Here is a 144179-nt window from a genome sequence, read left to right as displayed (position 1 = left end):
ACAGCTTTAATGGCCTTACCTCCATATATGGTCATATTCTGAGGTACCTCAACAGGAATTTCAGGGGTACATGATTCAACCCATCATAACCCAATACCTGTGCACAGTGAACTCCACAGTTTCTCAAGCACCCCTTTTCTTTATGTGTCATAGGTCTAAAGAATCGAGTCCATTCTCTTGCCTTTGTATGAATTATAATGAATCATATAAAACTGCTGATTTTCAACCATTTTATAACCCACCAAAAATACCAACTTTATATGATTCCAATATAATCTGGAAACTTAACAAAAACAAACTTAACAAAAACAAAAACTTGATGCCAGACCCTTAAAATATCTCAGAAATTGTTAATCATCCCCCTGTTTGTCCCTGAGGCTAAGAGGGAATGGTATCCAAGCAAACTTTTAGATACTTTTTAAAGATCTTATTTATTTATTTGAGAGAGAGCATGAGCAGGGGGTAGTGGGAGCAGAAGGAGAGGATGAAGCAGACTTCCTACTAATGCAGGGCTTGAAACCAGGACTCTGAGATCATGACTTGATCTGAAGGCAGATGCTCAACTGACTGAGCCCCCGGGCACCCTGAACAGACTTTCAGAATTGATCCCCACTTATAGATTCATCTCTAGTTTCAATGTCACCAATAACAAAAATTTAATACTTAATAAGGTAGCACCTTCCATTAAAACATGACTGGTGAGCAGGAAGTTATTAATTATACCCAGAATATGGCCCTTTTTAATGTTTCTCCATTAGTCCTTATGCTGCTTTTAGTAGTAGCAAGGAATAGTCCACTTGAAGATGAAGCTGCCTTCCCACACTTCCCTGGGCTCCTCACACTTACAAGGAAGACTTGCCCCTGGACACCATGGGGTTTGCTGACAATACTTATGCCCCTCTTGAAACAGACATCCACACCTGAGCACCAAATTCCAGACAAGTTTCACATCTAGTGCTAACCCCGTATCAACTTTCTAGGATAGAGAGTGGCTACTTGGAGTCCTGCATTGAGAAAGGAGTAAGTATTAGTACTCTAGGAGTAGCAGGAAAGAATATAGAATGAAATTAGTGAATTCTAAGGGAGAATCAGATACTTTCTAGAGCTGCTCTAACTACTCCTCTACATATTGTCTATAGCCCAGACTGCCGGGAGACCAGTTAACTCTCTCTGATTTAAATACTCTGTTTTCCTCAATGCTAAATTAGCATCAGTTTGCTAGTAAGCCCTTCTCATAAAAAAGCTAACTAAGGGATGCCTGGGTGGCTCAGTCAGTTGGGCGTCTGCCTTCAGTTTGGGTCATTGTCCTGGGATTGAGTCCTGCATCTGGTTCCTGGCTCAGCCGGGAGCCTGCTTCTCCCTTTGCCTGCTGCTTCTCCTGTTTGTGTGCTCCTTCTCTCTCTCTCTCTCTCTCTCTCTCTCTCTCTCTCTCTAGCAAATAAATAAGTAAATAAAAAATTTTTTTTTAAAAAGACCAACTAAGACACTAGGATTATTTTTTAAACTTAGTTGTTAGCAAGGCCTATTTTGACCCATGGTGCAGTGTTGCTTTTCTTCATAGCTAACTATGCTGGCTCTGTGTGCCATTTTCAGCCCTAACCCTTCCTGACTGTGCAAGTTATATGAACTCTAAGCCACTGTGTGTTCATCATTGAAAATGGGAATAATATATTCCTATTCCACTGGACTCACTGGAAATAGCCAATGAGATATTATGTGAGAAAAAGTATGCAACCTAGAAGGTGATACAGGAGCCTGATATTTTTGGCCAGCCAGCTAACCTTTCCCTCAGCCTCCTTGTTATTTATGGAATTGCTTCTCACTGAACACACGTACTTCTAGTAGGGGATTAAAACAAAAGCACAAGCAAGAGAAAGGAATACACACCGGATGCTCAGTAAATGGGCTTGCATGTGAATGAAACATGTCAAAGGGAAGGATTTCAGCCAAGAGGAAAGTGTTTCCATGATGCTGTCAAAGCAGAGTGACAAAATGCAGACTGGCTCTCCCAGGGGCTTGTTTGATCAGCCAAGGCCTTGGATGTTTGTTTTGCAATGATCTATGCTCACCATTTGCTCACATGGTCTATACTGTTGTTCTAATACTTTTTCCTGCCGAAGAAAGTGTACCCATTTCTTAGCATTATCAGCAACACATTAGCAAGCTGTAAACAATACACGAAGTCAAGGGCTACCACCCTAAAGCTCTTGGATTAATGAGGTATGCATGAGTGGAAAGTGGGAGACAGAGACCCTGGGGACCTAAGGCAGCATGCTCCCCCTTGAAGGAGGCAGGCATCCCCCACTCTAGTGGGCCAAGTTCCTAGGGCAATGTGACCTCACGGTGCTAGATTTTCAGATGTTTCAAGTAAATCCATATATCTGGATTTGTATGTGAAATGTTCCTTTTAAAAAACACTTACTGTGCTTTTGACTCTTAGAAATGACAATTTCATGTGACTCAACCCAATATAAGCTAGAGACAAAAACAAAGTTTCCACTTTCTTATTGTGTAGGAAATCTTAAGAGCCTTTGCTCTTCAAAAAACTTACCTAAATAAACATGTATGTACATGCACTCAACACTAACAGCTATCCTCAATGAGGGCGATCCCTGCCCAGAAGGTACTCATGTGATAAAGCCTTCTTAAATTCTTTCAGCAACCCCAATAAGGCTGGTCCTGTTTATCACTTTTTACAAATGAGACCCAAAGCCTCATCATCAGTTAGCAATGACACATATGGACATGAGCATATAGTCCCCTGGCCAACAGAGCTGGTATCCTTGTGTTGTTTGAATGGGAGGAGGAAATATAAAGCACATGTCACTACCCACCCCCCAGACATGGGCAGGTTGGGGTGAATGCTTTCTCCTGGCCTCCTGCAGTAACCTCCAATCTCCATACCCTTTGTATTAGTGCTCTCACACTGCCATAAATAAATAATGCCACAGGCTGAGGACTTGAACAGCAGAAATCTATCTTCTCATAATTCTGGAGGTTAGAATTGCAAGAGCAAGGTACCGGCAGGGTTTGTTTTTAATGAAAACCCTCTTCCTGGCTTTCAGATAGCCGCTTTCTCACTGGGTCCTCACATGGCAGAGAGAGAGAGAGAGATCTGATGTCTCTTCCTCATATGAGGACACCAGTCCTATTAGATTAGGGACCCACCCCCATAACCTTGTTTACCTTAATTACCTCCTTAAAGGTCTTATCTCCAAATATAGTCACATTGAGCATTAGGGCTTCAATATTTGAATGGGGGAAGAGGACACCATTAAGTCCATAACACCCCCAACCTTTTCCATGGAGTCATCCTGCCCCCTTCCATGGAGATTCCACCTCTTCTGTCATTTTCTTCATCTTCCAGTTCATACCACTTGTCCTGCTCTCACCTGTCCACTTCACTCAGCCAGCTGCCTCCCCATTCCACTACTTCATTCTTCTACACAGTCTCTCCTTTCTCCCTTTCCTCCCCCCTCCCACATTCTCCACCTATTTCTCTCTTCCTCTGCTTTTTCTACCAGTCTCTTCCCTTCCAGCCACCCCCTTCTCCAAAATCCCACCTGGTCCCCCATTTTCTCCTCACCATCTTCTCCCTGCCTCCCCATCAGGCCTAGATTCCATATTTGTGTGTGTGTGTATGCCCTCCATAACTGGAGTGCCTAGCACTGCACCTAGTACAAAACAGAAACCCCAGAAATGTCAGTGTGCCCCTCCCTTACAGGCTTTGAGGCAAGTTCAAAGAGAAGAACAAAATGAAGCATTTTAAGTAGAAATCAAAAATCAAAGCCATGAAATGAAGGGACAAAATGTGTGAACCACAAGGACAAATCTAGTTACCATGAGTGAGCATGAAATTTCACTTCCTGGCAGCCAAGCCCAATCTTTTCAGACTTCAAGTGACTCATACATTCTCTAGCATGCTCTAGGTACAGAGCCACAAGAGGGGGGATGACGTCCCTTTCTGCAGCTCTGATCCCGCCCCACCCTGGAACAAGTGTCTTTCCCCACATCTCAGCTCACTTTTCAGTCCTGGCTATGCACCACTACATTGCGTTAAAATCTCACTCACATCCTATTTAAATGTTGTTTTGTGTGATAAAGCATGCAAATCTTATAATTAAGGCAATTGGTAGTTGAAGTTGTTGCCATGGTGTTGCTAGAAGGAATCTGCAATCCGTAGTTAATCACAAAGCTTACTGAATACAGGTTCAAGGGACAGCTGGCTGGTTAGGGGAGAAAAGGATCACAAAAAGCAGGGAGGGAGGAGTGGGGAAGAGGAACATGGCAGGGTGGAGGGGTGTAGAAAGAAAAGTTTTGCTGAATCCTTACCACTTTCCTCAGTAGACACTCATTTTCCTCATCTTTCCCAATCCTGTGTTCTTTCCTTTTCCTCTCACCATTACTGACTCTCTGAGGCCCACGGAGAAATCCTGTCTCCATCTCAAGCTGCTTCCTCCCAACGAAAACCTAGTCCTTCATTTCCCACGTTGTCTGCTGAGCAGAGAAGACAAACCATCATTGCAAACTTCCTGTGTTGCTATTGACCTGGCCACTCTCCCAGATGTGTTCCACAACTGGTCAGTGCCTGAGAGTCACTGCTCTGTTACACTGTGGACACCACTTGTCAACAGGGCCATTGTCAAGCTGAATAGGGGTTGCTTGGATGATGGGAAGAGAAGTTTTAAGATCAAAGCACACATAGAAGGGTGGCAGGGTCCTACCCTGAAGAAGGGAAAGGGGGGGGAGGTACAAGACTGATTTCACGTATTTGAATATTTCCCTCAGGAGGGATTTCTGACGCAATTCTCCAAGCTTTGGCCTCAATTACTTAAGATTCTTAATCCATAGAGGATTTGACTTCAGTTAAAATAGCAGCTTTATTGTTTTCTAAGCTTGTGTTCTGGGTCCTCATGTCCATCTCCTTGCTGGAAAAAAATGAAGAAAATAGTATCCTTCTCGCCAAAGTTGCTGTGAGGATATAATATGATGCTCAATAAATAATAGCTAATATTAATATTCCCAGTACTTCTGTTGAGACGCAGTAGAAGAAAAACTTTAGATATACAGGGTTATTTAGTTGTTTGGATCATAAAGTACAAGATTTTCCTTCCTCCCTCCCTCTCTTCCTTCCTTCCTCTCAACCTTTCTTCCATCCTTTTTCCCTTCCCTCCCTCCCTTATCTCTTCCTCATAGCCACCCAGCTGTACTCTGAACCTATATTCAGTAAGCTTTCTGATTCACCAAGAATTACAGATTTCCTTTAGCAGCACTATAGCAACAACCCCAATTATAAATTGCCTTACTCACAAAACTGTATTCTAAACAGGACTTGAGTGAGACCCTGAAAGAGATTCAGAAGAAGTGTTCGGCAAGTGGGGGAAACAGAACTTTGCAATATTATACAAATGAAGGAGAGGGTGGGGTGTTAGCCGTGGTTCTCAACGTTAACTACACCTTAATCATCAACAAAGGAGCTTTTAAAAATCCCAGTGCCCAGGCTGCATACCAGACCCTCACATAAGAACCTCTGGGGGGTGGTATCCAGGCATCAATCATTTTTAAAGCCCCCTCCCCAGGTGATTCTAATATGCGGACAAGACTGAGATCTGCTGTTTGAAAGAAAGTGGTGGCCACTGGGCTGGGAAGCTGCAGAGTTGACAAGCTTGTTGGCTATAGGCACAGCATGAGTATGTTGGTGAGAGATGTTTCAGAAGAAGTGTGAAAACAGAAAGCAGGCTGTGAAAGGAGCAAGAGGCTAAGAAGCTGCTCCACCCTCAAGGCTCCAACCTTCAACAAATATGGTGGAACTGGGAAGGGAAGGTTGAGGAACAGAGCTTGAGGAGTTAGTTAGCAAAAGCAAAATAATTTCTTTTTAGAAAATGAGGGACCTGAGCCAGAGAAGAATCTACCGTATCTTGTATGCTTGCAATTTTAAATTTTTGAACATAGTGAAAAAGGTGTTTGCATTGATCTGGTAAATTTCATGTGGACCATTTCTGGTTCATCACAGAGTCTTGACCAAATGGCCTATTTTACACCTCATCCTTTGTTTCATTTTAACTGTCACTTGTTACATTTCCTGTTATGTGTCAAATATGTCACTTGATTATCTCTGGCAAACCTCACAAAATCCTGTAGCGTGGCTGCCTCCCATTTTACAGATTAGGTGAGGAAGTGAGATTCAGAGAGGTTGGGTGGTTTGCCCAAAGTCAGTAAGTGGCAAACCTGGGTCTGTATGACACCAAAGCCCACCAGTCTTTTTACCCTGCCATTGTACCACCAGATAAAACACAAATTCAATCCTTGGACTGCTGCATGTTCCCATTGAAACCCACAAAATGACTAAAACTATGACCTGGAAGGTCATGTCCCAGCACCAGAGCCTCTGAATGAAATTAATCAGAGAGTGGAAAATGTATCAGAGGCTGCAGCTCCTGCTTTGGGTTGCAGAGAGCTTGAGCAAGAGGGGGTGGGCACAAGGTCTTTGCGTCTTTGACACAGGTACTCAGTAGTGGAGGAGCAGGCAGAACCGAGATCTGACAACTGACACTAATCTGAAAATGCAACATCCAGAGCTCAGGTGCAGTAGGGTTCAGAGAGAAACAGCCACACTCAACTCTGTTCCTCTCCACCATCTACCCATTCCTTCCTTCTTCCATGGACATGTAGTCCTGGCTGACCTCTGCATGCCAAATCATCTGACACATGCCAGCTCATTTGGCCACCTTCACTTGCTGAAACTGAATTTCCACATCCCCTGATTATCCCTGAAAACTGATTTGTAGACACAAATTACTTTTGCAAGTAATACTTTCCTTCTGTACATCCAGGTATTTACGGTCCAGAGGGCTGCTTTGATTTCTGGAATATTAGCTTAGAGGAGAATGAAATCTAATGAAAATTTATAGTATTAGCTCCAAATAGCAGCAGAATCTGTGTTAAAGAGATGATTTCTATTTGGGCTGCCATCTGTAGGTATTATTCCTTACATTCAAATAAGGGACCGACCAAAATATTGTTTTCCCTTCCAATCAGGAAGCCTAGAATTGCTGATGCAATGTCCACATGAAAAAGCCAATGACATTTCATGTTGCCTTTAAAAAAATTTTAATATCATATTTTAAAAGAAACTGGCCAGCAAGTTCATTCCAGGACAAGTTTTAGATTCTCTGCAAATCAAAACGGTTAAGACCATAACAGAGACTATTTAGTTTGGACAGACAAACTGCCAACATGCCCATAAAAGGGAGAACTGGCTGAGCATTTTTCTTTTGGCTCTTATTTCCAGATTTTCTTCAAAAGTTAGTCTAAGAAACATTTGAAAGAAGCCATGAGATATACCCATAAAACACAAATGCCTCAAATAGAGCTTGAGTCTCAGACCGATTCCATCCGGGGATTTTGTGGTGATTCAGACAAAATTCCTGTCTATGATATCCTTAATTGATTATAAAAGTCATCAGAATAAAGGAAATGTGGACATTTGCTGAGTGCCTGCTGTGTGTCTGACATGTGCCTGATGTCCTTGCTGTTAGACAAGCCTTGTCTCAGTCTGTCTTCCCAGTCATAGATATATATAGATAAATAGATATAGAAATAAATATATGATACATCTTTTTTATTAAGATTTACTTATTTATTTAAAAGAGAGAGAGAGAGCATGAGTAAGAACATGGGGAGGGACAAAGGGACAAGCTCGATTCCAGGACCCCAAGATCATGACATGAGCCGAAGTCAGATACTTAACCCACTGGGCCACCCAGGCGCCCCTATATATATATATATATATATATATTTTTTTTTTAAAGAATTCTATGAGGTAAATAGATATATTAACTATTTTATCATTGTGGTTTAGAGCATATAGATGAAATTTCAAATGATAGCACATAACCAAAAAGAGGACGTTTTGAAGCAATTCTAATCCTTGGAAATCTGAAGCTGATCTTTTCTATGTTCAAAGCTTCACTCAAGGTACATCCCAGTATTTGTGGATCTCTGTGACAAAGTGCCACTAGCCCCTCCTCCTCCACAGCTGTTTTCTGGAAGGCTGATTGTGTGCACTTAATCCTCATCCAAACCCACCTGCCAGCTGGGGAAAATGAGGCTCAGAAGTCCCAAACTTCAAAGGAGAGGAGGGTGGACAAGGTCTTGAAGGAAAGAGAGGACCCACATGTCCAGTGGAAAACAGAAAAGACTCATATATGTAGTCCCTAGTGAAAGCCAAGCAGCCCTGTTTGATCAGAGTCCTGGAAGTCATGAGATAAAAGTTAGATAAGGTTTGGATAAGAGTTCAAACTGTGAAGACTCAAAGCAGGAGAGGTAATGTTGACTTTAGCCTCAAGGAACTGAGGAACCATCAGAGGCTTTTGAGTGACAGAAACAAATGAGATACAGAATTTCAGAAGGATTAATCTGGCCACTGTGTGAAAGAAGGACTGAAAGTGGGGAGGCTGGATGGAGAAATTTCCTCAGGGTTCCATGACAGTCCGAAGGCCATGGCTGTGTGGAGGCTCCGCAGGCCATCTGGGCTCTGCTGTGTCCTGTTCTGGATGAAGCAGGCATCTTTAGGCTATTCATATTCCACCCAATGGGCTCGTGTTGAATGGGCTAAATTTCACGGCCTTTGATGTGGAAATGTCGTCCTGACAGTGCGGGAATTCCAGGAACTCTTCCAGCCTAGAACATCTTCTGAAGAAGGAGCTCTATACACTCATGTTGACCTTAGGAAGCGGGAAGACAAGATAAGGAAAAAAGTCACTGGGGGAAAAATGTGCTTGTATCCTAAAGAATTTCCCAATGCTGGGCACCTGGGTGGCTCAGTGGGTTAAAGCCTCTGCCTTCGGCTCAGGTCATGGTCCCAGGGTCCTGGAATCGAGGCCCGCATCGGGCTCTCTGCTCAGCAGGGAGCCCGCTTCCTCCTCTCTCTCTGACTGCCTCTCTGCCTACTTGTAGTCTCTCTCTCTGTCAAATAAATAAATAAAATCTTTAAAAAAAAAATAGAATTTCCCAATGCTGTAGGACACAAATTTAAATCAGGGCCCCAAAGCAGAAATGTCAGAATATGAAGGGCTCACTTGAACTTTGTTAATACTTAGAGAACAATTTCCCAAAGAGATACTGCTGCCTCACTCCACCCCTGTTCATGAACACATGCACATCAACACTGGATTCTCACTTTTATTAGAGCAAATTTTAGAGATCAAGGCATTAGGAATATTCTGGCAAGGCCTTGCTTAGGGGCAGGTAATAGGTCCCTGCTGTTTACAGGTCATAAAAATTCAAGAAGACTGTGTGGAAAAAAGGTCTGGAAATCTCAGATCGAATCTCAGTTTGCTTAGCTAGATGACGCTGGGCAAATTCATTCAACTGCAGAATGGTAATAAAAACAAGAGGACCAGATGAAAGAATATAGGTGGACAGTCTCATAATGGAAGGAAGGAGCCCACACAGCAGTAAGCAGGGCCGTAATTCAATACCTGCAGGGCCAGGCAGGAGATGAAAATGAAAGCTGTGGACCCCAGTGAAGACCATGGAAGCTAGACCCTACCACTCCATCCTAAGAGGGCACCAGCCACCAAAACAGTCTCAATTTATTTTCCGGTTTTTAAATAATAGCAGCTAATTCAGATTATCAGTTAAACCCCAAACAAAACATTGTATCAAACTTGGCTGCCAGTTTGCAAACAAGGACTGACAGCTTGCACACCCATGTTCAACCTTACGTGGGCCATCTGCTAATCGTGTGGGTTTAAACAAATCCCACACCTTCTCCGAAGCTTACTTTTTTCATCAAAGAAATATGGATAATAAGGTCCATGCAGAGGGGAGTGGTGGAGATGAGCTGAGACTAAGTGCAGGGGGCTCCCCAGCAGGTGACAGACTGCACCAGCATTAACTCTTTAGTTGCTGGTCTGCCGAGAGGTCTGGCGGGTGGGAGGCTGGCACAACAGCTTTTACCAAAGCCCACCATCTAGTGTCCAGTCCCCCATACTGCCCAATAAGTAATGACAGTTATTACTAAGGCTCAGTTAAGCTTTGTCTTTTATGCCTGCCCCTTACCCTCCAGAATGGTCTTCACGGCCCTCAAAACTGCTCTGCGTCAAGAGGGACAACCTATGAGAAAGATGGGCCTATCTCTGACTCTCAGAAGACACATGACATTTAAATGACACCTCAGAGGACAGAGTGATGTGGTTAGACACGGGCTGGTCTCTGCAGCCGAGGGACCCCTAATGTGCTTGGGTTTGGCATCAGGGGCCTGGCAGCTGCAATAACCATGGTCTGGCCCATGGGAAAGGCCTACAGGGGCCTCAGGCCGCCATCCTCTGGATAGTGAGGGCTTTAGGAGGAGGGCAGGTGACCAGAATTGCAGGGGATGGTCTATGGGCAAAAATAATCTATCAGGGGTGCCCGGGTGGCTCAGTGGATTAAGCCTCTGCCTTCAGCCCAGGTCATGATCTCAGGGTCCTGAGATCGAACCCCACATCGGGCTCTCTGCTCAGCGGGGAGCCTGCTTCCCCCACCCCTCTCTGCCTGCCTCTCTGACTACTTGTGATCTCTGTCTGTCAAATAAATAAATAAAAATTTTAAAAAAATTAGAAAAAATAATCTATCAGTCTCTTAAAGCACATAGACTCAATTCTTGCAAAACAGGTACTCCTGGTCTATGTAGAGTAATTCCAAAGACTGATTTAGCAAATCCTGAACCTCTGCTCCTGTGGAAAACACAGGGTTAGGATCCTGCCAGCTTCTGGTCACAGCGTTTCCATCACTGCATCAATATATAACCTTGTTCTACGTGTGTTTCTGTTTAAAGGCACTTTATTTAATGTGTATTGCCAATTCATTAACATAGAACTCATGGCCAACAGCACTGTAACTCATGCCTGAATAAAGTTTATCTTACATAATTTCTCCATAGGGCACCTCACAGCCCTCTTGGGCTTAAGAGCACTAAAAACACTTGTTATGCTTGGGGGTCATTTGAACACAAAAATCACCACCCCCCCCACAAAAAAAAAAATTAAAGTGCCCAAAACATGGCACTAAACAGACTTGCTAAAAGGATACTTGTTTATAGTATGAGAAACTGAAAGAGGAAGATCATGTGTCACCTGGTTTGATCCCAGCTGGGAACATGCGCATCAGGGGACCCAAATTTTTGCTGCTCTGAGCATATCTGCAAATGGCCATGGAAGTGCCGTGAGGATTGATTTGCATTCACCAATAAATTCCAGCAAGTAGGCAAATTCATAAATACAGAATCTGAGACTGTTTCCAAAATCCATTCACACACTTACATATGAGACCTAACATTTACAGGTAAAGTCAGCATAGCAGAGCTCTGGTCAATTCATATCAACTCAGTGTACATCTAAGACCTGCAAGTATTAACGAGCCCAGAGGAGAAAATGGTTGTCCAAAAAAAAAAAAAAAATCCATTGTAAATTTGGATATCTTTTTCTCCAAAGGACATAGACCCCAAATGAAATTATCCCTGAGACAGCTTTCCCGGATACGACATCAGCCACTTGCATATTTTAGCATTCAATAGTAGAAAATCGTCTTCCTGTTGAATCAGACTCTTTTTCTGGAACTTTATGAATTGATCCTAGTTCTGTCGTTGGGAACTATACAGAACAAGGCCAGCCCTCCTTCCACATGATGGTCTCTCAAATATTTGAAGACACTACCAGGTCCCTCTTCCAAGACAACTATTTCCCAATTTAACATCTCCATCTGTAATAATTTCCTCACTTTCACCATTTTTGTCATTTTCTTGGAACATGCTCTAATCTCTCAGAAATTAACTGCTATCACCCACTTAGGCCCTAGAATAAAATTAGTAGCCTCAAACTCTGCTGATAGCACAGTTAACTTAAACAACTTAACTGGGGAGTAATTTGGCAATATATACGACATTCTTTAAAATAAGCATATTCTTCTACATCTTAAAATTTATTCTAAGTAAATGCTGAGATTTTGTTATGAGGATGTTCATTACAGGATTCTTTACAATTCCAACATGTGGAAGTAATCTAAACATCCCAAGAATAGAACAGCATTAAGTACAGCCATTAAAGACTACGTATCCATTAAAGTGACAATGTAAACAAACCCAAATTGACTTACATAGCTACTTATAGAATCGTAATAGAAGATTACAGAAGAGTAGGTACAGTCTGATTACATTTTTATTAAAACATCCATCTGCACTCCCAGAGGTAAAGAAAAACATTCCCAAGAATTAAAGAAAGATATTCCCAAGAGTTTAACACAAGCCCTTGAAGGTTTAATTTTAAGTGTTTTCCTTCTTCTTTATTTTTTCTATAATAATCTACTACATTCATAATAAAGAAAAATAATTCTATTTAGTGTTTAAAAAAATTAAAACAGGGCGCCTGGGTGGCTCAGTGGGTTAAGCCTCTGCCTTCAGCACAGGTCATGATCCCAGGGTCCTGGGATCGAGGCCCGCATCAGGCTCTCTGCTCAGTGGGGAGCCTGCTTCCCCCTCTCTCTCTGCCTGCTTCTCTGCCTACTTGTGATCTCTCTCTCTCGCTGCCAAATAAATAAATAAATAAAAATCTTTATTAAAAAAAAAAAAAGATTAAAACAATTCTGATTGTTCCCATTGCTTTCAGGAAAGAGTCCAAACACCCTGGCTTGGGACAGGAGACCTTTTATGATCTCACTTCTTAGGGTTGTTTCCCTAAAAAGCTACACACACAAACACATTCTAAAATGCCCCATATTTGTATCCTCTTTTTCGCCTTATACCTTCTGTTTGAGATGTCCTCTAGGTTTCAAAAGATTTGGGGAGATTATCCAAAATTACACCACTAACGAAGAGCAAATCCAGTCCAGACTACCTGTTTCTGGAGCCCATGCTGTCTCCCCATGATCCAGATGAAAAACTGAGACAGTCAAGGTGATATCCATCGAATCATCTTTCTGCCATATTTAAGTTCAGCATAGGCAAACACTTAGACTGTTTATGACATTGTCTGGGGGAGAGTAAAAAGCCCTGAAATAGAGTTCTTTCCATTGCCTATCGACAGAAAGTCAAGATGATTCCTTAAGTGTGTTTTTCCTTTTTGAGAAGGATGATTGAGGGTATTTGGAGTAATATCTTAGCTAGACATTAAAGCCCAGTTTGCAAAAAATATGCCCTGTGTAGTCAAATTTCTCTAATATGGTCTACTTTGACTTCTTTGTCTCTTTCATTATAAGAATTTAATATTGAGTTTCAAAATCCAAATGGCATAAATAAATTCCAGATGTCTCCCCAAATCCCTAAGTCTCACAGTAGAATGAGGAGAGACACAGCTATACATGAGTAGGTGGTTACATTTTAATTCACTGAAAAACTGAAGGGATCTCTGAGCAGTTGGTCAGACTTTCTTCCATGAAAAAAATACAGAAACTCTTTTGAGTTTCTTAAGGAGCTGAGTCCTCAAGATTTATAACCCAGCTGTTTGACATATGTTCTGCTTTGTTTCTCCCCTCCTTGGGCAAAACAGCCTCATCGTGAATGTGGGGCCCTGGGGACAGGCTGTCTCAAATCCAATTCAACTGATGACTTTAAGTGAGTCACTTAACCTCTGTATTCCTCACTTCTCTTATCTGTGAAATGGGGATATTCATATTACCTACCTCGTGGGGTTATTGGCAGCAGGGGTTGGGGTGGTGAGTGGTTTAATAATTGGAAGGTTTAGCACAGTGTCGGCCACACAGCAAAATGCATTCATTGTCACCTACCAGGTATGTGTCTGAGGAGCTGAGTGAAGTCCTCAGTGGCTAAAAGAGTCTTCTCTTTTCCATCTTGATAAGCTGGGGTAAGTCTCCTGAAACTTGCATTGAGAAGACTCTCATCCTTTCTTCTGTGAGTGACTAACAAACTAACTTTAGATGCAAGACCCTTCCCCTAATCCTGGCCCCAGACCACATAGCCACTACCTGAGTGCACGTTCCTGATCTCAATGCCTGGGCCACACCATCCCTCCCATTTTGCATCCAGGACAACACCACACACGAAAATGTAAAAGCTCTGTCCTCAGAGGACTTGTGGAGGGAACTTAACATCTCCAACTAACTAAAGGAGATTATATATATATATATACACCAAAGAATCATAACAATGCTCAAAAATACTAGTTTTCTTTCCTCATTGCTCCTTCACCATTAAGGACTCGTATTGATGTTTGCAAGAAACATATAATCATACCCATAAAGACCTCCACTGCTAACCTTCAAGAGAGAATTTACAGTCTGTATATCCTTCAGCATCTCAGCCTCACACTTCTAGACCATGTGTCCATACCAGAGGGCAACCTAAACTTGGCACGATTTCATACTGGGTGTGTCTTTTCACCTCTCTATGGCAATGAAAACTTGTGTGAGGGGCACCTGGGTGGCTCAGTGGGTTAATGCCTCTGCCTTCAGCTCAGGTCATGATCCCGGAGTCCTGGGATCAAGCCCCACGTCAGGCTCTCTGCTCGGCAGGGAGCCTGCTTCCCTTCCTCTCTCTCTGCCTGCCTCTCTGCCTGCTTGTGATCTCTATCAAATAAATAAATAAATAAATCTTTAAAAAAAAAAAAAAAGAACGCTTGTGTGATATTCTGATGGTTACAAATCCCATTCACATACATCACCTCCCTTCCACTTCGTCTCAACTCCATAAGTAGGTATTATTATTACCGTTGCTATTACGGCTGCTATTGCGGTAATTCCACATGCTGGGAAATTAAAGCCTCCATAAATGAAAAGACTTGTCCCAAATTATGCATCTGGTCTGTGACTCATTAAGGGTTTCAATCTGGGTTGTCTGTGTTGCCATTCCATGCTTTATTCCTACCAAACTCCCCTGCTAGAGTAATAGGATTCAAGACCAAAAACCTGAAAAGAAACTTCATTAATTCTTTGCTGCATCTCTTCCACTGGATGTCTTTTTTTTTTTTTAAGCTTTTGATTTTCCTGTTTTCTCTGATGTTTCTGTGGTTGGCAAGCTGAAGCTTAGCCGTCTCGCTGAGAGGCTAGAGAGGTTTCTGTAGGCTCTAAGGATTGTGTGCTAGATGGTTGGTTTAAGGAAAAAAAGAAATGTTTAATTGGTGTTTTCTTTCGGGCAGAATTGTGTTACATTGCAGCCAAATAATGCCTCATCTAAAAGAAAAAAAAAAAGAACTATTCCAGAAAGTTTGTTCAGAAAGAAGCCAAATCTTTTGCAACAATGAAGCATTATACACAAATCTGAAAGTATTTCAGACTGAGAATAGGATGGGAATGTGCAGTAGAGCTGTGTCAGTTAGGGAATGTACTTGAGTCCATGTAACAGAAACCCAACTTCAGCAGCCTGGCCAGATAAAGGTTTATGTTTCTCATCTACAGTGAAGTTAGTTTGGAGATATGCAGTCAAAGGTTAATATGATGGCTTCAATGTCATCAGAGACCTGGGTTCCCTTTTGCTCTTGCATCCTGAAATGTGGCTGTCTTTATCATGATCACAAGATGTGTGCTCTACATTAATGCTATGATTGTGTTCTTGGCAAATGGCGAAATACAAAGAATAAGATCTGAACAGGTGACACCAACTTCTTTCACCTTCAGGAAGCTTTCCTAACAACCTCTTCCATCAACTTCTGCTTATATATCCTTGTCCCAGCTGGGCAGTCACATGGCCTCCCTTGCCACAGGGAGCCTAGGAAAGGGGCATGACGTGGTCACCTTGCCTCCGCAAACAAATAGGGTTTCTGTTAGTACAAAAGAAGGGCAAGATGAACATTGGGAAGCAACTGACAGAGTCTTGCAAAAGAGCTACCATTCACTGAGGGCCCACAGTGTTTTAGGCACAAACTAAAACAAAGCTAAGAAAGAAATAACACTATCCTTACATTAGACATACGAGAAATTATATCCAAAGAAATACGAAGTGTGAAATGAGAGGCACTGTTCTCAGAAGATCGCTATGTGTATTTTTCTCATGCGACAATGCCTGGCACAGAGTAGACATTCAAAAATGGTTTCAAATGTTTCCCTTCTCTTTGTCCTCTCTCAACTGAAATTAGAAATGCAATGCCAGCTTTAACTTGGAATGTCTTTATATTTGCATTGTCTAATTAATCTTGTTATGATCTAACTATGGCTACTGTTCTGGCCTGTGCATTCATATCCCCCAACCTTTGGCAAACATAGCACTGCTGACTCTATTAGATTATGTCAAATCTTTCTGGCTTGATATGTTCTCTCTTTTTGATTGACTCTCCAGAGCTATAATGATACTGTTTTCACTTTCAGTTTCAACAGTTAGGACATAAATAGTCTTTGGCTTGGTGGCTTATCAGCCTCCTCATGATGCATGGCACTTAGTAGGGACTCAGTGATATCTGTTGAATGAATGAATCTTCCCATCATAATTTACCAGCTGTATGATCTTAGGCAAGTTTCATAACCTTCCCTGAGTAAGAAAAATAAATAAATAAATGTTTGTTGTCATTACAAGCCACTGAGATCTGGGAGTCATTTGTTATGCTGTGGTATTATAGCTATAATAGGTGATTACTACAGCCTGCAGTGGGGGGAGGGAATTCACGGAAAATAAATGTTCTGTAGATAATGCCAAAGACATTTACTATAGAACAGTATCCACACCATAACAAGACACATTGTTTTTCTAGCATTCATTACAATTAAAGGACAATCTTGAATTCTAATAATCGCACAATAATAAATACTAAAAAAAAACATGGCACACAAACTTCCCCAAATCACACTGAGATTTTTAGAGCATACATAGATCACCAACGTGGAAAAGAAATGTTTTCTGGGCAAGCATCATTCTGCAGCATCAGTGAGCAAGCACATGGGATGCCAAAGATTCAGAAAATACTCTGAGTGCTTATCTCACCGACACAGCTGCACTATACATGTGTTTGGTTTGGATAATGGGAAATAATTAAACCATCTCTCTGTTGGGAGAATACAATGGGTAAAGAATCTCTCTTTTGTGAGGCAAAAAATCGCATCTCTTGATTGTCAGTAAAACCAAAGCTGGAGTACATTTGGAAATCTGACATATGATCACCTGGAACTTCATCCCTACCAAAGTAAAAATACACGCCAGGGTACTTTGGGGTTTTCCATCTTACTTGACATTCTCATTTATTTGACTTTTTTTCATGAAACAGCCAATGAAACAGGAATTTTGGAAGCCACAAGCAGGTGTTTGGCACCACATATATGTAAGTTCATACGTAGGGTGTGAGTCACAACCTAGTATCTTTTCAAGGCATTTGTCAAATAGTGAAGGATAGTTCTCAAGAGATTTCTTTTTTTCAGGAAGCATGAACGACTGGGAATGCATTTGTATACTTTGGAATTAAACAGACCTGGATCTGATTCCCAGCTCTCCTGTCTAATAAATGTGCAACATTAGGCACACTACTTATCACCATTGAGTTTTTTCCTCATCTGTGAAATGGGAAAAATAATGCTTAAGTTAAATCAAGTGAAATTGCTGTATTTGCTGTCAAAAGAAGCCAAATATTACCAATTTCATGTGATTCAACCTATACCTGTCTTACAGAACTAAGTACAGCATAGAAAGCCAAGTCTGCCGATGTCTACTAGTCACAACTCATTTGTTGCATGTGACAGCACACTGCTGGAGATAGCTTAGAAAAAAAGGAATCCATTAGCTCATGTATTTGGTCAGTTTAGGAATGGAGTTAGCTTCATGCATGGCAAAATCCAGGGGTTCAAATGATGCTTTTTTGATTTTGTCATACATGGTGGACAGCATGACCAATGATGGTCTTTAGTAGAAGCAAAAGGAACTTCTCTCTCTCAAGGGATGCCTTTCTCGGGTTACATGCTCACCCTTACCAGTCACTGTTTCCAGATGTGTCAGATGGCTTACTCTACTTGGCCCAGCCTGGTTGACTTTCTCACTTCAAAGAAGGTAGCAAGAGTGAAGGGCATTGTACAAGCTGGCACAGTTAAAAACTACATAAGATAGGGAAAGTGTTAACCAAAGAATATCGGAGCGCTAGGTAAGCAGGAAAAAAAAAAAAAGATATCCATTACATTGTGTGCAATACTTAACCCAGATCCTAGCATGCAGAAGAGGCACTAAAATTAGCTAAAGCATTTCCTACACAATTTTCAAAGGATATAGGAGGTAATATTTACCCAAAGACAAGATTTCACCTAAAGATATGGTGACCAACTTTTCTCCATTTGCCCAGGACTCTTCTGGTTTAACACTATAAGTATCATGCCCTGGGAAACTCAGTCCCAGACAAACCATCTTGTTTTGTCTGGACTATCCAATTCTAAAACTGTAAGTCCCGCATCTGGGGAACCCCCTCAGTCCCAGGCAAACCAAGACAGCTGGTCACCCTGCCCAAACATGACACTTGTAAGTATAAATTTGTTAGCTGCATTTGAAGCCTTATTAGGTCAGTTTATTAGTTGCTGCATCTGTAGAAGAATGATGTGCTATAGTACATCTCAAACTGGAGTTGGTCCTATGGGGAAAATGCAAAGATCATGCCTGCTTGACTTAGAGTTACAGGATCTGTAACTTTGCTCTTCTTCCCACTCTGCTTTCTTGGTTTTTCTTTTGTTGTGTCTTTCTCCCTTTTTTCCTTTCCTCCCTTTCTTTCCTTCTTCTTGCCTTCTGACTGATCTTTCGTCTTTCCCTCTCTTATTTTTCTCTTTCTCTTTTACTTTCTTTTCTGGTGACATATTTACCTTTCAAACTGCATATGACTTAGATTTTGTTTGAAATCTTCAAAGGAGCTGTTATGTGTTGTTTGACTGAAACAAACAGGCCACAGTAAATTCATTTATCCTGGACAATGCACCAACTAAATGGAAACTTCATTGCTGATTAAAGCAAGAAGTATTCGCATGATTACCAGGAGTTTGCAGAGACAGCATGCTTGAGATATTGAGAGCGAAGAATGAAACCACTAGGATGGGGGAAGACAGAAAAGATGGTGATGATTGTGAAATGAGGAAGATGGAGATTGTAAAGACTTGAGATTGAGTTCTTCCAAGGGCCATTTCGGTTTAAGTGTTTACATAGGGGTTACATCTACTACTACTGGAAATTGCTGGGATTTAGAAACTCTTTCTTCTTTTGAATCAATATTATCATTAGTTAAGCAATGGAAACCAGGAAATCCTTCTTGGTTACAAACTATGCTTTGAAGCTAGGCATGTATTTGAGTGTTCTCAATCAAAACCTTAAAATAAAAATAGAGAGAAAGCAATTTCTCATCTTCAAAGAGAGCTATCAGTGGGGAAAACTGTCTTTGGAATTGTACTTCAGAGAATGATGTGAATTTTGTTGTCCTGATTGATGCACTGAAGTTCTAAAGAACTAATTGCACTTTAGAGACAAATCCAAATAAATGTTCCCTGATAGCAAGTTTCCACCCACAAGTTAGGCTCATCAACTCAGGACTTCTTTGAAATTTGGGTTCTCCAAATATGAGTATTCACGTCACTTTCACAATTTCTGTCATTACATAGTACCACCTGTGTCATTTATTTACCTAACATTTTCCTGCAAATTTACTTTTTTAATAAGACAGACTAAGCTGATACAGCCAATGTGGCTCATTAGGGCTTGTGAATAACCTTTGTGGGAAGAAAATTATCACTCGCAAAAAAAGCAGTACACCATGGAGGCATGAGTAAAGGATAGGAGACTCACCATCTCTGGTCTTCAGGTTCGTTCTATCTTTTGGTAACCTTAAGATTTGGGATAAGTGACTTCAGTTTTCAATCTATATGGTTGTGAATATTAATTAATTGAAAGAATTGGTGAATAGTCGCTAAGATTCTCTTTTTAGTCCATCAGCGAAGAGAGAGAAGACTTACATAGTCCTATAGCTCAGAAGGTGCACATTGGGAGGAATTGTGTCTTAGCTAGGAAGGGACAAAGGATGCATCATCATCTTTGTTTCTAAACTGGCTTCCCCCCTAGATTTTAATCACTTGTGGCTAGTGAGTCAAAGATAATAATCAAGAGGGGGAAAACAATGCTTTACCAAGATTTTATGAGTCTTTCCACACAAGCTGAGCTGATTAAGAGCTCAAGTGAGAAAACAGAGCCCAGAGTTAGGAAGAGGCTGGAATGTACTTCTTCTAAAGAAAAGCCAACAACGAGAATTTTAGACAATTTTTTTTTTACCTTTCTGCTCTCCTGTTATTTTTAGTATATAGGCTATTTTTAGGGTATTTATATCCTATCTGACACCATATTGAAAGTATATTCTTTCTAATAGCCTTTTAAAATTTGCATGCATTGTTTAGGTGTATTATCTGCCAATAATGATAAATTTTTTTCTTTTAATCCAATCCTTGTACCTCTTACTTTTTGCTTCCTGTCTTACTACATGTAAATCATTTTACCACTATTTAGGGATGATTAAAATAGTTTTGCCTTTTTGATACACTATGATAAAGATGACTTGGAGAATGTAGCAACTAAAAGCCCAAGAAATAGCTAAAAATATCTTACAATACTTTGTAGGTAATGTGACAATGCCTTGGAGAAAGACAATGGGTAAAAAAAAAAAAAGCATACAGAAAAAAATATCAGTGAGCAATATTCCAACTGAATAAATGAATGAACACAATGAAATGCAAGAATCAAAACCTGGGGGCACCTGAGGGGCTCAGTGGGTTAAGCCTCTGCCTTCAGCTCAGGTCATGATCTCAGGGTCCTGGGATGGAGCCCCACACGGGGCTCTCTGCTCAGCAGGGAGCCTGCTTCCCTTCCTTTCTCTCTGCCTGCTGCTCTGCCTACTTGTGATCTCTCTCTCTCTCTCTGTCAAATAAATAAATAAAATCTTTAAAAAAAAAAAAAGAATCAAAACCTGAATGTAAGGCTTCAAGTATGAAATGACATGAGGAAATTATCATTTATATCAATGAGGATTCAGTTAGGAAACTAAAAATCACCCTAGGTAGGGATTGAAGATGAAAACTCGAAGCCTGAAACAACCATTGAAAGAACTGTAGGCAATCTATACATAGGATCAAATTGCATTGACTTACACAACACACAAATGAATCCATGCAAAACTAGTGAAACCTGAATATGTTCTACAATCTAGTTAATACGGTCGTACTGACGCCAGCTTCTAGTTTTGATACATTACAGTGATAAAAGATGTCACTATTGAGAGAAGCTAGTTTTTGTTTTATTTGGTTTTCATGCAACTTTTTTTTTTTTTTTTTTTGCAAACTTCTATGACTCTATAATTCTTTCTAAGTTAAGAAAAGGAGGCTATGGAACCAACAATTGAATAAAAGACCATGCTGTTTTTCTGAATATCCAGAAGTGCAGGATTGCTAGGAAACCACACTAGAGTATGTGATTCCAGGATCTCACCCAGAAGCTCCTGTAAACCTTGCATCAGTTGACTGTCCTCACTCGGGCCGCAACTGCCACTAAGGGATGTCACCTCATTCACTTCTGCCTTTTACGTGCCTATGTGTGTTTTCATTGGCTGATTCTAACCAGAGAAACTGACTGCAAAGGTTTGGGGGAAATCTAGATTGAGGCTTCTAGTCCCTGACCTAGAAGGGAAAGTAAAAAGGTCCAGGGATAATGCTGAGTTAAAAACTTATATCCCAGCTTACTGATATTTAATAAATACCATACATTTATCATCCAGTCTCTGAAAAGGGGATTAGAAGAAGGAAATTGGTCAAATTTTTCAGTTTGTAAATATAGAAAATTCATAAATAATTTCGTTTCCCAGCACAGTTTCTTGGTCTCTCTGCCAAGCCATCTTCATCCAAAAGAATTTATAATAAGCAAAATTTTATAATATTTTTCCAGCTTATAAAACAATGTCACACGAACTCTTTCATTGGCCTACCAAACAAAGCTGAGAAACAGATAATAATAAAACACATAATACTTATCTACAAATTTCACTTATGTTATCACATTTCCTTGTAACCCACCAATAAAAGTGTGTTCTTTGTAGTTCTCTATGTACAAGACCTGTCTTTCCATGTCCTGGCACATGTGTCTTCTTTAGCTGGGAATGTCTTTCCTGGTACAAATTCCTCCTGGAAAGCCACATACCTCCTCACACCCTGTTTATTAAGGTCTTGCTTTATCTCTTTCCTGAAAGAGACCAAGGCTAATGGAACATGAACAGGAAGCCCCCCTGTGTGCTGCCCTTGCAGAAGTCCAGGGATTGGCTAGCAGGTATGATCCAAGATCCATTCCTCAGCTACCTCTCCTTACTCCAAGAACCTCACTCTTGATGAGCCAAATCTAACTTCCCCATGCAAAACTGCAAGGAGAAAAATTAATTTGGTAGTATACAGGGGGCCTAATAAGAATCTACCATTAGGGGCGCCTGGGTGGCTCAGTGGGTTAAGCCTCTGCCTTCTGCTCTGGTCATGATCTCAGGGTCCTGGGATCGAGCCCCACATCGGGCTCTCTGCTCAGCAGGGGGCCTGCTTCTCCCTTCTCTCTGCCTGCCTCTCTGTCTACTTGTGATCTCTCTCTCTGTCAAATAAATAAATAAAAAATTTAAAAAAATTTAAAAAAAAAGAATCTACCATTACACTGCAGTCCGAGGCGTATGTTTGCCAGTCATACCACTACTGCAAATGAATCTTGTAGCTCCTCCTTTCTACTATTTATTTCCCCTGATTCACCAATTCCTACTCCTCCTTTCCTTCCCTGTAGGTTCTCATGTTAGTGATCTGATGGCTAGAGACACTTCACTGAGCCAAACACCCTTGCCCGCAGTGAGCTTACAAACTAGTGAGGAAGACAAATATTATGTAATTATCTTAGAAATAATATAACCAGGGGCTTCTGGGTGGCTCAGTCGTTAAGCATCTGCCTTCAGCTCAAGTTGTAATCCCAGGGTCCTGGGATTGAGCCCCACATCAGGCTCCCTGCTCAGCAGGAAGCCGACTTCTCCATCTCCCACTCCCCCTGCTTGTATTCCCTCTCACTGTCTCTGTCTCTGTCAAATAAATAAATAAAATCTTTAAAAAAAAAAAAAAGAAAAGAAATATAATGACTGAAACAACTACTGTAGCTATAAAGCAACATTTATAAAGTTTTAGAAAAGGAAAAAAAGTTATGAAGGAGAAGGATAGGACAGTATAAAAGAGAGCTAGGGCAGGTGAGGGGCAGATCAAAGCAAGCGTCCCTGAGGTAAGAATGCCAGTTGAGTTCAAGCTTATGAGAGGGATTTATTCACATAGAGGAGGCTGGGAGGAAATCAGGGAGAGAACAAGAACATTCTGGGCAGATGCCCCATAGCTGTCAGCCTGAACTCAGGGGTGCCTCAGGGGTGCCTGAGGGAAATCACAAAGCTTCCTCAACCCTCCCTCCCTTCTCACCAATACCACCCTGACATGAGGCACTTGAGCTCAGAGAGCAAGAAGGAAACATAGAGGTTTATGGTTCAGAATCCAACAGAGGAGAGGAGGAGGTGGAGGCAGACTATATCACGGAAAGAACATGGTACTGGTCATCACAGTTTACATGCGGACACTGATAATTATTAGCTGTGTGGCCTTGGGAAAGTCACTACCAGCATCTCAGAGTTGTCAGGAGGATTCAGTGAGAAAAGAAATGAGTAGGGCCTTAGACCCAGTGAGTGCTTAATAAGTTTAGCTTTATCTGCTCACTTTCTCCAGGTTTGCTCTGTGTACCCTCAAAGTTCATAGGTTGAAGCCCTGACTTATGAGACAATGCAACTATATCTGCAGATAGAGTCTTTGGGAGGTAACTGAGGTTAAATGAAGTTATAGGGATGGCCCTGCTCCAAATGGACTGTGGCCTTATAAGAAGAGGGAGATGGGTGCTTGGATGGCTCTGTTGGTTAAGCAACTGATTCTTGGTTTCAGCTCAAGTCACGATCTCGTAGGTTGTGGGATCAAGCCCGAAGCTCCATGCTCAGCAGGGAATACGCTTGAAGATTCTCTCCCTCTGGCCCTCCCCCCTCAAATAAATAAACAAATCTTTTTAAAAAAGATTATGTCCCTCTCCCCTTTCTCTCCCTCCATCATGTGGGGACACAGTGAGGAGCAGCTGTCCACAAGTCAGGTTAAAGGCTCTCACCAGAACCCAACCACGCTAGCACCCCAATCTCAGACTTTCAACCTCTAGAACTGAGAAAAATAATTTCTATTGCTTAAACTACCAGTCTATGATAGTTTGTTATGGTGGTCCAAGCCAGCTCCAGTAAAGCCCAGTTAGAAAACTGCTCTTACAGATGATGGAGTGCAAATCTTAACTGCAAGGACATTCAAAGAATGAATTTATGAAAAGGCAAAGGAAGGGAATAGAATAAATGAATAAGACGGGGGGAGTGGGCTTGAACATTTTCATAAATGAGGCTGATCTCGATCCATCCTCTGTCTGGCTGTGACTACTTCTGAGATGCACACAGTCTCACATGGGTCAAAACACTACGGATGATCTTCTGTGTGGTTGAGCAAAACCACTTTCTCCTTGTTTTCATTCTTATTGTTGCATGAGAGATGGGACACTTAAACTCTAAGAAAGAAGACCAGTAGTGGCCAAAAAGTGGATCCAAGCACCAAGAGATAGCATGACAAGGGAAGAAAAGCAAAATATGCTCTTTAAAGGGAGAAGGAAAGAAAGTGCAAGAACCCAGGAGCCCTGGCACTCAGGGGTGCAAGCCAATGACAAAAATGGGAAGAGGTGGTGGCACCATACCATCAACAGTGCTCTATGTGTGAAATGCTATGCGGGATGCTGGAAAATACTACTTCACAATTTCAAAACCTGCAAAGGTTGATAAGCACTATCTCCATAAAGACTCCATTTGATCTCACCAGAGCAAAAATGAGGCAAGCACAGCAGGACAGGGATGTCCCCAGGGAGGAAACTCTGGTTTGGAATGCTTCATTAGAGTTCCTTTGGCTGGCAAGCATTAGAGGTAGTAACCAAGCCTCCATTTTCTGATTCCAGTCCCAGTGTCCTTTCTGTGACAAATGTCAAGACATGCTCTATATTTTTGCATCTGACCTTGACTTGGTTTTCCAAGGTCAAAATTTTCTCCATGTCCTATCTCATTCCCTGAGCAACATGCTCCTCCCCCCAAAAAGTCACAGGATGGCTTCTTCCAGAACACAAAATAACATTGAATGGACTATGAGAACTGAAGGAAGAAGAGAACCATGTAGATGGGGACCTACTGACAAAAGCCACATGCTATAATGACTTCCCCCTTGACGAGACTGTCCCATAGCGATCCCGATACTGTGAGGCCACACAAGGATAACTGCAGTTTTGATTCCCACTTTGTACCTGTGAGAAACTGAGGCTCAGAAATATGAAGGACCTTGTCCATGATGTTCATTCTAAAGATCAAGAGTCAGATGCCAAACCCTTGTGTCCACCTCCATCTCCCTATAGGGGAATGAGCCCTGGCATGACAGCCAGTTTTCTAATCCTTCCACTCACTTCCCATGCCATCCTGGTCAAACCTTATAAACCCCAGGCTTCCTTTCCTTCCACTCTAAACTGAAGGGGTTGGACTGCATGGTCTCTGAGAACGTTCTCTAAGGTGGCTGGTAAGAAAACAATCACAAGTATTGGAACACATATTGTCCAGACTCTTTGTGCTGTTTCCCAAATATAATTCAGGGAGTCAGCCAACAGATAGAAGAGGATATTTATTCTTGCTGGTGAGGTCGACAGATACTTTTTTTGAGCTCGATCACACAGGAGGTCTGCAGGCCACAGCGTCATTGCACGTCATGGGCCCTGCGTGCTGCTCCCTCTCTCCCCGCCACTGCTCGAAGCCTGGGAGAACGCTTTTGAAACCAATCAGGAAATTACTTATCAATCTGAAGCCCCACAGAGTTATGAGTGCTCCTCGCTGCCAAAGGGAAGGGGATTTCGAGTGAAAGCTCCACATCTGTGCGCAGTAGAATTCAAAGACTCCAGCTGTTGGAAGGTCTTCCGAGCAATGTAAGTAAACAGCCCTCTCTCCCGATCGAAGTGAACTTCTTCAGGCTTTTTTTCTCCCACAGATGAGTCTTTTGGCTCACATCGGTGTTGAGCTGTTCTCTCTCTGTTCATCTGTGAGGTTTGGGGGTGTTTACTGACTGGGGCTTACTCAATGAACCATCTCCTCTGGGGGATACTTCTGCTGAACAGAGGAGAGAAAGCGAAAGTCGTCAGAATCGGCTTTGCTTAAGAAGGGTTAGTTTTGAAAAGAGCCCTTGACTTGGCAGCTCTGTTCCTTAATGACTATAGATCCATAGTTAAGGGGAGGGTGACACTGACATGGACACTTGTGGGGGCTTCACCCTGAAACACAGAGTGGTCATCAGGTTTGTGCCTACATAATTCAAATTTAAGGTGTTCTCTTCATTTTGATATACCGCAGGATTTTAATTGAGGAAAAAGGGAAACATTACAGTTTATACTGTCCGGTGAAGCTTTTCTTGGAGTGGTGTAAATCTCGTGCTCAATTTAATTTTGGTTGGGGGTGCTGATTACTGTTCATTTTATTAATCAAATGGGCTCGGCATTTTACACTGCTGTGGGGAGGAGAATGCATTCGTTGCAATGCATGAGTGTAAACATTTAGGCTGTGTTGATAAAAATGTGGGTTTGTATTAATAGTAATTGCGCGATGGGATTACATAACTTCATACATAACGCATTGTACTGGAGTATATTGCTTTTAAAGATATTTTAAATCAGATTGTGATTTAAGGACTGAAAAAGTAATTGCAGGTATATAGCTAATATAAAATAAATAGCGCTGTTTTGATCAACCTTTGTTCCCTGAGACCCTACAGCTTCTCCAGGAACTTGAGAGTCCTTTTCCAAGGGTTCCTCATCAAGAATGCTAGCGTTTCAGGGAACTGGTGTCCCAAGATCTCAGACTCTTCCCCACCATCAGACTATGCATCTCGTAATATGTCTTGATTCCGGTTTGAATAATAAAGGCTCACACCCTCATCTTGGTTCTTCTACTCCCTGGAAAGCTCCCCTGAGCACAAAAACAACTGCATTTAACTCCGGTTAATATCTGACTTCCTTTCTTCCCTTTAAACAATTTTGGTTCATGGTTTGATGTCCTGTGACAACAAGACTGGTCTTATTCCCAATATGTTAGGTACTTACCTCCTCCGTGCCTCAGCGCCAGCACAAGCGTAAGGCATGTCACAGGGTCAGGCAGCTCCGTGTGGAAAGATACTTTAGCTACTAGGAATTTATAACAGCCTATTTCCTATGTAGACACTGCCTGGCCCCCTGCCTGGAGCAACTTTTAGTCTGAGGAGATCTCTAACCTCTCACCTTTACTTAATACATGTTATATAGCTAATGTGCTAAAAGCCATAAAAACAAGAGGTGAGATGATGCTCCCCTCCTAGAATTAACATGTCTGTAGTCTGTACAGCCCAAGACAGCTTTTGTTTTCATGGCAATAATTAAATAATTCTGGGCACTGGCTGTTGGACATGTGCGGTGCAGTGGATCATAAAATGGAGGGATACATGCTTGAAATGTGAAAGGAAATTATCTAAACATTGGGAAATATTTACTGCGTATTGACCATGCACTTGGCCCTCTGCTCACCCTGTCTCGTGTGGTCTTGGGAGCAGCACGTGAGGAAACATCCCAGAGTGGCCCATGTGTTGGTCAGTTAATGCCCCTGTGCCTTGGTTTCCTTACTATGAAATAAAGGTAAAAACCTTGGGACTCATGTGAAGGTTCAGAGTTAAGGAAAGCAAAGTATTTTTTTGTCTCTCTTACAGGAGAAACTGAGGTTGAGTTTAGCTAAGTAACTTGCCCATGGCCACACAGGTGATGGCTGTCAGGGCTACGATTTGGGAGTAAATGATCTGGCTGCATCAGACTGGAGAAAGGGCAGTTTTTACCAGCTTCCCTCGTGCTGTTGGGTTCTTCCTTGTACATCCTTATCCAACCCTCATAGTGCCTTCTGGATGAAAGTAACTGACCGTTGCCCATGAAGATTTCAGACAGGGAAACAAGCTCAAGACTTGAACCAATTTGCCCTAGGTCACACACTTAGAAATCAACAGGGCTGGGAGCTAAGTGCAGGTTTTGGAATTCCCAGGCTTGTGGCCTCTTCAAGACCCCACGCTCTTGATGGGGGTGGGATGGGGTGGGTGAGGCCCATACTGCCTCCCTGCAGGGGAGAGTGAGCTAGCGAAGGATGACCATGCTTGGCATCAGTGAGGCCCTCAGCTGTGCCTGGCCCGGTGCCTCATTAATTAAAGCAGGTGCCGAGGCCCTTTATCAGTAACTCTCCAGAGGATAGAATGTGCATCAAACTTTAACAGTCACTTTCCTCAGCCTGTTCTGTAATTTGGGAAAGAATGAAGATTGCTGTATCCACCTGAAGAAGGTAAAAAGTTCGGTTAAATAAAAGAGATGGGGCATTTTCCTCATTCAAATTTTTGGATTACACTGAGGTCAGAATCAACCTCAGTTCAGAGTTGTTTACTGTCATATTTATAACCCTGTGCTTTCTTCCTCTTTCCACACGTGTCTCCTTCCAAGCGCTGTGACCGTCCAAACGTTGTATCATCAGCCTCTTGACTGCACCAGCAGAGGGGTAGATATCCTTCCCTTTGTTGGCTTTTTATTATAAATCAGTACTGCTCAGTAGAATTCATCACCATATTAGAATAAAGCGAACTATATGTGTAATATGAGAAATTTACTAAATAAACTTTACACAGAGAAACTGGCAACTTGGAGCATTTACTGTGCTGAATAAAATATTATGAGATTGCTTTCTCTGCAGACTACTACAGCACAGATAGAGGCAAGCCAAATGTGTCCTCAAAACATGTGCTGGGAACTTCAGCTGCCTTGGAAAGAGGTCATAGAGGGCATGGTGGAACAGGAACCACTGAATGCTGGAAATAATTTCCAGTGGTGGCAAATGTCAGGAGTTGAAGGGAAATAGCCAGAGTTTTGAATTCTGGTTCGATCACTTTCTAACCGCAAGACTCCAAGTACATCACTTACCTCTCAAATGCATGTAACAGACATAAACAACCCAACATGGTACCTAGCACAATGGCTGCCCAATCAACAGGGGTTACTTTTCTTCTTAGCTCTGGTCCATTCAATCCACAAATATTAACTGAGCACCTACTATGTGCCATGCATTATTCTAGATATAGATATGAACTAGCCCAAGTCTCTTCCTTCATACCTCCAGAGAGGGTGACAGTAGATGCATAAATCAGGTTGTAACCACTGAGACTGGGAAGCATTGTAGAGAAAATTCAAAACGGTGATGGGGTAGAGTGACCAGCTGTAAATCCATGGGGCTTTTTTGAGACCTGAAAGTCTCTTCTGTCATTTTCTTTCCTCACCTCAGCATCAAATGCCAGGAGAAATTTTATGAAAAGAAGGACAGAAAAATTTCTGAACCAAACTACTGCAGTCATTTCTTTCATTGCATCTTCTGGGCATTTTTCAAAATGTTCTTCCTCGTCAAAGATAAATCAGTAGGTCCTAAGTGCATGAAGATTAATTAATGATTCTTCTTAAAAAGTTCAAATCATCACAATTCCTAGGGATTATATTGTTGGGGAGGAGAAGAACCACCGCATGCAGATTTTTAGGGATGAATTGTGCAGCTTCACAATGACTTCATGTGTGGCTTGAGTCTGAAATTGTACATATGTTAGTGCAGCCAACATGCGAAGCTGCCAGAATTCAGCCGATCCAACTCTCTATTAGCCAAGAGTCATGTGTACAGCTTTGAAAAACAATCCATGGTCTGTAATGTTTCCTTTCTTAAAATGGTGCAACAAACCTCACTTGGGTCTGAGACAGCGTCTCTCCATAGCGAAGGTCACAGTGCAGATAACTTGTACCAGAGGAATCTTTGTCTTTCAATCAGCCCACTATCTGTGGCCAGAATATTCTTGGCTGTAACAATCCAGATGACTGTCTCATTACTCCATTATGCCTTTATCACCATCATGTAAACCCCAATTATGGATCCACAACTTAGAATGAAAATTATGTGTACACAGCAAGACAAAATGCACAGGTCAATGTTTTGGATTTTCCAATAAATTACTGGTATTTTTCTGTTTCATTTATAAAAATGTGGTCTCTCCAAATTGTAAATGCATTTCTAGAAATTACTTTGAAAACAAGGTCCCAAGTTAAAATGCAATGACTGAAAAATAAGAGCAAAGAGGATGAGATTAAGACATTGAAGTTAATTAACCAGTAGTAGAGAGGGTTGTGGGGTAATTCAGTGATGCTCCTTGGGACTCCAAATCAATCTCACCCAGAGAATGATGGTGAACTGTTGTCCTGAGGGAAGAGAAGGGGAAGGGTACTACTGTTTTTCATGCACTTTTATGACAGATACTACTCACGCAATTTTAAGTACATGACGTCCTCATCATGACACTTGTGTGGCTATTATTTGCTTGTTCTACAGATGAGGAGCTGAAGCTTGGTGCAGTTAAGTAACAAGGAAGCTCAGCACCAACTAGGAAGTGGCAGGACAACCTGAATCCAGGACTTCCCTGTTGCACAACCCACTCTACTACTCTGCTGGAGAAAGATAAAGGGTTTTTTCACCAAACCTCCTACACACATGCAATACACATTCTTTTTAAGTAAAAAAAGAATGTATTGCAAGTTTTTTAAATGTTGAAATGGCCTCCTGAGGGAAGAGGTTGAGGAATTATCTTATTTGGAGGTCTATTAAACCCAGATTGGTTATCATACATATCTGGTATGACTTCAGTGTGGTTCTTCTGCAAGGTGAAAAGAGCCAACATGATTTCTTAAGGCCCTTTCTAATTTTTCCAAACAAAGGCCAAGTCTACATCCATGCAAGACAAAATGGTGGTAACATGGCAAGTCTGGTCATCCAGCTCTCCTTCCCAGACTCCATGCCAAGTTCTTTGGCTGGAGTGATGTCCAGACTTTCTGGTAATACCACATTCACTTGGATCACAGGCTCTTCTGGCCATTTCCCCACAAACAGGGAGGGGACCCAACTCTGGAACCCATTTGTGCCCAACCAAAGGAACACAATTTGGGTGAATCTATTATCTAAGTTGATGGCTGTACTTCCAATGTTTCAGAGCTACAAATCGGAACCAAACTGGCATGAAAGAATGGAACATAGTTAGAAAATAGTAATGTCTTCCAAAATTCTGCCTACCATGTGTATCAGTTAACACTTGTGAGCATCAGAAAAATCTAGTTCCTTTCACATGTAAGGGGTTTATTTTTCTCACTCAACAAGAAGCCTAGAGGTAGATGATCTGAGGATGATGTAGCTGTTTCAAAGATGTCACCAGGAAACCAGGCTCCTTCTGTCTTCCTGCTTTGCTCCTGTTGGTTAACACATGGCTTTTGTCCTCATGGTGGCGAGTCAGGTGCTGCCCCTCCAGGTTTTGAGTTGATATTCCAGGCAGGAAGGCAAAAACCTTCTTGCCAAACTTTGCCTTTTTATTTGGAAAACAAAGTCCTCTTCCAGGACTTTCCATGTACCTGGGCAACCCTTGCTACAAGGAGATCTGGAAGTTTGTGTATTCTGTCTTTAATATAGAAAAAGACAGGGGGTGGGAGTAGATTGGGGTGGGTTTTGAGAGAGTCAAACCTATAGTACTTGTCAAAATATTTTACAAATTTCTATTTCTGAAAGCAATTAATTTGGAATTTGATACATAATAAATATTATAGAAACATTTGCTAGATGCATCTATTTTGATACTTTGAGCATGAAAATATTTTTAAAACAACTGGTAAGGGGCAGGGAGGGACAAGATTCTACCCAAAGTACCACAGAGTAGGGAGAAGAAATGGATCTGGTGTCAGATCAAGGTCTAAATTCCAGTTCATACCTAATTAGCTGTGGGATGTCTGTAGGCCTTCATTTATTTGTATTGAAAAGAGGGGTAATGAGGTGGGGGATGCCTGGGTGGCTCAGTCTTTAAGCATCTGTCTTCTGCTCAAGTCATGATCCCAGAGTCCCTGGATTGGAGTCCCTGGATGGAGCCCCAGTCAGGCTCCCTATTCAGTGGGGAGTCTGCTGTTCCCTCTGTCCCTCCCGCTGCTCCTTCATTCTCTCTCTCTCTCTCTCTCTCTCTCTCTCTTACTCACTCACTCTCTCTCTCATAAATTAATAAAATCTTTAAAATATAATAAAATAAAATAGGGGTAATTGGGTCTCCTGGATGGCTCAATCTGTTGAGTGTCCAACTCTTGATTTCAGCTAAAATCATGATCTCAGACTTGTAAGGTCAAGCCCTACATTGGGCTTCCTGCCCAGTACAGAGTCTGCTTGAGAGCCTTTCCCTCTGCCCCTCTCCCTGCTCTCTCTTTCTCTCTCTCTCTCTCTCACTGTCTCTCTCTCAAAATAAATAAATAAATCTTTTTTTTTTAAATAGGGGTAATGATAGCAACCCATAAAATTACTTTAGAATTAAATAAGATATGTAAACTTATAAATAATACACCATATAAAGAGTCTGGCACATAGTAGGCTCTCAAGAAATGATAGTTCTCTCTTGCTTTGTACTTTTTATCCAGCAAGTATGTGAACTTCATGAGCTAAAGTTGAAAAATCAGCTCTTTGATTGCAAGAAATGAGAACAAATCCACTAAACGGTGTGTACCCTTGCTCTATCAGTGCACGCCAAGATTCTTTCATTTTGGGCTTCATCACATTATCTTAGCAAACCAGACAAAAATGTCCAAGTGATTTTGTTTTCCAAACTGCTTCATACACTTCAAAGTGCCATCTGCTTTTAACTTGTTACAAAACAGTCAACAGAGCCATTTGGTGACATTTTAAAAAGTGACCCATGTTTGTTACCAAGGGACATGATTCCTAGAATTTGTGCAATTTGTTCTGTGTTGTTGAGATGTGAAGTAAAGGCTGCACAGAAACTCTCAGCTGTTTCAATACATTATCCTCATCCTAATCCCCAAAGCCAGGTCTTAAATTGTGTTTCTTTCCATTTTAATTATCTCCCCATGTCATTCCAACCTTTCCAGTCAAAGGTGTATATTTAGTGCTTATCACCTTATAGTCACCACTGCAAAATTAAAAAGAGGAAATGAAACAAACTGAAAAGAGTTCGCAGCTTTGCCAAGTCAAAATCCACCCATCGGCCAAAATCTCACGTCTGCACTATGGTCAGGTGGGAAAAAAATGATAGAACACAACTCAAAGTCATTTGCTCTTGTTCACATATGAGTGAACATTTTAAAGTCATCTTTAGAAAGCCATTTAACTTTATTTTCCCCATCCTTACCTGGAAAAATTAGCGAACATTCCTGCCCCTCCCATCCCACTTGGTTGATATGAAGACCATTGAGATAATGTACTAGATGTGCCATTCAAAATAACACATGATATATTCAAGTATGTTTCAGCATTTCCTGTCCATTGTAGTATAATTTGTACCATATCATAGTGCATAATGAATTGCATAACCTTAACTGGTTCCCCTCTGATTTCTCACCTTATTTTGATCTTTCTTGACAAGAGGCCATTGCTCTTCTGTCACTCTCTCTTCCATACCTCAGTGTGAATGTAGCCAATTCTTCCTGGTTTCTACCTGATTTCTAGCTATTCTGACTAAATATCCAGGTCTCTGCAGCCTGACCACCTCTTTTCCTGACTAGAATGAAGCCAAATTCATTTCCCATTCATTGAATACATGCTTACTTATTGGATCAGAAGTGATCCAAACAGACAAAAATCCCTGCCCTCCTTGAGATTACATTTCAGTCCTCTGGCCTCACCAGTGTAGGCAGATTGATGAGGACACCTCGAAATCTGATGTCATGCTGTCTCCTATCACCAAGATCCTTGCCCCCAAGAGTTTTATGCTCTGCTAACATGGGCTCATAAATTCCTGCACAACAGTCACCATGTAAATCATGGTCCAAATAATCATAGTCCTCTGTGAAAATCACAGACCTTAATGGGGTCTAACTTGAGAAGGGTAACATTCAAATGATGGATGCAATCTCTTGTTTTCCCAAAGTTGATCATCTTCATGTAGCCAGAGTGTTGCTAAGTTCTGGGCAGAGATGGAGAGAAAGCCACTTTCCCATGGTGAGTCACCTGGCTCTAAAGTAGTTGTAGTTGTACCCAGAGATTGAAATCTTTACTGGAAATATCTTCCTAAAAAATTTCCCTGGAAACATTTCTTTCAACATCTGACATTAAAAACTCTCTCCATAAAGACTTAAAAGCAGTCACTGGGCAGGAAATAGAAATGCTTTATATCATCTGTCCATATATATCCCCCTCCCCATTCAGATATCTGTGCACCTACATCCCCATACCTCTCCTTAATGGTCAATATCCAACTTATAGTTGGCCTTAGCTAGAACACTCTAGAAACCAGTGAAATCTGGACAAGCTATCTAAACTGTTGTTCCTTCAAATTAGTAGAGTTTGGAAATAGTTATTTCCATCTACTCCCAAGGACAGAATGGCCAGGCCCAACTGAATGCCTTCAGGTAACATCTTCTAAAGCACCCTTAGAAAAAGTTGATTTGCTTTCTTCACCCTTTCTTGGTCTGCACATTGCCTTTAACCCATCCAATCTACTTTCCTTAGAAGAACAGAGAAGTATTATAGTTAGAGGCAGGTCAAGGGAGCCAAGTCAAGGTTATTTCAAGATGGAAAAGACTTCAACACTGATACAGACTGAGATCAATCAGCCAATGCTAGAAGATGAAGCTACTAGAGAATGAGAGAGGATATCTGAGCCAGATAATCTAAGAGAGGCAAGAGCTACCTCAAAACAAATCCCCAAGGCTGGGCTTGGTTTTGAACAAACATGGTTCCTGCCTCTCACCAGTGTCAATTGAGACTGGCAGGAAGCAAACAATAGATGGTAATGTGGATAAATTAGGGATGATGGAAAAATTGAGGGGATCCTGATCATGCTCTCTGTTTTTCTCTGGGAGGTTATAAGTGGGGTCATTGCTTAAGATAAGGACAGTGAGCTGATTAAATGTGTACTACAAATACATAGCCCAGTTCTCATCATAGAGAAAGCACTAGAAAAAATATTTACTTCTTTTCCCCTTGATAGCTTGCAAACTATAGCAAATGTTTATCTCCAAAAGACATCATATAAAAATAGCCACCATGACACCAGCCATATATTTTGCATTTTAAGTGAAACATGTGAACCTTCCTGAAACTTTTATTTTAAACTCTGAACTATAACGACCTCTCTACACTCATCTCAGTTTTTGAAAATAACTTGGCTCAAGTGCAGACTGTCAGAAAAGCCCTCTGACCACACATATTCTCTTCCTGTGAGCCACAAGCCTGAGAATGTTCTGGAACCTTGCCAGCAAAGAGGTGTGTGGAGGAAGAAAACTGAACTCTTGCAGCTTTTGATTTCAGTGCTGTAAAAATGGTTCCAGACATTACAAATGAGATGAAGATAATCTAAAACATGGATCGTTTCCATGTTTGCCCTTTGAAGATTTTAATAAGCATCAGCTTTCTTGGGCCAAATCAGGTTCTTAGCTTCCAAATGTTTCATATTTAGCCTGTCTTCTTTTGATTATTTGAAATCATAAGGGTCAGTTTGCGGAGGTTTCATGCTCAAACTCGAGGGCAGCTGGCTGACAGACCACAGCAGGTAATGGCCTCTGAGGAGAGCAGAGGTTCTCCTTCTGCTTGCCTTACCACCCTTCTCCCACAACATGATGGGGAGGAGGATGGATGCGGATGGACCAGATCCAGATTCAGCCAGGTTTGAAGGTTCCCAAGAGGAGACTTCTTTTATATGAATAAGGGTTATGAATTTGAGATTACTTTAACACTGGTTTTCTCAATCTCCCTCTCTCTCTTTCTCTCCTCTCTTGTAAGAAAGTACTAGTCTCTTTGACTTATTTTTTAGGAATTCTGGTCGCCTGCAAGATCAATATAGTTAATCATAAGGAGCCAGGACTCTGTAATCACAAAGTGCCTCACACCATTCTAGGCACTCAGGATAGAGACCATATCAAAACAGACAACTTCCTCCTCCAGACATTGAGAAGTAGACAGGCAAACAAAGACAACAAAAGACGTATCTGTCATAAAGTGATGAGGACAATGAAGAGGGAAGTAGGTAAAAGAGATGCAGGTATGCTGCTTCAGAAAGGTGAGTCAGGGAAGGCTAGGGTCACGGGAAGTCAACTCGAGCCAGACTGGAAGGTAAAGAGGAATAAGTCATGCCAGCTTCTGGATGAAGATCATTCTGGCCTGAGGAGTAACAAGTTGAGGGAGGACATCATTGATGGCCCTTGGTTCATCCGAGAAATAGGAGGATGCCAGGTGCCTGGAATGAAGTGCATAAGGCAGGATGTGAGGTAAGAAGGGAGTGGAAATCAAGCCCATCTAAGGCCTTTCAAGGGCCTTGAGCTTTATCTCAAGGGATGCAGGAGGCTATTGCAGCGTTTTGAGCATGAGAGTGACTGACAGGTTCTGACTTAAGTTCTAAGACAAGTCTAAGCCTGCTGTTTGAGAAATGGACTATTGAGTGAATGATATCATCCCTACTCCAAGCTCTCAACAGGCTTGCCAAACTTATTATTTCAACAACAATAGCACTCGCAGTTGGTAAAGAATTCACAGACCAAAATAAAATGGACATGCATAAAATGTCTTACATTGCATTGCTCTGCTTGAGGGCAGACTAACCCCATCAGAGCATAGTAATAAAATGTAATTAATTTGATTAAGGACATTTCTATTTGTGGCATTTTTATTTCACCAGCCAGAAAGCTCAAATACCAGACTGCTTTCTTCAAAACTAGACCTGAAAGCCAAAGGAAAAATTGTCCGTTGCCTTTGTTTTCCCTGGACTTGCCTTTCCTGGCAGTTAGAGTGATATCCCCCGGAATGTGGGAAGGATATTTGCATCCCAGCCCAGCTCACCAGGGTTATGGGGTCCTACCTGGCCATTGTGACCAAAGCTCTAGTTGTAACAAGATGCTCCTACCTGGCCATTGTGACCAAAGCTCTAGTTGTAACAAGATGCTCCTTTGCTGGGCTTGTCTCTTGTGCATGGGACTCTTTGGGGTCACCTTTTTTTGGGGGGGGGGAGCAGACTAATACAGAAACAAGCTAATTGAAGACTTAGATGTGAGAAATCATGGATCCCAATCAGATACTGTTTATTATCATTGGTAAATTTTATTCAATTACTTCATCAATAAATACATGTCCCTACTATACACCAGATGCTGTTCTACAACCAAAAGCACAAATAAAAATACCTACCTCCAAGGAGCTTCCATTTCATGGAGGAAGATAGACAATACCAAAATAAATTAAAAACATAGTATGTTATATGATAATACATGTAATGAGCCAAAAAAAAAAAAAAAGACAAAGAAGGGAGAATGGAATGGTTGGATTTGTAACTTGGGGAAGAGTGATCAGAGAGACCTCACAGGGAAAGTGAAATTTGAGTATAAAGATGAAGTGGTGGTACAGCAAGATGAAGACCGATATAGATAGTGTAGTTATAGGTATAAGTATAGATACAGATGTAGATGTAGGTATAGATATACATATATGTATACATATACACATGCAAGAACACTTGTAGATACACGTTGCCTACACATATACATTTACATATAGGTATTGATTACATAGGTATAGGTATAGATATGTACATACATCTGAGGAAAAGTTTTCTGGGCAGGAAGTACTGTGTATCCAAATACCCTGAGGCAGGAACACTCTTAAGGAGTTAGCGTGATATCCCCGGATATTGAGGAGCAGCACAGAGGCAGTATGACTGGTGCCAAGTGAGCAAAGGAGAGATAGGTAGATGATGAATTCACATGGTTGGGCGTGGGCAGCCATCGAAGGACTGTGGCTTATTCTAAGCCTTTACTTTGTAGTCTGAGTAGGAAGGGATCCCATCACAGGTTTGAACATGAGTGCTCTTCTTGCCAAGTGCCTTCTCCAAGGGCAGGAACAAGAAGACCAGGTGGACACAGTTGCAATAACTCAGACAGGAGCTAATATGAAAAGGAGCAGGGGTAGCAGCAATGGAGATGGTGATGAAGGGTGAGATGCTTGAGACAATGCTTAAGGAGAACCACAAAGAGTTGTGGCTAAGGTACAGTTTATAGGAATGCGGACCATCAGGGGCAACTCCAAGGTATTTGGTCTGAGCATTGGATAAAACTGTTACCAATTACATGAGGAAGAACATGGCAGAAAGAAATGACACTTTTTAATATATTTTATTTATTTATTTGAAAGAGAGAGCGAGAGAGAGAAAGCAGGAGTGGGAAGAGAAAAGCAGACTCCCCACTGAGCAGGGAAACCAACACAGGACTTGATCCCAGGACACTGAGATCATGACTTGAGCTGACGGCAGACACTTAACCATCTGAGCCACCCAGGCGTCCCAAGAGATGACATTTAGAGAGCAGGCTGGGCATGCAGGACTGAGAGGAGGCTTGCTGGAGTGATGTCATTGAGAAGGTGAGAGGGGGAGTAGGAAGAGGGAATAGGATCCAGTGCACAGGTGTTAGGTTGGCCTGGGATACAGGCACAAACAGTTCATTCTAACAAGAGAGTGGCAGAGAATACCCACATGATGTCACACAAAAGGGAGTATCAATGCAGTGGTGGAAGCTTGTATGTCTTCTGGTTACTTCTGTTTTCTGAATAAAATGAGAAATAAGGTCATTCATTGAGCATAACCACAGAGGAAGAGGTATTGGAAATTTAAAAATAGAAGACAAAGTATAAAATAGTTTTTTTTTTATTTTATTAAAAGATTTTATTTATTTATTTATTTGACAGACAAAGATAACAAGTAGGCAGAGAGTCAGGCAGAGAGAGAGAAAGGTGAGCAGACTCCCCGCCAAGCAGAGAGCCCAGGGCGGGGCTCGATCCCAGGACCTTGGGATCATGACCTGAGCTGAAGGCAGAGGCTTTAACCCACTGAGCCACCCAGGTGCCCCTAAAATAGTTTTAAAAGAGAGTAAGATGGCTAATGAAATAAGAAAATATAGTATAATTGATAGGCAACATTAATCAAAGACCCTTTTGAGGGAAACAATCACATTTGGAGATAGAGGGCAGTGAAACTGGTTGTGTGCTTTCTCTACTGCATCTAGCCAAAGTGGTAGTTTCGTTAAATAAGGTTCAGTAAAGCAAAAGAGAGGCCAAGGAGTCATGAGGTCTTCCAGAGAGTAATTACCATAGAATCTAAACACAGTAAGGAAGCAGGTGAGGAGTTGAATAAAGGATAGAATGAAAATGGTAGTGTCCAAATAAAATCAAATAGTTGTTGGATTTGGGATACTGGATGGAATGCCAGAAAAGAAGCAGGGATAGGACAGCAGGAAACATGAAACTGAGTTTGTGAAGATACTGTAGTTATAGGTAATATAGGTATACTCATGTAAGTAAGAGGCGGAGTCTGAGTTGGAGACAAGACCATTGAAAGAAAGAAATTTCAAGGGGCTGTGGGACAGGGTATATGACAGATTTTCTGAGGAGATACTGAGTCACCTAGAATTAGGGCAGTGATATCAGAGAGAGTGACAGACAGAGGCCAGGAGCTGAAATCTTCAAGATATGAGAGGAGTGGAGTAAATTAGTAGATGGTGTCAACCAGGAGGAGCAGTGGGTCAATGGATGGACAGATGACATGAGTGATACTTGATCCTGAAGGGACTGAAGAAGGCAAGGGGATGAACAGTCTGGAAATGACAAGAAGAAGCACCAAGTTCCTACTGCACATCTGGGCCCAATGGAATGAAGACTGAGGGGTAGAAAACAGCCACCACATGAGTGTGCTACAGGAACAGAGGTGTCCTCAAGGGGACAGCGCCAAGCTGTAGTCAAAATAAGAAGATGCAAAGACATTCAGAATGGAAGGTGAAGATACAAGGAAGGACCTTTGCTGATGAGTGACCTTGGATTCTAAGAGGCACTAGGAAAGGAAGGGGGAGGAGATGGGTCAGGAAAGGGGTTATAGTGATGAAAGTCCACAAGATGAGCAATGACCTGGAAGTATGGAAGGATATGAACTGGGATAAAGGATTTGATAGGGCTCAAGGTAGAAAGTAGAGGTGAGTCTATAAGTGGGAGGGAGGACTGAGTTCAGGTCATTACAAACCATGACAGGTTTATGGATACTTAAAGATGGGGAAGTGAGGAGCCTTGTCTGGAGCACCCAGAAAGCTCTAGGATGTTTTCTTTGTTTCCTGTAGAGGTTTTCATGAACTCTCTTGTGGGGCCCAGGTTCATTGCTAATCCTGGAATATAAAAAAAGTGAGAAGGTAGGAAGCAAGAAAGGAGGCCAAGATGGTCAGAACAGACAGGTTATGGAGAACTGTGCATCATTATGAAAACCTGGGGCTTTACCCAGAAGACCAGCGTTCTTAGTCTTATAATGTGACAGGGCCCCTTTGGAACGCTAAAGATTATGGTCTTATCTCTACTCTTACGTAACCCTGTACATCCATTTTGCCTACCATATCAGGGAGAATTTGTCATTTGTCTATGTCAGTGTTCAACCCGAGAACCAGAACCAGTAGAAGATAGTATATATTAATCAACATATGGTAAGCAATCGGACTCTGCAGTTGTGAAGATTGTCTGGAGATTCCAAAATCTGTAGGGAGACCTCCAGGAAGAACACACTAGAACTTCCAGGCATGAGGAGATGCTGCAGAACTTAAGTGGGATTTCTTCTTTGTTCGGGAAGCCTCAGCTCTTAAGACCTTTTAACTGACTAAATCATGCCCACCAGATTACCTAGAAAAGCCTCCCCTACTTAAAGTCAACTGGTTATAGATTTTAATCACCTCTGCAAAATTTCTTCATGCCAAAACCAGATGAATGTTTGATGAAAGTCTGGGGACTGAAGCCTAGCCAATAATACTGACCATGACATCAGTATATGCCCTAAAATCTAGAAATCCATGGCTGGGGCTCCTCTTGTGAGTGAACAGGAGTCCATGAAGGGAGAGGAATAAGATGGTCCACCTTGCAGCTCAGAAAGATCAGATCTTCATGCTTAAGTGGTAAAAATTCTTAGTAAAGAATTTGAGTAAACAGTACTAAAAATAAAATATGACTTTCTCCACTGCAAATCCATGTGAACTACAGTTGGTCTCAGTGGGAAATCAAGCAAGTTGGAAAGAACCCCAAAGAAAAGTTTTTCCAAATTTCCCCGGATATCTCAAAAAAGGGAGTATCTGTCCAGTATGCAAGGATTTTTAAGTAATAGTTGAAAATTCTTAATAACTATCTCATCTTCCACTGAATTCACAATTAATGAATTGACAAATCTTTACAGGCACCTAATCAGTGCCCAGCATTCCAGTGAAAAAGGAAAAAAAATAATTAGACACAGTATCCCTCACCACTTGTCAAGAACAGTCTCTTTTGCGGGGAGGGGGGGTTGGTTCCATCAGTTAGCATTCTTTCAACCAAAAGTGATAGAACACCCAACTCAAGATGCTTCAAAGTAAGAAATGAGGAGGGGATTTCTTAATACAGAGAACTAAAATCTCAGATAGATCTTCTGGCTTCAGGTTCTATTGAATCCAGTACTCTAAGGATATGGCCTGAACTCTGTCTTTCCACATCTCTTGGTTCTGCTTTTCTTTGAGTTGACTTCACTGTTGGTCAGGTCTCTCTTTATGATGGCAGGTAGGGTCACCAACAGCTACAGGACTACATCTTTGCAGCTCAGCAATCCCAGCAGAAAAGTCCCACCACTGAGTTTCTCTGAACTCATTTCAGTCACTATCTCTCCCTTGAATGAATAATTGTGACCAGAGTAATATAAAACTCTGCAGAGGCTGGAGCATGGGCATACCTCACCAGAACCGCAAGTTCTGAGGGGAGGAGAAAAGAAAAGGTTTCCAAGGGAAAATCAAGGGGCTATTCCAGCAGAGGGAATGGATGTTTGCTAAACAACAAGAGTCAAGGCCTTCTACGGGAACATCGCAACTCAAGATCCAGAAACCTGTGCAAGCCAGAAGAAAACTGAGAATTCCATCAGGCTCCCTGCCCTAAACGACGAGGCTGTTTCCTCCTCTCTAAGGGCAGCTAATAAAAACACTTACTCCGTCTCACAACTGCAACCATTCTTAAAAGTCAAATGAGATATATGCTAATATATCTCATAAATAATAAACATTATATACTTTAAAAGATAAGATGATAAGATGATAGCTTAACCAACAAGGTGAGGCTGGGTTTGTGCTGGAAAGGAGAAGCAGGAAGATGGAGAACAAGGAGGAAGAAGTACCACTATTTCGGTAAAGTTACTCACAGGTAAGAGATTTGTTCTGGTTTGTTAGCATAGTTAGTCAACTAGTTAGTCTTAATAAGTTTGTGTTCAGAATTCCATGTACAAGGATGAATTAAAATAATGTAGTGAGGGGCTCCTGATTGGTTTAGTTGGTTGAACATCAGACCCTTGGTTTCGGCTCAGGTCATGATCTCAGCATCCTGGGATCAAGCCCCACTGCAGTCTCCATGCTCAGTATGGAGTCTGCTTCTCCCTTTTGCTCTCTCCCTCCACCCTCCCTCATATAAAAAAAAAAATCTTTTAAAATAAAAATAATAGTAGTGAGAGTTATAGATTTGTTCCCTACTAATTGCGTGACTTTGGGAAAGTTATTTTAACTTCTCACCATGTGCTTTGTCATTTGTAAAACAGCATAATATGAGTACCAGCTTCATAGGATAATTGTGAGGATTAAATGTGTTAATATAGGTAAAGTGCTGGGCATATAGTTCTACGAATATTAACTATTATTATTGGTCCTCAAAACCCATTGATAGGTATTCTTAACCTCATTTTTCTACATTAAAACACTAACACATGAAAGAATTAAGTGGGTAAGATAAGATGTTAACCCAGGTCTGACTGACTGAATGTCACGCTTTTTCTGTTGCAGCAAAGACTTTGTAAATACAAGCAGGCAGGGAGGGAAGGAACGAGAGGGGAGGAAGGAGGGACAGCAAAGCATTCATGAGTATCCAGATCCTGAACCTAGATTTACGTTAACAATAGTTAACCAGAGATTCTAGAATATTCCTTTAACCTTGGATTGAGTGATACTAATTTAAATGGTTTTGTAGAGAAAATTTTGGCTAGTGCAAAAGGAAGTGAAAATTTGAGGAATGTGCCAGAGACACCAAGCTAAATTTAATGGCTCTTCTCTAGAAATTGCCAAACTCTCTGTTCCTCCAGAAATCAAGAAACTCAACTCCATCTTCCTCCCAGGAAGCCCAGATGGCACAGCCATCCACCTCGTGGTGCTCATGGGTTTCTATGTAGAAGCACTCACCTGACATCCCTCATTCACTTCTCATCACCGTCCCAAAGTGGATACAGCCACTGTCAAAGCTCCGAAGCTCCAAGGACATGTAGGAGAGAGTGGCAAAGCCATTTGTGAACTGGGCCTCACCCCAAGCCCTCTGCTCCTTCAGCACCACGCTGGCATCTGACCGGGAAAGCAGCCCCAGCCTTGGGGCCTTGGCCCTCCCTGCTACCCTGCATAGCCCTGCGGGACATCCACATCCTTCCATCCCTCCGTAGTCTCTCCAAGAACGCCCCCTTGCAGACCTCCTTCTCCGGAGTGCAGTGTGGAGCACCACTAGAAGGCTCCCAGGCACCGGCGGGCAGAGGGTATAAGGAAGGAGGATTTAGAGCCAGGATATCCTGGGAGTCCTGCTTGCCTCTCCCGAAAACTATTTCCTTACTCCAGCATCAAACAGTAAACAGCAGTAATTACCATATAAAAAGAGCACCAACAGGCTTTTCTAGAGGGATTTGAATAAAATGAAAAGGTAGGAGTGAGAAAAACCAGGAAAGTACGTGCGTGCCAAAACCTGGGAGGTGCCCCCCAACCCCAACCCCGCCTGTCCCAACAAGGAAGTAATCATAACAATTGCAATAAAAGCCCGAAAACAGATGGTGAGCTTGTCTGGAAGCCTCAGTTCCCTAACTGAAGGCCAAGAGCCTCCAACACTCATCCCTCACACACACGTTCTGCAGGACCCTTCCCTGGGATCAGAACCCATGGTCCCTGGGCTGCTAGAGCTGTGAAAAAGGCCAGGAGCGGACCTTCCAGGCAAGCTAAAACACACAGGATTCCCAGCCCTGGCCTTTCTCAGAATCCCCTGGGAGCGAAGAGGCAAACTCCCAGTCCTGACACCTAAAGATCCTGACCCTGAACACGTAGCATGGTTCCTGGGATTCCAGGTCTGAAAACCACCACTCCACGTAACTTCCTTGCTGTGTGACCTGGGACACGAGAGGCCACCTCTCTGAACCCATTTCCTCAACATTTAAAATGAGGCAAACCTACCTATTCCATAGGGTGTTTGTGACAACTAGATGATGTGAGAGCACCAGCAACAAGCAGGGCTGTTCTCAGTGAACACGCACTTGCTGAAGGCCATGTGCCAGGGTCTGTCCTAAATAAGGGGGACAGAGTGAACAAGACAGAAACTTGGCACACACCTGGACCTTCCAAACAATAAAACAGTAACCCCTCCTTACCTCAGAGGATGGCACAGCACTCAGGGAAAAAATAGAGCAGGGATGGGGGCACAGGGCCAAAACAGGGGGAGTTCTATTTCATACTGGGAGCAGGAGAGGCTCAGATGTGTGATGTTTGAGCAGAACCCTGAAGCAGGTAAGGGCACGAGCCTCTGAGAGCCTAAAATATAAGCATTCCAGGCAGAGAGAAAGTCCCCTGCAAAGGCCCTGGTGTCAGAATATGTTTGGAATATTTGAGGAAGAGTGTGATAAGACAGTGCGGCTGAGGCAGAGGGAGACAAGAGGTAATGACAGGAGCTGAGGTCAGAGGGAAACCCAAGGACAGATGTGGAAGGCCTCGCCAGACACTGTAGCTGAACAGGGAGCTCTCCAGAAATGGCAGTTGAACTGACACCACATGAAAGACAGCGCAAATGTACATCAAGAGAAGGAGGCCTACATAAGTCATAGTCTGCTCATACCACAGAACCCTGGGCAGAGATGGACCTTCACCAGAGATCATCGAGTGAAGAAGCATGTTGTGGAAAAGAGATCTGTTTGGATCTCATTTTTTAAAGAAATGTGTCTCGATATGTGTACATGTCTGTGCAGAGTAAAAAAGGTGTGGAAGGATGTGCATACAACATGGTTAGTAGGAGACTTTGAGGGTCAGGATTCAAAGGAGATTTATGGAAAGGAACTCTCGCATTTAACTCTATATCCTTCTATATCCATACCATGTTCATTTTTTTTTTGCAAGAAATATATTTGTTTTATAATTTTCAAACACTACAAAATATGTGTGGATCCAAATAGAATTGGCATCTACTCTTCACATTTCAGGTTTCACAGATGAAGTCATGAGGAATCTTACAGGTCATGAGCCATAAGATATGGTTCTGGCACTTTCTTACCCAAGGAACTGGAAGTGTCTTAGGAAGAAATCTGTACCCAAGGGGATTCGAATCACTGATAAGAATTTGAGCATTTCATTTGTTTCCCAAAAGGATTTGAGCAGAATGATCTCAAGAGGTACCTGTGGGATTTTAACTTAGGGAAGTGACTGGCTGAGAACACAGAGAGGCTGAGCCCTGAAAGATCTTTATGACTTACATTTTCTGAGAGGAGGGGCATACCGTGACACTCAGGGCCACGTGGGGAAGCTCCTGCTTTGGTTATAAGACAGAGGGAGAGGGAGAAACTCTAAGGTACAGAATCGTTGTGTTTTAAAAGAAAGGTGAGGCAGGTCAGGGTACACAAGATTGGCTCCTTCGAATAATTCCAGCAGTCTTTGGGACATAGGGACTGTCCCCAGTTGTCAGGTAGCTGGCCCTGAGGTGATTTAGGGCAGAAAGAATACAGACTTGAAGAGTTTGATAAAGGATTTGTTGGGGGGCGGGGGTCTCTGGGCTCCGGACTAGACTTTACATATAAAAGTCATGTTTCCTGGGGTGCCTGTGTGGCTCAGTGAGTTAGGTTTAGTGGTTAAGTGTCTGCCTTCAGCTCAGTTCATGATCCCAGGGTCCTGGGATCCAGCCCTGCTCAGAGTGAAGCCTGTTTCTGCCTCTCCCTTTGCCCCTCCCTGCAGCTCGTGCTCTTTCTCACTATCTCTATCCCTTTCTCAAAAAATTAAACAAAATCTTCAAAAATAAAAAAAAGTTATGCTCCCAGGTGAGCTTTTGCCATCTCCAAAAATTGGCTAGCCCTAGGAAGAGCAGTTTCTCCCCGACAGTGAGGTCATAACTGCCAGAGCATCAAGAATACAAAATATAAGATAACTGGTAAATTTAATTGGCTCTGTTATGAATTAATGTCAAAAAGTTCAGAATCTAAGAAAACACAGTTACAGCAATGACCCACTTAAAAGAGGCCAGTGTCCTGGGTCATAAATCAGACATTCTTTGTTGCCAGGAGGCATAACCAGCTGTGAGCTGAGGGGGAATATGAACAGGGAGGCAGGGCCAAGATCCAGGAATCCAGAGCAGGGCGAATAATTAATTACATGACATTGAAAAAACAGAAGAAATTCATAGAACCTTCTATGTGCTAAGCAAATACAGAGCACTCACAGTATATTACCTCTAACAACGCTTTGAAACAGGTATTAATATCACCTTTATACAGATGAGAAAACCAAGGCTCAGAAAGCTAAGTGTCTTGTCCAAAGTCATCTAACCAGTAAATAGCAGAAGTGGGGTTTAATCCTCAGTTCATATGATTCCAGATTCAAAGCGCCATTCCTCATAAAATTAGGTTTAAACCAGGGTAGATGTTGATCTTTAAAGAGATTGATTCAGGTGAGTTGGGGGAGGAAGAAGCAATGGCGGCTATCAGCAACAGTGTCCCCTGGTCAGGGTGTGACTTCCAAGCAGAGCTGCCAAGCAAGAAATTTAGCATCACTGAGACTCTCATGAGGATTCGAGGGCAGATGTCATTCCAAGCCTGGCTAGGCAGCAGGAATGGGCAAGAACTACAGCTGGAGGGTGCCCAGATGTGAAGACTCAGCCACTTGTCCTGCATCCTGGACCTCATGGTCCAGATCCCCACCAAGGTAGCCTGAGCCAGCCTCAGTGGGGTTTGACTAGAGACCAGAGACCAGAGAGGGGCTGGCTGTGGATGGGAGGGGAGCAGCACCTCCAAATGGGAGGGCCAGGGAGCAGACAGGGACTGGTCCAGAGGACCATAAATAGCATGTCACAGAGCAGGAGAGGTCCCATTAGGAGGTCAAGTGAATCAGCACTGGTGCCCATTAATGTTTCTGCAAGCTTCTGGTGTTCATCCTGATCCAGGGCAGAATCGATCAGTATTTATTGAGCACCAATCATGTGCATGACACAGACGATCATACTTTGGTTTCCCCAAAAGTGGACCTTAAGACAAAGACTTGGGAGTAGACTGGTTTTTGTGCACAAAGCAGAAAGTATGCATAAAGCAAAGAGATAGTAAAGCAAAAAAGGAGGAGTGTTATCGAATCGATCAACACTGTGGGCAGCCAAGGCTCTATCCCTCTGGGGACCCTGGGGAGCCATGTAAAACACACTTCAGGGTTGTCTCATCAAAGATAGGGAGGCTGAGGTATTCGTCCACCAACCCATGTCTCTCACAGGTTAAGGATCACCACTGGGTCTTCCCATCTCCTGCACTTCCTGGCAACCCACAGACTCCTGTAGCTCCAAAGAAATCCCCCAGGCAGGGAGGCGCAGGGCCACAGGCAACTCAGGAGACAGCTGTCATTGTGAATGGGAACTTTCCCCTGCAGATACAGGTGGGCTCTGGGGTGGGCCGAAGGCCACAGAGCAGGGCAACATCAGTTTCTGATCCACGGAGAGCCCTCACAGACCCTGTGCTTCCATACTGAACTCTTTGTAGTTACCAGGACCCCAGCTCTGCAACAATCTGGGCCCTGGCTCAGGATGCCTTCAACTGATTGGGAACCCCCTAACCAAAGTCCTGGGCTGAACTCAGACATCCCTTTCTCCAAAAGTCCCTTTGTGACCATCTATCCTTTGACAACAGTCTGCTTCTGGCCACTGAGTATCATGAAAGGGACAAAAGACACTGGTTAAGCTCACTCTCTGAATCACACTGGGCTTAAAGACAGTAGTTAGTCCTGGCTCTTATCTTCAAGGGGCTCACAGTCTGCAGCACAAGATCCCAACACCTTCTAGGCTGTGAACGCTTCCAAGAGCCTTTAAGGCTTCTCTTAGAAACATGCTTTCTGAGAAATGAAAACAACATTCTTTGGAATCAGCTTCACTCTAGATGCTAAATTAGTCATAGGACACCTAATAGCTCAACAAGGCAGCCCCACCCACAGCCAGGGAAATCCTCTACTTGATGCTGGTAACTCCCAAGTTCTATTTCCAAGAATCCCCAAATCATCCAAACCACTTTGGAAGGTGCCACTATGTGGGGCAGCCACACCACCCCCACCTCCCATTCCCAAGCACAGAGCAACCTCAACCAACACATGAGCTCTTCAACAAATCTGGTCTTGATTGCTCTTTTCTCCACTTTGACTACTGTCATTAATCTAGTTATTCATTCATTAATTCACTCACTCAGCCAACAATTTCCTGAGGGCTAGTCATGGGTTAGATACTATATTTGGTTGCAGTAATGTAAATGGGAATGAGGTATGACCCCATGTAAAAAAAGAGCTTATAGACCCTAGAGAGGATAGCTATTTAATTCTTCCACACCCAGCTGAAGATTTTAAAAATACTTGGGCTTACCCAGAGTTCTAATGAACCCCAGCTAGAATCTGTCTCCCAAAATCTAACAGCAAAGCCAGTCATATTGGATCTGTGCTTACCATCCAGTACTGGTCTCTCACCAGAGAGGCCCAGGCTCAGGTCTCCAAGGGGGCACCCTCTACTCAAACCTCAGGGCTGAGTTTAGTCACCCTTTTCTTCTAAGGCCTTCCATGACTCCATCCTGAGGAAGCTGTCTACTTCTAGTGCCAGTGGGTATCTCTAGAGTGATGGAGATTGATGATGATGATGATGATGATAATCATGGTCAAACAGGTGTAGCTGAGGTCATGCTGCCCTCATTGTCCACTCCAACTCTGCTGTTTGGTCACCTGGGCCAGTTCCTTCATACCTCTGTGCCTCCGTTTTCTTATCTCTAGAGTGGGGGTAGTGACAGTGATATATGTAGAGCTGATTCTACAGATTAAGTGAGATAGCGCACATACAGATGTATCCCAGTGCCTGAGAACATAGTAAGCACTCAGATGTTAGCTCCTGTAATCTCAGAATATGCACAACATCTGATTTCCATTGTTACCTTAATTTCACCATTATCTCCTTATGTATGTCTTGCACAATGGTAGGTAATTATACATGTGTTAAGTACATGAATAAATGCACTGATGGGCCACTTGCAAAATTAGCAAAGTGCTTTCAAGTAATATGTACTGAGTGCACCCTTGGCACCAGGCACTGCTCCAGGGGCTTTCCCACATATTAGTTCATCAGCTTTTCCCAGTATTCTTGTGGGATTAAAAAGTCCACTGCTATTATAGCATTTTTACAGATAAGAAAATAAGATCAGAAAATTTATGCAATTTCTCTGGGGCCATGCCATTAAAGAATGACCAGGCAGGTATGTAAGGCTGGATGGTCTGGTTCTGAGGAAGAGATGTCACTATGGAGCTAATACGCAAACTACAGACCGGACCAGACCTAAGACATCTTCAGTTGTCTCTTGGCGTGGTGGTAATTCAAATATGCAAGGTTTTATTTTTAGGAAACATCTAGGATTGTACACACATTTTTTAATTACAGAGAGAACAAATGATTAAATAAAAGAAAAAGAGAAACCATTGCAGACTATGACCTGAAGGCAGCAGCTCCCTTGGCTCTTTAAGGGAGATACATGATCACTGTAACTGATCAGAAATCAACTGAGTTTGTCCAGAGATAGTAATTGAGGCTGTCAACAGCAATTCGTTTAGGCAAAAGAAGATGTAGGAAAGGAAGTAAAGAGAAAAAAAACAACAAAAAAGCTTGGGTTCCATTGCTTCATTTCCTGGTGAACCCAAGAAATCTGAAACCTCTTCAACAAGAGGCCTTAACTTTGCAGAGTCTACAAAATTTTCTCTCCAATGTACAAGGAAGCCAATGAAGCTAGCCAGTGTCCTGGATGGGTGACGAACGATTTGCTCTGATGGCATAACTTTCAGCCAGCCCTTCTCACCACCTCAATTTCCAGGCTCCCTAGTATTTCATACAGAAATTGTTGGCTTTTCTTGCCCTGTGTTGGTCAAAGACTATACAGGAGAAAAAACAAATCCCAAATTTCAATGGCTTAAAACAGCAGAGGCTTCTGTATTATCTATTGTTTTTATTGCTACATACTATTGATGCTACAATATGGTTATTGCCAAGTGCTCAACATAGGGTAAAAGTGTGGGTACTCAGAGACCTAGCCAACTTTACCATCTTCCTAGACCACTATCAAGGCATGAGACTTCATAGTTCAACAGTGAAAGGGAAGAAAGAGGGTAGGAAGTTCATGTTACTTCTACTCACATTTTGCTGTGCAAGCAATTCATCTGACCATGCCTAGCTTTGAGGGGAGGAGAATGAACAGCATGTCTCAAAAGAGGCTAGGACCGGAAATACTGCTGGGCATCTGTCTTGCGTACCTCACATAGGATAAGCCAGAATATCCCTACAAAAATCTACCTTCACACTGCTGATAGCCAGGGGGAAGGGAGAGGCACATAAATAAGGAGGAGTCAAGAAGATGCATTATGTTTGTTGTTTAGGAGTCTCTGGTTGGGAGTTTCCAGTTGGGAGATCCACAGGACTGGTACTGTAAAGATACTGAAGTTCAAAGGAATGTGTCCTGTCTGCGTAATGTAGAGAACGAGAATCTCAGGATTCCTCTCAACCACCACTACCAACACTCAACATGAAAACATCAACCAAGTTCTAAGGGACAAAAAGGGGGCACAAGAATTTTCTACTCAGCCAAATGGTACCACTACAACAAGAAACCAATGTTCTTAAACATGCAAGAATTTAAGGACTACAACTTGGTATGAAAAAGGATGAACTGGACTGAGAGGGACAACTCTGGAAATCACAACTTTACGTGTTTCCTAAGTATCACTGACACCCTGGAGACCAAAGTCTGAGGGAGACATTTCACCAGGGCAGGTTGAATGGAAGGGCAGAGACCACAAACTAATATGGATAACCACACCCTACCCCATGTCCCCTCTGCACTAGTGTTGATCAACAGTTGAATGCACCTATTCATATTTGAGTAATACCCAGAAAGAAGCCAGGTGGCGAGGACCCCAGTATAAGTATTCTAAGAGGGGGGAAAGCAAGGAGAAAAAGTAAATGCTGAAGACAGATTAAAAAAATATATACAGCTTAAATGATCTCTTCCAGAGAACAAAGACATTAGTTCTCTTCAGTATTAAGTCATTGACGACATAGTTTTTCAGAGGAAAAAAAAAGTTTGGAGAGGGAATAGAAGTGATCCAAAAAGAAATAAGAAAACTGGTTGCAAAGTGAACTGGCAGTGCTCAGGAAAAAATGGAAGCTAAAAATAAAGCAATTAGAGAGATGAAAGTCAACTTAGAAGAAAGTGAATATAGATAAATACCATGGAAAACGCAGGCCACGCTTAAGAAATCGCAGGAAATGAAAAAGAAAGGAACAATGGGATCAAAATGATTGTAAACAAGACAATTCAAATTGAAAAAAGAGGCAGGCTGACATCCTCAAACTGGTATTTTGAACAGAAAACACAAGGGAACAGGGAAAAATACTTAAAGAAATTCAAAAAAAGTTTTTTGAGGTAAAGAAAACCTCTAAGGGTTGTTTTTTTTTTTTTCAAATTTTTCTTTAAATTCGAGTTAGTTAACATACAGTGTAATATTGGTTTCAGGAGTAGAATTTAGTGATTCATGACTTACAAAACCTGGTGCTCATCACAAGTGTCCTCCTTAATACCCATCCCCCTAAGTATCTCAAGATTTAAAGAACGCACTGTATTTCAGGAAAAATCAGCAAAATTAGAAGCATCAGGGCAAGTTCTGTGAAGATACTGAAATTCAAATGGGCGTGTCCTGTCTACGTCGTTTAGAGAACAAGAATCTCATGATTCTTCCAACCACCACCACCAACGCTCAACATAAAAACATCACCCAAGTTCATAGGGGCAAAAAGGAGCCCAAGAGTTTTCTACTCAGCCAAATGTTACCACTATTACAAGAAACCAATGTTCTTAAATATGCAAGAATTCAATGTCTACAGCAGCAAAGTGCTTTCTGAAAAATACTTAATGAAGAAATCCAGCATTCTAAGGCATGAATCAAAATTAAACACCCAGCACCATAGAAGGACAACCATAAGCACCAGATCCATTTAAACACAGAACCAAAGCTGAGCAACAGTGGGAATGAGTCAACAGAACATAATTTAAATGTTATAATTCCAGAAAATCTAAAAGTAATACTGTAACTAACAAAAAAATCGGGAGGCTGAGGCTGGAAAGGAAAAGAAAATGCATAAAATCTCCCGTTCACAGCAGAAAGTAAATACCTATCATGTAGAGTTGAAACATCCAGTTTTTAAAAAGTGAAATCATGCCAAACTCTTAATATTTTTTTTCATAATTGTCTCTTCACCTGAGAAATATGTTTTAGGAGTTAATATCTCTTATTATGAACAAATACATATGTGCAGCAAAAGAAAGCTTAATTCTACTTTCTTTTTCTTCTGGTAAATATAAGTAGTCTTGGGTTTAATCATGTTTATAAAAATAGCAGGCATCGTGTGAACCTATTTTTATAAAGCTGTATCTACCAAGGCTTCTGTCTAAATACGTACCTAGAGAGAAATTCAGGATGATATTCATCAATGTTGGCAAAATGGCTTCTGAGAGGGAGAAGTTTTTGCTTTGCTCTTTTTTCTTTGCTTTTTTCTGAAATTCTTAGATTTTGTAGCTCCTTCTTACTGTCCTAAGCAACACATGCAACCTATGTCTCTCATTTCAGATACTGAGTGTTGGTCTCCTCCTGTCCCACCCTCTTACCCTGGTGAGGTGTGCATTTTCTAGAGCTGCCATGACAAACACCCACAAATCTGGTGCTTAGGACCACAGAAATTCATCCTCTCACAGTTCTGGAGGCCAGAATCTAAAATCAAGGTTTTGGCTTGATTGGGTTCCTCCTAGAGATTCTGAGGTAGAACCCATTTCAATCTGCTGTCCTAGTTTCCCGTGGCTACCCCACCTCCGGGCTCCTTGGCTGACAGACACAGCACTCCCATTTTGTCCCCACCCTAATCCAGGACAATCTCCTCCCCTCAAAATACTTAACCTATTTATATCTACAAAAACCGTTTTTGCCAAGTAAGATCACATTTGCAGGTTTTGGGTGAACATGTCGTTTGGGGGTCAACATTCCATCCACTCTAAATATTTTCCGAATGGTGAAAAGTGAACCTCTGTGCTTACACCTCTGTGTGGTTCACGGAAGCTGCAAGCATTCCTCTAGATGGGGCCCAAAGATCCCTAAAGATCACAGGTTTTAGATCCAGGTAAATATCCAAGGACAAGTTCTTTTTTTGTCCACTTACTGAGCTGTATGAATTGGGGGGAATGACTTAACTTTTCTGGGTCTTGATTTTCATCAGGAAAATCATGTCTGGTCTGCAAATCCTGATGAAGGGTAAGGAGGATTATAAATTGTTTGTTTAAAGTCATGCATAATATGCCTAGAATAGGGTAGATGCTTCTCAAACGGCTTCGAAATTACATTTTTTTTGAAATTATATTTTCAAAGGACTATGACTGGGAGACCACCAGCCCTCAATAATTTCACCAGAGGAGAGGGAATGCCTCAAACTCAAAGGCATCTGCAGGAGTCAGTGACCAGCATCACTTAAATAGTGTGTTCTCTGACCTCAGCTAGGCACCTGGGACTTTAAAACGTCAGAGTTAGGGCCAACCTGGCTGGACCTGGATCACCGTGTGATCCTCAGTGAGAACCAAACAATCTGAGAGACCAAGAAAGCCCAATCATCTTTTCACCAAAGCCTTTGGCGTGGCTCCCTTCTCAGGCGTGGTTCCCCTCTACATCTGCACAGCACTGTAGAAAGCGTTTTTATATCCTGTGGCAATTTAATAACACATCTGTAGCATGGAGATCGCAAACCCTAATGCACATTAGGGTAATCATAAACCACAACACACAGGCTTCCCAAATTAGGTTCAGCAATCATTTCAATTTTAATACCCATTAAGTTATTCAGAATTTTAATGATTTTTATTAACATGCTGTGGAATTACTACTGGAGTCATTTCCACTTTTCCAAGGTGATAAATGTATCTGTTAGGAAGGCGTTGGCTGCAGTTGACAGAATACCTCAGGAACGGCAGCTCTAACTAAATAAGGGTTTTATTTCATCCCGTAACAAGAAGTTAAGGGAGTTGCTGGTGTTAATGGTTCAGCTGCTCATTCAAGCCATCAGAGACCCAAGCTGCTGCTCTCTTCCCACCCTGCGTCGTTAACATGTTATCTTTGTCCTCAAGCATGTCATTGAAAGGCTCTGTGTTTGAGACATCACCTCTGTTCTATTTAAGGCAGAGGAGGAGGTGGGCTGCACCAATCGTGTCCCTTCCAGAATTCTCCAAAGTTTTCTTATATCTGACTGGGCAGAATGGTGTCACATGCTTCCCAAGGCCACCTGCACTACAAAGGAGGCCCAGAAGGAGGCATATGTTGGCACCTGACAAAATCAGAATTCTGGTAGCAAACACAGGGGTGTAATGGGTATTGATTTTTAAATTATGATTAGTGAAGTAGGGCTGACATGTAATCTTATATTAGTTGCAGGTGTTACAACACAGCAATCCCACAACGCCTGGATATCGATTTTAATAACAGTATCTGCCACAAAAAGAAATCTGGAAGGCTCAGGAAACTACAACTCAGAAAACCCTGTCTCTTTCTCTTGGCCAATATCTGTTGAGGCACTATCCCTCTCCCTGCTGAGCATTTCTCATCTGGATAATTAGGGTTTAGGATAAAATTTGAGCGGAACGATTTTTTAAAAATGAAAACCAGATCCTGTTTTTCTCCCACTGCCTTCAAGAAAACTGAACTTCAAATAAAATTTGAACTCCTCCCCACAGGCTGAGACCCAGTGTGGTCTAGCCCCTGTCCAGCCCCTTGGGGCCCATCTCCTGTGACCTTGTTCTGGGTCTCTCCTGCTGCCCTGTGAACAGCTCAAGGGTTTCTGCTGCAATGTCTTTGCAGTGGCTACTCCTCTGCAAGGTTCCACTCTCCCCCTCCCAGTGGCAGGCCGTATCTTTGCACCTCCCAGATCTCTGCCCAAAGGTGGCTTCCCCAGAGAAAACTCCTCTGAGCCCCTCTCTGAGACTCCTCCTCTTCCTACCTGCTTTCTAGTACTCCCATCATTTATCGTTATTTGAAATCATCCCTGTGTGTACTCCCTTACTCTGCCCACCTACCACTTTGCAGGGCCCCTCCTCCGGGGCAAGACCACTTTTTGTCTTATTTGCTCTATTTCACCAGCTCCTGGTCCATGCTTTGCACATCAAAAGTTCTCAACAGATATCTGTTGAATGAGGATATGGACCAGAGTTAAGAATCCAAACGTCAAAAATCCAAGCAGAATAAACAATGGGGAAGCACGTTCCGGGAAATGGGTCCCAAGAGTAGAAATGTACAGACGGTCACATGAAGATGAAGGCAGTAGGCTGTGCTTGCTGCCCTCAAAGGAGCACACAGTCCCCCCAAGGAAAGTAAGAGGAAAAGAGTGAAGGCACAGTATGACAACTGCCAGCTTCAAAATTCCAAACTGGAGAATGGTGCATGAAGATTTTGCTAGAGGGATGCATATTGCAATGTTATTGGCAATAGCTAAAATTGAAACCACCAAACCATCCAACAATAGAGAGTTAGCTAAGACAATTTTAATACATCCATATAGTATAGTTTAAAAACTACATTCCAGAATTATACTTTATTATATGAATAGGAGTGAATATAGAGTAAATGACAATAGAATTCCAAAAAAAGTAATGCATAGAATAGTACAACTTAAAAAAGAAGAGAAAAAGAAAAGATGTATCTTCCCAGATGTAGATCCTAAAATGATAACAAGGTTATTTCTGGGTGGTCTGATGATTACAGCTGATTTCTATTTTCTTCCTTTTGTTTATCCATATAACTTAATTTTTCTATGATTAACATGCATTAATTATGTAATCTTTTTCCGTGTTGGAACAACTGAATTAGGAATCATGCTTTAAATCCCTTCTCGACAGTATGATCAAAACATTAGATATCAGAGGGTTTTTTCTTGGAGTGAGAGAGCAGACACATGAAAATGTTTGAGGTTCAGCAGGGCATGGGGGACAAGTGCCTGGATGGCAACCCCGATGGTATAGCCATGAGGAGGCCTAGGTGTCTTTTGATTTGAAGGCCGTGACACCGTATGAACCTGGAGATCAGCCACCATAGACAGAATGCCTCTTACAGATGTACCTTGTGCCAAATTCACTTTATCTTCAAAACATGTAAATTAGGTAATACTCTCCCATCTTACAGATGAGAATCCTGAGGTCTAGGGAGGCTCACTGAATTGTCCAATATCCTCCAGAGAGCAAAAGTTAGACCAGCTGGGCCTGACTCCAAAGACTTTGTTTCCGTACGTCACAGCTAATCCTCGCTAATCATCATTTATAATGTCAGCCTCAGTGCTCGCTTCGGCAGCACATATATATCATGTCAGCCTCAAACATAGCAGTGGAAGACAACTAGCCCCCAGTTGTTCCAGTGGATATCAAGCATTTCTTTCCATTGCCATTCTGGAACCATTAGTTTGAGGAAAATCTTAATCAGAGGCAAAAATCAAATCAGACATTAAATGCAACATGATATCCTGGATTGGGTCTTGGAAATGACAAAGAATATTAGTGGAAAGTCTGGCGAAATCTGAGCAGTCTGGAGTTTATTCTTTAAAAGATGACAGGTGATGGATGTTAGATAGATGATAGATAGGATGGAGCAGCTTTTGTTGAATGATGAGTTGGGGGTGAGGGAAGGGGGGTGGTCTACTGAGATTGAAACCTCCCTACTCATTCATCAACACCTCCCTCTATCTCAGGCCCAAAGAGCGTTCTAATTTCCCCAGGGGAGCACTTTGGATCCCCTTGAGCTGATTCAGTCTGCTTTCCTTAAGGATGAAGAAACTAAATCCTGATAATCAAAGTAGCTTTAAAAGAGCTCTCAGCTGGACATGGCAGAGTGGACTAGAAGCCCAGGGTTATGGACTGAATGTTGTGTCCCCACCAAAATTCATCTGGTGAAGCCTTTACCCGCAATGTGATGGTATTTATAGGGGGACTTTAGGAGGTAATTAGGTTTAAATGAGGTCATAAGCATGGGACCCTCATGGTGGGATTAGTGTCATTATAAGAAGAGGAAGAGGGACTGGGGCTCTCTCCCCATACCATGTGAGATTTTGACAAGACGTGTTCATCTGTAAGCCACAAAGAGGGTTGTCACCAGGAACTGAACTGGCCAGCATCTTGACCTTGGATGTTCCTGCCTCCAAAACCTGAAAAATAAATGTGTATAAAACCAAGGAAAGTTGAACCCATTTTAATCAAACACCTATATTCCTGAGAGGCTGTATGAACTGAAATATCATTGACGAATACAGGGTGAATTGGCTATTTTTTATGGAATTGGGTATAACAGTATCACTGGAGCAATTGTCCTCAGCCCCAGACCCTGCATCCACATTAGCTGGGGGGCTTGTTAAAAGTCCAGGTTCCTGGGTAAACTCAAAGATTCTAAATCATTACAACTTGAGAATGGGTCCCCGAGACCTGTATTTGCAAATGCTCTCCATATTTATAGTGGTTTTCTCAGGGAAGACAAACTGAGGAATGAGAGATGGATCTGGAAAGAATTATTTTCATTGTATATACTTTGGTTACATGAATTTTTCAAACACACTGCCATGTACTGCCTATTAAAACTAAAGTACACTTGGGGGTGCCTGGGTGGCTCAGCTGGTTAAGCATCTGTCTTCAGCTCAGGTCTGATCTCGGGGTCCTGGGATCAAGCTCCATGTCAAGCTCCTAGCTTATCAGGGAGTCTGCTTTTCCTTCTGTGCTCTCTCTCTCTCGATCTCGCTCTCGCTCTCTCTCTAAAATAAAATCTTCCAAAAATAAATAAATAAAAATAAACTGCACTTAACTCCACAGGTACTGCCATGGTAGGGAGCAGTGAATCTAGGGAGACTCTGTTGGGTCCCTGAAAAACAGAGAATTATACAGAATCAGCTGGAGGGTCTCAGGGCAGCCTTGTAAGTTAGAGTCCTAGCTGCAGCAATGAGCTGCGGAGTCCAAAAGCCTCAGCTCTGTACCTGCCTCTGCCCCAACCAACTTATCATTCACTTTTCTGAGCATCCGGTCTGTCAGATCAATATAACAGGACCAAACTAACAGACCTATGAGGAGACAATGAACTATAGGACTAAGCCCAGAGCCTGGCACATAGCAGGCCCTCCATAAAGAAAAGATTTTTTTTTTTTTCTCCAGAGCCCCTGAACTGGAATGGAGGTGACTGGTACAATCAGAACTGAATCATTTTTGGAGGGCAAAATCAGCTGTCGTTTTGTTTTTTTTTTTAAGATTTTATTTATTTATTTGACAGAGATCACAAGTAGGCAGAGAGGCAGGCAGGGTGTGGGGCGGGGGAGGCAAGCTCCCTGCTGAGCAGAGAGCCCGGTGTGGGGCTCGATCCCACGACCCTGGGATCATGACCTGAGCTGAAGGCAGAGGCTTAACCCACTGAGCCACCCAGGCTCCCCCAAATCAGCTGTCTTAAAGGAAGAAAGCTTATGTGTTAGAATGGTCTTCACATGCCCTTCTAGGTACTAACAGCCAAGATTTCTCACCCTAGGGTTCCTGAAATCAGCACCAATCTAGGAAATCAGAACTCTGTACCCATTTCCACTTAACTTGTAAATCTGTGCATTTATAATTTTCTTGGACTTCTTCCACACTATTGTGAAGTTTTGGCTTATTCTATGTTTTTTTTTACCTAATTTTTACTTAAATATGCAAATAGCTATATTACAAAATATTTAGAAATAGAGAGGAGAAAAAAATTCACAACTCCATGATGTGAACACAATGGATGTTGGTATTTTGTTATATTTTCTGCAAGGCTGTTAACGTGTGAGTTATAATCATCATAAGCATTATATAGTCACCCCAAACACTGTTTTGTCTCAATTTTTCTGTCAATATATTGCAAATATTCTCCCTATTATAGCAAAGTCATTATGACCATACTTTGAATGAACTGCACAATATTCCACCGAGTGACCATGCCACAATATCTTTAATGACCCCCTATCATCTACCATTCTCATTTATTCCCATTTTTTTTGCTGTTTTTAATAATGCTGCAATGAACACTTTTGTATGTAGATAGTTCCACTAAATTAAAAACTATTTCCTTAGGCTAAAGTCACAGAAATGGCAAGTCTTCTCTTCCTCAAATATGAAATTACATTAGAGAACAGTATTATCCTAACTAGATAAACTTAGAAAAATAAGAGTTTCATGTGAATGTGCTCTTTCTTTGGTTTTCAGAATTATCAGGGGAATAACTTTTTGCATAGCAGAAAAAAGCAGCCTGTGATCTACCAGAGACAAACAGGACTGCAAAAAGTTCACAGGGCAACATTTTATTTGGCTGTTACATCTTCAAGATTAATTTTGAATTACAAGCAAGAGACAACCCAGATCTTTGAGAAGCATCAATGCTGGTCACCCAGCTCACGTCCCATTGTCCTCATGTGAGCAGGGAAGGAAAGAAACTGCCCTTCTTCCTTCTGAAAAAAGCCCTCCCTGGGGGCGCCTGGGTGGCTCAGTGGGTTAAGCCACTGCCTTCGGCTCAGGTCATGATCTCACAGTCCTGGGATCGAGCCCCGCATCGGGCTCTCTGCTCGGCAGGGAGCCTGCTTCCTCCTCTCTCTCTGCCTGCCTCTCTCCCTACTTGTGATCTCTCTGTCAAATAAATAAATAAAATCTTTAAAAAAAAAAAAAAAAAGCCCTCCCTGGAAATGAGCATGTACACTGACTAAAACAATCCTTCGACACTATTCAGCAACTCTCTGGTGAGCTTCTCCCAGCACCTTGATGCCAACAATTTATTCCTTTTCCATTATTCCAGAAAGACAGTAATTCAATTCAGTAAGAAGTTGTGATATTAATAACAACTTATCTTTCCCGAGCACTTGCCACATGCCGATGTTCTAACATATATCCTAAATGTAGGTTAGCTTTCATCCCATTTTATGGAAGGCACACTGAGGCCAGAGACTGGAATTTTCTCAGGATCACAGTTAGTAGGTGGTGGAGCTGGGCTTCAAGCACAGGCATGCTGGCTTTAGAAATCATTATGTTGATCAACCCCTACTCTTATGTTTCCTGGGGCTCAGGCAGGATCCCCTGGTTTCACCTGGTTTTGTTTCCTACTGCTACAAATTACCAACAACTTGGTAGCTTAAATCAACATGGCTCTTAATCTACGGCTTGGGAGGTGAGAAGTCTAAAACAGGTTCATAGGGCTGCATTCCTCTTGGTGGCTTTAGGGGAGACAATTTTTCTTTTCTATAGGCTGCCTACATTCTTTGCCTTATGGCCATTCCTCCACCTTCAGAACAATCAAATAACACCTCTTCTCTGATTCTGCTTCCCTCTGCTTCCGTCCTCACATTATTTTACCTAACACCAACCCTCTTGCCTCCCTCTAGTAAGGACCCTTGATTTTTTATCAGGAGCCTGACCTGGATAACCCAGGATAATCTCCCTCTCTCAAGACTTGTAACTTCATCACGTCTGCAAAGGCCCTTTGTCAAGCAAGGTTGCACAGTAACAGGTGTTAAGGGTTAGGACGTGGACATCTCTGGGGGGCCTGTACTCAGTTCACCATACCTGGGGAGTAAATAAAGCTGAAAGACAACACGGAAGGACACAATTGTACCTGCAGAGTTATTTCTTGGAGATGACACAAGAAAGAAAAGCTGTCAGGCTTAGAGTTCCAGCAATCCTGACAGAACCAGCATTAGAGATGGAGATAGCATTCAAAGAAGGTATGCCCGCTCCTCCGTTTCTGAGCAGCTAACATGGTCCACATTCCTCACTTAACCCATTTCGTGATCACAACAACCCTGATGGGGAGCATCTTTGTCTGCAAAATAGGAGAGACGCTCAGATGAGTTACGTAACTCTCCTGCGTCACAGAGTTAGCACCAGGCCTGTGATTAGGACCCAGGTGTCTCTGACGCCAAAGCACAGGTGTAGACCATCCTGCCCAGGCAACTGCTAACAAAAGTGATCAAAATGAACCACACCAGCAGTGTGCACACAACCCTTCCACGACCACCCCCTGCACAACATTTATCACCAATTTCCCTATCCACTTGTTTGTCTACATGTTTGTTACCTATCTCTCCCTGAAGGTAAGGATCTTGTCCGTTGCTGACCACTATCACCTCAACTCTGAGAACAGGCCACGCACATAGTGGACACTAAATATCTGTTTGTGTAACAAATGAATAACACTTCTTTGATGGAGAGATAACCAACGTAAACAAACTCCACCACATACAACATGGCTGAGATGTTTAAAAGTAACAAACACCCCAAAAAGTCTTCTCAACAGCCAAAACAAATAACTCTACATCCAAGTTAATGCAGTATCTCTTCAGAAAACCCCATGAGACCCAATCCAGAGCCTGTGTTCTCTTTCTGGAAAGTGATTTCTAACTAATTGGTTGAGCTCTTTATCACTCTACTTCCTGCTAAAAGGGATATGTTTCAGTGGCTGAAATTAAAGAGGAAGATTACCCATCTGAAACACATCATCCAAGAGAGCAAGGTGACTGCATATGAATATGGGAGAGTTCAAGAGATGCATCAGTGAAGTTACAGCCTCTGTAGGTGGAGACAAGGATTCAGAGAAACTAACCCATGACATTTCTCAAACTGACACGTTACAAAGCCCTAACTCCAACACCTGTGTGCACCTCCCTCAGCCCCTACAAAATGGATTGTTTCAGTGTAAGGATCCCACCCTATGAAACACACATAACTAGACAGGACAACATGCACTCGAGGAGATAACATTCTTTCATGCACACGGGACAATCTCATTATGGTCATACGCACTTAATTATTTTTAAATTTTGACTCTGCATGTAAATATAACACCATTGCTTTTTTGATTCACCCTGTGACCTCACATATCCCTCCCTCATGGCAACTGGTCACTTCTTATCTCTCTGTATCCTTTCCCAAGAGTGCTGTAATCTTCTTCGTGGCAGATAAGTGGCTACATCATTTTTGAGTCTTTAACTTTGGTGATTGGTACAGCATGTTGAATGAATGAATCTTTTATTATAAAAATAGTGCATGATTATTACAAGTTTCAGAAAGGTAGACAACAACAAACAGTTCTATGATCGTGAAAAAACAAGAAAGATTTTATTATATTTTTCTCTTTTTTTAACATAGAGTGCTTTTTCTTAATTTTTATTTTTCTCCTTGTAAAATCCTATGTGCACATTTCTGCGTTGGGACTTTTTCACTGAACCTTATAATATAAGCATTCCCCTGCGCCATCTCAAAGTTCTGAAGGTTGATTAAAGATAAAACTGTTCTAACATGGCTCTTGAGGGCACCATTGGGAACATTATTAACTTCAACTCTGGTGTTTTGCAAGGAGAATGCTGCCTGTGACCTAGCTACTAATAAATCAGGCTCATTTCCTCAACTCACCTAGAAAATCCTTTTGTTTTTCCTCTTTTACCTTTTACAATCCGTGACCTAAATGGAGTTGGCCCCATGTCTTCTCAGCTTGATAACAGCCATCTGAATCTAGCCCTAAAACCAACCAGCAGCAGACTTTTGGCAAAATATGGTATAGGGCATTCTGGTTCTAGTGCTGTTCTATTGGGTTTTTTTCTACTAAAGTAAATGTTTTCATGAACTCACAAATGTGTTAGTCATAACCATCACAGAGTTCCAGTTGATGATTAAAAAACAAACTAGGTTTGGGAAAAAATTCAAGATGCCTTCCATACTCCAAATTTGTTCCCAGTCAACAGAGAACAGGGGCCAATGCCTTGAAACCAAACATATTTTTATGAAACCAAACATCATAAAACATGAGTGAACGTACCCTTACATCACTCAGACCACTAAGATTAATAGACACGCTGAAAGCATTTGCTTCACACTTGCTCAACTGAACAAATACATCTCTTCACAAAACTGATCCAAAATCTTGGCCATTCCCAGATGTCTAAAATCCAAGACTCTTTGCTCTCAAATTCCTCAATGAGAAAGTGTAGAAGAAGAGAATTTGAGACTTTAACTAAATGTTTAAATTTGGCGCCAGGAAGAGAAGGAGCTAAAATTGTATATTGAAGAAGCGAAGGAAGGAAGGAAGGAAGGAAGGAAGAAAGGAAGGAAGGAAGGAAGGAAGGAAGGAAGAAAAAAATGAAAGAGGAGGGAAAGAGGGAAAGAAAGAAAGAGAAAGAAAAAGGGAGGGAGGAAGGAAAGGAGGGAGGAAGGTAAGGGAAGGACGGAAGGAAAAGAAAGAAGGAAAAAAAGAGGGAGGAAGAGAAAATACACTGAGATAAATATCCACAAATAATCTCTTATATTATCAGTTTTATTTCTTTGAGAAAAAAGGACCTTCCTTCTATCCACACATGATACTATCTATTGGGAGGGTAGAGTGAGTTTGTTTTGTTTTAATGTAGCATTTATTGACTTTTTAAAACCAAAAGGAATATGCTTATGGCCCCACATGGAAATTTGGAAATCAGAATGGAAATGAAAGTCGAAAATATAAATCATCCATAACACGTCCACACAGCAATAGAGCCACATTAATACTTTGATATTGAGGCTTCTCATCTTTGTGATACATTTATTATTTCCTAAAGCCAAAATGAATGTTCTAGAGACATTCTAGAGACTAGAGACACTATTTGACAGTCTATTTTCCCCTTAATAAATATATAATAAACATTTACCTCTGTCATTAACTGTTCTTATAGAATGTAGATTCTTTTGTTGATGTGTCATTGACTTAACCAATCTAAAATTGTAAAAGAAATAATTTGTAATAACCAAAAAAGAGTATGTTAAGCTGTGATCAACATCATTGTACATTAACCTTGTCTACATTTTTTAAAATTTTCTTCAAATTAAATCATAAAAGTAGAAATGTTGAGGCAAAGAATTGCACAATTTTCAAATTCTTCATATGTATTTTTCAATATACATTTTGCATTCCTTAGCAGTTGTACCATTTTGTATTTGCACAATTTTGGACATGCCTATCCCCTAGCTGGTTTAAATTCTGTGAATCTTTACCAAACTACTTGGCCATTAAAACTATTTTGTTTTTCTACCACTCATTTATTTATTAAACAAGTGCCTATCCAGAAACCTCTTTGTGCAGGCTCTGTTCTCATGCTGGGGCACGGCAGCAAACACAGGCTCTAGCAGACATATTGGGTTGGACTCCCAACTCTGTCTTTCTCTGTGACCTTGGGTATGTTCCTCACCTGAGCCTCCATTTCCTCTGCTACTACAAGGAAGCAAACACAACCCACCCAAAAGGCGAGTGTGGAAGTTAGGCATACTGACATATGTGCACAGTGCTGCAGCCCAGGCAAGGTCCTCTTGGTAAGTGTTGGTACCTGAATTCCACTTCCTTGCAAACCTGGGCAGTTACTCTGGTGAGGCACCAGATCTTTCCATGACATTTGATTGAGCCTCAGTTGGGAAGACTTAGGCCTCTACCTGAGGTACACTGGTTTCTCAGACAAATCCTTCTCCATTTGAAGAGGGAAGAAAGACCAGTTTATGGGAAGCTGATATTTGCAGTTGGTTAGAACTCACATTGACATTACATTCATTAAAGATGGGAATTGTGGTTACACACACACACTCAGTGTCTGAGTCGCATGACCTTGGAGTCCCTTCTTTTATCTTTAAATCAGAGGGCTTAGTGGATGGAGAATTTGGCTGAAATTTGTCCAACTCTGCCTTCACATTCAGCTCTGGCACTCTATTTTGCCTTAGCTCCCCTTTGCTATATGGAAGAATTTCCAGCAATAACTCAAATAATGCTAGGGTTGTTTTTTTTTTTTTTTTTAATTTCAGATGTTTTATAAAGAAATTTTCTTTAAAGTTTATTTTTTTATTAAAAAAATTAAAAATCACCACTTAAGCTGAGGCTCCATTTTGATCCTTTCCTTGCTCCTCAGTTAACCACTAGCCTGGAGCTAGTGCATTTCATTTCCATGCATTACTGTTTGTGGAAGTAAAACTTACATGATATAAAATTTACCATCTTAAAGTAAACAATTCAGTGACATTTAGTGTATTACAATGTAACACCACCACCTCTATCAAGCTCCAAAACATTTTCTTCATGCCAAAATAAAGGCCCCATAACCATTAAGCAGTCACTTCTCATTTTTCACTCCCACCTCCAACTCTTGGCAACTACTACTCTGCTTTCCATCTCTATAGATTTACCTATTCCGGATATTTCATACAAATGGACACATACAATATGTGACCATTTGTGTCTGGCTTCCTTCACTCAGAATAATGTCTTCAAGGTTCTTCCATGTTATGACATGTATCAGTACTTCCTTCCTTTTTCAGAGCTGAATGATACTCCATTTTATGCATGCACTGTCTAAGCTGGATAGAGTTCCATGCACATCTACTTACAGCCTACCATATTGTGCCAGGATTTCTTATTTGGTGATGATCCAGGCAAGAGTTCTGCTTCCCTCATATGCAAGCCTGGTGGATGGTGCAGACAGGAAGATAGATGGGTGTTTTGGCACATGGTCTTTGCCACCAACAAACCCGGGTTCAAAACATGGTTCTAACCCTTCATAGTTACATAACTGTAACAAAGGTGATTGGCCCTTTATGTCTTTGTTTCCTCTTCTGTAAAATAAGCATGAACTATTAACCACCTCTGTTAGGGTTGCTGAGTGCAGTTCACAAGACAATGCACAGTGACTTTGTGCAGGGACCGGCACACAGTAAGTGACAAATTTCATACATTTTTAAGTCATTGATCAAGTACCTGCCAAGTGGCAGGCACTATTCTAGTGGTAGGATTGCAATAGTAAACAAAACAATAAACAATAGGTAGCATCCAGTACAGAGAGAAAGTGGACAAGACAAAGTGAAGACCATCACCAGTGTGATCATGGGCTAAGGTGCTATGGAGCAGAGAGAGGGTGCTGGGATTGATGAGGTCAGAGAGATTCCCATAGGACATTCTGTCTAATCCATCAAGATTTAAACAAAAACATGTTTAAAATCTTTCCATTCCTCTATATCTCCTGCCACCACAGTGCCCACCATGACCATCTCTTGCCCTACTGGCTGCATCGGCCTCCCAACTGATCACTCATCTCCCTTCCCCAGCACGCTCCAATCCACTGTCCACACAGCAGCCAGAGCATCATTTTAAGAATAACAAAGATGATGGTTTCCCCTGCTTGGTGGCTCCCATTACTTTTTTTTTTTTTTTAAGTTTTTATTTATTTATTTGTGAGAGAAAACAACAGTGGGGGAGAGAGAGGGCAAGCAGACTCCCTGCTGAGTGCAGAACTAATGTAGGGTTTAATCTTGCAACCCTGAAATCATGACCTGAGCCAAAATCAAGAGTCGGATGTTCAACCTCAACCAGCTGAATCACCCAGGTGCCCCTCCCATTACTCTTAAGATACAATCTAAACTGTTCAAGCCCTGAAGTGATTTGACCTCATCTATTTCTCTGCCTGCCTCTATTGGTCACCTTGCCATGTAAGCCCCAACCCACTGTTCTTTCATTTGCTAGAATTCCCAAAGCCCTGTCCTGCCGTAGGACCTTCAGGCTCTTCTTTCCTGAGGGACTCCTCTCCTGTCTTCACCAGCTAAGTCATCTTCATGAATCTCCTTAAATGTCCCTTTCTTAGAGTGGTCTTCCATGATCCCTAGAAATAAACTAGTCCCCCCTTTTTAATCCCTATCACCAACTCCCTTTTTTTCTTTTGTAGCACTTGCTTTGCTTGGTATGTAATTACTTGCAGAAAAGAGGGAGTAAAATATAGTGGTTAAGAGTCTAAGCCTGGGGGAGCCTGAGTGGCTCAGTGGGTTGGGGCCTCCGCCTTCGGCTCAGGTCATGATCCCAGGGTCCTGGGATAGAGCCCCACATCCAGCTCTCTGCTCAGCGGGGAGCCTGCTTCCCCTCCCCCCGCCCCCGCTCTGCCTTCCTCTGTGCCTACTTGTGATCTCTGTCAAATAAATAAATAAACTCTTTAAAAAAAAAAAAGAGTCTAAGCCTGCATGGTGTCAAGCAAGATACATACTTCTTCTGCCTCAGTTTTTCCACGTGTAAGGTGAAAATAGTAATAATAGTAACTACATTCTCTGGTTGTAAGAAGATGAAGTGAGTGGATATGTGTGAAGCCTTCAGCACAGTGCGGAACCCAGGATGGCACTCAGTGAAGCTCTTGAGAGCTGCTCAGCCCCCTAACCCGCTGAAGATTCAGACGCCTCATTGAGTCTGCTCAACAGTGTTGACCAATGCCTGGGCACATCGCTGAATGTTAATGAAGATTTTTTTTTTTTTAATAAGTGTGGGCTTGAACCAGATGAAGAAACAGAGAGAAAGATCTCGCAGGTTGAAAGAGAAAAACACATGCAATATCACAGAGCTCCACAAAAATGAGATATATATAAGGACTAGAAAAGGCTTCTCTAACTCTATACCTCAGTGTAAGGCCAGTAGCTGGTATAGGGAGTAGAATAAATTTCAGTGAAGTGAATGAATGGTCTGGAGTTAGCAGAGCCAGCTTTCAGGTGATCTGGAAGAGTGCTAGGTTCTAGACAGCCTGAAGAGCTATGGAAAAGCAAAAGAAGCCCAGCAATGAGCAAGGCAAAGACCACTGGTAGGTCAAAGTCAGTGTGGAGTCCTGGATGGTGGGCCAAGAGGGCTTGCACCTTGGGTGCAGAAGACGTAGGAATAGATTCTACCTCCTTGGCCACATGACTGATTTTTGAGCAAGGGCCCCTGGGAAGCTTTTTAGGAAAGGCTCATACTTCAAAGACTCCATAGAAGAGGAACCCTCTGGGAACTGAGGGCTTCTGATACACTTGAGACCTGACCACACCAGAGGAAGACTCTGGTGTCTTGCCAGAGCTGTCAATCCAGGGAGATAATGAGATGACTTCAACCCAGACAGTGTGTTTCATCACCTGTATGCCATCTGGCAGAGTCAGCTGAGCACCCACTATGCACCCAGCATGGCTCTAGTTCTGTGAAATTCAGATGACTGGGGCTTAACCCGTGGCTGGGGCTGCATAGGAAATTTGGGGATACCCAATCCAGAGATGGTACTATTGTTAATACCACTGTGGAACAAGCTTCAGTGTCCTCTCCACAAAGCATGTTGCCATGATCGAGCATCAGCAGAGGTCAGCTTTGCCAACTTTTAGCATTACTTCCAAATTGAAGATTCTGTGGCTCTGTCTGTGTTCCAGGGACTAAGGGTGCCTGACTGTTGGGGCAGTTACTTTCCTCTGGATTTTGTTTTCATACAGGAACAGGGTAGTGTAAATTCACACAACCTTTTGGAAAGCAGTTTGGCAGCATATATCAAGAGAGACATAAAACATCCAAATCTTTTGACCCAGTAATTCCATTTCTGGGAATATATCCTAAGGAAATAATCCTAAATAGGGATAAAGGCTTATGCACAAAAGTTTTCAATGTAATGTTATTTATAACAGAAAAAAATGGAAATAGCTTAATTGTCCAATCATTGGGAGGGAAGAAGATTAAATAAATTATAGTATAACTACTTGATGAATATTATTTGGCCATTAACTTTTCCAAAGAATAACAGAAGAGAGATGCTTATTATATAATATTAAGTTAAAGAAAAAGCAAGCAGATGATCCAGCAACCCCAATTCTCGGTACATATCCAAAGGAAAAGAAAACAGGATATAAAAGAGATAGCTGTACTCCCATGTTTATTACAACATTATTCACAATAGCCAAGATATGGAAACCACCTACATGCCCATTACCCATTGGATGCATAAAGATGTGGTATATACAATTGAATATTGTTCATCCATGAGACAGAAGGAAATACTACTATTTGAGACAATGTGGATGGTCCTTAAAGTCATTATGGTAAGGGAGATATGTCAAACTGAGAAAGACAAATACCATATGATATCACTTATATGTGGATTCTAAAAAAGCTGACTATGACATTGTATGGCTACAACGGCTATAGTATTACAATACATATATGTATCAAATCAACATGTTTTACTCCTCAAATTTACACAATGTTGTGTGTCAGATATATTTTAATAAGGAAGAAAGAAAGAAAGAGTAGTAACCATGAAAGATAATATCACAAATCTTTGAACAGATTATCTATGCATGCACACACACAGAACAAAAATAACAGAAAAAAATAAACCAGAATAGTAACAGTGGTTATCTGAGAGATAGAACTATAATTTGTGTTACTTTTATTTTTTCACCTTTTCCTCTTCTACAGTTTTTCTTTAATGAGTACATATTTAAAATAAAATATGAATAATTCTGTATGACAATGATATTGAGCATATAGAGCATAGACAATAAATTTTGAGGTTAAAAAAGAATACATGTATTTTGATGAAAACTTTGTAAACTGTGAACAAGAAAAGGTATTAGAAGGAAATCACACACACACACGCACACACACAGTCAAACAAAAAAATAAAAAAAACTAAACCTGTCAATGGTTCCATTAGAAACATGACCAGTGTTTGGTTCGTTTTCTTATCTGTCTTTGCCCAACAGTGTTATCTGTCATAGTCCTTCATTCTTGCCTTCCTCCAATCCTTCTTCACATGGCAGTCCAAGAGATCTTTTAAAACTGTATGTATGGTCCTGTCTCTCCCCTTGCTTCGTATTGCTGTTCACATAAAGTCCAGGATCCACAATGACCTTTCCACTCCTGTGATCAGCCTCTGCCTCAGCCTCTACCTGGATTTCTCATCATGCTTCTCACACTATTCTGCTCCTCAACAGCTTTGTCCTACTTTTTCCAAGGGATCTTATCCTCTTTCAGAGCCATGTTTTTCCTCAAGCTGTTAGCTCTGTCTAGACAGCCTACTCTACCCCACCTCGGACCTATTTTCCCAGATACCTGATATCATCCTTCAAGGTTCAAGAAATTGCTTAGAAGTTATTCCTTCAGAGAGTTACTCAAACCACATAGATGAGATTATTCTGAAAACACTGATCTAGAGCCCAGAAGGAGCACCACCAAATTCAAGCATTTCCTAGTACCAGCAAGAAGGTAAATTCTAAATACTGCTAAAACAAACAAACAAAAAGACAAACAAAACAAACAAACAAAAAACCCAACAACAATGAAAAAAAGGAATATCTCTGACCTAGAATTGCTTCTCCTTTCACCAACAGAAACCAACATTTCTTGAGTAGCACAAATGCCAGTCAATGAGAAGCATTACTTCATTAATTTTAACAATCATACCTGGTCTAAGCAGTTCTAGATTTTTAATTTATGGAAGAGAAAAGTAAGGTTTAGAGAGTTCATGCAAATTGCCCAAGGGCTCATGGCTGGGCGATGACGACTTTGGCCTTCAAAGACGGTGGTCTTATTCTGCCAGCTGCCACAAAGAAATGTCAGTGGGAAGAGAGAAGATGTGGAGAGTCCTGCTAATTTAGACTGTGGTAACATTCCATTTCTTTCTTCCTTTTTTGCCAAAACCACTATACTCAGCTTTCTTCCCAAGCACACTATGAGTCACTGTTGGATTTCCAGCTCTTTCTCCACTGGGATGGAGTCAGTGAGAATGTTGTTTTGGCTGGCAGGGGATATGTGTGCAAGTGGTACCACCTGCTGCTAAATCTTTGCCTTTGTTGGGTCTATTGTCACTCTTAACTCTGAGACTGGCCCACGTCCATGGGTCTCCTTCCAGAATGCCTCCAATGTTTTCAGCAAGAAGCAAATCAGAGAACAAGGGTCTTCTGTTATTCAGGTAGACATTTAGAAACACTAGACACTTGGAATAGAACTGAAATGCCCACAAAGAAGTGAACTTAACAGTTTTCAATAACTGTAAGCTATTATTATTATTATTATTATTATTGTTATTATTATTAATAATAATTATTATGATGATGATGATCATCATCATCACCAGCATCACCATTTTTCTGCCTAGATAATGTCACACAGACATTCTCAAAACACAGAAATGTTTCATCACTAAATGGCCATATTACCTCTGGCCTCCTTGCAACCATAGGCCCCTGGGTGGTTTTCAGGTGCAAACCAGGTGGGCACAGAGAACACAGGACAGAAACTCATCAGAAAACAGGAGCCAAAGCTGCAAGAGTCAGAGCAGCAAAGATAATGCCAGCAATATTAACTCACTTCATAGTTACTGAGTGCCTATTATGCTCTACACAATGTGGCACTCATTTTCTGTGGATTATTTCAATTAATCTTTACAACAATCATAGGAGAGAAGCAGTATTAGTGTCCTCATATTAAACTGAAGGTTTGGTCTGGGGGTCAGAAAAATCTGAGTTTGAATGCCAGAACTATTACTTAATAGCTTCACGACCTTTGCAAATTCTCTCATTTGGGATCCTGACTGTCCACTTCTATAATAAGCAGATAATAATACCTACTTCACTCAGTGATCAGGATTTACAATGGTTAGCCTACAATAGGTGCTTCATAAATAGGTGCTATTATTTGTTGCCTTCAAATTAGGAGTCCCCATAAATGATGTTGATTATTACCCCCTTGAAGAACCTCCTCTGGGCTGCCAGCTGTAACCCTTCAGATAGGTCCCTTGCCCTGGCCCGGTAACTAATGTCCTGGGAGGGCAGGTCCTCCCAGAGACCATTAGAGAAAGAGCAGCCCTTTGTAGCCAGCTAGAAGGGAAAGCAGTTGTTTTTGACTTCCAAGGTGTTCTGGGAATCCGAGAGCAAGGTGGATCTCACCATTCCAACAAAAGCCACCCCACATACCAACAAGTAATACCTCTTCCCATATGTGCCTTCTGTGATTTTCCCTTGCATTTGTCCTGTGGCAAAGTTCTATCTAATGGATATTTTGGGTCAAACAATATTACAGAGTGGACTTAACTATTGGAATGAATTTAAATAGGAAAGTGATATTATTCACTGACACGGCAAATATTCATTTATCAAGTGCCCATTGTTTGGGTTCACTTTAGTAACACACAAGAGCTCAGACTTGAAGTAGAAGATGGCAAGACCACAGAGAGCAGCTCAGAGGCTGTTGCAAGAGTTTGGGGGAAAGACAAGGGAAGTAGGGAGCTACTCACGTGGCTGTTGAAACATGCTAGTCAGTAGTTGCCTCCAGAACCCAATCAGCATTGAAGACTAACTTTCTTGCTCTTATTCTAGAATAAATCATTAATCCACCACTATATAGCAAGCACCTCTAGATTCTAGCCCTTGGCTGCATGTGGGTAGCATAGGTGAATGAGACAGGGTTCTTGCCCCAGAGGAGCACATTATAAGGGTGCTTTCTCATACCTGAGTCTATATAAGGTATTACTCATGTACAGAACCCTAGATTCCCCATAGAGACTGAAAATCCCCTAAAAGTAGGGGTTGGCTTCTCCACATTTATTGGGGCCCCAATGACTAGTACCACTCTTCCCTTCTAGAACTTTAGACAAACTGAGAAGTGAAACAAATGATTGTGGGCATCCATATTGTGGAAATAAGTGAAGTCAAACCAGAGGAGAACAAGAAAATGTTATTTATTCTGAATTTGCTATAGCAAGGGAGTGAACCATCATCACATACATTTTGGCAGAGTCTCAAAGACAGGCAAAGGGGTGTGAAAGCTTTATAGTAAAAGAAACCAGGAGGCTGATTGAAGGCTGTTGGTTTGGGGAGGAGGAGGATTTTGGAGTCCTCTTTGCCCCTCACCAGCACTGCCAATCTACCCCTAATCTCAGTCCCCTTGTGCACCATGAGGAAGTCCTAGAAGCTCCCTCCTGGGCTCATGGTAAAGAATAACCAAGAAATACATATAAAGTGCTTAGGACAGTGCCTTGACACAATAAGCACTTGATAAATGGTAACTATTTTTTTATTTTTCATCATTCAAAGATGCGGCATCTCAGAAACAAGCTTAAGTGTCCATCGATGGATGAATGGATAGAGAAAATATGGTATGTATATACAATGGAATATTATTCAGCCATAAAAAGGGAATAAAATCCTGCCATTTGCCACCCATGCACGGGCATTATGCTAAGTGAAATAAGTCAGGCAGAGAAAGACAAATGTCGTATGATCTCACTTATATGTGGAATCTAAAAACAAAACCAAAACTCAGACACATCCTACAGAATGTAGATTGGTAGTTTCTGAGGTTGGGGTTGGGGAGGGTGGGTGACATGGGCGAGTGGGGCCAATGCATACAACTTCCAGTTATAAAATAAACAAGCCCTGGGCGTGCCATGTACAGCATGGGGACTATAGTTAATACTGCACTGTACATCTAAAATTTGCCAAGGCAGTAAACCTTAAAAGTTCTCCTGGCAAGAAAAAAAATATTTGTTAACTATGTATGGTATTGGATGTTAATTAGACTGTGTGACCATGTCACAACATACACATATACTGAATCACTATGCTATGCACCTGCAATGAATATGACATTCTATGTCGATCATAGCTCAATGTCTGAAAAAAAGAACATGCACACACACACACACAAAGGTACAGCATCTCTCATATGCCCCATATTTCTCAGGCAAGTGAACAAATTAAAGTTGGCGCAACCTGGAGGCATAGAGGCGTTGTGAAGCAGACACATAGAGGTTTTGCTCTCATGGTCTGTCAGTCCGGTTGTCACCGCCCAAGTTCTCCCTTCGTCTCTCTCAATGAACAGCACCATAATGGGGATGGAAGGGGCAGTGCCCAGCCTTGTGGACACCTGCTCTGGGGCTGACCTGCTCCATTCTGTGCCAATGGACTCTTCAGCTCCCAAGGCAACTCAGATCACCCCGTTAGCCTTCACCTTCCAGACTCCAGGATTACCTGACATTTTGAAAACAGCACTGGCTCTCCAGTGTTTTCTAAATAATCTCAGGTCAGTTTGACAGGTTTTGTTAGTGAAAGCCAAACACAGCAGCACCTGGCACTAGCAGGACCCATCCTGGATATGTGGCGGCGTGGAAGACCAGCTCTGCGGGGTCTTCCCTACTGAACTCGCCTGGCTTCTTGGAATTTCTGTAATGGGTAGTCAGAGAACTCCCACTGCACTCTGAAAACATCCCTGAAAAAGCTTGACAGCTCTGTAAAATTACATTTCAGAACTTTTAGTTCACACTATGGCAGCCTGTGAGTAAAGTACTTTTAAGACATTTTTGACTTATCTAAAATATTCTTGTTTTTGATTAAGAAGTCTCAAGGGCCGAGGGAGCTGCAGGGTGTCAATCGCTCTGTTATTTGTTATCCAAGATGATAAAAATTCCTAAGTTTTCTGAAATAGCTACAGAATAAATGATATGATGTGTGGAATTCACCTCAAAAGCTACCAAATGCAAGTGTTAGGGGGGAGGGGAGCCTAAGTGAATAGGGCACCAAGGACACAATATTCCCCTTAGGTAACTTGCAGCTGGCTGCTGGATGCCTGGGGCATCAGTAGGCATCACATTCATGTATGTTTGAAATGTTCTGCAATTTTTAAAACATTTCTTAGGATTTAAAACATGAGAAGTGATATTTTGGACATAAGGAGGAGTATCAAGTATTATGATCAAAGATAATGCTATTTGTTAATTCTCAATTATATTTCTATATATAAAAAAATACTGCAGTGTCTTCTCCATGTGAAGTTAGGAATGAGGGATTGCTGAGCAGCCATGCTATGAAAGGAGTGACTCTTGGAAATCATATAAGGACCTGAGTACTAAATCCAACATCCCATGCAATTGTGACCTTTGGACAAGTCACTTATTCTCACTGCATCTGTTTTCTGGTCTGTAAAATGGGAAAATCAGGCTGATGCCCTCTGAGGATCCTTCCTTCCCTGATGGTGTGAGATTCTTGCTGGAATATGAGTCCATGCACATCAGGATCCTCTCTTCCTCTTTCAACTCTGATCCCCAGGGCCTGGGACAATTCCTGGCACACAGTAAGAGCCAATAACATTTTTTCATTCAATGAGTGAGTGAACATGCAAGCTAGTTTTCTCACAAGAACTCTCTTCTTTCCTATAATGAAAGCAGAGTGGGTTTAGAAACCACACTGAAAAGCTGGAAAAGTGGCAAACAAGAATCACCTCCATGTATATTATCCTGGTTATAACCTATCAGGGTTGAGGGAGAATTGATGGCTTGACTCATAAAATCTTATTTGTAGTCCTTCAGGGGCTCCTACCACCCCAGGAAAAAGACCAGAACTTTCCATGGCTAGGAGAGCCATCCTCCCACCAGGCTCAGGCTCTCCTTTGCTCCTTCTCAATGGCCTTCCTCAAAATTATCCTCTTCTACCTCAAGACATTTGCATGTGGCAATCCCTCAGCCTGAAAATGTTTTCTCACAACCTCTTATTGGTTAATGCCAGCTTCTGTTTCACATTTTAGGCCAGATACCATATCTCTAGGCAAGCCCTTCCTGATCCATAGTCTCAGCTATGTCAGTCACCCTGCTAAACACTCCCAAAACACTCTTCACTTTTCCTTTAGAACACCCTCTAGAATTTATTGAATTTATCAAATGACCTTATCTGTCCTTGATATAAGTAAGAAACAACTTCCTTCTTTCCCCATCACTTCTTCTAGTCAAATTATTTTGGATCCTTCTTCTCTGTCCTTTCATGACATCTAAGGCAAATTCCTTAACTTTCTGGTCATTTTTGGTTACATGACCCAATTTCATTATTTAATGGTGACTTATTTTCACATATTAAAAAGACAAATCTAAATAACTTTCATCTCACATCTAAAACATAGCCTGTTCTCTTTCCATGCATTTACCTCAGGATCTACTATGGTTTTTTGCTCTTCCTCCAACTCTTCTCCCTCCTTCCACTTTGAACATGTCTAGAGTCAGATCAGAACATAAACAAATTATAAAAACATGATCAATTATTTTTGCTCAGTATGTTAGGATGGAGCTATTTGCATGGTTCTCTCCTGCCACACACAGATGTACCCTGTCTTTAAATGCCAGCTCTCTCTAGTTGAACATATTCCCAGGGTCATTAGAAGCTTTCTGAGAGACCTCCATACCACACAGTTCCCTGAATGGGTGATTCACTCCTTGGTTGGTAGTTTGCACTGCCCTACACCAGCCTCAGCTTCTGTACTCATTGATGTACTCAATGGCTTCTTACTGGCTACCTTGTTCTAGGAAGACTCTGACCTGGCGTAAGTTTCCATCTCGATGGCCCAACTCCACCTTCATTCTTGGTACTATCTGTCTCTTAAGAAATTCATGTACCCTTGTCTCTCAGATGGCTATCCCTATGCTGGCTCCCTTCTCTGACAGCCTTTTGCCTTTATAGAGCTAGAATTCTCTAGTTTCTATGATATCATAAGATATCAACCTCCAGGGATGGGTCAAGCTCCTCCAGAACCTATTTATTGCATTTCTCTGATCCTGTGAAAGCTGCAAGGCTTTTAGCTTCACAGTTTAGTTAAACATCCAACTGGAAAATAAACAGCTTCTTTCTTGTGGGCCTCTTTCCCACTATTGGTGATCTCTTAAAGTCCTTGTCACCTGGCTGGAGAGGGGGTATCACTCTTCCCTTACTTCCCTCATAGGAAAGAAGGGGAGAGCTCATTAGCACTCTCTTATCAGCTAACAGCTTTTTACTTTGGAGGCTCTCTTCAACCATTACTTATTTTTTTTAACTTCTAGTTTTCTTTTATGTGGATGGAAAGTGGACCACAGCTCAGTGTCAGATCCAGCTGTTCTTAGCACGTCTTAAAGGAATGTATGGACATTGACTGCCCATTATTCCTTGCTTTGAGTTCTCAGTTGAAACTCCAAGATGACGGGAAATCCAAATTAACAACCTGCTAAACAGTTCTGTGATTATTTGATGAATGTCTGTCTTCTCCACTAGACTTTTCCTCTAAAAGGGCTCTACATTTACTCTCCCTTGAACACCAAGACCAAGCATTCTGTAGCTAGCATATAGTAACAGCTTAATAAATATGTGATGAGGTAATGAATAGAAGAACAAGAGGAAGGAGGGAGAAGACCAGATTTGTATGACTGGAACCCTGTGGTTTATAAGGACTAAAAGACAGGGCATCATTTGAACAAGAGAAGATCAAACAAAGATTCCCAAAGCCTGACTGTCCATCAGAATTACTCATAGACTGTTTGAAAAATACAAATGCTTTGCCCTAATTTGCTGATATGCTGAATCAATAGACCTAATTGAGAGTCCATGAGCTAAAGTGTATAGGAAAGGTCCAAATAATTTGCCAGGAGGGCTCAAGGGAAGACAAGGCTGTACCTGATGGGGAGAATCAGGGAGACTTTTTGAAGCATCAAAGAGATTTTCTAGACAAAGCAATGGATAAGGATGAAAAATGTAAGCAAATGAAGAAAGGGGCATGGGGAAGACATGGTTAGAAGGAACTTGCAAGCCAGAGGAGATGAAATAAGTAAGGCAATGAGGCAAGAAAGACATTAGATTCCAGACACAATCTAGTGCTCCAGGGAGGAAGAGGACTCAGGTGTGCATTCCACCTGCCTGAAAGCTCTTTAGATGCAGGAACCTGATCTTGTAAAGTTAACAACACCCTGGGGAGGTATATGGTATAGTGGTTGGGTGGGCCAATTGTGGATCAGACTACCCACTGTTTTTATCTCTAAAAGAAGAATGATAAAATTATTCATTTCAAGAGGTTATAATGAAGATTAAGGGAAGTAATTATGTAATGTCATAACATATAAGTGCTCATTGTATATCAGTTAGAACATTTTTTAATAATTCGAGTACCTAGAAAAATGGCAGTTCTGCACATATCTTCCCAACTTTGCATTTTGTTAAGGTTAGGTTGGTGGCTTGAAATTGGCCATGATGGGAAGTGTTTTTGTTTTTTTTTAAACACTCATCATCCAGGAAATACAAATCAAAACCACAATGAGACATCACCTTACACCTAACAGAATGGCTAAAATAAAAATTTTTTAAATTAAAAAAAAAAAGAAATAACAAATGTTGATAAAGATGTAGAGAAAAAGGAACTGTTGTGTACTCTTGGTAGGAATGTAAATTTGAGCAGCCACTGTGGAAAATACTACAGAGGTTTCCCCCAAAATTAAAAATACCTTATAATCCCATAATTCCACCACTGGGTATCTACCCAAAGAAAACAGAAATGCTAATTCAAAAAAATACATGCACCCCTATCATGGGAATATTTACACCAAAAAAAAAAAAAAACCCACTTAGCAAAACTGCAAATGAACCTTAACCTTTTTTTTTAATTTTTTAATTTTTATAAAGATATAATGTATTATTAGCCCCAGGGGTACAGGTCTGTGAATCGCCAGATTTACACACTTCACAGCACTCACCATAGCACATACCCTCCCCAATGTCCATAACCCAGCCACCCCATACCTTCCACCCCCTTCCCCTCCAGCAACCCTCACTTTGTTTCCTGAGATTAAGAGTCTCTTATGGCTTATCTCCCTCTCTGGTTTCATCTTGTTTCATTATTCCCTCCCTTCCCCTATGATCCTCTGTCTTGTTTCTCAAATTCCTCATATCAGTGAGATCATATGATAATTGTCTTTCTCTGATTGACTTATTTCACTTAACATAATACCCTCTAGTTCCACCCACATCATTGCAAATAGGAAGATTTCATTTTTTTTTATGACTGCATAGTATTCTGTTGTATATCTATACCACATCTTATTTATCCATTCTTCTGTTGATGGACATCTAGACTCTTTCCATAGTTTGGCTATTGTGGACATTGCTGTTATAAGCATTCAGGTGCACAAGCTCCTTTGGATCACCCCGTTTGTATCTTTAGGGTAAACACACAATAGTGCAATTGCTGGGTCATAGGGTAGCTCTATTTTCAACTTTTCGAGGAACCTCCATACTGTTTAACAGAGTGGCTGCACTAGCTTGCATTCCCATCAACAGTGTAGAAGGCTGAACGCTTTTTTTGAAAGCGGAACCAACACACTGTTAGATGCTCTGTGGACATTGATAGGATTGTCTAGATTGAATTGCCTTTAGTTGAAAAGTGAGTTAAGGCTACAGGAAAACCAAAGCACAAGCTGAGAGGAAAGACTTCTCTGCATTGGAAAGGCAGAGGACGACCTTGTCCTTGGCATGACTGTCGGGCAAAAACAGAATCTGATTTTTTATTCTCAGCTAATACTCCCTTCAGCATATTCTTTTATCCATCACTTTCACCATTGTCTCTAAAAAAGCATCAAAAAAGCTGAGTGAAATAGTCACTAACGAGCTTTAGCCCCATCAGAGCTATGAATGCTCTAGGAGACAATTTCAAAGGCTAGTTCTCTTTGTGGAGAAGAATATGTCTGAGAAGTTACAGATTATGAGTTATCTAAGATGAAAAATAACTTTTAAAATCTAATATTGCAGAACAGAAAAAAGTAGTGTGGTACCTAAATAATACAAGAAACTTTATCAGCAAGCATTAAAGGGAAGTTAAAGAAGTTGTGAATGACACAGAAGAGTGAATATAAATACCCATAATTTGTATCAATACTCTGCCAAGTTAAGGCAGTAATATAAGAATACATCTGTCTCTTTTGGAAGTCAAGAAACAATTTCTAAGTTCTTTGACAGAGATTGTGCTATTTCAAAGAGTGAATGAGAAAAGCCCATTAAGAAGTTATCACATTATAATAACAAAGAACACATCCAAAGCCTGAAACACTTGACGTTAAGCTTGAAAGGACTGGTGTTCTACTTCAGCCTCTTAGAACACTTCAGTATGGGGAATCGGGAGATTCCTTGAAGTCAGAGAGTCAAATCTTACACATGATAAAGTGTTGTTGTGTTATGTTCTACTGGTATTAAACTAATGGAAGCATTTTACCCCCAGTGACCTGCTTTGCCTATTTAAGTTCAATGTGGTCCTTTTCTTTCAATGAATTGTTAGGATCCCATTTGCTTTTATTAGCATGCAGACTACTTAAGACCTCAATCCTCCCCTCCATGAATAACCGAAGAATTCTAGGGGTTTGCTTGGTTCAAAGGAGTCATTTCTAATTCCAACGCAGGTAAAACATACAAAACAAAACCTTTGGTTGTCCACCTTTCCCATTGATTGAGCTGTCACCAAATGGTGACACCATTGAACACTAGCCATGCACATTCCAGGAGGTGCTTTTGTAGAGGATGCTCTTGCTGACCCCAATATTACCCTCTTACTAAGTTTCAATGTAATAATCCTTTTATTCACCATTGTGTGTTTAACCACTGTTCCCCCAAGGATATCTCCTCTGACAGAATGACTGAAAGCAGACAAACTTGCAGCCTCATTCATATACTGTACCAAAGCCACCACCCCAAAATTCTTTAGGCCTTACCTCCTGGTCAGTTCCACTCTGTGATTTCTTGATGACAGGCCTTAGACCAGACCAACCCTATAGTCCAAGACTGATTTCCTTAAATTTGCATCATGGAGAGGAATTGGACCCTTGGTTCCTTCCTTCTAGAAGACCGTGTGTGCTTTAAGCAAATAATCTCAACACCTCGCCAGCCAAAAATCCCTGGGAGGGAAAACCTTCATTCAGCTACTACCAAGTACCTACTTATATGCACAACACTAAAAGAGTCACTTGAGTGACTTCTCTCAATAAATATCTCCTTCAAGGTGTCTCATATCTCTACCCATATGTGTAGATGTGGCATTTTTACAAATTCCGTCTCATCAAACACAAGCACTTTGATGAGGAATACTAGAACTGTGAGAGAACTTAGAAATAATGAAAGATACAATTTCATTTTGAGGATGAGAAGACAAACCCAGGGACATCTGATTAAGATCATGCTCTATAAAATGGTGGTATCAGGGGAGGAGGGGGATAAAACTGAAGGTGTTTAAGGGTACTAACTTGTAACGAGCAGTAAATAAGTCCTAGAGATCTAAGGCACAATATAGTGAATACAGACAATACTATTGTATTATAACTATGTAATACGATGACAACAACAATCATATTACAATATATAAGTATATCAAGTAACACACTGTACCTCTTACACTAACACAGTGCTACAAGTCAAATTTACTCATTTGGAAAAAAAAGCACCCTACTCTAATTTAGCAAAAAACTGTCTCACTTCAGGGCCCAAGGCATGGTTTTTACTACCTTATGATAGTACCCATATTTTGGACAGACAAAAATTCAAAAGACCATTTCCTCCAGACAGGAAGGTGGATAGCTAGGGCAAAATGAGGATTAGCAGGATGGGGAGCCCATTCATCTTCTTTGTCAAATTTATCATCAGTGCCCACTTTGATAACTTTGAAAATATTTCTTCCAATTAGCATTCTCAAATGTTTGGGAAGAATGGTGGGGAAAGCAAGATAAAAACAAGGTTTTTCAGTCATCAAATTTCCATAAGTGACATCATGAATTATATATTGCTGTTGCTAAGGAGATGTGAGAAGTACGTATCACAAGGGAACAAAGAAATTGATTGCATCGAAGATGAGTAGTCACAGGCTTTGGAGAATCATTCTGCCTTTTGAGTTGTTATGATCACTTCTCTATAGTAACAAAGACATATCAGTCTTCTAAAAATACCCAATCATTTACCCATTCAGCAGAGAACAAAGAAAAGATCAGTGCAGTGTTCATAACCCTCTTCCATTTCAAAGCACATAGGATGAGGGGCACTTTTCCCACCATATTTACCAAGAATATTTACCACCTCTCCTTGTTTGTTCCATGAGACAATACTCAATCTCTAGAATTTGAAGATCCTACCTTGAAAATTCTCAAATAGGAAATGACTCTTTTCTCTAAGTTAACAACTAATTTCCAGTCAGTGAGTAATTTTTTTCCTGAAACTTCCACTCAGTGGAAAACAAACGAAGAGGGAAAAACTTGAGTAAACAAATCTGAAAAAGAGACCACGACACACAGAGATGGAACCTCTAAACGTACCTCTAAACGTACCAGTCAAAGAAAGCAGGAGCTTAAGGTTTATCTCAAACAAAACCGTAATTTTGACCGGCCCCTGATTGAGCCTCACCCCATGAATGACTTCCAGGGCCTCTAGCTCTTTGGGACTAAAGGAAAGAATTATTTTTAGCACAACTATTTGGAAACCTCTGAGAACTTGGATCTCTTTTTCTGTCTGGTACCAAAGCAAGTTTTTCGCTGAAGCTCTCATGAAAGATCCTCAGTCTCTTGTGGATTTAGAATCCTGGAGCAACCCACCAACCCAGAGCAAGGTATGGTGTTTACTCTTTTTTTAGAACTTTGGCAAATGTAGATGCAGTGGCCCCTTTCATTACGGTAACTTTCTGAGTTTATTAAACAGACAGCTGTTAGAAAATTCCATAAAACTGAAGGTCTGGGTTCCAATCTCTGGTCTGACGCTAGCTGTGTGGCCATAGACAAGTTACCTGCCTTCTTGAGACATCTGTTCCTTGTCCAATCTACCACAAAACGGTCTTTTGGAAAGAGGATATGGACTTAACATTGCTCCGTAGACTACAAAATGTTTGTCAAATGTCAGCATTTTTTACTTTGTACCGTCATAGCACTTTACATAAAGCAGCAAAGCTTTGTAAATCATAAGCTGTTCTTTAAGGAAATATTGATGAATAAATATTTTCTTCATTCAACCTTTGTTGACCCTCCGCTGTAGACCAGTCATTGTCCTAAAAATGCTGGTGGCACAGAGTTAATATTTTGGTGGAGAAAAAACAATTTAAATAGATAGCCATAACACAACATGGATATGAGGTGCTGCTCACTGCATAGTGACAGAAGGGAAGGTGTTCCATGGCCAACAGGAGAGGCAGTTCTGAGGAGAGAAACTGGAGCCCCAAAGACAGAGATGAGGAACACAACAGAAGCAGCTGGAATGTGGACACCTCGGGTCCCCACCCTGTCTTGCTCACGCCTAGAGCCACTCCTAATGCAGCTAGAGAAGGACAAAACTTGCTGTTGTGAAATCTCTTCCTCTGCAGGCCAAGGATATGTCGTGTTTTGGCCACCCTTACTTACCTATCTTCTTCCTAATGATTTCCAGGCAGACTACATTCTCAAGTCGAATTAATAATTGAGTCCAGCCCTTCATCATGAAGCAATATTACAGCTTCCCTCACACAACGTAGGAGAAAACTCGAGTGTTTGGAGACAAAAAGAGCTCAGTTCAAATCCTGCCTGTGCCAGTTGTATGGCTGTGTGGACGTGAGTCCTCGGAGACTCAATTTTCTTATCTTTAAAATGAAGATAATGTCACCTATTGCACAAAAGTGGTGTAGGATGAAGTAAGCGATGTTTTAGAACACCCGGCACAGTCATAAAAATACTAGTAGGTTCCCTACATCCCAACTCATATTGTTTTTTTCACTTGGTATTTTGTATTGTAGGGAAACAGATAACAAATACACTTCACCATTTTGAAGCATTTAGTTCTGGGGCAGCAAATATACTCACACACTTTTACAACCATCACACCACCATGCATCTCCAAAACTTTCTCATTCTCACCAACCAAAACTTCATATTCCTTAAACATGAACCCCCCACCCTACTCCCCAGCCCCTGGCAACCACCATTTGACTTTCTGTCTCTATGATCTTGACTATTCTAGATGCATCTATAGGTAAAAATCATAGAGTATTTGTCCTTTTGTGACTGGTCTATTTCACTTAGCATAAAGTTCTCAGATTCCTCCATGTTGTAACATGGGTCAAAATTCCCTTCCTTTTAATGGTTGAATAATATTCCATTGTATGGAATATCGTGTTCATCCATTCATCTGTTGATGGCTCTTGTGAAGACTGTTGCTATGAGCATGGATGTACAAATATCTGAGTGCCTGTCTTCACTTCTTTTAAGTGCAACTGCTGGATCATATGGTAATTCTGGCTTACATTTTTGAGGAATTAATTTATTATTTTTTATTATTATTATTAATTTATTATTATTATTATTACAGGAAGATTAGTTAATACCATCCATCACCTCTCATAATTATCACTTTTTTGTGTGCAGTAAAAGCATTTATCGTGTGTCATAATCACCTGCAGTAAAATCTATTCTCTTTCAAATATACAAAGACAGTATTGTTAATTATAGGCACCATGCTGCACATTAGGTCCCCAAAACTTGTTCAGTTTATAGGTGGAGTTTATATTATTTCACCAACATATCCCCATTTCCCCCACCCTCCAGCCCCTGACAACCACCATTCTACTCTCTGTTTCTGTGAGTTCAGTGTTTGGGATTACAGATAGAAGTTAGATCATAGAGTATTTGTCTTTCTCTGACTTATTTCGCACAGTATAATGCTTTCAAGGTTCATCCATGATGTCACAAATGGCAGGATTTCCTTCTTTTTATGGCTGAATAATATTCCATTGTATATATGCCACATTTTCCTTATTCATTTGTCAGTGGACATTTAGTTTGCTTCCATGTCATGGCTATGAATAATGCTGCAATGAATGTGGGAGTACAGACAGCTTTTTGATATCCTGTTTTCATTTCCTTTGGATATATATGCAGAAGTGGGGTTCCTGGATCATGTGGTAGTTTTGTTTTTAATTTTTTGAGAAATCTCCATATTGTTTTCCATAATGGCTATATCAATTTACATTCTCACCAGCAGTGCACAAAGATTCCCTTTTCTCCATATCCTCAGCAAAACTTGTTATCCCTTCTTTTTGCTGATAGCCATTCTGACAGATGTAAGGTGATATCTCATTGTGCTTTTGTGATTTGTACTCCACTGATGACTAATGATATTGAGTATCTTTTCATGTACCTGTTGGCCATTTGTATGTTTTCTTTGGGATAATGTCTATTCAGATCCTTTGTCCGTTTTTAATCAGATTATTTGGTTTTTCCTGCTGAGTTGTATGAGTTCCTTTTACATTTTGAATATTAACCTCCTACTTGATACATGCTTTTCAGTTTTTTTCTCTCATTCTGTACATTGCTTTTTCATTTTGTTGAATGTTTCTTTTCCTATGCAGAAGTTTTTAGTTGGGTGTAGTCCCACTTGTTTGTTTTTGCTTTTGTTGCTTGTGATTTGGTGTCATATCCAAAAATACTGTTGCCAAGACCAAAGTCAAGGATATTTTCCCCTGTTTTTTCCTAGAGGTTTTATGGTTTCAGGTCTTATATTCAAGTCTTTAATCCATTTCAAGTTGATTTTTTGAGGGATGTAAGTTAGAGATCCAATTTCATTCTTTTGTACGTAAATATCATTGTTCCAACATCATTTTATTGAAGAGACTATTTTTTCCCATGAAAGAAGTATTCTGGGCTTCCTTGTCAAATATTAACTGACTGTATATACATGGATTTAATTTATTTTTTAAAAAAGAAAGAATCTCATCTGTGGGCATATTGTCTAAAATTTCAATTTTTGCAGTGATTTATTCAGTATTTCTCCAAGTATTTTTTATTACTAGTTTAGCAAGAACAAAGAGTTCTATCACTAAATATCTTACAAAACACTACATACTACATTCATGCTTTACAGATTCAAAATACACTTTAACATAAAGGCTGTGAAATCTAAATTACCATGAAGTAAATAGACGTTTAAAAAACTAAAAACCTGTTACTGTAATCCCTATAGAAAAATAGGATGCATTAACATCCCAGGACAGATCTGTTCAAGATTAACAATATTTCCAGAGCTTTGATTTTCTCACTCCAAAGGAGCGTGATGTTGAAAAAAATACATTTTAGCACATATTCTACATAAATTTGCATATTCAATGCAATCTTTCAAAATATTTTATGTAAGGAGTGTGACTGCAAAAGTGTATGAGGGTTTTTTTGTAGCTTTGAAAATGATCTAAAATTGGATTATAGCGTACATTGAGTTGTATACTTCAAATTGGTCAGATTTATGGTGTGTAAGTTAAATCTCAATAAAGTTATAGAAAATATTGTAATGTTTATAAAGCCATGACCTGCAGAGTTCAGCACCAGCCAAAATAACCAAGTTCACTGCAAACCAGTGGGAAAGTGGGTGAAAGATAGATTTTTCAATATAGAGTGCTGAAAATATACAGTTGGATCCCTATCTCACACTTGTTATCAGAAACATTCTAGAAGCACTGGTGTGGCAGTCAGTTAAGCACCCAACTCTTGGTTTCAGCCCTGGTCATGATCTCAGGGTGGTGAGACAGAACCCTGTGTTGGGCTCCACGCTCAGTGCAGAGTCTGTTTAAGATTCTCTCCCCCTCTCCCTCTGCCCCTTCCCCACTTCTCTCTCTCTTTCTCTCTCTCTCTCTCTCTCTAATATAAATAAATAAACCTACAACTGAAAAAGAAAAAGAAAGAAACATTCTAATGGGTCAAATATTAAATGTGAACAAATGAAACAACAAAAGAACTGAAAGTGGGAGAAATCTTTTTATTATCTTGAAGTGAGGAAGGCCTTTTCAAAATAATAAATTGAACTTCAAGAATGTTGGGGGCTTTTTTAAGATTTTATTTATTTATTTGAGAGAGAGAGAGCATAAGAGAGAGCATTAGCTGGCCAGGGAAGGGCAGAGGAAGAGGGAGAGGGAGCCACAATGGGGCTTAATCCCAGGACCCTGGGATCATAACCTAAACAAAGGCAGACGCTTAACCGACTGACACCCAAGGTGCCCCAAGAATGTTTTTGTGATAAAATATTTTTAAATGCATTGAAGAAAATGAAAAGGCAAACTGGGAAAGCTATTTGTTGTTAATGTCATAAACTATGTACAGGGATGCCTGCATGGCTTAGTCAGTTAAGCATCTGCCTTTGGCTCGAGTCGTGGTCCCAGGGTCCTGGGATTGTGACCCACATCAGGCTCCTTGCTCAGCAGAGAGCCTTCTTCTCTCTCTGCCTGCTGTTCTCTTTATGCTTGCTCATTTTCTCTCTCTCTGGCAAATAAATAAATAAAATCTTTTAAAAAAATAAAAGATAATGTACAAGCAATATATAAAAAGAGTATATTTATTTATATATTTTAAATATATCAATATTAAATATACATATTAAATCTATAAATATATTTATAGATTTAAGATATATATATGTGTGTGTATATACACACATATATACACATACATATATATATGAGAAAATCTCTTAGCTACCTGAAAAGTCTAGATACAAAAAGTCTAGATACAAAAAGTTGCATATAGTGTGCCAAAAATATGGAGAAGAAGAACACACAACAAACTAGCAACAATGATTGCCTCTAGAAAGGGAAAGTACATGTCTGTAAGACTGGGAGGAGGGAGAAGGGATTTACTTTTTATAAATGTGCATGTTCTGTCTATACCAAAAAAAGTAAATATTTAAAGTATTTCTAAATACTCTAGAGTATGCAAAATTAAAACAATTCAAGTCTTTTGTTTGTATTTTTCAAACATGGTGAAAGGGACCCACAGATCTCCAGAATATTTCCTTAAGTCTCTCTTTTTTCTTTCCCTTGTAATATTCTCACAGTCCATTCTCTCTGCTTCATTTTGTTTTTCATAAAACTAACACCTGGCCCCCCAAAATATATCCTTCCTTGACCACAACCTGAGGCTTTTTTTGTGCCAAACTCTATTCTAGATGGTTGTAGAAGTCAATGACTAAGACAAAGTCCCTGACCGTCATGGAGATTACATTCTATCAGATTGGTGATAAACAATATTTTTAAAGCATAATAAAGGTAATAATAATCTAGTGAGTTAGAGGTGGTGAGTACAAAGAAGAGAAAACAGTAGAGCAGAATGAGGGAGTGTCAGGATGTATGAAAGTCTATTGCAATGTTAAATACAGTGTAAGATTTACAATGGAATATTATGCCTCCATCAGAAAGGATGAATACCCAACTTTTGTATCAACATGGATGGGACTGGAAGAGATTTCTGACTGAAATAAGTCAAGCAAAGAGAGTCAATTATCATATGGTTTCACTTACTTTGTGGAGCATAAGGAATAACACAGAGGACATTAGGAAAAGGAAAAGAAAAGTGAATTGAGGGAAATCGGAGGGGGAAACAAACCATGAGAGACTGTGGACTCTGAGAAACAAACTGAGAGTTTTGGAGGGGAGGGAAGTGGGGGGTTGGATGAACCTGGTGGTGCGTATTAAGGAGGGCACGTATTGCACGGAGCACTGGGTGCGGTGCATAAACAATGAATCTTGGAACACTGAAAAAATAAAATTAAATAAAAAAAAAAAGAATTGGCTTCAGGGAGAGGGTGGTATTTGAGAAGACTCAGAAAGGGAGATGAGAGGGGTGCCTGGGTGGCTCAGTGGGTTAAGCCTCTGCCTTCTGCTCAGGTCATGGTCTTGGGGTCCTAGAATCGATCCCTGCATCAGGTTCTCTGCTCAGCGGGGAGCTTGCTTCCCCCTCTCTTTCTGCCTGCCTCTCTGCCTACTTGTAATCTCTCTCTCTGTCAAATAAATAAATACAAATCTTTTTAAAAATTAAAAAAAAAAAAAGAAAGGGAGATAAGAGAGTGAGACATGTAGATGTCTTGGGGCAGAAAGTTCTAGACAGAAGAAACAGTATGAATGCCCTAAGGCAGAACATTCCTGGTGTCACTGAGAAATACCAAGGAATTCATAGTGACTGGAGCTGGAGAGTGGGAAGGAGAGTAGAGGAAGATGATTTCAGAGAAGTAAGGAAGGTGGGTGCCCAATCCAGTAGAGCCTTGAAGACCATGTACTATGAGGTTTTTGACTTCTAAGTAAAATGAAGAACTAGTGCAGGGTGATGCCACTGTAGTTTTCCATTATACCCTACACTCCTTTGTTATCATAGTAAATTGAGTCCCAAGACTTGAGCGGTCACTTACCATCATGCTGTCATCGTGCATCAGGCACCACATCATGTTTTTCATCAGTTCCAATGAGGATTGTTAATGAGTAATCATTTTGAATGCCTTTCAAAAATTCTAACTGGGTAGGACAGAGGGCATCTGCCAGTGCCTGGGTGGCTCAGTCAGTTGTGTCCGACTCTTGATTTCAGCTTGGGTCATGATCTCAGGGTCATGAGATGGAGCCCTGCCCTGAGCATCAAGCCTGTTTAAGATTATTTTCCCTCCTCTCTGCCCCACCTCTTTCTATATAAATTTAAAAAGATTATATTCTAACTGGGGATGCATCTAGCATTTAGACTATAGCACAGACAACTGAGTGGGAAGAAATCAAAGAGGGAGACAACCCATGAGAGACTCTGAACTCAGGAACCAAACTGAAGGTTACAGAAGGGAGAGGGTTGAGGAATGGGGTAACCAGGTGATGGGTATTAATGAGGACATGTGTAGTGATGAGCACTGGGTGTTACATGCAACTAATGAATCATTGAACACTGCATCAAAAATTAATGATGTGCTATATGCTGGCTAATTGAACATTATAATAAAAATAAATAAATAAATAAATAAATAATATCCTAATGCATTTGTCAATGAAAGGCAAACCATTTGTTCAATGAATGCATCTTTTTAGATTGTGTTAATTTTTACCTTCTTAGAGCAGCTTTTTCTTGGTGGTTGGAAATACTACTATCCTTCCAAGCAGATCTTTAAAATTTCTCCTTCTTCTACCCACCATAACCTGGAAGCTTACCACAAGCTTCTTGATAAACTAATACCCAACTATGGGTATGTTTGTGTTTTCAGCATCTCCACCAGTGTCTGAGATGCCACTGCCCAAAGTGTCTTCTCTCCACATAATTTCAAATCCCTCATAGAACCAAATCCTGACCTCAGCCACAGCATCCCATTCCATGTCTCTCTTTTTTTTTTAAGATTTTATTTATTTATTTTACAGACAGAGATCACAAGGAGGCAGAGAGGCAGGCAGAGAGAGAGGAAGGGAAGCAGGCTCCCCACCAAGCAGAGAGCCCAACTCAGGGCTCGATCCCACGACCCTGGAATCATGACCTGAGCCGAAGGCAGAGGCTTTAACCCACCGAGCCACCCAGGTGCCCCTCCATGTCTCTTTAAACACCTTTTTATGAGTAACTTCTATGAGCATGTTCCTCTCTTTCAAATTCCTTCTCAAAACCTCCTCTAATCAGTTTTTTACAAGAAAAAGCTAGCAATTTAATCACTATAGTTTAACTATGGCAGGGGTATGCATAGAATGTTCTTTCATTTTCTTTCATCTGGAACACCCTTGAAAGGGCTCGTATCTTTATGAGATCCTCTGGGCTTCTCAGAAAGTGCCTTAATCCCAGTTGAGCAATGGGATCAGTACTTTTGAGTTTGTGTTATATTACAGCAGACAGTACACAGCAAAAATATTCTCCTGGATTTGGGGGTGGGGGGTCATGTGGGGAAAGAGACACTGGCAACATGGAGATTTGGTCAAGGAAAGAGAGCCTATATTTGGGTAAGTTGCCTCAGTTTTTCGCTAACAAGATTTCTAGGAAACATTTATTTTGAACCACATGTGCACACTGTGTTTTTCTCAGTCTCTCATTCCTATGCTCTGGCAAATTTCTAGGTCTAATTCCAAGATGTTGCAATTTCCCCAAAGGTATTATAAAACTGGTACCATGTGCCTGGTTAATTTTCTGATGTGGCTGTCAAAAAACAAGGAAACTCCATCCTATTGCTTTTTTCACATTTTAACGTTATTGGCTTTGGGCGAGTATATGCCAGGCATGTACATCAAGCGTTGTTGAGATTTCTTATTAAAGCACAGGACCAAAACTATCCAAAACTATTGGATACTACTATCCAGGAACTATTCATTTACACCTCCCCAAAACCATGTGTATGCATTGTCCATCCAAGAAGCTACTAATCTTAAGGACCATTGAGCCTAGAAAATCAGGCGTCCCAGCCTATACTGCCCACCCCTCAGCTTATATGCCAAATTTCATGCTAACAAATGATCCATCATGTTCAGGATCCTATTTTTGGAGGGAAAAACAAAGTCCTACTAAATCATAGCTGAAGAGACCAGTTGTCTGCTTCCCTAGAAGCACGTGGCACCATGCATGGTTTAATTTCACTCAGCTCTTTAATTGAGCCTTGGTGTTAATGACTTAATGGTTCACCAGGGCATTGTATCCTGCAGGTTTTAAATTAAAGTTTGAGAATCCCCCTTGCAGGACATGCACAGTACTTCAATTAACACTAATTGGTTTTACACATGATTATCAAGTGAAAAATATGTTTTTCTGAGAATGACACTTCTTTTCTCCTGCTTTAAAAAGCCTGTAAATTCTAAAGAAATGATCATGGATGCATGCAAAGACTAGATATACCAATGTCTAGCATGGGGTTTATGTTGGCAGAAAACTGGAAGGAAATATCTACAATGGAGAATCATGTATATAAAGGAAAGTAGAGGAAAATGCATCTTTTTTAATGTTATGAATAATTTTTGAGACAGGAAGATGCTCCTGATATACTGTTAAGTGAAAAAAGTTGAAAAAAATACAAGAATGGCATAATATCACTTTTCTCCACAACACAGACCAGAAGGATGTGTGTATCAAAATGTTAACTATAATTATCTCTAGTGGTGAGAACGTTAATCTTGATCTTATTCATATATATTTCTAATTTTCTAAAAATAATGCATTATTTTTGCAAAAAGAAAGTGTTCTTTTGCAAATTCCATCATTGACCCCACAGGAAAAAAATACAAGTGGCTTTATTTTGAAATTGTTTAAATCAATCCTTCATCTCCACCAATCCTTCTGCGGGGCACTGAGAACTCTCTATAAGTAATGTGTTAATAGTTTCCAAGGGAATTATGAGAGTAAACTGGGTTTTATACATGCATGGAAAGGTAAGCACTGAAGTGAGGGGTTGCCGATGCCCATTCCCATGTTCATTTATGCCAAAACTTCCACCTGAGTGGGTGCATTTATGTCCCTGTGTTTCTTTTCCAGAGCCAAAGATGTTTATCTTGCTCTATGTTACAAGTTTTGCCATTTGTGCCAGTGGACAGCCTCGGGGTAATCAGTTCAAAGGAGAGAGCTACTCCCCAAGATATATCTGTAGCATCCCTGGCTTACCAGGACCTCCAGGACCGCCTGGAGCAAATGGTTCCCCAGGGCCCCATGGTCGGATCGGCCTTCCAGGACGAGATGGTAGAGACGGCAGGAAAGGAGAGAAAGGTGAAAAGGGAGCTGCAGGTAATGAACAATGAAGTTCCCTAAAATCCCCTGGTCTGCGCTCAGTGGGGAGTCTGCTTGGGATTTTTCTCTCTTCTCCCTTTGCTCCTCCCCCCACTGGTGCTCATGTGCTCTCTCTCTCTCTCTCTCTCTAAAATAAATTACTAAATCTTTTTAAATAAATAAATAAATAAATAAATGAGCATGCCACCTTAAACTGTTTCCTTTCTTTATTGCCTTTTCTAATGAGAATTGCTCCTGAAATCCTTTCTCTACTTCACCTTCTTTAATCGTAATTAATATTGAGCCCTTTCTATGCTTTGGATACTGCTTGAAACTCTTTACCTGCAACCATATTTTATTGTAATGACAACTTTTTCAGTTATCCCATTTTACAGATGAGAACACAGAGCAATAGCATGGTTAAATTAATTACTGAAGACGGAAGTTCACTACTAGTGACCGGCAGAGCTGGATTCAAACACTGATGCCTGAGACCACAGGGCGATCACAGCTAGCAGGCAATGTCTGGGTGTGCAAGGGCATGGATAGATAGCAGACAGATGGACAAGGAAGGGAAATGGACAGTCGAAGCAGAAGCAGGAATCAGTAACCAAAAGCACAGGTACCATCCTGCTCTGTGCTAATATCCAGAGCAAAGTCACATGAAGGACTTCTAGATTTTACTTTTCAGAGATGAAATGACAATAGCAGTATATAGCCCACCCTTTCTGGTTCATCTCTTCCCCACCTATCCTGTAACAGCTAAAAAAGTAGATTCTTACAGCTCTTGATGGCAACACCATTGCCCTCTACTACTTCAGTAATTTTTACTTTTTCCCCCCACAAGTAAGTTAGCCCAGGAAGATTGCCAGACTCTGCAATCCTTCAGAGTAAACCAAATTGAAATTCCTCTAAAGAGGAAGTGATTTGGCATCAATCTTTGAAAACAAGTTTCTGAGTGTAAAGTCTAGTATGAAAGATAGGAAGAGAAAAGTTAATCCATTCTAAGAAACAGGTCTCTATCTAGTTATTGCAGCTGATTTACTGATGTTACATAAAACAATAGCATAATATATATGCAAGTTACCAGATAATAACTCATTTCTGTATTTGCTGTGCAGAAAATACTTGGAAAACCAATTGCTACCAAACGTGTATGGGTATTGTTCAATATTAGATAAAAAATCTTTACGTAAATGTTCAACAGCTTATCTATGGTAACACTTATGAATACAACTTATTGTGTTATGATCACGAATAGCCTTGAAATCCTGTAAGAACACCAGGATCAGAGTTACATATGACCAATCCTTTTAGTTTACTATGTCTGGAAGCAATAATGTAGTGTTTATACAAGCAGGCAATGGAGTCAGTTGGATTTAGGCTCAAATCTTGGCTCCTTCCATTACTAACTTAGCACCCTTAGGCAAATAGCTACTTTGAGCCTCAGTTCCCTCATTTGTAACCTGGGAGTAGTAGGGATGATTGTGATGATTAAGTGCAATAATACATATAAAACACTTAGTAGAAAAGCTGTCGTGTGGTAGGCACTTAGGAAATGTTAGCTGTTGTTACATATCACACAGTGCTCCACAAACATGAGTCATAGTTAAGTTCCTGAATATCCAAAGTCATATAATAAACCAGAAATGAGTGATGGGTTTCATGAGGTAGTTCTAATGTCATTTAAAAATAGGTATACGGGTATGCATTCAGATTAAACTGAATGTTCATAATTGCTACAATTTTAAATATACAAGGCCAGCTTAGTCATCTATCTACCCATGCTTTATTCTTCAGCAAGGTTCTTGTGTATATATTGCTATCTGGTATTATTCTAGACCAGTGTTTCTCAACCTCCACCCTAATGACATTTGGGGCCAAATAATGAGCTACTGTGGGATGGCTCTCCTAGCATTGTAGGACACTTAGAAGCATCCCACTAGATGCCAGTGGTAACCTCACCACCCATGACAACACAAATGTCCCCAGACATTGCCAAATACCTCTTGGTGGGCAGTATAAATTTGTCCCCTACTACTGTTGTAGACAATGAGAACACAAACATGAATATGACATTGTCCTTGCCTTGACAAACAAACATGGGGATGTGGGAGGCCAATATAGAAACATATAATTACAATATTCATCATCATCATTGTAGCCATTTATTAAGAACTTACTGTGTCAGGAATTTTACATTTAGTACTTAACATCTACCATAACCCTGTTAGAAATCATTACCATCAACAATTACAATGTTACAGTGAAAACATTGAGATTCACAAATAAAATGACTTCCCCAACCTGAGATGACTTAAATCCAATATACACAAATACACATATAAGGATATGTAAGAGCCAAGAAAGTTAGGAATTCTGTGTGTTCAATGAAGAAAAACACACCCCATTTACGAACAATAGAAATGGAGCTCTGGGGCTTTGGGGACAAGCTTTTGATGCAGCTGAAACTGGACACAATGTGTCCTTTGATTCTTCTGTCCCCTCGAATGATACCACATATGTCTTCTCATTCATATACTCATGGTAAACATCCCCATCACATGCAACCAATCAAGGGCAAGCAAAATCAAGCATAGTTTTGTCCAACTTCTTTACCTTAAATCACAAGCACAGAACTTATTATACCAAATTAGAAATTTTCTTTTAAAAATATCTGCCTCCCTCACTGGTCTATAGCAATTAGTCTTATAGCCTAATATTGCAAGTTAATTTAATCTGAATGCACATCCCTATAGATATCTTCAAATAACACTAGAACCAGCTCATGAAACAGATCATTCTACTTTATTAAATGGCTTTAGATATCCATGAACATATTTGCAGATCACAGTATAATACATAGTAACAGCTAACTTGAGGGTGGGACGGGTGTCATTCATGTCAAGGTCCCACTCAGCCCCTTGTGTAGTGCCTAGCATGTAGTGGATAGTCAAAAAATATTACATGGTTTAGATGTATATATACATGCACATATAAATCCATGGATGGATGGATGGATGGATGGACGGATGGATGGATAGATGGATTGGAGAAAGAAATAGTACTGAAGAAGAAATCTTTGTAAGCCCATTTCCTAGAGAACTAAGAATTCCTTTCTCCAAGTGTCAGTACCTAAGCGTAGACTAACCACTACTCCATTAATTCTCCTCTCCACCCAAGTATATGCCTGAATAGGAAGGGGAAGAGTGATGTGTCCCTTCTTTCCATTATTCATTAATTGGTCCTTAGCACAGGTGCAAATCCTTCATGCAAACAGGAAGAATTACTTCAAGTTATTATAGCTAATCCCTGATTATCTAATTCAATAGCCATAGAAAATCCAAACACTGAGATTGGACTTAAATCCAATGCTTCATATTACAAATGGAGCATTGGAAAGACAAGAAGCGACTTGCCCAAAGTCACAGAAGCAGGAGGATTGGAGTACATAATAGTTGAAATTGTTGTTGATGCCAAAAAGTTTTTTTATTGATATATCAAAGGTCACTCAGGGAGACAGCAGAAGTTAAGCTCCTATTGAAAATAAAAATAACAATTTGAAGTTGTGGTCCTCGATTCACAAATAAATTCAACAGTAAGATAGTATTCATATTTTATTCCACCAAAAAGAAGCAAAGGTCAGACTATTTCAAGAAATAAACACAGACTATACTCTGGCTGGGACCAGTGGAATTTCAACTTCACAACAAAAGCCACCTAGAACTTGAGGACAGTTCTATGATCAGTAATAACACTGATCCCAGTCACCAAAAAAAGGGTTTCATTCATGATTAGATTCTTCTGTGCATCATAAATTGTTAAAAAACCTCTTCCCAAAATTACTAAAACAAAATACTGTACATTTTAAGGGTATAGCATTAATTCTCCCCAAATTTACATTATTCAGAATATTTCTTTCCTACATTTGCCAAATAACTGAAAAATTATTAAGCTCAAGCACTGATATACATCTAATATTCAAATAAATGATACCAGAGCACTATTAAGATAAAAAGGTTTAGCTTAATAAAAGTTCCTGAGAACAAATACATAGTTAAAAGAGTATGTAGATAACTACACAGTATACCAATAATATATTTTCCCTGACTACAAAAGCCATGATAAATTACCAATAATTTGGATATTTTTGAGGATGTATCATTATACAAGCATTATTTATGGAATGGATTTGACCATAAAAATTAAATGACATTTCATATTTTGTTAATTTATATTTTAATTAAGTATTTTATATAATATAATACATATTATATATTATATATGTATAACATATATATAACATATGTATAACATATATTTTATATAATATATAAATAATATGTAATATACATTACATATATTATATATATGGTTTAAAAATTGAATAGATGTTGCTTATCCCTTTCAACCAATGATCATAATTTCTCTGCATTTAGCCTGTGGTTGATCTGTAGGTATAAAGATTTAGACAAACAGAAAATATTTCACTGTGGTGATTTTGAATTTGTTGAAATCCTTTCACAGATATTATGTCTTTTCTATATATAAGGAGACCCAGAGAAATTAAGGGACTTGCCTAAAATGATACAACCATTTAGCTGCAAAGCCAAACAGACTTTAGGATTCTTGATTCCAGCCCCAAAGGTAAGAGGCACTTTGATGAAGGGGAAGCATCATTACACTAGGACTTGGATTCCAGTCTTAACCTTGCTACAGAAGCAAGTTTCTTCCCCTCTCTGGGATTCAGTTTTCTCCTCCAAAAAAGGACTACCGCATAGGGGTGGCCCTCACTGTTGTTTGGTTATGGTAGCATATTGAACCCTCACTACATGCTGGTGCACTCTACAATGTACACTCCAGCACCTGCCTTGGGGGGATGCTCAAGCTCCAGAGTCAGGCAGGCATGAGTTCAGGTCACAGCTCCATCACTTACTACCTGTTCCCTTGAACAAACAAACTTCTCTGTGGCTCAGTCTCCCCACCTGCAAGGGAAGCAATAGTAATTTCCTAATTCATAAAGTTGTTGCAAGGCCTAAAGAAGACAATGTCTGTGAATAAAGTGCTGTCCCTGGTACATAGTAAATGTTGAATAAATATGAGCTAATCTAATCTTCATTAATTCTTGTATTATTAATACCGATAGAAGTGGAATGGGGCATAAGACAAAATAGCCTTGAAGGATTCATCTGGTTCTGTCTGCCCCTATGACCCCACTCTGGGGAATAATATCATTATGCTCACTGAATTTCTCCTGTAGTGACAAATACTGTATGTGACTGATTTCATTGCAGATGATTCATCATTGAAATAGCATTTAAATGATTTCTCATGTACTCAGGAACACTAACCTGAAATTCTGATGAAATTTTTCTATTTCCATTTTAATGCATCAGTGATTTTTTTTTTAAAGATGCATTAGTATTTAGTAGTTTACTCTTGAAAGTTGATTGGAGAGACACATCTAGGGTGTTCTGGCACTTTGTGGGGCATGCTGTTTGTGACTGTATATATGGAGGAACTATCAATTAAACTGTAAATTCTTTTTAAAGGTTTGAGAGGTAAGACTGGACCACTGGGCCTTGTTGGAGAGAAAGGGGACCAAGGAGAGACTGGGAAGAAAGGACCCATGGGACCAGAGGGAGAAAAAGGAGAAGTAGGTCCAGTTGGGCCTCCTGGAGCAAAGGGGGACAGAGGAGAGCAAGGGGACCCAGGGCTGCCTGGAGTTTGTAGATGCGGAAGCATTGTGCTCAAATCTGCCTTTTCTGTTGGCATCACTACCAGCTACCCAGAAGAAAGGCTACCAATTATATTTAACAAGGTCCTCTTCAATGAGGGAGAGCACTACAACCCTGCCACAGGGAAGTTCATCTGTGCCTTCCCAGGGATCTATTACTTTTCTTATGATATCACATTGGCAAATAAGCATCTGGCAATCGGGCTCGTTCACAACGGGCAGTACAAGATAAAGACATTCGACGCCAACACAGGGAACCATGACGTCGCTTCCGGGTCCACGGTCATCTATCTGCAGCCAGAAGATGAAGTGTGGCTGGAGATCTTCTTCACTGACCAGAACGGCCTCTTCTCAGACCCAGGTTGGGCAGACAGCTTGTTCTCCGGATTTCTCCTATATGTTGACACAGATTATCTAGATTCCATATCTGAAGATGATGAGCTGTGATTAGGACTCATGTCCTGAATGTTCCAAGATCCTTATGGCAGACACTTTGATTTAATCCGGGGCCTTGGAAGGTGGAGCAAGCAGAAATGAAATCCAAAGAGACTCCCACTCAGATTCCAAAGCACTTACAGAGAATTCTAGCAGCATCTATTAAAGCAATATCAACCACCAAATGGTTGAAAGCACACCAAAATGAATTCTATAAAACAATAACCCCAGATAAGAATCCTCTCGAAAGCAATGTTCATAAATATTTAAACAAATTAAAGACAATGTTAACAAATTTTCTATTAAACTCCCTGAGTGATAAAATCAGCTGGCAATGATACTGTCTCATTAAATCTTCATAAAATTGCATATTTGCTTGCTGTTTAAGAGAATCATAACACCCGAGACGAAGCCTTTAACGATTCTCAAAAGTCAAAACTAAAGGTAAGAGATACTGAGTAATTTCTGGCAAGCTAAAGTGAAGCACTAATTTCCTCTGTTTTGTTATTTGTTCCTTCACGCTTGTGTATGTATTCGCTCACAACTCTTTAGTAGGCCTGTGTAACCCAGACACAGTGGTGGTGGGTCAGATTTAATAGTGAGTTAAAACAAAGTCTCTACCTTCATACAGGCTGGTGTGTGATGAGCATACTGTCACAATTCAGTGAGATGAGCCCTGACAGACTGACTCGAAGCTGGATGCACATAGGAGCTGCTCTATCCTGGAGAAGGGAGACAGAGAAACTTTCACACATGGAAAAACGCTAAGCATTCCAAGTTGTGTGTATTTAAGGAGGTGGGAGGAATACAAAGAAAACATGAATTCAGCAGCTGCATTCACCCCATCTCACCCTCATAACACCACTGGTATTTGCCATTGGAAGGGGTAAAAATCTAAGAGATAGAGGGGGCCCGAGAGGAATAATGTAAATGAAGAGACACAAGTTACTGAGATCAGTCTGGAGAGCATTCTCCTAAATCCTTTAGCCTGTCAGTTTCCCAAGACAATTATTATTCCTCTTAGCTTGTGCAAGAATGAGGGCACTACTTTACATTGTCAGGAGGAATTATTTCTTATAGATCTCCAAAGTATGGAATTCAAGTAAAGTGAAGTATATGTTCACTGATTTATCATGTGTTGATGGGGGTGAACGGGAGGAAGATGAAGAGAAGCCAGATGTCTGAACAAATAACTGTCCCTTCCAAGCCTCACAGTTCCCACAGTCCCGCGGTCTCTCGGGGTGAGTGTCTGGTTCCCTACTGCAGCACAGTTCTTCACCATTCCATCCCAGTCAGGATTCTCTCCCATCTGCTGCCCCCTTACTCTCTTCCTTTTTGGTGGCTTCTGCTCCTCCTTCCATGTGTTCTCTCTTGGCTCATTTATTTGATAAGCTTTTTTTATGCTTCCTCTGTGTGAGTCACCACAGGATTCTGTGATGGTGGAGGAACACCAAGGTGAACACGGCCCAGCCCCTGCCACCCAATTTCCAAGGACATGAGAAAGGAAATGACATGCACACACATACACACATACACAAAATACCAAGAATTCTGGAAATGAGCAGACTAAAACATGCTAAGTGCTAAACTGGACATAGAGACAAATGCTCTGGAAGAAATGCTGAGGGGGACATGTTTACTCTCAAATTGGGGGGTGAGAGAAGAGGGCTTGGGAAATCTCTTCTGCCCCTTGCACTTTCTGAGGTAGCTGGGACATAGAAGGGCCAAGGTAGGGAGAGAGGTAAGAATGGGGACAAAGCACGAAAGTAAGAACACAGACCCAGAAGAGACCCAAATGTCAACCTGACAAATGTGGACCTCAGTTATGAGGAACCTTGGGGTCCCTGTGTGTCCCAGAGCTGGGGGCTGCTGTGATCAGAGATGACACTGGCAGTGATCAAGCAGCAATGTGTAAGGGCAATGCCTGCTTCTCCCATTGGCAGACCTACTTCCCAACATCTTCTCCTGCATGCCATGTTTTGCCCATTGGTTGCTCTCCTCCAGAGTCAGGACACAGATCTGGAAGGCCAAGAGCAATGAAAGTAGAGAAGAAGAGAAAGCAAAGGTGGTTTGGAATAGTCACCTGCTATGACATAACAGCTGGACCTGGAAGGCCAGGTTACAGAGTGTAAAAAACAGCCAACAGCAGAAGCTCATCTGAGGAACATGAAAATATGGGCCCTTTGAAGACCATGGGATTTGCTGGAGAAACTGGAAAAAAAGGATTTATTGTAGAAAATCATGACCCACAAAATTATTGTGTAATTTAATTTTTTTTTTCTGATTGCGATCCATTCATGCATTCATTTTGTGGACATTGTTTACTTACCTTTTAAATGTTTCTTTCATTACAAAGCCTATTTTGAGTAGCTTTTTTAAACTCGCACTTCTTCAGCTGGTCCTAGGCCCAAAGATGAATTTTATTTTGAAATATCTGGTGGGCTGGTGATGGGGACCAGAGACCTAAAGTGGGAAAGGAAAGACTATTTTGGTAATAAAAGAATAAACTCCTTAAGCAAACATAGGTATCTTTTATTCCTTAAAAAAGAAATGACAGATGGCATTTATCCACATTTATGGGTATTTGCGTAAAAAAATAATGGAAGACTGATTTGGGTTTAAAAAAAAGAATTCTAAGTCTCATTCCAATCATGCTTTGTGAGAGCTGACTTGTAATGAATATGTATTAAGAGAGATTTATTAACTATATAACATCTTGTTCCAGAAAGGATTTAGAGTCACTTGCAAAGACAGATAAAACATAGAAAGAATGCATTAGTCAGAATCAGGTGAGAATAAAAGGGCAAAACAAATTTTTAAAAAGTGAGAACAGCACAAAACATGTGTGTGCCTGTGTAGCACACTTTCGGGACATGTCTGTTTCCTTGTACCTGTGCATGCAAAAGGGCATTCCCGGGTCATTCGTCATTGTGAATGATGTTGTTTGCAGTGATAAGAAGGTTCTATAAACTTTGAATATACTTCTTCTGTGCCAGTCTGTGAAAACAGATCATGGACATAAAAATATTTCAGAAATTGACTAACGTGTTGTCTGATACCTTCTACTCTCTCACCTTCTGTAGCCTCCACTTCCAACAAACAACATCCATACCCCACCTGTCACCAAAGCCAAACCTAAGGGACATTGTTGATGTTGTTCTTCCCCTTCCCACTGAATTTTATTCAGTATAAATTCCTTAATGTTTCCAGCTCTTACACATACAGTTCTGAGTCATCACATCTTTCCATCCCCAATGTCGAGGTTTCATTCTTACACTCATCGTTACTTCCCCAGATGAGTAAAAACTTTCTAACTGACCCTCTGCCTCCAGCCACAACCCTCCAATACATTCTCTCCAATTACAGTTATGATCATGTCAATCCACAGTTTAAAGACCAACAATGGCCCTCCAATCCCTGCAGTATGAAAGGGGCCAGGAACTTTTGGAGACTTTGTTATCTGGTATTCATTCCATATCCTTTTTCTGGTATTCATACCTGATTTCCTTCTGAAGGACCACCCTCCTTTACATGCTAAATCTTTGAGCTTCTAAAAGGAATTGACTCCGATACTATGTAAATCACTGGCCTGAACAATCAGAGCATAGCATTGCACTCACCAATATAATTGATTCAGGTGACTCAATTAGAGACTGAGACTTTACTAGGACTTCTCTAGAAGAGAGTCTCATTCTTTCCCATTGGACTTGAGCCTGTGAGACTCCACAAGCTATTCTACCATCACAGACCATAATTCCATTTGAAATGGAGCCACACACAGGAGGAGTAAGGACAGAGATAAAGAGAGTCTCCTTTCGAACATTAGACATGCCTATAGCCAGGCTTCCCTGGGACTTTTCAGTTACAGTTACTATTCATGCCATTTTTACCAAGTCTTTTTGAGGTGGGTATTCAACCATTAGCAAAAGACATCCTACCTAATATTAACACCCTTTAGCAAGGCACATTAAGCCCTTAGGAATCCAGCCTCTGCTTACTTTCATAGTCACATTGCCAAAAGTCACCACAAGAAACCTATAATCCAAGCAAATGCAAGATACCTACAGTTCTAGGATGCCTTGTTCCTATGTGCCTCAGAGCCTTTGCACACACTGTTTTGTTTGCTTATCATGCTATTGCTGTCTTGTCTGCCTGCCTTGCTCACCTTTTAAGACTCAGCTAGGGAATTACTTCCTTTTCTCTAATATTCCTTCTTTGCTGTGCCCAAGAGGAATCATAGGTGACCTCACACATTTTCTTTATGATCTGGGAACTAGTACAGAATTATGATAGCCATAGTGAACACTTGGCACTATTTCAAATGCTTTATGTGGATTAGCTCACTTGGTCCTCACAGCAATTATTCTCTCTATTTTACAGATGAAGAAACTAAGAGCCAGAAAAGATAAGAAAAATTTACCTAAATAGGGTCACAAAGACCCAGGGTCACAAAGAGCACCAGAGTCCACTCTTAATCATCATGTTGGGTCCTTCTCTTATTACATACTCATTCAATACTTGTGCGTAATAGCACTGCCCATATACTTTTCCTCCCCAAGATTTCATTTATTTATTTATTTATTTATTTATTTATTTATTTGAGAGACAAAGACAGAGAACCAGCACAAGTGAAGAGAGGGGCAGAGAGGGAGGGAGAGAATCTCAAGCAGACACCACACTGAGTGCAGAGCCTGACATGGGGCTCGATCCCAAAACCCTGAAATCATGACCAGAGCTGAAATCAAATCAGAGGCTTACATGACTGAGTCACCTAGGTGCTCCTGCACTGCCCATATGTTACTACATTTGGCTATCTATCCTATACATCTTTATATTCAAGGGCTGTACACAGAGCCAGCCTTAATATGTACTCAATAAAAAACGTGATGAATTGATCAGTGCCAAGTTGTTTTCAGCCTCAACTTTTGCATGTGTTTCACAGATGAATTATTGCACTGTGGGAAAAGTGCCCAATTCTTCCATCCTCTTCTTTTGATGCTTATAAACATCATTTTACTCCTATTTCAGCTAAGCCCATCACAATCAGGACTGGCTGCTGCATGATTGAAACATGCAGTGTGGCTGGACCAGGCAGCTCTGCGAACTCTAGAGAGATAAAGCTGTCTCCCTTAAAAACAAAGACTAGCCCTGGGACAGGCATCCAGTTTTTAGGTCTGGTTTAGTTCTGCCAAGAACTCAGTCAATCTTTTACATCACCATGTTTATCATCATGCTGAGACAAATCAGGCAGCCTGAATTCCTCTCCATCTTCCTCACAAGACAGTCTCTATAGTTAGGACACACACACACACACACACACCTGCCCAGATTAATCCTAATAGAAACCAGAAGCAAGCAGGACTACACTGTGCACAGACCTCCTGTGTCCCTCAGTGTGGTTGGTACTCAAGTCTAAGACAAGGCAAATATGTTGGGTAACTGAAGAGTCCTTTGGAGAAAAATATTTAAAACACACATAAAATTTTCAATGAGGAGTGTTTAAATGCTATGCCAGGGTTTCCAGAGATACACTGACATTCCTTTTCTTTTTGTTCTACCACAAGTTTTCTCAGCCTCAACAATACTGACCTCGTGAACCAGATCCTTCTTTGTTCCATGGGTGGTCTTATGCACCTAGGCCTAGTATCATCCCTGGCCTCTGCCCAGTAGGTGCAATAGCATCTCCTCTGGTCATGGCAGTCAACGATATCTACAGACACTACCAGATGTTCCCTGAGGGGCAAAACGGTCCCCAGCTGTGAACCATTTCTGTATAATCTGATCATGGCGACAGAGTCTGCTCCGTCCTCACAGTCCACCTGTTTGCCAACAGCCATTTTGTAGCTGATCTTTTCTTTTGACAGACATCAACCACCTGGCTGGTCACTATTTCAAGGGAGATATTTTTTCCTTTTCAAAGGATCCCGTAGTTGCAGAGTTCCCTATCCTCAAAAGCACATGAAAAGAAGAGAGAAACTATGCCCTCATCCCAGTTGCCTCTTGCTATGGCTAAAATATTTCTTTTGTGTTCTAAGACACAAAAATCACAAAGCCTCCAATTTCTGAGAATGTATGTCAAGAAACAATTATTGATGTGTGCAAAGATTTAATTACAGAGAAAGCCTTGCAGAAAAGTTTATAACATGGAAAACTAAGAAATAGCCTAGTGATAATAGAATATTGGTTAAATGAACTGTGATACATTCATCCAACAGGATATATGGAGTGTCATAAAAAGTGGTGAGAATGAAAATGCATTGACACCATAAGATCTTCTTAGAATACAAACAGAATTAAGCAGATAACTGAAAAGTGTTTCCATAATTATTCCACTTTTAAGGTGTGATTGCATATGTGTCTAGAAAAAGCTGGATGAAAATAAGTGATTCATGTGGACTTTTTTTTTTTTTAAAGATTTTATTTATTTATTTGACAGAGAGAAATCACAAGCAGGCAGAGAGGCAGGCAGAGAGAGAGGAGGAAGCAGGCTCCCCGTTGAGCAGAAAGCCCAATGCGGGGCTTGAACCCAGGACCCGGGATCACAACCTGAGCCGAAGGCAGCAGCTTAACCCACTGAGCCACCCAGGCGCCCCTCATGTGGACTTTTTAATTTCCACCCTTTTGGTCTTTATTTTCATTTTTATAATAAACATATTTTACTTATTTTATATAAAATGTTTTTACATAAGCTCTTGGATAGTCAGGTTAGTTGTACACTATTATGCTCCCAAAAGATTGCAGAGAAAAGTCTAAGAAGGGAAAGAGAGAGAGAAAAAAAAAAAAAACTAAAATTGTAAGTTCCGTGTGAAACAACATCAACCCTTGAGTTTTCTGGTGACATACCTGGTTATCTATTCCAGAGGATTCTTTAAAGCAAGAACAAACCAGAATAATCCTAGTTTATATATTTTTTTAATTATCCCACCCTCACTTGAACAGGGAAGGAAATGAGTCCTGAATTGACATCATTTTATTGAGTTTTTATTAGTCCGTAGCTATAAACCCAATGGATTAGCCACAGTATGAAGTCATTCCGAATCGATGCATCTGTTGGATGGCAAAGACATTTATGAGCAGCAATATGAAGAAGACCACATCCATGGCTTCACTCCAGTACCATCATGAAGGTGGCAGAATTTATTGAAATAAAACCTTGCCCAATCTAGTCAGAATTCCAAGAAATTATCTGAGAGCACTGGAAGTAGAAAAATCATAAACTCTAAGGGGTTACTTAAATATTCGCACATTATCTTTTACCAGATTGCTCATGAGATGCTGCCTTGGCTGAAATGAACAGCAGGAAAAGGCGAAGTCTTTATAATCTATCCCTACCACAGCTTCAGATAACATTCTTGGCACCACAGTACATCTCTGTTGTTCTTGAAATTACTCTGAAATAATGAAAGGGAGTTGTAAGGATCTTCTACTGAAAACACCCAGGTCTGACTATATTCACAACTGAAATTAAAGTGCAGCTGCCTGAACCAGTCCAGTGGGTCAGACTATTGGAAAAAATAATTATATAGTTGGTAGGTGAGATTGTCAGGCTCCAGAACATATATTAATCAATATACCAAGACACACGCACACACATACATAGTCTTATGCACTTGACTTCTCTTAGGCTTAAAATTCTGATTATTCAGGATGTCCAATCAAATTTGAATTTCAGGTAGCACAACAAATCATTACTGAGTGTAAAGATGTCCCAAGTATTTCACTGAGAGCCTTGTATTTTTATTTGCTGAATCTGGCAACTCGACTCCTCTAGAATTCATCTGCAAAGACATAATGTGAACCCAAGTGACCTTCAGAAAGGCTATGCATATAGTTTTTCATATAATAAGAGGCAGTTTTCTTATGAGAAGAAAGTTTCCCAAAAAGAGCTTCTTAGTTTCCCAAAAGAGCTTCAAAGAACTAAATTTAACTGAATCAGAAAGACGTAAGAAAAGTTAGGTGGAAAGTCAGAAGATATAAGATCTAGTCCCAGCAATTATAGTAACCAGCCTTGTGTAACTCTTTTAACAAGTCATTTAGATCCAGTAAGTCTATTTCCACATTAGATCCCCAGCGGAAAATACAAGGCTGCCTTTCTTTCTCTGAGCCCATGGCACACATTGTCAATTGATCACTACATTCCGTCCCACTGTGCCCATAGACAGCCTCAGAACCTTGCTCAACCAAATCTCCATCATTCATCATGCACTGACAAGAATCTACCCTTGAGATGAAACTTCTTGTCTTCCCAAAATTAAATAAATGAGCCTTGGGTTTCCTTTCTGACTGTAATAGAAGTGTGGAATTCTTTGGAATTCCAACTCAACTCTGAAAAACAAGATCATGACAAGTTTCACACCCTTGATTAAACGTAAAACACAGCAACTACCTTTTTTAAAGTAGAGCTTTTTCAAATTCAGAGCAGGAGTAAAAGACACAGGAGTCCTGCTTTGATCAGACCATATGTTAGCTGGATAGCTCCAACTGTTCTTAAGAACCTCAGTGGAGGAACATGGCAGGTCCTGACTCCCACCTTCAGCAATGACTTTGACTCCGTTTCTCTTCATCTTTTCACTTATTTCTGCACCATGGGCTTCTCATATGACTCACTGGCTTCATATATATACGTTTACATATATATGTGTATGTGTGTATGTATATATATATTCTCTACCTCATGAATGCTGCTTTCTCACAATCCCAACCTCTCCTAGCCTCTCGTAGTACCATCCTAGTTCATGACTTCTTTTTTGTTTCGTCTCCAATAGTTCAATCTGCCTGATTCTCTCCTGTTTGCCCCAGATTGAGGGTCTCAAGTCTTAGCTGGTCCCTGTTGACCAAATGGCCAGTCTAGGTACTGGCTGTTAGTTCAATTGGATCCATTGGTTCTGTCAGCTAGAACTGTAAATACCTGGCATAAAATGTGGTTGCCTGGGTGAAGCTCTTCAGCAGGGGGTGTTGGGGGGTTGGCGGGTTGTTGTTGTTCTCTCTTCAAAAGGGTGTGTTGGCTATCATGATGTCTAGTCCATAACTTCACAGGGTATTTTCAAGGACCAAATATGATCATGTATGTGAAAAGTGACTGTTTTGTCTGGTTTCCCCCAAAAACAGAACCTGAGGCAAAAATCTGAATGTAAGTTGCTCATTTGAGAGGTGCAGGAAACACCAGAAGGGAGATGAGGAAGCAGGGAACAGTAATGTGTGTATTACTAAGAAACTGCTACAGTAGCTGCCTGAGACTTGTACCCAAGGGAAGCCAGGGGAAATGGGATGAAACACACACCCCAAAATGAGCTCACTCCAAAAGGGAGGAAGCTGAAGCATTTAAAGATCAACTCCCAAGAGCTGTTGGTTGAGGGCTACTCCCCAGCACTTTGGGCATGCACTGGTGTTCCGGAAGAGTGGCTTTCCAAGGTTCTGGAAAAGGGCCTCAGGCACAGAGATGCATGTAAGACACTCGGAAATCCACAAGAACACCCTGAATTGGATAAGACCCAAGGAATATGAGGAGAATATGAGAGGAATATGGGAGAGGTACTGACATCCCCTGCTATAACACTTTGTCAATTCTCAAAATGCAGATAAATGCCAATCAAGGACAGGGAAACAGTGCCTGGCACGTAATAGAATCATCTTTCTCCTACCTGCTCCTCAGTTGAACTTTAATGACTTCTATTATTTGTTCTTATACTCATGCCAGTTTGTTTTCAGATGTATAAAGTGATGATGAATGGAAGAGGGCTGTATTTGTCTTCTTTCCCCAGTCCTATGTCCTCAAGGACAACCCTGAGCCCTATTCTTCCTTAAATTCCACAACGGCCATGTCACGAACAAGACAACAGTAGTATGTGTTGTGAGGACACTGATAGGACTTGAGCTTCTGCTCAATCTCACTCCTCTGTGACAGTGCTGAACCAACTGACAGATACTCTCAGAAGATGCAAATGAACCAAAATATTGGTTTTCCTACTGATAGAAATCGTAGAATACAATTTGGATATGAGGATGAAACAAATTTCCCAATGGTTGTCTCTAGGTCTAGACGTTGGGGACTATTTGTCCGGTCGCTGAGAAAATTTCCCTTTCAGCCTCAGCAAGGACCAAGGTCTGCCTCACCTCAAGTCAATTTCATACGTCCCCACAAGGGTCACACCTGCAAGTGGCCATTTGCACACAGCCTACTCCCAAGAGTGATGCAAAGGCCAGTGGATTCTAGACTCTTGCCATCTCTCGTCACAGAAACTACCTCTCCTCCCTCCCTCCATGGGAAGGAGCCATTGAAAGATACAGATAAGTCATTGGCAATTTCAAGCCAATAGGTGAATAGAAGTTCTTATTTCTCAGGTTTCCAGAAACTCAAGGAGAGGAAAACAATGATGCCTTCACATCCTACATCTAAGAGAAGAGCTGATCTGAAAACCTATTTCCCTTTGGACACTGGACAAGCTGAGGATTATTGCTCTACAGAAGAATTATTTTCAATTACTCTTTCATCTATCACACAGATATCAATGCATTTAGGTTTGTGCAGAAACCACAAATGCTTCAATAACCAGTGCTGTATCTTCTTCTGTTCATCCCATCTCTCACACTGAGATTGCTAGAAAACTCTGCAGTGAGAATTTAGCAAAAGGAGTTTAAGGATCTCAAGACCGAGGTTCGATATGTCAAAAGGAAAACTGTTTCTTTGGGAATATGTCTTCCTTCCCAAAACAAGGTAAGAAAATAATAATATTGCTTCTGCTTCAAGGTTTACTTTGCCAGCAGAATGGAATGTGGCCAGTTTGCTTTTTAAGGTACTGACCTCTAGTGGCCAACAATGATAACTACTCTGCTCAAGAACAAATGTTCTAAGATTTTACAAACCCAGGTGTGAGCGTGGAGGGGACTTTGAAAATCATCTTTCTCTGCACACCTCATGTTATAGAAGAGGAATTAGAGATCGATAAAAGATGAAGAAGGCGTCTCCCTCTCCCAATTATTGTTCCTGAAATTTACTTACCTTTTGAGGATTTTAGCAATCTCTCTTGATACCAACATTCTGGCTCCTAAAATTCTTCTTCCTCTCGCTACCCTTCTGTCCCAAGCACGGATATAAAACCTTTCCATAATTCCCCACAGCACTACAAGACTATGTTGGAACAAGTAAGAGATTTTTAAAATCTCCCCCACAAGACAGGGGAATTATAACAGAGTTACTAAAGGCTTGTAATCAGATATGACGGCAATTGGGGCTCACAGGCCACCCTCATGAGGTTGGCCAGGCTCCTGTTGGATTGCTTCCCTGTCCTGCCCTGTTAGACATCATAGGGCAGTGTCCATCTGTCCCTACTGCCCTGGGAAATTCCTCAAGTACATCAAAATGCCTCAGAGTCCAAGCCCAAGAGAGCAGAATGGTGCTTAGTGGCAAGCGTTCCTTTGCCCTGTGATCCAAATTCCATCTCTTAAATAGTGAGAACACAGGCAGCAACCAATTTACAGATGGCTCTTACTCAAGAAATCTTTTGCTAGACAGTTATTTGGAATCTGCCATGAATTTCTCAAAGCATCAACAGTGATTGAAATCAGAGACAAGTCCAAGAAAATTCTATTTATACCCTGGTCCATTTGAGAGTGTTAGAAACATAGCTTCCCAATTTGACAGAAATGAGGAAGTGAGTATAGATGTTCCTGGGTACTCGTTATATCAATGTATCATCTGTACCAATATAAGAACCCAAATCCTCCCCCTACCAGGTCCTCAAGAATTCTGCCTCAAGGAACAAAGCACAGATGTCTGTACAGGCAGCTATGGCTGCAGACAGAAAAAAAAAAATTCTTGACCTGGAGTCAGTAAAAAGGTTATTCTTAAATTGAGCCTAGCAAACAGTCTATGTTTCCCAAGCATAATTAGCTTTCTGTGCATTTGAAGGAAATACATTACAATTTATGGCATCACAGAACATGAGAAAAATAGATGGCTCAGTGCCCAATGAAGTAGAGCATATTTTTAATTGAGATATTGTCAGCAACTTCTCTTGTCTACTGAGCCCAGAAGGTCTCCTTGGATAAGATCTTGTTTTGATGAAGGGTCATCTGAGCAATGATTCTTGATTATACAAATGTAAGACAAAGGACACTTATCGCCTTAGGAAATGGGGATACAACAGGATTTCCTATGACATGATGGTTGATGTCCTTTCTAAATGCCCTTTGTGTCCTTGACAACACTGAACAAATTTGCAAAGTGGCTAAGGAACCTCCTGGAGACAAAAAGAATTTAGATGCTGGACTCTTTCCTGCTGAATTGCAACAATATTAAGACCTCTCTGGTGAACTTGGATGGTCCTAATTGTGTTGACAGTCAGAAGAGATACTTGCAGCCCTGGAGGGCAAATCAACATGAGGAAAAGGGGTGTGGGGACTGTGGACTGGAGACCAAATTTCATATAAAAACTCAGGTGACTGGGGGGAGTGGGGAAGGAGTGTAGTTGCTGGCCTAGGCATAGCTTGTGAGTGAGGTCTTAAACCTCTCCAGATGCAGGGAACAGTAGCAGATTGCATTGGTGTAAACCATACTGGAGAAACCAGGATTTCTCAATCTGGGTGCTACTGACATTTGGGACCAGTTTTTTTGTGGTGAGGGGTGGAGGGCCATCCTGTATGTTGAAAAAATGTTTAGCGGCATCCCTGGCCTCTACACACTAGTTGCCACTGGTTGAAGGGAGAACAGAGGAGGCTGGTTCATTACTGCACTAAATGACCCCAAGAAGGCAGAACATTTTTGCCTTCTTGGGGTCATTTAGTGCAGTAATGAACCAGCCTCCTCTGTTCTCCCTCCACTGGCATTTGGATGCAGGACTGCCTCTTGAACGGAGTAAGCCCTTCAAGATTTATGAACAATTCTAAGTGAAATTGAGACTTCAAGGGGGACACACTGCATGTCCTGCTGATAAAGGCAAGAACATTTTTGAGCAACTAATTAGAGAACGGAAGCATTGTGATGATATTTATATCCTAAGCTGGTGAAGCAGGTCATAGCAGTGAGACACTTTTAAGGAAAGTAGCTGGAGAGAGAGAGAGAGAATATAAAAATTGGGCGGAAATAACCTTTTTGACAAGAAAAAAATAGAAGAATTCACAATTCATATTAAAAGCAGCGGTTTTCTCTGATATGTAAGAGCATATCCAATTATTTCAAGTTATGACATGAAACTCTAAATAAAATGAATCTTATAGCATTTTATTCTCAATAACTCAGACAACTCTCTTAGGAAGGGAGAATATTTTGAAAAGAAGAAATGAGGAGAAAGTCACTGCAATTCAAAACAAGTTGAAAATCATAGCCTTGGAGGAAGAAAATTAAATGCTTTAATATCTATAAAATAAAAATAGACTACAAACCAATATATCTGAATCAATAAGTGTTTCTCTCCACTAACTGTAGAAACAAGAGGTTCAAATTTGCTGGAGTTCAAGTTGTATTTCAGGGGAGATGTATATAATTCAGTCAATTGGAAAATATGGATCAAATGTTGAAGAGCATGGTTTTATATCATTTATGATTCAGAGGTGATTCTTTACCTTCCAGGCTGAGCTTCATTTTAGTGATGTGTTTTCCCTTGTGACATATTTTTCTTTCATGGAGAAAGTATCAGCTACAATCAAAAATATTATAAAATTCCAAGAACTGAGTGTGAATGACACATTTGTCTAAAACTGAACTTGTGTTTCACCCGTTTGGGTGTGAAAACCATATTTTAACTATTTACTGACCTAAATAATGGGCCAAGGCAGCTTTCTTCCAAAAAGAACATAGCATGATAGTTTCATCTCAGTTCTATGATTTTTTCATGTTTATTCTAATGTTCTAATCTCCCAAAGAGGATTCCAATGCACCATGCTTTAGTGGCATATCCTTTAAGGCATTGAATGTATTTACCTATTTTTTCTTAGGTATACAGGTAAAACTTATATGCTTCAGGGTCCTATGTAAAAAAGTAAATAAATAATGACAATATTTCATTTGTTCATTCATTCATTTCTTCACCCACCTAAAGATGTGACTGCTGAGTTACTATTGCCGTGTAACAAATGACCCCAAAATGCAGCAACTTAAAAAGATCATTTTATTATGCACATAGATTCTGAAAGTCAGCAATTTGAACAGCACAGCTTGTTCACTAGTCTCTACTCCACAATATCTGATGCCTCAATTGAGAAAAGTCGAACTCCCCCTAGAGGTGACTCAACATCCAGGAGCTGGAAACATCCAAAGGCTTCTAATAAACATGTCTGGGCCTTGATCAGGATGACTCGATGACCAGAACTGCCAAACAGAGTGTGTGCACCTGGCTTTTCCATGTTGCCTGGCTCCTTCATGGTGTGCTGGCTTCACAGTAGTCACACTTATACAGCAACTCAAGACTCTGAGCATTAAAGTTCTAGCAAACAACATAGAAACCGCAGCATCTTTTGTGACTCAGCCCCAGATATCAACCAGCAAGACAGCATCATTTGCACATTATCTAATTGTCAATGAGGTTGTAAGTCTACTCAGATACAAAGGGAAGGAAAATAAACTCCAATTCTCAATGAGAGAAACATCAAAAAACTTGGAGGTTTTGTTTTAAAACAACCACAAAGGCAGAACCAACATAGAGCATGGGATTTTACTACTTAAAGTTATAAAAAAATATGTAACTACATCTTTTATGTCATTATATATACTATATATAGTTATATATACTACTCTATATGGTGGAGCTTAAAAATAATAAAGAATATTTTGAAAATCCTCATGCTGATTAATTTAAAAACAAAGAAAAGAACAATCCCCTAAAAATGTACAATACTAAAACTGAAAGGAGAAGAAATTTAAAACTTGAATGGGCTTATATGCATCAAAGAAATAGAATCATGGGTCACAAATTGAGCTACAACCACCCCTTACTGTCCACAAATCCTTTATTCTCCAAAGAGGATATATGACTAACCAATCAACTCAATGAATTACAGAGCTCAATATCACTACTCATAAGGAAATGTGAATTAAAACCACAGTATGATACCACTTCATACCTCCTAGAATGACTGTCATCAAAAAAGTGGAAAATAACAAGTGTTGGCAAGGATGTGCAGAAATTGCACATGACTGATAGACCATAAAACAGCTCAGCCACTGTGGAAGACAGTGGCAGTTCTTTAAAAAGGTAACAAAGAATTACCATGTGACTCAACAATTCTACTCATTAGGGTCTACCCGAATGAATTGAAAACAGACTTGGAAAGACACTTGTATATGACTGTTCATTGCAACACTATGCATACTAAATGGATGGTAGAAACAAGCCAAGTGTCCATCAGCAGGTAAATGCATAAACTCAATGTTGTATATCTATACAATGGATTATTATTCAGCTTCAAAAAGAAATGATGTGCTGACACCTGCTACAACATGGATAAACCTTGAAAACATTATGGTAAGTGACTTAAGCCAAACACAAAAGGACAATTGTTGTAGGATTCCATTTGTATGAAATAACTAGCATAGGCAAATTTATAAAGACAGAGAGTAGAGATTAGAGGTTGCCAGGAGCTGGATTAGATTACCAGAGGGAGAAATATAGAGTTATTGTTTAATGGGTACAGAGTTTCTATTTTGGGGTGGAGAAAAAGTTTTGGAAAGAGATAGTAGTAACAGTTGCTCAATGCTGTGAATATAACTAATGCCTCTCAATTATACACTTAAAAATGGCTAAAATACATTTGAAAATTACTAAGAAAGTAGATCTTAAAAGTTCTCATTGCAAGAAAAAATGTAACTATATGAGGTGGTGGGTGTTAATTGGACTTATTGTGGCAATCACTTTGCAATGTATACAAATACCAAATCATTATGTTGCACACCTATAGCTAATGCAACTTTATATGTGAAGTATGTCTGAGAATAACTGGGCAAATAACTAAAGCAACAAATCTTATGTTATATGTATTTTAATACAATAAAAAACTGTCCAGATCCAAATGGTTTTATAGACAAGTTTACAGAATAGATCGTGTGTGTGTGTGTGTGTGTGTGTGTGTGTGTGTGTGTGTGTGACAGAGAAAAACAGATACAAACACAGAAAGGCAGAGGGATAGAAAGACAGAAGGACAGAGAGATTAGTCTGCTTTTTTTGAGATTCGAATATCCTTTATACTAAAATAAAACAAGGACAATACAAGAAAAGAGAAAAAACAATTGCACGATTTCACTGACAAACACAAAGGCAAAACAACAATCCAAATATTGGTAACTAAATTCAAGAATTAATTTTTTAATTATCTTGACCAAGTTTAGTATATCCCAGAAATGCAAGAAAAGTTTGGCATTCAAAAGCCTGTTAATGTAATTCACCACATTAAAAGATGAAAGAAGAAAAATCATATTTGATTATCTCAAAAGATGCAGGAATAAAAGCTTATGATATGATTCAACACTTGTTCTTGATTAAAAACTCTAACCAGCTCGGAACACTTAACCTAAAAGAATGAGATTTTTGCATTTTTATTTAAGACAAATCTGCTAGATTCATTTATTTTGCTTGCATAAGAAATTTTGTAAAAAAATGTTTTTGAATTATGCTTTTTAATAATTCAGAACATTTTGACATATGTAATTCTTAGGAACCGGTTTCATTTAGCTAAATGTTAAAATATCAGCGAAGTCATTATCAGAAGGTTAATTAGCACAAGGGTGGTGAATAGATCCTCTCTCTTCTGACAGTTGATCTCTTCAAATAGGTGATCTCATACAATAAACATCTGCTTTAGACTGAACTGTGTCTGCCCCACCAAAACTCACATGTAGACGCCCTAACCCTCAATGTAATTTTTTTTTGGAGACAAGGATTTGAAGAGGTCATTAAGATTAAATGGGGTCAGATGAGTGGAGTCCTAACCCAATAGGATTGGTGGTCTTATAAGAAGAGGAAGAGAGGTTGCCTGGGTGGCTCAGTTGGTTAAGCAACCGCCTTCAGCTCAGGTCATGATCCTGGAGTCCTAGGATCGAGTCCCACATTGGTCTCCCTGCTCGGCAGGGAGTCTGCTTCTCCCGCTGACCTCTCTCCTCTCATGCTCTCTCTCTCTCAAATTAATAATAAAATCTTTAAAAGAAAAAAAAAGAAGAAGAGGAAGAGTTTGCTGTCTCCATCTGAACACACCAAGGAAAGGCCGTGTGAAGACACACCAAGAAGGTGCCCATCTACAAGCCAGGAATAGAGCTCTCACCAGAGACTGATGCACTGGCACCTTGATCTTGGGCTTCCCAGGCTACGGTATGATGTTAGAGCTTAGAGCTAACAGTATTATGTTAAAGCAGGCTGAGCTAAGACAACACCACCTGCATTTCTATTTTTGCATTTAACAAGACTTACAGCATTTACTGTACACCGGAACTTGACAAATACTACCTTAATGATTCTCAAAATAACCCTCTGGAGCAGTTGCAACTATTAACCTCATTTTACAGATGAGGAAACTGAAACCTGGGAGAATTAAGGAAGTTGACTAAGACCCCTCACTTCAGATCCGGCAATCACCTCCACCCTCCCTGCTCTTCTCCTGAGGCTCACCTCCTCAGAGCTCCTCCATGTCCTCCATTCACTCATTTTCTCCCTCTCTCACTCCACACTTCAACTTTCTAAATCTCTCTTTTACATCATGACTTCTCTTTCCAGTTCTGTCACAGGGAGTTTGACTCATCCTTTTTTTTTTTTTTTTTCAAAGATTTTATTTATTTATTTGACAGACAGAGACCAGAAGTGGGCAGAGAGGCAGGCAGGGAGAGAGAGAGGGGGAAGCAGGCTCCTGAGAGCAGAGAGCCCGATGCGGGGCTCGATCCCAGGGCCCTGAGATCACGACCTGAGCCAAAGGCAGAGGCTTTAACCCACTGAGCCACCCAGGCGCCCCTTGACTCATCCTTTTAAAAAAAATCAAGACTAGGGTGCCTGGGTGGCTCTGTTGGTTAAGCAATTGATGTGGTTTCAGCTCAGGTCATGATCTCAGGGTTGTGAGATCGAGCCCTGAGGTGGGTTCCATGCTCAATGTGGAAGCTGCTTGAGATACTTTCCCCTCCTTCCTGCTCTGCTCCTCCTCCTGCTCTCTCTCTCTCTCTCTGTCTCAAATAAATAAATAAATAAAATCTGACTTTGTTAATCACTTCTAAATGCTCTAGCTGATTCTTTCTCATATTTGCCTCATCTGATCTTATCTCACTCTTCTTTCATATTTTCAAAGCCTTCCTTTAAGTTCTTTTATGATCATTGTTTTCAAATATTCTCCATCTGATTATTTGATTATCATTAGTTCTTGTATATCTAATTATGCCTCTCATTGTGGATTCTTGGTTATTTCGTGCTGTGTTGGCTAATTCTGGATTGTGAACTCATCTTCAGCAAGGTTTATCCATGGCTGTCCTGAACTAACTACTTGAAGGTGTAATCCTCCAGGAAAGTTTTGTATGTGCTCTTGCCCACACCCCCACAGGGATGCAGTAGCCCAAGACCACCTTTAAAATTTGTCACTTAGGGGATTCCTAAACAGGATCAGAAGCATAAATAAGACAAATCAGCATAGTGTAAACCAATGGTTGTGAGTTCTCTGGAGAATATTTTTCCCACCACAAGCAAAGCATAAACTGAGACTGATTTTGGTGTTGTCTCCTTGTATGAGCCCTAGTTAACAAATAGTTTATTTTATTTTTACTTTATTTTATTTTATTTTATTTTATTTTTTGTTTCTTTCAAATAGGTTCCATGCCCAACACAAGGCTTGAACTCATGACCCTGAAATCAAGACCTGAGACCAAGAGTCAGATGCTCTACAAACTGAGCCACCCAAGTACCCCAATATTCTATTTTAATCTAAAGACATATTCTTTTACCTCTGAGAGTTTTTCTTGTATTAGTTCTTCGATAAATCCTACCTTTTCATTTTCTCAGTTATCTCTTTCTATAACTACAAATGTGGAATTTCTTAAAGCACCTGGGTGGCTCAATGTGTTGGACATCTGACTCTTGTTTTCGGCTCAGGTCATGATCTCAGGGTTGTGAGATAGAGCCCCATGTCAAGCCCTGCTTGGGGCTCTGTGCTCAACAAGGAGTCTGCTTCCCCTCTCCCTCTCCCTCTGCTTCTCCTCTCGCTCACACACTCTCTCCCTAAAATATATAAATAAATCTTTTTTTTTTTTTATGTGGAATATCTTAACCTGAGGTCCCCTCATTTTCTCTGTAATGCTTTTTTGTAAGGGCAATATGATAGTTTTTCATTGGAAGACCCAAAAATGTCAACATCTGGATTCTTTTCTTTGTGACCATTCTGTTTCTTCAGAAAACAATTTTCCATGTTTTCCAGTTTGGTGCTGGTGAAGGAGGGACAGGGAGAGGCAAAGGTGCATGTCTGGATCCTTCAGTTCTGTGAGAAGGAAAGAGCCCTGCACACTTCTCCATTTCCTACCCAGTTTTCAGCCCTGAGGCACTCCCACCCTCTGCTGTACCTCGGAACTTGAGACCAGAGTGTCTCTGGCTCAACTTTCCTAGAGAAGTAGCCTCCAAGCCTCCAGCCTCCTCTGGGGGGAAGTGGTACAAAAAGGGAGAGTAGGGAGGATGGACATATTTCTCAGGCTGCCAGGAGTAAGGGAGGGTCCTGAGGATCTAGTCCCTCCATATACATACAGTCTTTCACATTTTCTTGCATTTTCAGCATCCACTTGCCTTGTTATCTGACTATATTCATTTCCTGGGGAGGTCATAATAAAGTACCATATATGTGGTGAGAAATGTGTTGTCTCACAATCATGGAAACAAGAGGTAAGAAATAAGGTGTTGGGGCGCCTGGGTGGCTCAGTGGGTTAACCCTCTGCCTTCGGCTCAGGTCATGATCTCAGGGTCCTGGGATTGAGTCCCGCATCGGGCTCTCTGCTCAGCGGGGAGCCTGCTTTCTCCTCCTCTCTTTCTGCCTGCCTCTCTGCCTTCTTGTGATCTCCCCCCCCCAACGTGTGTGTTAAATAAATAAATAAAATTTAAAAAAAAAAGAAAGAAGATGTTAAAAAATACAGTAAAATATAATATAAGAAGGAAATCAGGTATTGCAGGATTTGTTCCCTCTGAGGGCTGTGAGGTGGAATCTATTCTAGGCCCCTATCCCAGCTTCTGATGGCTTCAGGCCTTCCTTGGCTTGTAAATGCTGTTCTCCCTGGATCTTCACATCATCTTCCCCATGTGCATGTGTCTCTGTCCCCAAATTTTCCCTTTTTATAAGAACACAGATTGGATCACAGTCCACCCTACTGACCTCTTTTAAATCAATTGCCTCTGTCAAGATCCTCTCTCCAAATAAGGTCACGTTCTGAGGTCCTGGGGTTAGGACTCCAACGTATCTTTTTTTGGAGGGATCCAATTCCACCCATCACACCACTGAGCCAAATCCTCTCCGGAATCCTGCATAATGGATGGGCTCATTGCCACATTCTTATGCCTCCTTGCTCCCTCCTCACCATACACAGACACACAGACAAAGACACACAGATACACTCACACATACACACACAGATACACACATGGGTGCACTTACACACACACATTAGAGAGCTTGGAGTGTGGGTTTCCTTGGTCTATCATTCCATTAGTCTTCCATCTGCTTTGCCTCTTTTCCCATTACCTTTGCTTTTTTGAGCCATACTATTTATATCCTCTCTCAGCAATTTCAGTAGGATTCCAAGAATAAGCAAAGATTAACCCAGTACATTCAGCCTCCACATTTAACTGGAAAACCCTCCCGTGCCACACTCACTGGTGCCCAGCAGCACTGCTACAAAACCTTTCTGCAGATAATCCAGACACACAGCCCTGTGACTGTGTGACCTTGCATGATTCTAAACCGCCTGACTCTGAGCATCGCCTTCTTTCACCAGAAATGCCCAGCGACCCTGATGACAGGACGGAGGGCATGGCTTCTAAAGCTTTTCTTAGTTTCTTATCAGCCGTCCCAGGCTGACTCTTCTTTGTCCTTCTTCTGCTGGCTGTGCTCCTCTATTCACCCAGTATGTTTATACTCCACTACTGGAAGCAACCTGTCTCTTTAAAAGAAAAAAAGAGAGGAGCCACCCAGTGACCTCCCTTAGGAACGTGTTGCTAAGCGGGTGTTTTGTCTCCCAGATGGCTGCAGCCTCCCAGGGAGCAGCCCCAGGTCCGCCCCAACATCCAGCCTTTCCCTTTGGATTCTTTTAGAAGATTCAACAGTAGAACTCGTCTCTCCACTTTCCCTTTCACCCCAGAAAGCGGAATCTGCAAAGTGCTTTGTAAAGTTCCTTAAGGTAATCCCTTCTTACAGGAGAGGGCTGCGGCAATGGTGTCCCGCCTCCAGTGACGGGCTTGGAATTCAGCCTCGCCCCTCAGCACCCTGAACGGATGTAATGAATTGTAAGTGTAGGGGTCTCATCACTGTGATTTACGTTTTACTTTCTGGAATTGAATCATAGAGCATTACTCGGGCTGCTTTGATTTGAGCGGCTGTCTGGTGTCTGGTTTGCAGGAAATGGAAGTCTGGCTCATCCCTGCCCCTGGGTGGAATTCCTCCCAGATGGTCGCTCTGCTTCCGTCCTGGGACTTTCATGCCGTTCTGTTGCATTCTGGTCTCCCAGAAACATTTGCTGCCTGTTGCATTTCAGAGTCTTTCAGTTCAAATTGATTCAAGGGGCAAAGTTCTAATTATTGCAAACTTCATTCTGCTTGTCATTAGGCAGAGAAAGAGCCATTACAGGCAAAGGGAAGGGGATCACCACTCCAAAAAACCACAAGGAAATCTGCTAGCTGTTATTTATACTGCTAGTTTGCCTTCTTTGTAGAGAGGGGCTGTGGAAATCTAATAAAGTCTCATGGGAAAGACATGTCTGTTACTGGATTTTCATATAACCTCTTCTGCAGACAAATTCAGCTCCAGAATGAAATATCTATGTCTGTCTCCTAGAGTGCATTTAAAGAGTCGTTCATGACAACATTTACCGAGCATGAACAATGCACCAGGCAAAGTGCTATAGTTCAGAATGTATAGAAATGCAGAAGACCGGGTCAGAAGCTCAGAGTTTACTTGGAAGACAGACCTATAAACAGATGGGGTAAGCGCCATCAGATATTTATAAAAGAGTTGAACATGCTTGAAGCACAGTGAACTACTCCCAGGGAGGGCCTGGGAGCCCTTAGTTCATCACATAAATGCATGGGGCATAGGCCACAGAGCGTAGCTCAAGTGTGGCATTTAAACATACCCTTCCAGGGTAATATGTGTTATGTTAAGCTGATTAAATGATTCTATAAAGCTATATGTCACTAACCTTATACAAAGGGAAGTGGTGGCTGGACTACCTTGTAGAATATGATTATGAATTTAGAAGGGGTGTGTGTAGCACCTGCCAGGTTTCCAGGCTACATCCCTAACAGGCTAGGACAGAACAAACTAAGCTCAGTACACAGAGAGGAAATGCCTGTGGGCATATGGGGCTGGGGTGAGGGGTGTTTCAGAAGCACCAATGAGAAGGGAAACATCCCTGGGCTCAGCTGAGGGGGGAAGTGAGGACCTTAGGTTTTGGAGCCAGGAGGTTGAAAGTGGGAACCAAAGATAGTAATGAGGAACTTGAATGCCACCTCTGTTCTTTCTTATGATTCCCTTTCTGTCCTCTAAGCTCTTTTTTCATCTCCACTTCTATCTTCTACTTTCCCTCTATAACACCACCTTTTCTTTTTTTTTTAATTAATTAATTTATTTATTTGGCAGACAGAGATCACAAGTAGGCAGAGAGGCAGGCAGAGAGAGAGGGGGAAGCAGGCTCCCTGCTGAGCAGAGAGCACCACACGGGGCTCGATCCCTGGACCCCGAGATCATGACCCAAGCCGAAGGCAGAGGCTCAACCCACTGAGCCACCCAGGCGCCCCAACATCACCTTTTCTTAATAATAACACTTGCCAATCTCAAGATCCTGGTCCATGCTAGGTATTTTACCCACACACTCTTATCATCTAGTCCTTCTAGAATCATCAGGAGGTAAGAATCAGCCTCTCAAGTTTATAGGAGAAGAAATGTATCTCAGAGAGGTGAAGGCATTGCCTTGAGATCACCCAGCTGATAAATAGAGCTGGAATGGGAACCCAGGTTCATATAATGTTTTACAAAGGTCTCAGTATTTCTATACACCCATGTTCACACTGTTTTGGAATAGGACGCTCATACTATGTTATTCTTTAAGCAGCTCAAGGTGAGATGTAGTGCATCTCATATAATACACTTTCATTCTTTTCCCTGCATCCTATAGAATTTGTTACAGGGTCCTCCGGTTATGACCCTGATCCACTCATGACCCTCAGAGACAGTCCATTTGTTTGGATGAAGGTATCAGTACTTCTCTAGAAAAATGTCTTTGGGTTTCTGCACTAAGTTAAATAAATCATTGACCTAAAGGAGCCAAAGCCCTTTCTCACTGGGAAAATACTCTGGAGTTTTCAGCTGTATATATTTCCAGAAGAGTGGACTAGCATACACTAGCCACTGATAGCTTTATAAAACCAGAAGTAACCGGTGAGACAGAGGGGTAGAGTGGCATGGGGAGCACTGTGGAATCACCAAGTCCTGGGGTCACATTCCTAATGTGACATGTAATGACCATAACCTTGGACAAAGCATGTAACCTGCCAGAGGCTAACCTCAGGGGAAGCTTTTGTCCCTCACATGGGAACAGAACAGTCGTAAGGTCTGGGGGTATCGTACATCTGGAGATAGCAAGAAGTGAGTTTGCAGTAAACCATAGCTCTTATTTTGATGATGCCAATAGGAATATACTAACACGTGCTCAATGCATTTGGTGATGATAGGCTGCATATTAAAGTCAGGCAGTATTGATTGATTGATCTTTTCTTAGGAACCGTGCTCATGAAAAATAAATTTTGATGTCAGTTGATTTTCTGAGAAACTCATTCAAAGGTAATGATCAGGAAAGAATGAGGAGAAAAAAATCAACTCCGTTACATTTTTCACTTTTACTTCTGTTTGTTTCGTATCTAACTTTTTTGTGTGTATTTATTGAGAATGAATCTTTTTTTCCTAAAATACATCACAGTTCTTTTTTTCCAGCTCATAATTACCAGAGTTGTTCACTAGAGAGTTTTGTGTCCTTCGGCGTTCTGTTCTTGTTTTCTGCCCCTTGTTCCATCGGGATCACCTCCTCTGTCCTTTTATTTTCTGAGCTGCTGTCATCAGCTTCCTTCTGCCATTTCTGGGAGCCTGTGAGGAGGTCTGGAAGGGATACCTCAGATTTTCAGATGCGTTGTGTCCCTTGAATATGCTAATTCCCTATCAGGGTCAGGGCAACCTTGAACACCTCAGATGAGCTGCTTAAATGACAGGGTCCAGCTGAGATTCGGATCCTAGGATATTAGGAAGGGCTTATGATTCATCAGCCCCAGCCGTTCTCCCCTGTGTTCTCCCCCGTGTTCTCCCATTTGATCCTCCTGGCAGCCCAGAGAGGACAGTGAAGATTTAAAGGGGCTCCAGAAGGTGGCCACAGGAGACACCTCCAATAAATAGTGATTCAGTCATTCATTTGAAACACATTTATTGAATGTCTACTGTGTGCCATACTCTTAGGTTCTGGGCATAAACAATGAACAAATGTCCCCGCCCTCGTGCAGCTTATATTCTAACAGGAATGGACAGACAATAACAAATAAATATGTAGAGTGGCGATAAATATTATGGAAAAAGAAATCATTATAAGGTAGTTAGGGAGTCCCAGGAGGGTGAGGGAGGCAGGTTATCATTGTATTATGAGTTTTCTGGGAGGCCTTCTCTGAAGGGTCTCTGTAAGGTCCTGAAGGAATTAAAAGAGACAAAGAGCTGTGCGGTTATCTTGGGCAAGAGAGTTTTAAGCAGAGGAAACAGCAAGTACAAAGCCCCTGAGGCCAGAGGAGTCAAATGCAGATCATACAGAGAGAGCCATGTAGGCAACTGAAAGGGTTTGGAATTTTGCTCTGTTGAAAAAAAGAAGTCATTGGATTTTGAGCACAGGAAGGACATAATTGCACTGGAATTTTAAACAATTCACTCGCTTCGAAGAACAAGCTGTAGAGGAGCAAGGTGGGAAGCAGAGAAATTAGGAGGGTCTTAGAAGAAGCCATGTGAGAGACAGCGGTGCCTGATCAGGATGAGAGCAGTAGAGTGCTTAGAGGTGGATTGTGGTGCTTAGAAGTGCTTAGAGGTTCTCAGAGATTGTTCTCAATGTAACTTGAAGGCAAAGCTGGCAGGATTTCCATGGATTGCATGTAGTGTGTCGTGTGAGAGTCACAGAGGAGTCAAGGACTCCGGGGCTTCTGGCTTAAGACGAGTGAGTTCTGTCTATTGCAACAAGGAAGGTTGCAGCACAAGCAGAGTAGGGGGTCATGATATGGAGCTTCACCTGGGGCATGTTAGGCCAAGTGAAGGTATCCATCAAGCATCTAGATATTTGAGTCTGAAGCTCTGGGTGGGGAGTATCAGTAGACGGGCAGCATTTAAAGCCAAGAGACAGAGTAAGACCACTAGGAGATGAGTAGGGCAAAGCAGAGCTCCATGCATGGTCTTCAGGGAGATGCAGACAGGTACAGAGCAGTCTGGGAGCCTGGGGGTGGGTAGGAGGAATGTCAAGAAAGAAGACATCCCAGGAGCCAAGTGATGAAACTATTTCAAGAAAAAAGGAGGTGATGGGTCACTTTTGTTACTAAATGCCTCTGAGGGTCAAATAAGATGAGCACTAAGGTTTAATCATTAGATGTGGCAAAGCAGGGCCACTGGAGACCCGGACAAGAGGAGTTACAGGGAGTGCTAAGCCCAGCAAACTGATTCAGAAAGAGGGTTTGAGAAGTTTTCCTGTAGAAGGTTGTAAAACTGAGCACTAGCTAGAAAGAGAAGTGAAGTCCAGAGAGAGCCCTTTTATTTTTTTTTTTTTTTTTTGAAGATTTATTTATTTATTTGAGAGAGAGAGCATGCACAGAGGAAGAAGAAGAAGCAGGTTCCCCATGGAGCAGAGAGCCCAATGCAGGGCTCAGTCCCAGGACCCTGGGATCATGATCTGAGCAGAAGGCAGATGCCAACTTACTGAGCCACCCAGGCACCCCCAGAAAGAGCCCTTTTAAGGAAGGGGCCAATTGCAGCACTTTTTTCATGGAGGGAAATGAGCCAATACAGCAGGAAGACGTAATTATTCAGAGGAAAGGGGGAAATTGTCAATTCAGGGTCCCAGAGGAGGGTTGTGATGGGGCCTGGTGCACAGGGTGAGGTCCCAGCCTAGATGGGAGCAGGGACGGGCACGGCAGTGAGTGGAAGCAAAAGAGGGTGGGAGAAGGGCAGGAGGTGGGGAGAGTCCCTCCGGTGTCATCTCTCTTTCCAGTGAACTGAGAATCAAAGCCAAGGAAGGAGAGTGAGGCTGGGTTGGGGTGGTGGGGTTTGTGGGGAAAGGGGAGGCTGTGGACTGGATGGCCACCAGGAGCCTCTGACTCCAAGGGCAGAGAACTCTTTCTCACTTCCACCTGCTTCACAGTGGTGCCAGGTTCATGGTTGGGCTCATTGCTGGGCTCATGGGGTCAGAAGGGTCTAGCATCCTTCCTTTTCCTCTGGGGCTCGTTTTCACCAATCTCGGTCTGCAAGCACATATCCCTTGGGAATGAAACGTTTACTCAGCTCTAACACTTCATTAATCATCGAGGTCAGCTTCATATTTATGGATAGGAAGAATGATGTTTCACTGATTTTCAAAGGTCTGACCTCTTTGTTTTCTGTGGTTTTCCTCCTGTCCAGGAACTGCCATTGCAGCCAAAATGAATCCCAAGGAAGAAAAAGTAAAAATAATCACAGAGGTAAGTGGTTGCTTGGATGTTCCCCTAAAGGTATGTTTGTGTGTGCACTGCATTCGTGTCGCACGTGTTTGTGAGTGAGGACGTTAGGTCAGCAACAAGCATTTTCTGCACACAGGCTGCATGCCAGACACATGGTGGGGATGGGGGCTGAGGTGTAGGAAATGCATCCTTGCGGGCTGTCTGTGAATGCTTGGAGGCTGCTTGGTCTCCATTTCATGAATTCCAACGCACAGCCGTCTTGAGTTACCACCTGCTGCTGAGTCAGCTCCACTGAAGCACATTGATTTGCAGAGAAATTCAGAGTGAAGGTAATAATCATAGATTATAACCACTAATGAAATCTTCTGTCACAAGGAGTCCTGCAATTTCCAACCCATCATGTACAAAACATCATTAAACACGATCTAGGACAGAGAAGGAAGACCATCTCCTGTTGGGAGACAGTAGACCTCTGAATGGAGAACCCACTGCCCTAAAGCCTAGCTTCTTTCCTGACTCCAAGGCTCACTGACTTGAAAACACAGAGGCAGAAATGGAGAAAATAGGCTGTTTTCTACTGAGGACTTCTGAAGCCAGAAGGAGCTAGCTAAAACCAAGCAGGTTTGCTTGAAGCCAATTCTGACAAACCACATAAGTCTACATCAGCTTATGCATTCATGCAACAAACATTTATAGTGCCTCCGGTCTCTGGGGTTACAGCAACAAGCAAAACCCTGTGCCTTCATTGCGTTTCCGTTCTACCTAATTTGTAGTCCTACTAGACAGTTTTCCACTGACAGAGAATCCAAACATTATTGGCAAGCAAGCAAACAAAAAACAATTAAACCAAAACAAAACCCAAATTTTCCTCAAGTCTGTTCTAAGCCAGTGAGAGCTTAAACATGAGTTAAGGGCATATTTGCACATCTCAGTCTTACCAATATCCTATAACCTAAGTTGGCCAACTCCTAAGATAAGAATACCCCCTACCTGGTGGCCCTGAGTCGTGAGGCCCCGGTGAGAATGGGACTTGCACCCAGAGGATGAGTCAGGGAGAGCAGGTCCCTTGGACAAATGACAGCCCAAGCTCTGAACATTTGCTGGTTAGGACCTCAGTTCCCTCCACTAACCGAAGTTCTTGCCATCTCTAAGCTCGATGACCAAGGGCAGGGATGTGCAATTGGAGGCTGTCTCAGCAACGAAAATCCCAGTTTCGTTTTGAACACCTTTCTAATGACTTCGGTATGAACGGGTGAGGCTCCGAGTTTACCTTGCAACCTCGCTCACACCCAGAGGTGTTTGTGGCCCAGTTTATAAAACTCTAGAACCAGAGAAGTTTAAAGCTTGAACACTTCTGAGCATTCAGCTCTACCATTTTATAAGTAAAACTTTAGAAAGCGCAATGTGGAAAAAGAGAACAAAGCTTGCACTGTGAAAGAGTTTCTCTGTTTTCAAAAAGACCTGCAAACATTTTCTTTAAATTGACACCTCATGGTGATTGGACATGTATCTTCATTATTCTGGACCTGAGCCTGAGGCTAGGGGTGCAGAGGATCCCCGCCCTTGGAACCCCAGGGCTGATTCCGATGTCTTCCTGTGCTGGGGTCCTCCCTCTGGACACACCGGCTATCCTGGCAGATTCACTTGTCCTTGGCCATCATTAGATCATGTGTTTTGAGGCTATGGGGTCTCTCTGGAAGCACAGTGATGTCCTATGCACAAATGAGGATCTGGGACAGTGGAGGCTCCAACAACACCCCATTTATGACATTTCCATTTGGATACAACTTTTCAAGACCATGACTATTTTGAGAAGAGTGGATGCTGGTGGCTGCTCAGACCATGGCAGCTGTCCCTTTGCTCACATTCAAGTTTTGGGGAGGGACAAGATGGCTATTTTAATGTTAATACCTAAAATGCACCCCCCCCCTTACTGGGTTTTGTTTCCCAACTGACAGGGGGACCAAGTGATGACTCTTCCCTTTGCATTTTTTCAAAGGAGTTCATCGAAAACGATGAGGACGCAAGTGTGGGAAGGCAGAAGAAGACCTCAAAGACTGCAAGACAAAAAAGGAAGAAACGGGTAGGTAGGGCTAGGGACCAGGTGTCTGTGCATCAGGCTAGTTAGCAAGATGCTCCCACCTGCAGGGGACCACACCTCCTTCTGAGGGTGCCCCCTGGAAAAGGCAGGGATGCAGATGAAAGGTGCAGGGTGCAGGACCTGTGTGGGGCCTCACAGGTGACCCTCATAAGGAGGCCCTGGTCGATATTCTGAGCGTTTTCCTTCTGAGGTTCCTCAGGTCTCCTGAGAGAGAAAGCCAAAGAGGGAAGGCGGAGTCTTTTGAGAGGCCATGAACTGAGGCTGGCGATAGATGGCAGTGCAGGATTACGAATCATGGGGAATTCCCCCTTTCTCCAATTTCAAATACAAATTCAGCTGCGGTCTAAACCAGCGGGCCCCTCACCCCCCAGCTCTCCTCCACAAGAGTGACACTCCTGGTCTGGGAGCATCCATCCCCCAGCAAGACCAGCCTTCTCAAGGTAAATAAATCCCCATGCTCAGGAACCCCTTTCCTCAGAGAAAATGGAGGCAGGGAAGTTCTTCTGGAGCGGCAATTTTCTTGGAAAAATGGAGATCCCAGCAGGGGAGGGAAGAGAGAGAGCGCCATTTTGAGCCAGCAGCCACGTGATGGGACTGCCTAGAGAGGGTGGCTGGGAGGTGGGGAGGTCACCAGGGGATCGAAGTCTGGGAGAAACACCCTCTCTCCACCAGCCCCCACCCCTACCCAGCACACTCCAGCTGGGAGGGGCTGAGAGGCGACCTCTGCCTCTCCTGCAGCTGGGATGGAGCAGCCCAGTGGAAGTCCAGGGCGCGGGAGGCGCTGCCAGCCACTGAGGGAGCTTTAACCCCTTCCTACAGGATCCCTCAGAGGCTCTGCAGCCAGGGCAGGGGACCCAGCACGAACAGAAAGAGTGCAAGCCCTTAGCTCAAGGACCACAGGCACAGTGAGCAGGGTTGACAGGCATGACCCAGGACAGGACAGGAAAAAGAAGGGATGGGGAGGAGAGCTTAATACCAGGCTTGCAGACCACGGAGCAGGAGCAGTTTGAGTGGGGGCGAAGGTTGGGGGTGGGGCATTGCCAGAAATCCAGAAGACTGTTTCTTAATGCCAGTGGCACTTCAGAATGAAATCTGGGAGGAATGTTGTTTTGGGGGGGAGGTTGTTGTTGTTGTTTTATGATGGTGCCTCAGATCCAACCCAGGCCACTTATTTAAATCACAATGTCTGCGCTTTGCTCCTGGCCTGATAATTTGCAGCAAGCATCTCCATGAATGGGCTATTTTTATCTCCCTACTTTAAGATGGGGAAGGAAGGAAGCTAGGCAGTTAAGTAACTTGCCCAAAGTCCCAAGGTTCATCTGAGCTCAGAGGCAAGCCTTTGGCTCCAAAAGCCATCACTCAGCCTTGGCCTCTACTGCCACCTCTGCGAACCAGCCTCCCTTCCTCCTTGAGGAGCAGGGGAAGAAACCAAAGGCTATTCTTTGCCCTGAATCATCCGGGGACACTTTGGCTGCTGTTTCCAGATGATTTGGAGTCAGTATCACATAGTTTGGCCATGGCTTTTCTGCTTCCCTTTTCTACCCAATTTCTGCAGAGCTCTGCACAGTATACATAGAAATAGTGGAAATATTTATTTTATGTGGGAGGCCTCGGTAATTTCACAAGAACCCTCTTTCGGTAATTTCACTAGAACCCTCTTAGACAAACTCAGGGTTGGCATCCCTTTTCTGACGCAGGTGACAGGACCACGGATATCTAGATCTGAATAGTATTGGGGTCTGTCTCCTCGCTGAGTGACCCACCTCATCCCCAGATAGGATCTAAGTCAATAGAAGCCGTGGGAGTAACCATCTCTAACCTTCTGCCCACAGCTGCCCACTGCTGACCCCGAGGAAATGGTGTCTGAAAATCCCCACTTGGGTGACCAGCAGGAGCCCATGCAGGAAGATTCTGACACTCGGCCCCTGAGCATAACAAGCCATCGTGGCCCACGGAGTAAGTGTCCCCACATTGAGTTCAGCCAGTATTAATTAATTGCTTACTGTGATCAGCACAGAGCCATATGGGAATTTTTTTTTTTTAATTTATCAGAGAGAGAGAGGGAGAGAGAGCAAGCACAGGCAGACAGAATGGCAGGCAGAGGCAGAGGGAGAAGCAGGCACCCTGCCGAGCAAGGAGCCCAATGTGGGACTCCATCCCAGGACACTGGGATCACGACCTGAGCCGAAGGCAGCTGCTTAACCAACTGAGCCACCCAGGCGTCCCCATATGGGAATTTTTAATGGATCATATTTCTCATCCGTGGCCACCACCCCTCCACCCACTTCACCCCAACTCTGTGGATAATTTTCTAGGTTAGCATCTGTCTGGGAGACAAGACACATAGCTTCAGGACATGTTTATATAGCCACATATGTTTGTAAGTATTCCTTGAAATAGGAATAGTACAGGTGTTCAGATTCGTAGAAACTCGAGGGAGGGTGAATAGTTAGGAAGCCACCCAAGCTCAAGAAGTGGGGCTTGAATCAGATGCTGCAAGACTCCAGGGAACTTGGGAGGGTCTCAATGGTCTTGGCCCTTGGGGACCCCTGCACATACCACCCCCCCTACACACACACACACACACACACACACACACACACGCATATTCTTCCCCCTTCCAAGAACCTCTGCTACCAAGGACATCATTAATTAGCTGCTCAATTGTAGAGAAAAGGATTATCCCTTGTTTATGGCTTTTCATGAGAAGTGGATTAGACTACAGGAGAAGGTGTGGAACACTTTTCGGTTGTTAAGTAATCGTTACACAATTGGTTACCCTGTCTCCCTGCAGCAGGGCTGGGGAAGAAAGTAACTATTGGAAACCAGAGGGCTTTGGAAGCAAACTCCTCCGAAGTCCAACCCTAAGAAAAATGTGGTTCCCATCTAAGAGCGATGATATCATAGGACTGTTACAAATTAGGAAAACAGAACCAAACTTTATCCCATAGAGTCACTTTTCTTTCAAAATGCTCAAAATTACTAGTTATTGAAGATTACAACTTGTCATAGTTCAGGCTACCACAATAAAATACCATAGCCTGGGTAACTCAGACGGCAGACATCTATGTTCTCGTAATTCTGGAAGCTGGAAGTCTAAGCCAGGGTGCCTGGGTGGTGGGTTTTCTGCAAGGCCTCTCTTCCTGCTTTATAGGTGTCTGCCATCCCCTGTGTGCTCACTCAGGTGTCTGAGTTTATAAGGACAGGAATCCTACTTATCAGGGTCCCACTGTGTAACTCCATTTAACCTCCATTACCTCCTCAGAGGTCCTCTCTCCAAATATGGTCACATTAGGAGCTAGGGCTTCAACATAAGAATTCTTCAGAGACACAATTCAGTCCATAGCATAACTATTGGATAATTAAGTAGTTATTTTTATATTTTATATTTTTTAAGGTTTTATTTATTTATGAATTGAGAGATAGAGTGTGTGCACATGTGAGGGAGTGTGGGGCAGAGGGAGAGAATCTTCAGCAGACTCCATGCCCCATGTGGAGCTCAACTAGGGCTCGATCCCACAACCCTGAGACACCAACCTGAGCCAGAACCTAGAGTTGGATGCTCAACCCAATGAACCACCCAGGTGTCCCATTTAGTAGTTATTTTTAAATCAAGGGAAAAAAGTTCAGAGAGGTTGGCCAATAATAAAACTCTTTTTCTAAGATTTTATTTATTTATTTGAGAGAGAGTGAGAGAGAGAGCATGAGTGGAGAGAGGGAGAAGCACACTCCCCGCTGAGCAGGGAGCCCTGTGTCCGGCTCCATCCCAGGACCCTGAGATCATGACCTGAGCTAAAGGCAGACACTTAACCTACTGAGCCACCCAGTCTCTTAATAAAAAGTCAATTTGTTCCTTATTCCTAAAAAAGTAAATTACTATTTACTATCACCATGGGAGTGGTTGTGAGGATGAAATTCTAAAAAGAATGTACTTTAAAGAATGTACTAAAAGTATGTACTTTAAATAGCGTGCACTGTAACAAATACACTAGCGTATTACATAGATAACACACAGTGACTCAGCTGTTCTACAACTAATAGACTTTTGGACTTTGCATTAGTCCAAAAGTGAAAAATTTTTAAAGGCTCTCTTTTTGATTTGGAGGAGAACAATGGAAAGCTAAGATTTGCCCACCTGAACAAGGTCATGACAAGCGGGTGTCTGGACATCCCTGGGTAGCTAACGCTGTTGTTAGTTGGCAGCACAAGTGGGCCAAGAGGTAAAGAAAACAGCCCTATGAGTGAGCTGGGGACACCTGGTGGGTAAAAAGCCTGGGGGGCCAGGCATGCATTGGAAACGAGAGGCCAAGACGAGCAGAAAGCCAGCCATGGGGTCAAGATCGCAGGACAGATCTCATTCATGACACCAATGCACAATAAAGCAAGAGACAGATGAGGGACCGGCGTTAACAAGAGCCGTGAGAAATACAGCAAAGACTCTGGGCTGAAGCAGGGCCAGGGGCACCACGGAGCGACAGAGGAACACATGCTGAAGGGTGTGTAGGAGTCGTGAGGGAGTGTTGGGGGAGGAGGCATCCAGACAGATAGCTTGGAAACACATAAATGTGGGCAGAAAACCTGAGCTAGGTAGAGGCAGCCTGGGAAATAACACACCTCTGCCTTTTGTTACAAGTATAGCATTGACTTCTAGCCTACTGTCAAGGGAAGGGACATCGGGCTTCCCCCTTTAAAGAGAGGTGTGTCTGTTGGAAAAATTTATGGACATATTTTTAAGCCACCACGTTCATCTTTCTTTAAAACTCTGTAGGCTGCTTTCCTACTCAGAAGTCTGTGATGAGCATCACATAAAATCCACACTCCTCCTTTGTTCTGGGTCCCAAGACCCTATGTATTCTGGCCCCTTCCACTGGTGTTTCCTCTCCTCTCCCATCTGTCTCCACCTACTTGACTGCTTGCTGACCTCAGAATGCCTCGTGACCACCTGAGCATCGTAGGCTTTGGTGCCCACTCAAGGAAAGCTCTCCACCCATGTCTTCTGCAACCTTAGGGCAGAAAGGCCAGAAAGTTGTAGCAGTGGAGACCATAGTCTTTGGGGTCAAATGAGTGAGGGTATCAATCTCTACTTGTCTGTTTCTTACTTGCTTGGGCAATTTCCCTCAGCTCCCTAAACTTCAGTTTCTTTATTTGCAAAGTGAGGACAAGAACAGAATACCTTAATACCTCCAAAGAGTTTATATTCCAGTTTGGGGGTGAGAGGGAAAAAGAGAATGTGAGTTAGGCATGATGGAGATACAGTATGGCAGGCTGTGGGAAGTGCAGCAGAGGAAGGTAAAGACCAAGCCGGCCCAGAAGCAGTGGGTGTCAGGGAGGGCTGCTATTTTTTGAAGGGTCGTCAGGGGAAGGCCTCTCCAGTCAGACCATGTTTGAGCAGAGGCTTGGAGGAATATGGGAGATCCCTGAGAAAAGTGCTCTTTTTTTTTTTTTTTTAAGATTTTGTTTATTTATTTAAGAGAGAGCACAAGTGGGGGAGGAGCAGAGGGAGAGGAAGAAGCAGGCTCCAGTAGGGAGCCCAATGTGGGTATCAATCCCAGGACCCCAGGATCATGACCCAAGCCGAAGGCAGATGCTTACCTAACTGAGCCACCCAGGCACTACTAGAAAAGAGCTCTTGATGCAAGAGTGTGCTCAGTATGGTTACAGCACACCAAGGAGGACCCCCTGGTTGACAGAGTGAGCAAGGAGGAAAAATAGGAAATGAGACCAGAAGGGAGGAGCCTGCGGGCCCCTACACTTTCAATCCCCGTGAGATGAGGGCTGCCAGAGGGTCTGCTCTGACTTAAGGCTCAAGATGCTATGTTAAGCAGTTGACTCTGGAAGGTACAAGAACAGAACACAGACGAGGCAAAGAGCAAGGGCGAAACCCAAGAGAGTGATGGTGGCGACTGGGACCAAGGTAGCAGTGAAAGAGGTGAAAAGAAGGGGTGAGATTCAGGGCCTCTGGAAGGTAGAAGCAGCAGGGTTTCTGCCTGAACTGAACAGGAGTTTTGAAAGTGAGACAGATGATGTCAGCTTTGTAACTTGAGCAACTGGGAAAAGAGAGTTGCCATTGACAGAGGGGGAAGATGGCAGAAAGAATGGGTTTGGGGTAAATCAGCAAAGGACTTGCAAAGTTTGAGATGTCCACTGGATATCCAAGTGGAGTTGGAGATTGGGGTCTGGAAGTTGGGGAGGCTTTTGCTGACCGTCTGTCTAAAAGAGAACTTTCCCACCTCCTCCTATTCTGTCCTCCCCCTGGTTTTCCTCTAGAGCCCTCATCACCCCCTGACATGCTCCAGGCAACTGTTTGCTGACTGTCCCTGAGAGCAGGACTGAGTCTTCTCCATTCATGGCTGACCTTAACCCCCTAACCCCAGTGCCCATAGCAGTACTCGGGCCAGGGTAGAGGCTCAGTGACATTTGTTGGACAGTCTGCCCTGGGCATACCAGCCAAAGCCTCAGACAGAGCCCTGTCAGACTTTGTGGGAGAAGCAGAAGATGAGGAGGTGACAGTTATAAAAACGAGTGTTAGAGTATGAGAGGAAGAGGGCCTAGGGTGCAGGGTTCCACTGTGAGTTCAAGTAGGCTGGCTGCTCTAGGGAGAGAGGAGTTTCCAACCCTCAGGCATATTTTCTCCTCAACCCCTTTTATTACGTTTTCCAAGCAGAACAGGAAATACAAATTTATTTTCTCTGCTCACAGTTCTTTAGCCCATCTATTAAGGCTTTATGTGTCTGATTATCAAAATAACTTTTGATATTCTCAAAGGAAATCAAATGTCACCAAGGCAAGTGCCAATTCCTTAAGATCCTAAACGTGAGACCCTTTGGGGCTTCTGTTTTTCATTATGAAAATTCGAACATGCACAGAATTAAATAAAATTCAGGGAACCAGGGAGCCTGGTTGGCTCAGTCAGTAGATCATGGGACTCTTGATCTCAGGATTGTGAGTTCAAGATCCACACTAGGTGTAAAGCTTATTTTAAAAAAATCCAGTGAACCTCATATGCACAGCACCAGATTCAAAGATTAGTAAGATTTTGCCATGTTTAAGTAGCCTTTCTCTCTCTCTCTTTCTCTCTCTCATTTTTTTGTCTTTGCCAGAATATATATAAATTGTGGTTTAAAAATAAAACACATAAAATTTGCCATCTTGATCTTTTTTTTTTTTTTTTTTTGAGGGAGAGAGAGAGAGAGAGAGAGAGCACCAGAGAACACTGTACCTGTGCACACGAGTCAGGGGAGAGGGAGAGAGAGAATATTAAGCAGCCTCCATGCCCAGCCCAATGCAGGGCTTGATCTCACAACCCTCAGATCATGACCTGAGTCAAAATCAAGAGTCAGACACTTAACTGACTGAGACATCCAGGCACCCCAACCCATCTTAACCATTTTTAAATATACACTTCAGTAGAGGTAACTGTTCCCGTTTGTACAACAGATCTCTGGAACTCTTTCTTCTTGCAAAACCGAAACTCTATACCTATTAAACACTACTAACTCCCCATTTCTCCTCCCTTAGCCCTTGACAACCTCTATCCTCCTTTCTGATGAAATGAATTTGATTATTTTCGCCACCCCATGTAGGTAAAATCATCAGTATTTGTCTTTATGACTGCCTCATTTCACTTAGCATAATGTCTTCAAGGTTCATCCACATTAGAGCATGTGATAGGAATCTGTTACTTTTCAAAGCTGAGTAATATTTCATTATATCACATCCTGCTGATACATTCATCCTTGGTGGACATTTGAGTTGCTTCTCCCTCTTGGCTATTGTCAACAACATTATCAACATGAATGTGCAGATACATCTTCAAGATCCTGCTTTCAATTCTTCTGGATATATTGCAAGAAGTGACTGCTGGTTCATAAGGTAGTTCTTTGCTTAATATTTTGAGGAACCAACATACTTTTGCATAGTGGGTGCATCGTTTGTATTTCCACCAACACTGCACAAGGTTTCCAGTTTCTCCACATCCTTACCAACATTTGTTATTTTCTGTTTGTTTTTACACTAGCCATCTTAAGTGGATGTGAGCTGATCTCTCATTGAGGTTTTGATTTGCATTTCTCTGATGGTTAGTGATGTTGAGCATCATTTTGTGTGCTTGTTGACCATTTGTATATCATGCTTGGGAGAAACGTCTATCCTTTTCCATTTTCTTTTTTTTTTTTTTTTTTTTTTTTTTTCCATTTTCTGATCAAGTTATTTGTTTGGGTGGTTGTTGTTGAGTTACAGACAGACTTTATGGATTCTGTATATCAACCCTTATCAGATACATGATTTGCAAATTTTTCCTCCCATTCCACAGTTTGCATTTTCATTCCATTGATTATGTCCTTTGATGCACAAAAGCTTTTAAGTTTGAGGTTGTCCCATTTATCTGCTTTTGCTTTTATTGCCTGTGCTTTTGGTGACTTAGCTCATAAGTCATTGCCATATTCAGTGTCTTGAATCATTTCCTCTATGTTTTCTTCAAAGAGTTTTATAATTTTAGGTCTTACATTTGGATCTTTAATCCATTCTGAGTTTATTTTTTACAGGTGTAAGGTAAGGATCCAAGTTCTTTCTTTTGCATATGAATTGCCACTTTCCCAACATCGTTTGTTGAGGAGATAATTCTTTTCCCATTGAGTGTCTTGGCACCCTTGTTGAAGATCATTTGCCCATATGTGCAAATGCTTATTTCTGGGTTTTCTATTTATTCCACCCAAAGACATATGTCTGTCTTTATGCTGGGACCGTACCATTTTGATTACTATAGCTTTGTAATATGTTTTGAAGTCAGGAAGTGTGAGACTTCCAACTCCATTCTTTCTCAAAATTATTTTGGCTATTTCAGGGTCTCTTAATATTTCATATGAATAGGCATGAATTTCTCTATGTCTGTGAAAAATTCCAGTAAGATTTTGATAGGGATTGCATTAAATCTGTAGATCATCTTGGGTAGTAACAACATTTTAATAATACTAAATTTTCCAACCCATGAACATGAGATATCTTGCCATTTATTTGTGTCTTTAATTTCTTTCAGCAATGTTTCACAGTTCTCAGTGTACAAGTCCTTTGTGTCCTTGGTGAAGCTTATTCCTAAATATTTTATTCTTTTTCATGCTATTCTAAATGGAATTGTTTTCTTAATTTTAATTTTTAGCTTTTTTTGTTATTAGTGTATAGAAACACAACTGATTTTTCATATCAACTTTATATCCTCAATTTGGCTGAACAGTGTTTTTGTGTGGAATCTTCAGGGATTTCTATATGTAAGACCATGTCATCAGCAAACAAAGATAGTTTGATGTCTTCCTTTCCAAGTAGGATGCCTTTTGTAACCTTTTTTTCTTGCTCTCTTAGTATGTCTGAGCTGCTATAACAGCATACCATAGACTGGATAAATTATAAAGAACAGAAATTTATTTCTCATAGATCTGGAGGCTTGAAAGTTCTAAATCAAGGCACTGGCAGATTTGGTATCTCATAAGGAGCGCCCATGTCCTGGTTCACGGATGGCTGTCATCTGGCTGTGTCCTTACACGGTGGAAGGTGGAAGGGAGTTAGTGCCCTATAAGGTCATGACCTAACTAGCTCCCAAAAACCTCAGTTCCAAATACCATCACACTGGGGTTAAATCATACTATAAGAATTTGGGGAGGACAGAAACATTCAGGCTATAGCACTTACCTAACAGCTCTGGCTAGGATTCCAGTGCCGAGTTGAATAAAAGTCATGAGGGGAAGCATCCTTGCTTTGCTCCTGATCTTAGAGGAGATACTTCAGTTGTCCACCACTGAACGCGATGTTATTTGTGGGCTTTCATGTATGGCCTCTACTGTGTTGAGGTAGTTGCCTTTTATCCTCATTTTGTTGAATTTTTTTTATCATAAAAGGATGTTAGATCTTGTCAAATGTTTTTTCTGCATCAGTTGAGGGGTCTCGTGGTCTTTTGTCCTGAGTTCTATTATGGAGGGGTATCATATTGATTGATTTTCCTATGCTGAACCATCCTGCCACCCCCTGAGTTATACTTTGTGTATAAGAATAAGCCCAACCTGGGCTGGGCTAATACTATGAGTCAGTGGATCGTCTCTCATGACCAGTTTATGAATACTGTTTACATTTTCCTGGGGGAATCCTCAGGTTCCGTGGTTTCCCTAGCCCCAACAAGACAATTTATGTTAACAATGCAATGGAACTTTTTAAACTCACGAAATTCCATTTTATTTTCTTCCCTAAGCAATTAGTAGTTTATCTGAGTTGTCCTCCGAATCACCCGGCCAAGATAGATAGACGATAGATTAGATAGATAGATAGATAGATAGATAGATAGATGGAAGATAGACAAGGTAGACAGACAGATGATAAAATTTGACAGTCTTGAACTCTGAGAGCTTGAGAGCACATTCTGAGCCAGGTAGCAAGCTTTCTGATAGGATTTCTATCAAGATTCCTTATTCTCTTTCCTTGCCCACATCCCATTATATTGCCAAGGTATTAAGATAAATAAACATGTCAAGCCAGCAAACATTCCTTGAAGCCTATAGAAACTGCAGTCAGACCCGATACTACTGTTCATACATTCAGTCATGGGACCTTGAGCAATAACCTAATCTTCCCAAGCCACAAGAGCCTTATTTATAAAACGAGGATTGTAAAAAAAACCTCCACGTAATACAGCAGTTACAACAATGAAATCAGGAGATACACAGAAAGCACCTGGGGAGGGGCTGGCACATTCATAGTAGTCTTCTCCAACCAAAAGAAGAACTTGTTGCCAAATAACTAACAAAAATAATTACCCTTCTTGAGTGCAAAGGTCACTGCATGCATTACATCATGTAATTCCCACAACGGCACGATCATGAGGCATTGTTTCATCGGCTGGGAAACCACATTCAGGAAGAACTCCCTGCCAGAGGTGGTAGGGCCAGTCTGCAGACCTCTGGACTCTTCATGGCCACAAAAATGGCATCACTTGACACAAATCGCAACCCTGACTGGTCCTTAAAGCTAAGGCTTTGCAGTCGCCCACGAAAGTGCAATAGCAATGCTGTGACCAACACTGTCCGCGGTAGCTCGCAGGCCCCCAGCGCACTCTTCACACGGGGCATAGAGACAGCTTGGAGCCTTCACAAGATTGTCACTCTGGCTCCGCCTCATTTTCTTCTGCAAAAGAGTGTCACTTGGGTGAATCACCTACCTAACTCTCCCTACCTCAACTAACCCTTCTCTATTTAAATAGAGGTTTTGTTTATTGGTTTCTCTTAACCTCACAACTTACCTTTCAAAAATCAGTACATATACTACCTCCTTCGGAAAGCTTCCCTGTGCCCTAGTGTGGGCTGAGTACACCTCCTCTGTGCTTCATGGCTCCTGTGCCCATGCGAGTGTCTGGAGTCATCTTCTTTTGGTGCACAGCCTCCGCTCTCTACTGGACTAGAAATTCTTGAGGGTAGAGACTGACTTTCGGGTCTGCTAACCGCAGGGCTGGTACCCAGACGGCACTCAACGATGCTTACTAAGTGAACAGATGTCTCAAGCTGGCCTATCTGCTTTTTATTGCAAGGCCATGCTCTGGCTTAGGTACGCTCACCTTCCACGCCCACAGCATCCTTCCCTCCAGGTCTGCTCTCCTGGACCCGGATCTTTGACTCCTTCTTACATTAACTTCCCAAACCTCTCATGGGTCTGGCCTCCCCTTGGTGCCAGCACCCCAGCTCCTCATCTTGAACCTACAAGCCTCTCTACATGATAGCATTCCTACAGGCCTCCAAGGGGTGTGAAAGTCAGACCGTATTCAAGTACTCAGATACCAGCACACAGATTCTGTAGCCTCCCCCAATGCACCACGCACATGCTCAGAGGGGCCACCTCCCTGATTAACAGCAGCTTAAATCATGCAGTGAAAGGTTTGGCTCCTGATTTGCTATTCAACTATCCATACAGTCATGACATTCCAAATAAAGAAAGCACTTCACTGAACAGGCACCAGTTCCAAATCAAATAAACATCTAGAAGAAAAGTACACACATTTCCCCCATGATTCCAACTTGTACCGTCTCTTAAGGGAGTAACTATCAAATGTTAAGTAGTTTCTTACGAACATAAATTTCCTCATTACTGACATCTGTTTTCCATTCATTCGTGTTAGTTTCTCTGATTAAAGCATCATTTCAGAGCCAATTTCTCAGTATTGGAAAAGAAAGTTGGGAATCTGGTAAAATCTGATGCAAAGGTAAAGAAGTAGATCATTCATTTTAGGCTTGCTTTTTAAAAGTCACCAAGCCATGGAGAGACTGACCCAGGAAAGAAATGTCACAAAGGACAGTAGGGGACCCAGAAGAGACCTGGCCGAAAAAGCTAGGTCTTGGAAGTTACCTTGGAGTCTGGCAGCAGGAGAAGGGAAAGAACATTCTAGTCAGAACATGCATGCTGGGGGATGTAGGAAAGGCCAGAAAGTTCACCAGTGCTGGTGTTTGTGACCTCACACGGTACTAAGGGTACCAAATTAAAGCACTAAAGCAAGTATGAATAAATAGAATATTGTATTCTATAATTTTTTTTGATATTATGATGTTTGACATCAGGCAGGGGGGCCTTTCTGGGTTGAGGAGATTTGAGCCAGTTCTCAGAGATGACAAAGGACTCAGAGTGGAGGGTGCTTTTGAGATGCACACTGACCAATCCAGAGCCCACCTCTTTCTGGCGTAGAAAGCAATATTCTTCTGCCTGCATCATCCCAGGGTCAGGTACCAAGCAACTAGAGACACCACTATAGCGTATAGTCCCCTAGAAGATTCAAACTAGCCAGGCCTGAACTATTTATCCTGCCCTGCCTTGCCTTTCCCTGAGAAATCCCAATAAAGGCCACGGACAAAGGTCTCACCTTGCTGTCGTCTTCTGCCTCCAGATCACAGTGGGGTCTTCCCACATGCCCTGCGTTGTATGCCATGCCTCCTAGTTCTAGAACTCAGGAGTATGAGGAGCTGTTTCCTGAGCTTCTCCTCTGTCTCTTGTGGCCCCCCTCATAGACCACACCATAAGAGTACAACAAGTAGGAAGCATACACAGCGTGATGATTTGTTGTTGGGAAAGGCATTTTCCAAAAGACTCCTTTAAGCGAAATGGCTCCCGAGTCATCCCTCCCTGTATTCATGTCCAGCCTTGTACCTACTCCAGTCTAACTCACGTCCCCACTCCCCGTCGGCACTGCTCTTGTGGAAGGGGCCAGTGATTGCCCATTTGCCTAACTCACTGGTCAGTTGCCAATCTTTCCCTTACTGACTTTCAGCCCATTTGGTGTAGCTCACCACCACCCCTCCCTTTGCCCTTTGCTTCCAGCCATCCTCTCTTACTTCTCCCTTGTGGGCTATCCCTCTCAGTGTCCTTGCTGGTTCTTACATCCCCAACCTCCAGGAACAGGCCTGGCCCTCTTTTCTTCCTCAATCCTCATTCTCTTGATCATCTCAAGACTTGAAAACCCTGAAAATAGGGCTACCCTACGACCCAGCAATTGCACTACTGGGTATTTATCCTAAAGATACAAAGGTAGTGATCCGAAGGGGCACATGCACCCAAATGTTTATAGCAGTAATGTCCACAACAGCCAAACTATGGAAAGAGCCTAGATGTCCATCAACAGATGAATGGATAAAGATGTGGTATATATACACAATGGAATACTATGCAGCCATCAAAAAAAACCCCAAAATCTTGCCATTTACAATAATGTGGTTGGAACTAAAGGGTATTACGCTTAGTGAAATAAGTCAGTCAGAGAAAGACAATTATCATATGATCTCACTGATATGAGGAATTTGAAAGGCATGGTGGGGGATTGTGGGGGGTACGGAAGGAAAAAAATGAAACAAGATGGGATCGGGAGGGAGACAAACCATTAGAGACTCTTAATCTCAGGAAACAAACTGAGGGTTGCTGGAGGGGTGGGGAGGGATAGGGTGGCTGGGTTATGGACATTAGGGAGGGTATGCGCTATGGTGAGTGCTGTGAATTGTGTAAGACTGATGATTCACAGACCTGTACCCCTGGGGGCAAATAATGCATTATATGTTAATTAAAAAAAAAAAAAAAGATTTGAAAACCTAACGTATACCTATCAGGAGTGTAACTGACCAGTCCCAAATGGTCATCTCTAGCCCAGGACTCCTTCAGACTAAATGGACAGCAACCTTCTACCCAGTATGTTCGTTTGCATGTCTAATGAGGCAACTCATATTTTTAAGAGACTTACTGAAGTATAATTTGCAGAACAAAAAATCTGTTTACTGTAAGTATACAATTCAGTGGTTTTCGGTGGTAGTAGATCTGTGCCACCATCACCACGTCCAGTTTTAGAACATTTCATCACCCCAGAAAGTTCCTTTGTGCCTATTTACAGTTAATCCTAACTCCCACCCCAGCCCTAGACAAACACTGGTTTGTTTTATATCCTTACAAATATGCCTTTTCCAGACATTTCCTGTAAACTGAATCATACAGTACATAGTGTTTCATGTGTGGCTTCTTTCACTTAGCATAATGTTTTTTGGGATTCATAAATGTTGTAGCATCTATCTACATTTTCTTCCTTTTTATTGCTGAATTGTATTCCATCGTACGAATGTCCCACATTTTACTTATTCATTCACCTGTTGATGGACATTTGGATTATTTCCAGCTTGGGGTTATTATGAATAATGCTGCTAAACACCTTTGGAGTGTGTCTGCATGGATGTCCGTTTTCATTGCTTTTGAGAAATAGTAGAATTTCTGGGTCATATGATAAATTTATATTTAACTTTATAAGAAACTATCAACCTGTTTTACAAAACAGCCATGTCAATTTACTCTCCCACCAACAGTTTTTAAGAACTGTCCACACTTGGTATGGTCAGTCTTTAATTATAGTCTCTATGAGGTGTATAATGGTATCTTAGTGTGCTTTTAACTTGTATCTCCCTATCGATTAATGATAGTGAGTATTTTTGTCATATGCTTATTAGCCATTTGTGTATCATCTTAGTAAAATGTCTATTAAATGTTTGCTCATTATTAACCTGATTCACTGTCTAGTGTGGAGTTGTAAGAGTTGTCTATGTATTCTGGATACAAGTACTTTATCAGATCAATAATTCATAAATATTTTCTCTGAGTAAATGTCTTATCTTTTCATTTTCTTAATCATGTCTTTAGAAATATAAAAAGCTTTAATGTCAATGAAGTCAAGTGCATCACTTTTTCTTTTTATTATTATGGATTGTGCTTTCAGGATTATATTGAGAATTCTTTACCTAACCCAAGTTCATGAAGTTTTTCTCCTATATTTTCTTCTCTAAGTTTTATGCTTTTAGGTCTTACATTTAGTTAGGTCTGTGATCTATCCTGAGACAACTCAGATTTCACTCTACTGAAGCTGAGCTCCTGATTTCCTTCTCCTAACTTGTTTGTCCTATAGTCTGCCCATCTTGTGAAACACATATTTCATTTCTTCTATTACTTGGGTCATCCTTAACTCCTGTCTTTATCTGCCTCCATCCATAAGTCCCCATAAGTCCTGTTTGCTCTAACTTCAAACTAGACCTAAAGTACACCCATTTCCCACTACTTCCACCCACTCTGATCGCAATCCAAGCCACCTTCAGCTCCCATCTGGAGTATATCACAGCATCCCAGCTGATGGCCTGGCTTCTGTTCTCACCCCGGCAGCCAGAATGGTCTTAGGAAAATAAGGCTGTGTCTCTCCTCTGTTCCAACCCTTCAGTGGTTCTCCCCTGACTCAGAGTTTAAGCCGAATTGGGTAGGATGACCTACACATTTCTGCTCCGCCTTAACTCTGAGACCAGATACCCTGGTATTCTATCTCCCACCTCTTATCTTTCTCCTTTTCTGCTCTGGTCCTACATTAGGTATGGCCCTGTCTTGGAGTCTTTGTACCAAATATTACTCTAACTAAAATTCTTATCCCCCACCCATCCACATGGCTTGATCGCTCATTTCCTTTACCTGTTCCAAGGTCACCTTGAAGCCCTTGTTTAGTCACTACTAAAACTGCAATGCACACCGCCCCTGGCCCTTCTCATGCCTAATCCTGTTTTAGTTGTCTTCATACCACCTATTACCATCTGACATATTAAATATACTGCCTGTCTGTGGTCTCTCTTCCCTGCCAGAAAACACACTCCATGAAGATGAGGATTTGTTTCTTTTCTCCACTGTTCCATCCTTCGTGCCTTGTACATACAATAGGTACTCAAGACCTATTTGTCAGTTGAATGCTTGAAAACTGGAGAAGAGATTCTCTAATTCTCTGATCTCTAAGCATGTCCAAACTTGGGTTTTGTAGAACGCTAGCCACCTGACAGTCACGCCTGCAAAAATACTGCAAGGTCAGACCCTTTACGTGTCATTTCCCCCCTTGGAAGTTCACAAAGCTTGTTCTGAGAGCACTCCATTCCCCTGGCATC

General features: G+C 41.5%; 2 protein-coding genes across 2 annotated transcripts in view; both read left to right on the top strand.

The window, feature by feature from the left end:
* Window positions 1-25800: 25800 nt before the first annotated feature.
* On the top strand, window positions 25801-100277 carry LOC111149167 (C1q and TNF related 7). Its single transcript, XM_022506109.1, has 3 exons — window positions 25801-26002; window positions 92346-92591; window positions 98126-100277. The coding sequence occupies exons 2-3, from the start codon at window positions 92354-92356 to the stop codon at window positions 98755-98757; spliced, it is 870 nt and encodes a 289-aa protein (XP_022361817.1). The 5' UTR covers window positions 25801-26002; window positions 92346-92353; the 3' UTR covers window positions 98758-100277.
* A 25323-nt stretch (window positions 100278-125600) lies between these two features.
* The window catches only part of LOC111149044 (coiled-coil and C2 domain containing 2A), a 131415-nt gene continuing 112836 nt past the window's right edge, over window positions 125601-144179 (top strand). Inside the window, exons 1-3 of the mRNA XM_022505936.1 lie at window positions 125601-125639; window positions 127618-127701; window positions 129552-129675. Of these exons, the coding sequence (XP_022361644.1) occupies window positions 125601-125639; window positions 127618-127701; window positions 129552-129675 (247 nt within the window). The remainder of the gene's footprint in view (window positions 125640-127617; window positions 127702-129551; window positions 129676-144179) is intronic.

The sequence above is a fragment of the Enhydra lutris genome, unplaced genomic scaffold, assembly GCF_002288905.1.
Source record: "Enhydra lutris kenyoni isolate GAN:26980312 unplaced genomic scaffold, ASM228890v2 scaffoldscaffold21, whole genome shotgun sequence".
Classification (NCBI taxonomy): Eukaryota; Metazoa; Chordata; class Mammalia; order Carnivora; family Mustelidae; genus Enhydra; species Enhydra lutris.
Note: the sequence above shows the minus strand (reverse complement) of the source record. Positions and strands in the feature narration are given on the sequence as shown.

Excerpts from the sequence above, each read along its gene's own strand:
- LOC111149167 (XM_022506109.1), top strand. The coding sequence starts at position 92,354 with ATGTTTATCTTGCTCTATGTTACAAGTTTTGCCATTTGTGCCAGTGGA. Across the intron at positions 92,592-98,125 it reads AGGTGAAAAGGGAGCTGCAG|GTTTGAGAGGTAAGACTGGA; the intron begins GTAATGAACAAT and ends TTCTTTTTAAAG.